Source organism: Sus scrofa, chromosome 8, assembly GCF_054392235.1.
Source record: "Sus scrofa isolate SSC_HxYL_T2T_F1_AM1 chromosome 8, Sscrofa_HxYL_maternal_Yorkshire_Landrace_v2.0, whole genome shotgun sequence".
In the NCBI taxonomy this organism is placed as follows: domain Eukaryota; kingdom Metazoa; phylum Chordata; class Mammalia; order Artiodactyla; family Suidae; genus Sus; species Sus scrofa.
Window position 1 is genome coordinate 38161119 of NC_139390.1, and position 112106 is coordinate 38273224.

Sequence of the window (112106 nt, forward strand, 5' to 3'; positions counted from 1 at the left end):
GAAGAAAGTATAATTAAGAAAATTAGCCATTCAACAGTGTTAGGAATCTCCACTGTAATGATTTAAGACATAACAAAGACGTTTATCTGAAATTCATCTGACCTAAATCTGTCCATTCATCCCACATTTCTCAAACACCTACCATATAATAGGTACTGTTCTAGGTACCAGGGATATATCAGTGAAACCTGTTTTCACATAATTCACATTTTACTGGGGAGAGATAGGCAGTAAACAAAGGAAGAAATAGACGATGTGACCGAAATGAAAATGCAGCAGGCTGAGAAGATGGGGAATGATAGGATGCTATCTTACGAGGGTCATAATAATGAGGATAATAAACGTAGGTGGCGATATTTGAACTGAGACCTGAACAAATGGAGTTAGTAATATGACAGTGTGAAAGAAGAAGCGATCCTAGATAGAGGGAATAGCAAGTGCAAAGTTCCTAAGGTAAAAGCATGATTGGCAGGTTTGAAGAACATCAAAAGGGTCAGTGTGGCTGGAGTAGAGTCATGGAGAGGAAGAATAGGGTAGTTAACGAGAAACCCCCAGAACTTGCCAAGTATTTCGTCTTGTTTTCCCCCGCTGCCTTGTATTTTTAGGGTCGTATCCACGCTGCCTTGTATTTTTAGGGTCGTATCCACGGCATATGGAGATTCCCAGGCTAGGGGTCAAATCGGAGCCGTAGCTGCCAGCCAACACCACAGCCACAGCGAAGCAGGATCCGAGCTGTGCCTGCAATCTACACCATAGCTCACAGCAAGGCTGGATCCTTAACCCACCGAGTGAGGCCAGGGATCGAACCTTCATCCTCATGAATACTATCAGATTTGTTTCCGTTGAGCCATGATGGGAATGCCCAAATCTTATAGGTCAAGGAAAGGACTTGGAATTTTAAGTTTGTTGGGATCAAGTGAAGGATCCCCAGCAAAGGAGGGACCTGACCTGACTTACACAAAGGCTCATCTGGTTGCTGTGTGCCATCACAAAGTGAACAGCCCATTAAGAGAGTATAACAGCAAGCTAGACAAGAAAAGATGGCAACTTGAACTAGAGTTGTACTAGTGGAGGTGCTAGGAAGTAGTCAGACTTTTTTTTTTTTTTTTTTGGCCAGCATTTGGAAATTTCTTGGCCCAGGGATCGAACCTGTGCCACAGCATTGACCCCAACTGCTGCAGTAACAAGGCCAGATCCTTAACCTGCTGCACCACATGGGAACACCCAGACGTCTTTTGAAAATAGAGCCCTTGTGGACTGCGTGAGGATCAGAGATTGAGGTCAAGTACCACATTTGTGGTATAGCTGGAATCTGCCACCGGTCCTTCTGATGCTTCACTCATTTCTCCACATTACAGCAACCTCTCCTTCCTCCATGAATGTCATACGTTATACGAGCTATTCTTTTCAAGGAATATATTTGGAATATTCTTGTTCCAGAAGCGGGCTAGCTGGGGTCTATTTCACAAACTATTGAATCCAAGTGAAAAATGCCATGTGAAGCAGCTGTGTTGCTGAACTCTCTGGTGACCAGTTCAAATGTGTCAGAGACAGCAGTGATACTTAGATGTGCATTGTATAGATGATACATACTGCTTAACAATTATTGTGAAGCAAAGACATCCTTTGATGAGGTGTGAATAACTAGGAAAATATTTACAGTCAGCAAACATTGAAAACAGTATTTTTTTTTTTTGCTATGAATAAATATCTGGTCCTTGACCTGTCAGAATTTACATTCTTTTTTTATTCTTTTTTATTTTTTGCTTTTTAGTGCCACACCTGTGGCATATGGAAGTTCCCAGGCTAGGGGTTGAATTGGAGCTGCAGCTGCTGGCCTACGCCACAGCCACTGCAATTCGGGATCTGAGCCATGTTTTCAACCTACACCACAGCTCACAGCAAAGCCGGATCCCTGACCCGTTGAGCAAGGCCAGGGATCAAACTGAGTCCTTATGGATCCTAGTTAGATGCGTTTCCACTGCACTACAACAGGAACTCCCAGAGCTTACATTCTTCATAACTTTCAACAGAGCAGATTTTGAATGTCCACTGTGTCAGACACTCTACTAGACATGGAAAACAAAAATGAATGGTCTCTTTTCATCAGGTGTATAGACAAAAACAACTGAAAGCAACTGAGAAAAAAAGCAAATTTTTAAAAAGTGCAAACACCTGTTGAAAACTATTGCTCAGGTAACGTTAAACAGAACAACTAGATCTTTGTGGAATTGTGGGGAAAAGTTTTCCTAGATGGATGAGCACGCGTTTTCAAAAACAGAATCAGATTTGGTAGGTAAAATATTCTAAGTAAGGAAAACACATCACAGGAAGTTTAAAAGGTACAAGCAAGTAGGACTTGGCATATGAGTCCACACCCAAGTGTAATAGCACTGGATCATTATTAGCAAAGGGTGGAGGAGGCAATTAGAGGAAAGCTGCAAACACAAACCAGTCGTTCACAATTTGCTCTCTGAAGAGCGGTGAATGTGATCAAAACAAAGAATTTAGTATTTTTGTTTTCTTTTTGCAGCAAGAGTACGAATTATACAGGGGTGCCATTGAATACACATTTTTACATCTCTCAGCATTCATCAGTTTTTTTTGTCAAAATGTTTAAGTGCTTTCAATACACAACTTTTTAAAAAGATACACTATGAAAAAGTTTTTCAGAAGAAAACGATCTGAAGAACAAATTATGCCTCAATTAACATACAAAGTTTAGGCGAGAGAAGCGTTTTTCTATTCCCTGCTTCCATACAAGTGTGCAGTAAGCTGCAGTAAAGTCGAGAAAACTGATCTAATCAACGAGATAATCCCTGTAAAATGCAGTGTTTGGCCCGTAGTAAGCAAGCACTCAACAATTTACGGTTATTATTTTGACCTTAGACCTCTCTTAACAATTTGGGATTCTGTTTTCTCATTTTCAGAGAAAAACGCGTCACAGATGGTCTGAGGCTCCTGCCAGCCCGGACAATCTACTATTTTCAAGGAGGCATCTAATAAATATTTGCTGAACAAACAGATGAAATTAATTGTCTCTCCAAGGGGCCCAGCTGAGCGCCCACCCGAGAACCAGCAGAGAAGGAGGATTGGACCGGGCGCCGGTCCCACCAGCCGGTACACATCCACTGCCAATAGTCGGTGCTAAGGGAGCGCCTCCGAGAGCAACCTTAGCCCCACCCACCGCCAAGTCCACACTCCCCTCCGCTCTGCCTGAGACCGGAATCGCTCTGCCCAGCCTGAGGGGCAGCCGCCCACCTCCGCTGACGCATAGGCACCGCCCCTTCCGGTGTAAGGCCCGCCCCACTCGGGCCCTCCCCACCGGCCTCGCCCATGGCCCCGCCCCTCCACGAGATCTGCGCCAGGTCCTCTCAGCGTCCGCCCGCTGCCTGTCCACCCTCGACGCTCTGAGGTCACCGACGGGGCCGGGCTGAGGGGGGCGGAGGGACGGAGGGAAGATGGCGGCTGAGGCCGGATATTGGCGCCGCCTCCCCCAATCCTGGAGCCGGCGCAGATGAGGCGGCACGGCTGGGGCCAGCGGCGCTTCGGAACCGAAGCAGAGGGGACCCTGGCGGTGGGGCCTGGCCCTGCTATATGCCGGCGCGTCGGCTAGAGTGAGCGGCGGCGGCACCTTTTTCCTCCGGCTTTTTCCCTGTCGCTGTGAGTCCAAGCGGGTGGCGGGCGACAGAGGCGGCGGAGCCGGGATGGAGGACGTTAACTCCAACGTGAACGCGGACCAGGAGGTGCGGAAGCTGCAGGAGCTGGTGAAGAAGCTGGAGAAGCAGAATGAGCAGCTGAGGAGCCGCTCCGGGGCCGTGCAGGGCGCCGGCTCCCTCGGGCCTGGCAGCCCGGTTCGGACCGGTGGGTCCACTCCCTCCTCCGGTACGGCCTCCCCTCGGGGCTTCCCCTTGGGCCTCAGCGCCAAGTCGGGCAGCGGGGCCGGGACGGGCCCGAGGCGGACGAGTAGCGAGGAGCTGCGGGACGCCACCTCCTTGCTGGCGGCAGGCGAGGGTGGCTTGCTGGACGAGGTGGAGCCGCTGCGGCCCGAGGAGCTGGAGCGCCTGTCAGGCTGGGAGGAGGAGGAGGAGAGCTGGTGAGCGCGGGGCTCCGGGCCGGGCCGGGGCTGGGCGGGGATGGGCCTGGGGGCGGAGAGCGTCTTCCGAGGGTCCTCTGGTTAAGACACCTCGCTTTTGTGTGGCGGGATCCGCTCTCTGACGGGGGACTCGTGGTTTTGATTGGGTTGCAGAAAGGTCGGTGAGAGTTGAGGGTTCGAGGCTTGCAAAGGGAGCAGGGTTTGTAGCTAGTTCTCTTCTGGGTTGAGGACCCTCTGGGCTTTGGACCCCGTTGGGGTCTAGAGGCTGGCACAGCATAGGAAGGGCTGTTTGCTGTGGGAGGAGTCGGAGATGGGAAACCGCTTTGAAGAAAGAGCTCCTGCTTTGTGTGACATACTGGCTTTGGGATGGTGGTCTGGGCGTTTTGGATGTTGGGGAGGGGTCAGCCGATGTAGTATAACCCAGTGCGGGAAGCAGACCAGAGTGGCCCAAGTCCGTGCAGTGGTCAGTGTTTTGGATCAGTGGGAGATGGGTACCTTTCTGGCGGCGATGGGGAGATCTTATGAATCAGCACTCCCGGTTGGGTAGTGGGGTAAAGCTTGCTTTGTGTGAAGAGGGCAGGGGATGGTGCTGCTTTGTGTGAAGAGTCACGGGTGGAAACAAGAGCCCTGGCTCTCATTTTTAAAAACAAGAGTTGGGTCTGGCATTTTTTCGGAGCTGTGAAGTGACAGTTAATCCACCTTTCATTTCCATGTCATCCTAGAGGCAGAGAAAAAGAGCCCTCTTTAAAAATCTGAACCGAACTGTATTGTCAAAAGACACTTCTTTGTAAAATTGTGACCCACACTCTGATATCACTTCCATATATATGAAGGACGGGGGAGGCAGTTTCCCCCGAGTTTTATTGCAACCGCACGAAGATGTCAGTGGGAAATTCTTAATTTGTCTTCATTTATCCTGTTTTGAAATTTTAATTTTTAGCTGAAATAACTCTGCTCTTTGTTGAAACTTCTGGCTTGGTGCAGTTGAAATCATGGACGCTGGTATTGCAGGGCTGTAACTTTACAGAACTTAACTGAGGTAATTAGGTAGGAGCTTTGCTTGGATTCAAGCCCTGGCTCAGATACTTTGTAGCTGTTAAGACCTTGGGCAAGTTACTCTGAGCCTCACTTTCTTGCTCTGTTTGATGGAGAAAATAATAGTTCTTATATAGAGTTACAAAGATTATGAGATAATCCATGTATGCTTTTAGCATGAGCCTGGCGTATGAACTCTCCAAGACTAGCTGCTATAACTCTTAAGCCTTATTGTTTAAATCAAGAGATATTTAGTGAATGCTTTCAGGATCTTGAGATTCATAAATGTTGATCCCTGTTCATTAAGGCAGTTACAGTCTTACTGGGAGCCAAGTTTTATGCAGGAGTAAAATAAGCTAGGAAATACACCTTGAGTTGCTTAAAAAAAAAAAAAGAGTAATAGGGACAAAAAGTACTGAGAGTGCCCAGAAATTGGGAAGAAAATAATAGTCTAAAGTAGTTGGGGAGTTTCTGTTGTGGCTTAGTGGGTTATGAACCCGACTAGTACTCATGAGGATGCGGGTTTGATCCCTGGCCTCACTCAGTGGGTTAAGGATCCTGTGTTTCTGTGAGCTGTGGCGTAGGTTGCAGACTCGGCTTGGATCTGACGTTGCTGTGGCTGTGCTGTAGGCCAGCAAGCTACAGCTCTGATTTGACCCCTAGCCTGGTAACTTCCATATGCCACAGGTGCAGCCCTAAAAAAACAATAAATAAATTAATGAATAAATAAATAAAGTAGTTGGGGTAAACTTTGAGGAGAGGTGACTTTGGAGTCTGAGGGTGGGTAAGAAGTGGGAAGGGCATTTTATGCCTGACTACTGCTGGAGCAGAGTCAGGTATTTGTAAGTCCCAATTAGAAAGGTTTGAATTACAGCAATACTCTTGGTTGTATGATGTCAAGACTTTATTTTATTGCCAAGTGACACCAAATATTATTAGAACTGACTGTGGTAGTGACAGTTTTTCATATTACTGTGAAATCACGTCCTTGCAAAGGAATCCTAGGCATCTATACACTTTAAAAGAAACCAGAATCATCTAAATATCATCACATGCCTCTTCCAAGTGATGATGATAATGATTCTCTTAATAATAATGAGGATTAGCTGCACTCATCAGCCCATTTTAGATTATGTATTCTTAGAACACATTGACTCCACTTGGAGAAGCCGATTAAGTCTTTCGCTGCTTTAGTTTCTGAGCAGAGGGTTTATTTGTTCAGGTAGAGCACGTTTTAAATACTATGGCAGAAGTTTCTTTTGACTAGATGGTACCTGCTTATCACTACTCTGATCCTGATTACATATCAATATTATAGATGTCCTACACTTTTTCTGAAAAGATTTATGTGAATTAAAAGTTTGAAAATCATATTTAAAGTGCTTTGGAATATGTGTTTGGAGTATGTTAGGAGGGGTGGTGAGTTTTAGTGGAAGTTAGAGCAGGATTCACAGTCAGGAGTTTTTTCTTTGCAAGCAAGAAATCTACTTTATGTAACTTATACCCATTTCTTTCTCTTTCATCTAGAGAAATGTTTTTCCCCAAATGTATACCATGAAATGCTAGTACTGAAGGTGTTAATAGATATTATGTGAAAAAATAATTATGGGTCTGAGATCAAATATGGGAAAAACAAGGTTCAGCAACAACAGAAAAAACAGGTTTCTTTAATGCTGGACTTTTCGATGCCAATATGTTTTGAATATAATCTCTAATACTGTATGGTTTGGTTCCTAAATTTATTATATTGTGCTCCCAAGGAACTAAGATATGTAGAACACATTTAGAAAGTAGGGTTGTTCTTTGAGTAGTGGCTTTCACAGCTTTTTTTTTTTTTTTTCCGGACCCCGCTTCATGATAATTACATTTTATGCTATAGCGTAGTGCACAGGTATATGAATAATTGAAACAAAAGTTTCACAAAACTCTACTTAGTACCTGTGGTAAGCACTAATATTTTCTGTTCTGTTCTGTTTCTTTAGAAAAAAATGCTAGTTACAAACCACTGCTGAGCTGATATGCTAATCCATTAATGGGTGGTTCTCAGTTTGAAAAACACCCTTATAGAACAACTTGGAAAAGTCTAGAGAAGAGAACTAACATTTTGCATCACAGTGTGACAGGCTATGCCAGGCAGCTTATAAACATTTTTAACTTAATTGTGTTTAATTTTTTATTCATTTATGAGTTAGGTATCATTTTCCAGGTAAGGAAATTTAATCTCTTTCTAAGCATCAAATAATATATGGTAAATAATAGAGCCAGTATTTGAATCCAGGTCTTTATGACATCATAGCTTATGCTGTTCCCACTATATTTTGCTTTCTCCAAGTATAATTCCTTTTCCACATAAATGGCCCCTTATACTACTTGAATACTACTGTCATGACCCTGCTAACTTTTTTCCCACCACACACTCTGAGCATTCTCATCTCTTCTTCAGAGTAAAACAATCCCCATTTATTTAATCATTCCTTAGATAATGGTAATTCTCTGATCTTTCAGCCGTGGTCATTTTTCTCTTAATGAATTCTAGTTGTTTCTTGTCATTAAACATTGTACTCAGAACTGTACTCAGCATTTTAGATGATATTTGAGCAGACAGTGTGTGGTAGATATGTCTTGCTTGAGCTAAATGCTGTTATTTTGAAACCAAATATTTCATCAACAGTTTTAACTTTTGTTACTTATGCTTAATATGAGCCGTGTCAGTTACACTCCGTATCTTTTATACATAGGTTGTTAAACCAAGTCTCCCTAACCCTAATTTTCTGTAATGAATTTTTTGAGCTTAAATATTTTACGCTTTTACATTTCATTTTGTTAGTGATGGTTAAGGCATTTAATACTATCTACTTCCAGTTTTTTTGGTCGTTTTTATATTTGGTAGGCATACCTACTGGTTCTTCATTTAGGTTGTTGGTAAAAATATTAAAATGACAGAGTAGATGGCTCTGAATTGTGTAGCTCAACTAGATTCCCTACAGATTATCATTAGTCACCATACATTGTGGTTGTTGAGTAACTATTAGTTCTACTTATTATTATCAAGTCCATGTGCCATTTTGCCTGTATGGACATCATGGTAGATTTTGCCAAATGGCTTGCTATAATTAAGCTATATGGTGCTTAAAGAGCGCTTACCTGCAGTGAAGTAAATGTATCAAAATAGAAATTGCAGTAATTTGGTTTGGCTTGTTCATGGTGAATCCTCTGGCTTTTTCCTTTTCTAACTTTACAAACATTTTATTTTAGCTAGTTTTGAATTTTGCAAGGAATCCATCCGGTCTGAAATTTCTAGAAAGGCTTTTGACTCTGCCATAATATTTTGGATTGACAGCTTTTGGGTCAACAATAATTTGGTGATAAAATTTGTTATTTTCATTGTTTGGAAGGGTAGACCTAAGCCTGTTTCAAGCTACCTTTTGGTTTACTGTCTATCACCTTGCCTCGTCTGAACTTCAGTTTCCTCAATTTAGCCTCCCAACAATTCCAGATTTATAGTGCAGTAGTGTCAACTACTTTCACATTGTTGTACAGCAAATCCCCAGAACCCTCCCATCCTGCATGACTGAAGCTCTCCCCCCACAGAATAGCAGCTCTTTACCTCTCCTTCCTCCAGTTCCTGGCAACTGAGTCTATGAGTTTGACTACTTTAGATACCTGTAAGTAGAATAATGTTGACTTTGTCTTTTTGTGACCAGTTTTTTTTTTTTTTTTTTTTTTTTTTAATGGCCACACGGGCAGCTTATGGAAGTTCCTTGGCGAGGGATTGACAAGGCTGCTGCTTCAGTCTCTGCCACAGCTGTGGTAATGCTGGATCTGTAACCCACTGCGCCTAGCCGGGGATCAAACTTACACCTTCACAGTGATCCAAGCCACTGCAGTGAGATTCTTAACCCACTGCTCCACAGCAGGAATTCCTTGTGCCCAGCTTATTTCACTTAGCATAATGTCCTTAAGGTTCATCCGTGTTGTAGCATATGATATAGTTCCCTTCTTTTCTAAGACTGGATAATATTCTATTTATTGTATGTATATGACACATTTTCTTTATCCATTCATCTCTTAGTGGACACTTGGATTGCTTCCATTTCTTAGCTGTTGTAAATAATGCTGCTATGAATGTGGGCTTATAAATATCTGCTCAAGGCCTTGCTTTCACTTCTTGTGGATATATACCCAGAAGTAGAATTGCTTGTTCAAATGGTAATTCTGATTTAATTTCTTGAGGAGCCACCTTATTGTTTTATACAGCAGCTGCACCATTTTTCATTCCAGCCTGGCATTATACAAGGGTTCCAGTTTTTCTCCATCCTTGGCAAAACACTTCTTTGATTCACTCTGAGTTTTAATGTGGTGTGAGTTAGGGGGCCAAATTCATTCTTTTTGCATATGGATATCTAGTTGTTCCCATACAATTTGTTGAGAAGACTTTTCTCTTCCCATTAAATTGTCTTGACAGCTTTGTCAAAAATCAGTTGCCCTTTAGAGTTCCTGTTGTGGCTCAGAGGTAACCAACCCAACTAGTACCCTAGAGGGCATAGGTTCAATTCCAGGCCTCACTCAGCAGGTTAGGTGTCCCGCATTGCCATGAGCTGTGGTGTGGGTCACAGATGCAGCTCAGATCCTGTGTTGCTGTGACTGTTGTATAGGCTGGCAGCTCCTGCTCTGATTCAACCCCTAGCCTGGGAACATCCGTATGTAGCATATGTGGCCCTAAAAAGCAAAAAAAAAAAAAAAAAAATCAGTTGCCCATAAAATATGGGTTTATTATTTTTGAACTCTCAATTCTGTTCCACTGATCTTTGATTGTCCTTAGGCCAGTACTACACATTCATGATTACTGTAGCTTTTTAGTAAGTTTTGAAATTAGAAAGTGTGAATCCTCCAGTTTTATTTTTTTTCAAAGTTGTTTTAGCCATTCGGAGACCCTTGTATTTCCATATGAATTTTGAGATCAGCTTGTAAATTTCACCAAAAAAAAAAAAAAAAGGCATTGTATTGAAAGGGGAAAGGGATTATATTGAATCTGTAGATCAATTAGGGATCTTAACAATACTGATTCTTTTTTCAGTCCATAGCCATTAGATGTCTCTCCATTCACTTAAGTCTTCTTTAATTTCTTTGACTGTGTTTTATAGTTTTCAGTGTATACGTCTTACATTTCTTTTGTTCATTTTATTTTTAGTCATTTTGTTCTTTTTTGATGCCACTGCAAATGGAATTATTTTTCTTTCATTTTTGGATTGTTCACTGCTAGTGTGTAGAAATACAGTTGACCTTTGTATGTTGATGTCATTGTCTCCTGCAATCTTGCCAAAGTAATTTATCAGCTGTAATTTTTTTTTTTTTGATGTGGATTTCTTTATGTATAAGATCATGTCATCTGCTGGTAGAGGTCATTTTATTGCTTTTCCAATCTGGATAACTTTTATTTCATCTTCTTGCCTAATTGCTCTGGCTGGAACATCAAGTGTGGTGTTGGGTAAAAGTGGACATCTTTCAATGTGACTTTTATTGTTTTTTATTTTTAATAATCACTAACAATTATTTGTTGCATTAACACGGGGCGTAATCTGTTAAGTACTTTATGATATACAGTATTTCATCTTAATAACCCAGTATGGTTAAACTATTATTAAACCCCATTTTAAAGATGAGGAAAATAAAGCTTAGGTTAAATAATTTGCTTCTAGTCACTCAACTTTGTGGCCAAGCTAAGGTTGGAACCTAGTTAGTCTATCAAATTGTCTGTATTTTTTATGTTATTCTTCATAAATTTATACTGTTATTCACATTTGGCTATTATATGTCCCCCAAATTCTGTGTTTTGATCATTTGTCTTTAACAACCTGGGTCCCGTGTACATTTCAATTAATTTCTTTATCTGAGGACCTCTTTTTGTGCTCATTATTCTTGTGTGGAAGGCCTTTGGAGCCCCTGGGAGTCAGATGCTAAGAGTCATGACTCTGGAACTGGATAGCCTGAGTTCAAATCCCTGCTCCCACCTTTGTCAACTCTGTGACCTTGTCAACCACCTTCTCTCTGTGCTTGAGATTCATAATTATCTTTAAAATGGTTAGTTCTTGTACCAACCATATAGTTTAAATATAATATATGTAAAGTGTTTAAACAGTTCTTGGCACAAGTTAAATATATGTTAGCTTTCATCATTGTCGTCATCATCACTATCTTATTTTAGTTCTAGACTGGCCTATCTTTGCAGTGAACTTTAAAAAGAAAAACTATGAAAAATTTCAAACATGTATAAAAGTATAGTGAACAGCAAAATGCACCTCCACTTAATTCATCACCCAGCTTTAACACTTAGCAACTAATGCCATTCTTATTTCATTTATATCACTGTATCATTAAAACCTCAAACTCTCTGGACTAATTTGAAGCAAATTCCATCTCAAACATTATACCTTTTAATTATTAGATATAGTAGTAGAAGAGGAGGACTCTTTTTAAACATAACTACAGTACCAGTTTACCCCCCCCCACCCCAAATAAAAATAATTCTTTTGCATTTACAGCAACATGGATGGACCTAGAAATTATCGTACTAAGTGAAGTTAGTCTATACGGTGAAAGACAAACATTCTGCGATATCACTTAAATGTGGAATCTGAAAAAAAAAAGATATAAATGAACTTCATTGAAGAACAGAAAGAGACTCACAGACTTTGAAAAACTTATGGTTACCAAAGGGAACAGGTTGGGGGGTGGGAGAGATGGACTAGGGATTTGGGATTGGCATATGCACACTCAGGTATATATGGAATGATTGGCCAACAGGGACATGTTGTATATAGCACAGAGAACTCTATGCAGTATTCTGCGAGAATCTATGTGGGAAAAGAAGCTGAAAGAGAATGGATGTGTGTACATGTATAGCTGAATCACTTTGTTGTTCAGTAGAAGTTACCACAACCTTGTATATGAACTGTACTTCAATAAAATTTAAAAGAACTAAAAAAAACTTCTTTATATCATCAAATGTGCTCTGAATGTTTTTAGATCAAATTTTCTGAAAATTAGTTTGCATATTAATGTTTTGAATTTTTTTTATATTTTATTATAAACTGCAAAGTGAAACAACCTCTTCCAGTATTTTGATCATTTTGGTATCCCCAGTTTATTTGTTGATCATGAAACAGGTCCAGTTCTTTTCATTCCTTCTCCAGCCTTGTGAGAAATTAATTGTTGAGGCAAATCAAGAATTTCTTAGGTGATCTGTGTACAAGATAAGGTTTTCAGAAGATGTCTAAATATTTTAAGTGGTCTCACCACTATTACATCTTTTCTTTTATTAGAATTGAAATTTGTTTTAGATAAGTAACATCATTCTTATCTTCCTTTGACCTGCAGGCCTGCAGTAACTCCTGTAATACCATCCTTATTTATAGTTACCTAACATTTTTAGTTAAATTTAATTTTAGCATTGTTGTACCTTAATTTTAGTGTTGCTGTACATTTCTTCCATGTACTTGTACTTTTAGGCTCCCATGTTTTTGTAAAACAGAATACTCTAATTTTCCATAAATCTGCATTTTCTACATTAAATTTACCTAAAACATGTATACTTTTTACTGATGAAAGAAAGAGTCTTGATTTTCAAAGAAGGGACGCTTTTATTTTATTTCATTTTTGGTTGTGCCCTGTGGCATGCAGAAGTTCCCGTGCCACAGCAGTGACCCGAGCCAGAGCAGTGACAACTCGGGATGCCACCAGAGACCTTCCAAAAGAACCCTTTTATTTATTTATTTATTTATATTCTTTTTAGGGCCGCACCTGAGGCACATGGAAGTTTCCAGGCTAGGGGTCTAATCGGAGTTAGAGCTGCCAGCCTACGCCTCGGTAGTGCAGGCCAAGCCACATCTGTGACCTACACCACAGCTCACGGCAACACCAGATCCTTAACCCACTGAGCAAGGCCAGGGGTCGAAGCCGTGTCCTCATGGATACTAGTCGTATTAATTTCCACTGTGCCACAATGGGAACTCCCAAAAGGACCCTTTTAAAATGGTCTTTATGAAAATTTATTAAGGGCCTCATGTAAAAGAATGAAAAAGTGTATATAATTCATAAAAATCTTTATGTTACTATTTAAAATATTCATTATTGAGAGGGAGGCCTAGGAACTGATTCCTCCATCTTCTCTTCAAGTCCCCATATTGTTTTCTCCATTCCTACTGTGACTTGTGCTGATTGAAAAGGAATTTACGTGTGGGCAAAAGACAGACGTATGTGTAAAATACTTTCTAAATGAGTTTTAGATTGTTTATTTATCTACTCTGCTGCACCGTTGTAGACGAGAGTTTAGTATTGCATGTATATGCGTAAAGACTATATTATCTAATCAGTACTTGTTAAAATTATTTGTCAGTATCCAGAAATTTGTTGCTTTATTATTTTTGTTCCTTTTTCTTTGAGAGATTCACTATTGCTGACAAAACCTCCGTATATCTGTAGAGGAGACAACAGATTGAGAATAAAGATGTTAGAGAAAATTGAAATGAGTTGTCAGGCTCTTCGTGAGGCCCTTAGGAACTTTTGCAGACCATGAAATCATAAAAATATGGTAATGATTTCTCTTTTTCTTAAAAATTTTTGGGATTTGGGAGTTCCCGTTGTGGCTCAGTGGTAGTATTCATGAGGATTCAGGTTTGATCCCTGGCCTGCCTCAGTAGGTGAAAGATCCGGTGTTGCCATGAGCTGTGGTGTAGGTCCCAGATACAACTCAGATCTGGCATTGCTGTGGCTGTGGTGTAGGCTGGTAGCTGTAGCTCCGATTCTGCCCTTAGCCTGGCAACTTCGTATGCCATAGGTGCAACCCTAAAAAGACACACACACACACACAATGGGGGGTATTTGAAATCTGTTAAGTTCCTCAGATATCTTGTTAAATCCATTTACTGTAAATCAATTTTCTTTTATGTTTATGAAGACACTTTAAACTCAGATTGACTTCTTATCAGTAAATGTTATTGGTGTCTGCCCTAACTCAGAGATAGATAGGTATGTGGTTTTTTACTTACCATGTTTTTCACTCGTAACCCTTTTTTTTTTTTTTTTTTTTGTAATCAGCTCCTGTAATATCATCCTTATTTTTACATTTACAGCGACTTAATATTTTTAGTTAAATTTTTTTTTTTATGCATGTACCGGTACTTTTAGGCTCCCATGTTTTTGTAAAACAGAATACTTTTAACCTAGTTTTCTGTAAATCTTCATTTTCTTTGTTAAATTCACCTAAAACAACTATACTTTTTACCGAAGGAAGGAACTGTCTTTATTTTTGGCTGTGCCTGTGGCACGCAGAAATTCCAGGGCCAGGGATCAATCCACAGCTTCAACCCAAGCAGTACCAGTGATGGCGTGGGTCCTTAACCTGCTACACTACCAGAGAACTCATAGCCTTTCACTTCTGAAAATGGACTTTATTACCTGACCTCTTTGTTTTGTGTATGCTTTTTGTAGGGGGCCATTGGTAGAATTTGCCAATATGGTAAGGTTAATAAAGCATTCAGTTTGTGTAATCACCAATATTTATCTTATAATTTGGCAATCATTCACTGATTAACACTTTGGAGTTTTGTTTTCTAGACTCTTCTGTACCAAGGAGATGGTACTTTAAAGTAATATGGTTCGGGCGTGTTTTTAAATGAATCAGAAGTTATACATCTTAGATGAGCATTCCTTTTTAGCAGTGGTTTTCCCAGTGATTCTCACATGGCTTTACACTTTTTTTCTTTAGTGGAACAAATATTTAGAGCCCCTGTGTGTGAGCAGTGCAATGTCAGGAATACTGAGAGAAATGATAATACATTTTCTTGCCTTCTTAAAAAATGGAATTTGGCTAAGAAGGACCACATGATTGATAAAATATATTACAATCATTATTGTTTGAGAATGTTCTATATGCCAAGTATCGTATAAGGCATTTTGTGCATGTTAAATCATTTAATTGCTCAATTTTGAATTATAGTTAGTGTTATCCCTATCTTTAAAAATGGGGATAAAATATACAAAACAAAAAATAAGCATTTTAACCATTTTTAAGTGTACTGTTCAATGGCATATTAGATGCATTTACATTGTCCTGCAGTCATCACCATCCATTAGCAGAACTTTTTTGTCTTTATAAACTGAAACTCTGGATAAATAGTAACTCTTCATTCCCCTGTTCTTCCTGCCCCAGTCCCTGGCAACTTTTGTGTATATGAATTTGACTACACTAGGTACCTCATATAAATAGAATCATATAGTATTTGTCCTTTAGTGTCTGGCTTATTTATTTATTGTTGTCTTCAGAATTCATCTTTGTTCTAGCAGGTGTCATGTAATCCCCATTTTACAGGTAAGGAAACTAAACTCAGAGTCACCTAGCTAATATAGTGCTTTGAAATTCATACCAAGACTGAATGGTTGCCTGATAAAAAAAATATATGATCTTGATTTATTTAACCTGTAGATAGATTGATTGTTTAGACTTACTCTGTATAACTCTGGAGATCACTGCTAGGACAATAGGTATACATTAGAGGTAGGCAAATATTTATTTACTATAAGGAAGAGTTTTCTAATACAATTGTTCCTAGAAGAAATGGACTGCCTTGACAAGGTGTTGTGAATAACCTTCAGCAGTAAAGACTGCTTAATGGTCTTATAGCAAGGGATGTTGCAAAGAAGGAAAAAGTTGAATTAGGTCACTTCTACGAGTTCTTCTAAACTCTGTTCTGTGATTAAAATGTTGTAGTCTACTTGGGAGCATAAGATACCTTCAAGACAAAGGGCTAAGTAGGTATATGTAGCTAAGATCTTTAGCAATGTTAAAAACATTGTGGGAGTTACCATCGTGGCTCAGTGGTTAATGAACCCAACTAGCATCCATTAGAACATGGGTTCAATCCCTGGCCTTGCTTAGTGGGTTAAGGATCCGGCGTTGCCCTGAGCTGTGGGCTGTGCGGTAGGTCACAGACACAGCTGGATCCTGTGTTGCTGTGGCTGTGGTATAGGCTGGCAGCTGTAGCTCCGTTCGACTCCTAGCCTGGGAACTTCCATATGCTGCAGGTGCAGCCCTAAAAAGAGAAAAGACCAAAAAAAAAAAAAAAAAAAAAAAAGCATTGTGGGTTTTTTTTTCCCCCTAACTCTATGACACATTTCTCTGAATGTCCTCAGTATTGGCTGATTCTTTCCTTTTTGAGGAGAGGTTTGAGTTTTGAAAACTGTTAGGTCGTTATTATGCCTAGTGAATAAAAATGAGTGAGATATTTGAAGTTCTCAGCAGTCCAACTCCACCTCACCTTTTCCCTAGATTTACTTGCTGTTGTCAGAAAACGTCATGAATATTCATGCTTATTACCTTTTAATGTTTGTTCCGCATGGAGTACCTTTTTTCTCTCCTTTGTGAAATTCTAAATTTCCCATTTGGTTTACTTCCTCTTCAACATTACCTGTCAATGTTTATATATGTTTTTAGAGTATGTGTAACACCGAAACCTTGTACTTTGGTTTATATAGTCCAGATGGTGAGCGTTTTTTTTTTGTTTTTTTTTTTTGCTATTTCTTTGGGCCGCTCCCACAGCATATGGAGGTTCCCAGGCTAGGGGTCGAATCGGAGCTGCAGCCGCCGGCCTACGCCAGAGCCACAGCAACGCAGGATCCGAGCCGTGTCTGCAACCTACACCACAGCTCACGGCAACGCCGGATCGTTAACCCACTGAGCAAGGGCAGGGACCGAACCCGCAACGCATGGTTCCTAGTCGGGTTCGTTAACCACTGCGCCACGACGGGAACTCCGGTGAGCGTTTTTAAGAAGAGGGGACAGTTGTGTCCATCTTTTTGTGTCTGAACAGACTTTCAGTATCTTGTGTGTAGTAAGAGTTCAATTATATTAAATTAAATTGAATCAGTCCAATTGTCAGTGATGTTAAGTTGAAATGAGGTGAAGCTGTAAAATAATGAGACCAAATTTCTTGCATGACTTGTATGACCCCTATGCCAGTTACAAAGGAGGAATTTCACACGTGCTTTGCCTAATGGCAGTATTGAAACTGTACTTTTCCGTGAATGAATTAATGAAAATACTGTCTATATATAGTGTCTGATGTTAAAAATCATTTTTTGTGGGTGGTTTTTGTTTTTGTATTTTGTTTTATCTTTTTTGGCTGTCCTGTGGCATATGGAGTTCCAGGCCAAGGATCAGATCTGAGCTGCAATTATGACTTATACTGCAGCTGCGGCCACCCTGGATCCTTAACCCATTGTGCCAGACTGGGGATGGAACCGCTGTCCCAGCATTCCAGACACAGTGCCGATCCTTATGTGCCATGGTGGGAACTCCAAAAACCAGTTTTAAAATTCCCTTTGGGGAGCTCCCATTGTGGTCAGTGGTTAACGAACCTGACTAGCATCCATGAGGACACGGGCTCAATCCCTGGCCTCACTCAGTGGGTTAAGGATCTGGTGTTGCCATCAGCTGTGGTGTAGGTCACAGGCGTGGCTCAGATCTGGCATTGCTGTGGCTGTGGTGTAGGCCGGCAGCTGCAGCTCCAGTTCGATCCCTAGGCTGGGAAACTTCGATATGCCACAGTGTGGCCCTGGAAAGAGAAAAGACAAAAAAATAAATTAATTAAAACAATAAAATTCCCTTTGGTAGGATAACAGTTACACTTTGTTTTAAACTTCTTTGTACTTTCTATCCTAAATTTTCTGTTGTGAACATAAATTGATTTTATCGTTTTAAAAAAAAAATCCTGCTGATTTAAGTCACTTTCGTTACTCTGTGGTCGCATGGGGTGGGGATCATAATACAACATATACATTAAAAAGCCATTGATGTTATTATGTATTACAGATGAAAATTTTGGTTCCAGTAAGTTTATTTTTAAATTTTTCTTATTTTTTCTTTTTATGGCCACACCTGTGGCATATGGAAGTTCCTGAGCCAAGGTTTGAGTCAGAGCTGCAGCTGTGGTCTATACCACAGCCACAGCAATGTGGGTTACAAGCCAGGTTTGCAACCTACACCGCAGCTCACTCAACGCTGGGTCCTTAATCCACTGAGCGAGGCCAGGGATCGAACCCACACCTTCATGGATCCTAGTCGGGTTCTTACCACTGAGCCATGACAGAGAACTCCTTAATTTAGTGTTTTAAAAATGAAATTCCAAAAAAAAAATAAATAAAAATGGAATTCTACAAGTCTGAACAAGTTTATCAGATATTACCTGAAGTATGTAGTCCGTTTTTGTAGAGGAGAAAAAAAAAAAAAATCAGACTTCTGGAGTTCCTGCTGTAGCATTGTGGGTTAAGGATCTGACATTGCTGCAGCTGTGGTGTAGTTCGCAGCTGCGGCTCAGATTTGATCCCTGGCCCAGAAACTTCCGTATGCTGCATGTGTGCCCCCCACCCCCAAATCAAACTTCTTAATCTTCCAGGAATGTCAGATGAGAACTTCCACAGTCTGTATGTAGCTCATATTCTGTGAGCCCTGTGTGTCACTGATGTTACTGGTCTCCTCAGACATGTTTTGGGAACTACTCTGCATGCAGATCTTTATGTTACACTTTACAGGGTAACTGGTGGTGCTGATGCCCTGGTAGCCCAGAAGGGCTCCTTCTCTTCTTCACTTACCCAGATGTCTGCCTTCTTGCCCTCCTGCTAGGAACATTATCTATAACTATATCTGTAAATTAGTTTAATTTTGACATGGTTTTAAAAGTAGACAATTTGGAGTACCCTTGTGGCTCAGGGTTAAGGATCTGGTATTGTCACTGCTGAGGCTCTGGTTACAACTGGGGCATAAATTCAATCCCTGACCTGGGAATTTTCATATGCTATGGCAAAAAAAAAAAAGGAGTTTGGCATTAAGTAGTGTCATAATGTAAATGGATTGAATTATAATAATGTACTGTTCCTTAGAGTAATAACTTGAACTAATGAAAGCATACTACATGTTGTCATAGTTCAGTAACAAAAATGAACTTGTGAAAGCGTTTAGGTTTTAAGGCTTTCAGTAATACATGTTCTTTTTTCTTTCTTTCTTTTTTTGACTGTACCTGGGGCATGTGGAAGTTCCTGGGCCAGGGATTGAACCTACGCCACTGCACTGACAATGCTGGATCTTTTACCTGCGGTGTCATCAGGGAATTCCTATATGTTCTTATTTCGCTTGAGCTATTTACTCAAAATCATATCTGCTGGGATCTTTGATTTAGGAATCTAAGTTATGGAGGAAATGGACCCCTTTGAGAACAAACTAGCTTGTTTAAGATGAAGGTTCAAAAAATATAAAATGTACAGGCTGCTTTGATCTTGGAAAAGGCTCACTCTAGAATAAATTTGAAATTTCTTGAGGATGTTAAAGGATTATAGAGAGGAAAAAAAGGTGATTGTATCTCCTTGAAATGTGAAATAGTAGAAGCAAGCTAATATAGTACTATAATATCTGATAAGAAATTTATGAAAATGTTTGGAAAGACAAGGGAGTTCCCGTCGTGGCTCAGTGGTTAACAAACCCCACTAGCTTTCATGAGGACCTGGGTTTGATCCCTGACCTTGTTCAGTGGGTTAAGGATCCTGCATTGCTGTGTCTGTGGTGTAGGCCAGCAGCTACAGATCCAATTGGACCCCTAGCCTGGGGACCTCCCCATATACCATGGGCGGAGCCCTAAAAAGACCAAAAAAAAAAAAAAAAAAAAAAAAAGACAACATTTGGAAAGATGAAGAGAGGAGAGAGTGTTTATTTAAAAATAGAGGTTTAGATTTCATGAGGATGAATCAAACTATCTCCCACTTCTACAGTTTACTAGAAGGAAATCCCTCCCACACACAGCCCTCCCACTGCTCCATTTTAGAGCTTCTGCTCATCTGCCTGTGAGAGAATCAAAAACATAGCACCATGTGTAGCTGCTAAAGGTGTTTGGTTGAAAAGTGTGAATAAGAAGCAGGGGTGGGCCAGACTAAGTTTGCAAATGACCTGTGAGTCTGATAAGTTTGAGGAATGGAATTTAATAGATGCTATCAAGTTAGGAGGTTTTTAAATATATGCATTTAATGCCTTATTAGTACTGTATTTTGTAATTATAGAGATTATGTCTTTATTAATAACTAGTAGATATAGAAAGAGTACTTTAATTTGGTAATTTTATTTTATTTTATTTTTTGTCTTTTTGCTATTTCTTGGGCCGCTCCCACAGCATATGGAGGTTCCCAGGCTAGGGGTCGAGTTGGAGCTGTAGCTGCCAGCCTATGCCAGAGCCACAGCAACGCGGGATCCGAGCTGAGTCTGCGACTTACACCACAGCTCACGGCAATGCCGGATCGTTAACCCGCTGAGCAAGACCAGGGATCGAACCTGTAACCTCACAATTCCTAGTCAGATTCAGTAATCACTGAGCCACGACAGGAACTCCTAATTTGGTAATTTTAGAATGTGGATATCTTTTGTGTAAGCCTGCTAATTTCCCCTCTAAGAGGGAGATAATGGGTCTTGTGTTGACTTATTGTAGTGAAACTTGTGTTTGCCATTGGTAGTTTTTAGCTAGAGCTGATCTGGAGAGGATTAAAAAATGAAAAAAAACTGATGGGGGAGGGAATTCCTGCTGTGGTACAGTGGGTTAATGATCTGGCTTGTCTCAGCGGTCTGGCTTGTCTCTGTAGTGTTACTGGTTCGATCCCTGGCCTGGTGCAATAGGTTAGGGATCCAGTGTTGCCACTGCAGCCAAAAAAAGGAAAAAAAAATAAAGTAAAAAATAAGGTTATAAAAAAACCCCCAAAACTGATGGGGAGTTCCTGTTGTGGCTTAGCAGTAATGAACCCAGCTAGTATCCATAAGGATGCGGGTTCAATCCCTGACCTTGCTCATTGGGTTAAGAATCTGGCATTGCCGTGACTGTGGCTTAGGTCAGCAGCTGCAGCTCCCATTGGACCCCTAGCCTGGGAATTTCCATATGCCAGGGGTGCAGCCCTAAAAAGACCAAAAAAAAAAACAAAAAAAAACAAAAAACCCAAAACAAAACTGATGAATTCTAGAAACCTGAATCTGCAGGTTGGCAACTGGATGAGCAGGCACTGTAGGGTTCAGTGGTAGTACAGCCTGTGACTGAGAGCTAACAACCATCACTATATGAGGTATAATCATTTAGTTTTGTCTTAACTCCTCTTTGAATTTCTGTCTAGCACTGTGTTTGGCCACTGGTAGCTGCTACACAATCATTTGTAATCATAATCATAAGTATAATAATCTGTGGCTTGATACTAAACCTTCAAGGTGGTTAAAGTTTAGCTTGGAGACAGAATAAACACAGAATTCCATTCTCTCTGAAATCAACAATAAGAGTTCATAGAAAAAAAGTTTATTTAGACTTGAATGTGAGAGTCAGGACTTAGAATTTAGGTACAGATGGAAAGGTATTTCTTGCTGTTTTGTCAGAATCAAAAAGTACAGGGAAAAGAATGAATCCTTCATTTGAGTAGGGTAAAGAGAAGCCTGTGAAAATAGTGGTTTGTTACAGAACGAGTGAGAAAGTTGAATCATTGGGTCAGAGACCATGCTGTGGATGGCTTATGAAATCTAGGAGGATATTTTTTAGTGTTAACAAAATGGTGGGGGGTGTTTTTGTTTTGTTATTTTTTTGTTTTGTCTCTTTGCCTTTTCTAGGGCCACTCCCATGGTATATGGAGGTTCCCAGGCTAGGGGTCGAATCGGAGCTGTAGCCACCTGCCTAACCAGAGCCACAGCAACGCGGAATCCGAGCCGCATCTGCAACCTACACCACAGCTCATGGCAACACCAGATCCTTAACCCACTGAGCAAGGCCAGGGATCGAACCCGCAACCTCATGGTTCCTAGTCAGATTCATTAACCACTGAGCCACAACGAGAACTCCAACAAAATGGTGTTTTGGGAAGATTAGTGTGGGGGTAGTGCATAGGTGGGAAAGAAAGTGTAGCTACTTTTGTGGGCTAGAAAGCTGAGCCTCTGGGATTTACCAGCATTTTATGCCCAGATGCACATAGCAAAACTGTAATTCAAACCAAAGCATTAAATCCATAGTTATAGTCTTTCCATTTCATCTTAACCACTTACAAGTGATTGCATAAAAACAATCATATGAAGCTAAATGATTAAAGATCAGATTTGTTTAGTTCCTCTTATAAAACATCTACATTATTTAAAAATATCATTTTGACCTTAGTAACTGTTATGTGAAAGTATTGACATTTTGTGTCAGATAATTATTTGTTGTGGAGGCTGTCCTGTGTATTGTAGAATGTTTAGCAACATCCCTGACCAAACAAAAATGTCACACATCGCCGGATGTTCCCTGGAGAGACAAAATCACCCCAAGTATTGTCTTAAGGTATACTTACGGTATGGTGTCTACTTAACCAGAAATATTTAGTGCTGTATTGCAGGAATAAGTGTCTTATGCCAGTAACTTTGCTCCATTTATGTTTCTAAGTCATAAATAATAATGTTCTGAAAATTAGGAAAAACTAAAGTGTGTGATCTTTTGTACAAACCCAGATGTTATTTGAGAGTCAAGGAAGTGCTGAGATGCTGAAACAGCAGGTTTAAATAAGGACCCGGGCAAACTGGGTTGAAGGATCACCCCAGGAATAATCAGACATTATTGAGTACCTGCTGTGAATAGAGCACTATGTTAAGATGATAAAGAGTAGTCAAAGAACTGTGGCAGTTGGAAAACCTCATGAAAAAGGAAGTCTTGAATTGGTCTTGAAGTAAGGCTTAGATTAGGAAAATGGAAAAGAAGTTATCCCCCCCCCCAATACTAAAAAGAGCTATAAACAAAAACATCTGTGGTTTAACTATCTATGGTGCATGAAGTGAATATTTATTTGGCCAGTTTGGCTGGACAAGAGGGTTTTTTACTGGAGTACTTGGAAGAGAAGATCAAGATCAAAGAATCTACATTGGATTGAATAACATAGGATCTTGAAAAATTAAGCTAGGGACTGTATCCAGTGGGAATGTTATTGAGCTGTGAAACAGTGTTTATTCTGACTTGTGTTTTAGAGAGCTAAGTGATATAGGATAGATTGGAGGGTTGAAAGTCTGGTAGGTGTGGGAAACCAGTTTAGTGAATTGATAGGATGTGTTGATTGAATATATGAAGAGAGAAAACAGTTGAGATTAGTATAAAAATTTTTCATTTCTGGATTGGAAAAAATAATGGTGCCATTTTAAGTTTTATTTGGGGATGTTTGATTTTGAGAGTATGTCTATAGTTAGCACTTATGGCTCTGACTGACACCTAGGAGAAAGATTAGGACTAAAACTATTAGGAAATTCATATGTCCAAAAAATGATGATTGGTTATGATAATCAAACAAAAGCCTTCTTCAAATTAAAATAAGTTTCTGAGAAGTTCCTGTTATGGTTCAGGAGATTAAGAACCCTACATAGGGAGTTCCCGTCGTGGCACAGTGGTTAACGAATCTGACTAGGAACCATGAGGTTGCAGGTTCGATCCCTGCCTTTGCTCAGTGGGTTAACGATCCGGCGTTGCCATGAACTGTGGTGTAGGTTGCAGATGCGGCTCGGATTCCGCATTGCTGTGGCTCTGGCGTAGGCCGGTGGCTACAGCTCCGATTCAACCCCTAGCCTGGGAACCTCCATATGCCATGGGAGCGGCCCAAGAAATAGCAAAAAGACAAAAAAACAAAAAAAAAAAAAACCCTACATAGTGTCCATGAGGATGCAGGTTCAATCCCTGACTTCGCTCAGTGGGTTAAGGATCCGTCATTGGCACTAGCTGCGGTGTAGTCACAGATGAAGCTTGGAAGTGGTGGTGCTATGGCTGTGATGTAGGCCTTGGCTGCAGCTCTGATTTGACCCCTAGCCCAGGAACTTCCATATGCCACAGGTGTGGCCATAATCATTTTTTAAAAATAAAAAAATTCTGATAAATATGGAATAAAATAGTAGGAAGCAACACTGTTTTATCCTGTGAGGCAGCAGTTGATAAAATAATAAAAATCATGTGATATAGGAAGTGTATGAAGAGCTCAGTTTTTATATTTACAATGTGTGTATTCAGATCCTCCCATCATCATTTCTAGCTTTGGTAATTAAACTTTAATAAGTGATAAGAAAAAAAGCTAATAGGAAAGGGAAGAAAGTTAGACTGAAAGAGAGTGGGTTAAATTTAACTTCTTAAAGACGCCAGGATAATTTATAATTACTGTCATTTGGGAGAGATGCTGGTTAGTTACAGGTATTTTGAAAGGAACAAATAGGGTAGAAATGGATATGAATTAAGTAGGAAAAGTTTAGTTCTGCTATTACAAGTGGAATAACCAGATGATACAGTTAAGAATACCTAAGAATTTCCATGATAGTAATTTTTCAAGAAAAAAATACAGTACTCTATTATGAATTCTTTATAGTTGTTTCCTTCATTCACTCTGTTTGTTTTCTGCTACGTGCCAGGCAGCTTTCTTTATGGGTGAGGGTGGGGCATAAGAGATAACGTGAAATATTCTTATTCCTGCCCCAAGGTGGAGTTCCATATGAGAGCTAAATAATTATATATAAATTATATATACATACAACTACAGACTTGAACAGTGGAGGACTAGATTGAGTTTTCTCTCCATAACAGTGCTAGTTCTCTAAATACTTTTCTTCATCCCTCCCAAATGTACTTTACACATTCTAACCATCTCAATATATAATATACTTTAATAATAAGGAATCCTGACATACTCACTCTTAGCTTTCTGTGTAACTCAAAAGAAAAAGAGAAGAGAAGATTTGGGCTGGTGTTAATAATAACCTTAATTCTAAAAGCAGAGTATAGTGTATTCCTGGCTCTTTCTACTCCAGCTTGTAACATAGAGATAATTGCCGGATTTTCTTTAGCACTTCAGTTACCTGAAATTTTAGGCTAACCTAGTTTTGAGGGTATATAATATATTTGAATAATGTATATTTAAATACATGTGTTTAGGTTTCTTCTGTTTTTATTTGGTTCATATTTTCACAAAGTAGACAAAATAATTTTATAATAATTCAAGAAACTAATTTCAGAACCTGTAGGAATATTGCAAATAGAAGTTTTTTGAGAGGACAGTTATTTAGTCTTTATTGTGTTGCTAAATTCTGTTTCCAGTGTTTAGTGAATTCTATCTTATGCTTTCACATCTTTTCTCAGATATTTTTGCAGAAACCTTCTCAACACTAAGAAAAATAAAAATTTTAAAAACCTTAGTTGACAGACCATTAAAAGTCAATATGCATTATTATTATTTGTGCTTTGAAGGTCATATTTATCATTTGCTACAAGTTATGACTTTTTAGGCCTAAGAATGGTTTCTACAGCCAAGTTCCTGTTTAAGGCATTTCAAAGATATAGTTTGCTGTTAACAAGCAAGATACTCTAAGAGAATCAATATGGATCATACACACATTACATATAATATGTGTAATACATCTATATGTATGTATCTGTATATGTGTTTGTATTTCACACAGACACACACATCCATGTATTCTGTGGACTAAAAATTCTATTAGTATTAATTGCTATCTATATATGCGATTGTGGCTGAGCAGATATGTTTTAATCGATATACATTGACCATCTCTTGCTTTGTAACAGTTGCTACAATTTGCAGAGTATGGTATAGTTTGAGACTTCCAGTCTTCCCAAAGCCCTTGCTCAAAAAGAAACAACTCGTTTTTTCATTGCTACACTCCTAGTTGGTCTCACTGTGACTATTGTTTCCTAGCAGTTCATGATTATGCGTCAGCACTAGATGTTTGTCTTTTTAAAGAAGGACTTTCCAACCTCCGTTTTGTGGCATCCCAAGGAATATCAGAATTGTTTTGATTTTCCTAAAATTAAAAAACCCGTGCTATTCCAGAACGATAATCAGTAGAGTCATAAACTGAAAATCAAAGCATAGGGTATTACTGTCTAAAGTTTACTGCTTTTTTTTTGGTCTTTTCTACGGTCACTCCCGCAGCATATGGAGGTTCCCAGGCTAGGGGTTGAATTGGAGCTATAGCCACCAGCCTACGCCAGAGCCACAGCAACACCACAGCTCACGCCAGATCCTTAACCCACTGAGCAAGGCCAGGGATCGAACCTGCAACCTTATGGTTCCTAGTCAGATTCGTTACCCACTGAGCCACGACGGGAACTCCAATTCAAGGTATTTTCTAATTTCCCTTGTGATGTATTCTTTGACCTGTGGTTATTTATAAGTATGTTATTTAATTTCCAAATAATTGGGATTTACGAAATTTCTTTCTATTGTGGTTTTTTGTTGTTTTTGTTTTTTTGTTTTTTTTTGTTTTTTTTTTTTTTGCTTTTTAGGGCTGCACCCATGGCATATGGAGGTTCCCAGGCTAGAGGTGTAATCAGAGCTACAGCTGCCAGCCTATAGCACAGCCACGGCAACACCAGATCTGAGCCGTGTCTGCGACCTACGCCACAGCTCACGGCAAGGCCAGGGATCAAACCCACATCCTCATGGGTACTGGTCAGATTCATTACCGTTGAGCTACAGTGAAACTCCAAAGATACTTTTATTAATGAAAGTTTAAAAACACATAAAATATAAATATAGAAACAAAATTACAATCTCAGAACCACTTTGATCTTAACTTTATAATATTTCTTTTTATCTTTTTTCATATACATTTTAAAAACTTTGTAATCATGGTTGTTTTGCTCAGTGTTCATTCAGATGCAAATACTTAATAACCTGTAACAGTCACTTACTATTGAAGGGAATATATATTGAGCTTTGTGAAGACAGAGGCACTCTTTTGCCTTGAATATGCTTTACTCAGTAAATAGAGAAGGATGGTTTTGAGGTATTAAGATTTCATGAATTTCCTCGGCCTGTAAAAGGTTTCCACACCAATCTAAAGCAGTTTATTTCATCAAATACTCTGTGCATTTGAGATTCCCTGAGAGTACACAGTGATACAAAGAGTGTAAGCTCATCTCATTTACATATTTCTAGCTAGAAGGCTTTACCAGTATTCCAAATAGTATAGTAATTTCAATGTAGTTTACATCATCCTTGGATAGAAAAAATAAAGCAATGATTGAGACATGCTTTAAAAAAAGCAATTTACTATAAATACAATTTATTTTTTAAAATATTTTTGGCTGCAGCATTCAGCATTTCTCAGACCAGGGGTTGAAACTGGCCACAGTGCTGAAAGCATTGGATCCTAACGACTAGGCCACCAGGGAACTCCCAAGAATAATTTTAATATTTTTATCTTTATTTTTAAATAAAATTAAATCCTTATTATTCTTAGCTTCATTGGCCTACTTTCAGTTCACTATGCCATGTGTAGTGATTACTGTGGTTACCATATATTCAGTCTCCCGTGCTATCTCCATCTTTTAATTATATGTCTGCTATGTATATACAGAAGTCAAGAGAGACGTAATTGGTAGGGGAGGGAGGTTGTTATCACTCTTTACCTTTATACATTTCTGTGTTACTAAAGTCGTTACTTTTGTTTTTTTAATTCAATGAATTTTGTCATATTTATAGTCATACAACCATCGTCTCAACCTAATTTTAGAACATTTTCATCCCAAACCCCCAGTCCCTCCCTCCGCCCCACCAACCTGTTTCTTTTGGTAACCATAAGTTTTTCAAAGTCTGTGAGTCTGTTTCTGTTCTGCAAATAAGTTCATTGTATCCTTTTTTTTTTTAGATTCCATATATAAGTGATACCATATAATGTCTGCCTCTTACTGTCTGACTTCACTTAGCATGATAATTTCTAGGTCCACCCATGTTGCTGAAAATGCCATTATTTAATTCCTTTTTATGGGTAAGTAATATTCCATTGTGTATATGTATCATATATCTTTATCCACTCCTCTGTTGAATGACATTTAGGCCGCTTCCATGTCTTAGCTATTGTATATAGTGCTGCACTTTGGGGCGCATGTACCTTTTCAAATTATGGTTTTCTCTGAATATATGCCCAGGAGTGGGATTACTTCTTATGGTAATTCTATTTTTAGTTTTTTGAGGACTCTCCATACTGTTTTCCATAGTGGTTTAAATTTACTTTCCCACCTTTCCTCCATACCCTCTCCAACATTTATTGTTGGTAGACTTCTTGATGATGCCCATTCTAGCTGGTTAAAGTTGTTACTTTTAAAGACTAGTTATATTCATGGTTTTTTTTTTTTAATCACCAGACATATTATATAGATATGTGTGATATATAGGACAAAATATGATTTGTAATGATCATTTCACAATATTGATATTCTTTTGGGGGGGGTCTTTTTTTGTCTTTTTAGGGCCACATTCGAGGCATATGGGGGTTCCCAGGCTAGGGGTCCAGTCGGAGCTGTAGCCACTGGCCTATCCCAGAACCACAGCAGCTCAGAATCCGAGCCACATCTGTGACCTGCACCACAGCTCACAGCAGTTCCTGATCCTTAACCCACTGAGTGAGGCCAGGGATTGAACCCAAGTCTTCCTGGATGCTCATCAGGTTCAATAACTGCTGAGCCATGATGGGAATTCCAATATTGATATTCTTGATTACATCCTTACTAGTACTTAGCAATATACATCATTTTTATTTTTTATTTTTATGTTTTTGGCCACCCCACAGCATATGGAGTTCCCCATCCAAGATGCAGTTGTGACTTATGATGCACCTGTGGCAACATTGGATCCTTAACTCATTGCGTCAGGGATCAACCATACATCCCAGCACTCCAGAGATGGCCCCGATCCCTTTTTGCCACAATGGGAACTCCTACATAAATCATATTTATTGTTGTTTAATTCCTTTGTAATTTTTTTCTAAGGGAAAAAGCAATATCTTGAAAGGCTAATTATGTCCAACAAATTTTTAACAGTTTTATTGAGATAGAATTTATTTATGTAAAATAAAATTCACCTGTTTTAAGTATGAGTGATTTCTAGTATATTTTATAGAACAGTACATCCATGACCATAATCTTTTTTTTCTCTCTCCTTTTTTCAGGCCATACCTGCAACATATGGGAAGTTCCCAGGCTAGGGGTCGAATCAAAGCTACAGTTGCTGGCCTGTACCACAGCTACAGCAATGAGGGATCCGAGCTGCAGCTTGCAGCAGTGCTGGACCCCTAACCCACTGAGTGAGGTTGGGGATGAAACCTGCATCCTCATGGATACTAGTTGGATTCATTTCCACTGTACCACAACGGGAACTCCACCTCATGGATACTATCGGGTTCAAAATCCCCTGAGCCACAGCAGTAATGCCCCATGACCACAGTCTTGATTTAGAATATTTTCAGTATCCCTAAAAGAAACCTTATACCCACTAGTGGTTACTTCTCATTTCTCTCTCCCCATCCCCTCTCCATTCCTAGGCAACCACTAATCTACTGTCTGTCTCATATATTTGCCTCTTCTAGACATTCCATATGAATGGTATCATCTAGTATGTGGTCTTTTGTGGCTGACCTCTTTTACTTAGCTTAATAGTTGTTTTTTGTTTTTTGTGGTTTTTTTTTTTTTTTTTTTGCGTTTTTTTAGGGCCACACTTGTGGCATATGAAAGTTCCCAGGCTAGGGGTTGAATCAGAGCTGCAGCTGCCGGCCAACGCCATAGCCGTAGCAACGCAAGATCTGAGCCGAGTTTATGACCTACACCACAGCTCATGGCAACACTGGGTCCTTAACCCACTGAGCTGAGTGAGGTCAGGGATTGAACCAGCATCCTCATGGATCCTACCCGTGTTTGTTACTGCCGAGCCACGACAGGAACTCCTAGCTTAATGTTTTTGAAGTTCATCCATATTGTAACATTTTTATTGCCCCAACACATTTTTTTAATGTCTCTTTTCAACGTAGAAATACCAATTTTAAAACTTCAAACAGGACAAAAATGAATAAAGTTTCTTATAATTAGAAGAGGGTTAGAGGTGGAATTTCTTTTTTGATGGGGCATATTTAAGTGGCTGCTAAGAAGCTTTGTTAAAACATCTTGCTTTACTATGTAGTACACAGTGGGGGCACCTAATACAGTCTTATGATAGGCACTTAAGGAAAGTTTCCCTGAAGAAGTGACATTTAAGCTGCGACTTGGTAGATAGTAGGAATGGGCTGGCTGAAGTTGGACAGGGGAGGGTGAGGTAAGCAAGAAGTAGAATTGAGCTTGTTTAAGGCAAGGAGAACAGCGTGCACAAATGACCTAGAAGCAAAAGTGTTTGGCTTTCCATGAATAGAAATTAGTACCATATGGCTGTGATTTAGATTTGAGTGGTGAAGGAGGGTGAGAAATGTAACTTAAAAAAAGAAGCTCTGCAACAGTTAGATCATTGCTGTGTCTCAGGGGCCATGGGGTCTGGACTTTGGAATAGACCATCCTAAGGGAAAAGGTAACTGGCATAGAATCTTTAGCAGAGGAATATTTGTTTTTTTAGGTTTCATTTGTTTGTTTGTTTGGGACACATGTATGACAAGTTCCCAGGCCAGGGATTGAACCTGTGCTACAGTAGCAACCCAAGCTGCTATAGTGATGACGCTGGATCCTTAACCCACTGCGCCACCATGAAACTCCTGGCAGAGGAATGTTAATGGTCAGATTCATATTTTAGAAAACAATTTGGCTGCATTATATAGAATGATTGGAAGGCAGCAAGATCAGAGATTCTGAAATTTAAAAAAAAAAAAAAGACTTTTCTTCTTCCAAGTTGTTTTGGGCATTCTTTGTCTTTACATTTTCATTTATCTTTTAGAATCAGGTCCTCAGTTTCTGTAGAAATGCATGCTGAGATTTTTTTTTCAGGACTATATAATGTTGATCAATTTGGAAGAATTGACATCTTGACAATATTGAGTCTTCAGAACTGTGAACATGGTACATTTACTTAAGTCTTTTTAAATTTCTCTCAGCAATATTTTGTTTTCAGTGTATAGCTCTTAGATTTCATTTGTTAAATTTATTCGTAAGTATTTTTGATGCTGTTGTTAATGGAATTGTTATATTTATTTCATATTTGAATTGATGATATATGGAAATAAAATTGATCTTTTTTTTTTTTTTTTTTTTTTTGCCTGTTCTTATATCCCATGACCTTGCTAAACATAATAATTAAGTCTAGTTGATTTTGTTAGTTTACTTTTGGTAGATTCCTACAAAGGATTTTCTGTATGTAGGATCATATTATCTGTGAATAAAGACAGTTTTACCTCTTTCTTTCCAACATGGATGCATTTAGTTTCTTTTTCTTGCCTTACTGCATTGGCTAGACACTCCAGTACCACACTGAATAGAAATAATGAAGTATACATGCTTAACTTTACTTCCAGTCTTAGAAGCATTCAGCCTTTCACCATTAGCTCTGTTTTTTCTGAAAGAGTCTGTATAGTATTGGCATTATTTTCCTTAGTATTGATAAAATTAATAAGTAAAGGCTTTTGGGCATGGGCTTTTTCTTTGTTGGAAGATTTCTCATTACTAGTTCAATTCCTTTTTTTATCTCTTCAAAGTCTGTATTTCTTCTTGAGTCCCATTTGATAACTTGAGTCTTTTTAGGAAGTTGTCTGTTCTGTCGTCATAAAACTGTTCATAGTATTTCTTACAATTCTTTTAGTATTGGTAGTGTTTGTAGCAATGCTCACTTTTTCTTGGCATTTTCTCTCCTTTTTGTCTGGGTATATCTGACTAAAGTGTTTTTTTGTTTTGTTTTGTTTTAAGTATTTTCAGGAGTTCCCATTGTGACTTACCAGTAACGAACCTGACTAGCATCCATGAGGATGCAGGTTTGGATCCCTGGCCCTGCTCAGTGGTTAAGATCCAGTGTGAGCTGTGGAGTAGGTCGCAGACAGGGCTCAAATCTGGTGTCGCTGTGGATATGGCTGGCCCCAGTTCGACCCCTAGCCTGAGAACTTCCACATGCCACGGGTACAGCCCTAAAAAGACAAAAAATAAATAAAATAAAATTCAAAGAACCAACTTCTTTTAAACCTTTTTTTCATTGAGTTCTACTAGTATTTATCATTTCCTTTCTTCTGACTGCCTTGATTTTAATTTCCTCTTTTTTTTTTAATGCTTAGATTGTTGATTTGAAGCTTCTTTTCTTTATTAATGTGGGTTGAAAATGATAAATTTTCCTCTAAGTACTTAATTAGCTTCATTACATAGTTATTGGTACTGTGTTATATTTTTGTTTTTATCCAATTCAAGGTATTTTCTTTTTTCTTTCTTTTTTTTGGTCTTTTTGCCATTTCTTGGGCCACTTCCTCGGCATATGGGGTTCCCAGGCTAGGGGTCCAACCAGAGCTGTACTTGCTGGCCTACTCCAAATCCACAGCAACGTGGGATCCGAGCCGTGTCTGCGACCTACACCACAGCTCATGGCAATGCCAGATCCTTAACCCACTGAGCAAGGCCAGGGATCGAACCCGCAACTTCATGGTTCCTAGTCAGATTCGTTAACCACTGAGCCACGATGGGAACTCCAATTCAAGGTATTTTCTAATTTCCCTTGTGATGTATTCTTTGACCTGTGGTTATTTATAAGTATGTTATTTAATTTCCAAATAATTGGGATTTACGAAATTTCTTTCTATTGTGGTTTTTTGTTGTTTTTGTTTTTTTGTTTTTTTTTGTTTTTTTTTTTTTTGCTTTTTAGGGCTGCACCCATGGCATATGGAGGTTCCCAGGCTAGAGGTGTAATCAGAGCTACAGCTGCCAGCCTATAGCACAGCCACGGCAACACCAGATCTGAGCCGTGTCTGCGACCTACGCCACAGCTCACGGCAAGGCCAGGGATCAAACCCACATCCTCATGGGTACTGGTCAGATTCATTACCGTTGAGCTACAGTGAAACTCCAAAGATACTTTTATTAATGAAAGTTTAAAAACACATAAAATATAAATATAGAAACAAAATTACAATCTCAGAACCACTTTGATCTTAACTTTATAATATTTCTTTTTATCTTTTTTCATATACATTTTAAAAACTTTGTAATCATGGTTGTTTTGCTCAGTGTTCATTCAGATGCAAATACTTAATAACCTGTAACAGTCACTTACTATTGAAGGGAATATATATTGAGCTTTGTGAAGACAGAGGCACTCTTTTGCCTTGAATATGCTTTACTCAGTAAATAGAGAAGGATGGTTTTGAGGTATTAAGATTTCATGAATTTCCTCGGCCTGTAAAAGGTTTCCACACCAATCTAAAGCAGTTTATTTCATCAAATACTCTGTGCATTTGAGATTCCCTGAGAGTACACAGTGATACAAAGAGTGTAAGCTCATCTCATTTACATATTTCTAGCTAGAAGGCTTTACCAGTATTCCAAATAGTATAGTAATTTCAATGTAGTTTACATCATCCTTGGATAGAAAAAATAAAGCAATGATTGAGACATGCTTTAAAAAAAGCAATTTACTATAAATACAATTTATTTTTTAAAATATTTTTGGCTGCAGCATTCAGCATTTCTCAGACCAGGGGTTGAAACTGGCCACAGTGCTGAAAGCATTGGATCCTAACGACTAGGCCACCAGGGAACTCCCAAGAATAATTTTAATATTTTTATCTTTATTTTTAAATAAAATTAAATCCTTATTATTCTTAGCTTCATTGGCCTACTTTCAGTTCACTATGCCATGTGTAGTGATTACTGTGGTTACCATATATTCAGTCTCCCGTGCTATCTCCATCTTTTAATTATATGTCTGCTATGTATATACAGAAGTCAAGAGAGACGTAATTGGTAGGGGAGGGAGGTTGTTATCACTCTTTACCTTTATACATTTCTGTGTTACTAAAGTCGTTACTTTTGTTTTTTTAATTCAATGAATTTTGTCATATTTATAGTCATACAACCATCGTCTCAACCTAATTTTAGAACATTTTCATCCCAAACCCCCAGTCCCTCCCTCCGCCCCACCAACCTGTTTCTTTTGGTAACCATAAGTTTTTCAAAGTCTGTGAGTCTGTTTCTGTTCTGCAAATAAGTTCATTGTATCCTTTTTTTTTTTAGATTCCATATATAAGTGATACCATATAATGTCTGCCTCTTACTGTCTGACTTCACTTAGCATGATAATTTCTAGGTCCACCCATGTTGCTGAAAATGCCATTATTTAATTCCTTTTTATGGGTAAGTAATATTCCATTGTGTATATGTATCATATATCTTTATCCACTCCTCTGTTGAATGACATTTAGGCCGCTTCCATGTCTTAGCTATTGTATATAGTGCTGCACTTTGGGGCGCATGTACCTTTTCAAATTATGGTTTTCTCTGAATATATGCCCAGGAGTGGGATTACTTCTTATGGTAATTCTATTTTTAGTTTTTTGAGGACTCTCCATACTGTTTTCCATAGTGGTTTAAATTTACTTTCCCACCTTTCCTCCATACCCTCTCCAACATTTATTGTTGGTAGACTTCTTGATGATGCCCATTCTAGCTGGTTAAAGTTGTTACTTTTAAAGACTAGTTATATTCATGGTTTTTTTTTTTTAATCACCAGACATATTATATAGATATGTGTGATATATAGGACAAAATATGATTTGTAATGATCATTTCACAATATTGATATTCTTTTGGGGGGGGTCTTTTTTTGTCTTTTTAGGGCCACATTCGAGGCATATGGGGGTTCCCAGGCTAGGGGTCCAGTCGGAGCTGTAGCCACTGGCCTATCCCAGAACCACAGCAGCTCAGAATCCGAGCCACATCTGTGACCTGCACCACAGCTCACAGCAGTTCCTGATCCTTAACCCACTGAGTGAGGCCAGGGATTGAACCCAAGTCTTCCTGGATGCTCATCAGGTTCAATAACTGCTGAGCCATGATGGGAATTCCAATATTGATATTCTTGATTACATCCTTACTAGTACTTAGCAATATACATCATTTTTATTTTTTATTTTTATGTTTTTGGCCACCCCACAGCATATGGAGTTCCCCATCCAAGATGCAGTTGTGACTTATGATGCACCTGTGGCAACATTGGATCCTTAACTCATTGCGTCAGGGATCAACCATACATCCCAGCACTCCAGAGATGGCCCCGATCCCTTTTTGCCACAATGGGAACTCCTACATAAATCATATTTATTGTTGTTTAATTCCTTTGTAATTTTTTTCTAAGGGAAAAAGCAATATCTTGAAAGGCTAATTATGTCCAACAAATTTTTAACAGTTTTATTGAGATAGAATTTATTTATGTAAAATAAAATTCACCTGTTTTAAGTATGAGTGATTTCTAGTATATTTTATAGAACAGTACATCCATGACCATAATCTTTTTTTTCTCTCTCCTTTTTTCAGGCCATACCTGCAACATATGGGAAGTTCCCAGGCTAGGGGTCGAATCAAAGCTACAGTTGCTGGCCTGTACCACAGCTACAGCAATGAGGGATCCGAGCTGCAGCTTGCAGCAGTGCTGGACCCCTAACCCACTGAGTGAGGTTGGGGATGAAACCTGCATCCTCATGGATACTAGTTGGATTCATTTCCACTGTACCACAACGGGAACTCCACCTCATGGATACTATCGGGTTCAAAATCCCCTGAGCCACAGCAGTAATGCCCCATGACCACAGTCTTGATTTAGAATATTTTCAGTATCCCTAAAAGAAACCTTATACCCACTAGTGGTTACTTCTCATTTCTCTCTCCCCATCCCCTCTCCATTCCTAGGCAACCACTAATCTACTGTCTGTCTCATATATTTGCCTCTTCTAGACATTCCATATGAATGGTATCATCTAGTATGTGGTCTTTTGTGGCTGACCTCTTTTACTTAGCTTAATAGTTGTTTTTTGTTTTTTGTGGTTTTTTTTTTTTTTTTTTTGCGTTTTTTTAGGGCCACACTTGTGGCATATGAAAGTTCCCAGGCTAGGGGTTGAATCAGAGCTGCAGCTGCCGGCCAACGCCATAGCCGTAGCAACGCAAGATCTGAGCCGAGTTTATGACCTACACCACAGCTCATGGCAACACTGGGTCCTTAACCCACTGAGCTGAGTGAGGTCAGGGATTGAACCAGCATCCTCATGGATCCTACCCGTGTTTGTTACTGCCGAGCCACGACAGGAACTCCTAGCTTAATGTTTTTGAAGTTCATCCATATTGTAACATTTTTATTGCCCCAACACATTTTTTTAATGTCTCTTTTCAACGTAGAAATACCAATTTTAAAACTTCAAACAGGACAAAAATGAATAAAGTTTCTTATAATTAGAAGAGGGTTAGAGGTGGAATTTCTTTTTTGATGGGGCATATTTAAGTGGCTGCTAAGAAGCTTTGTTAAAACATCTTGCTTTACTATGTAGTACACAGTGGGGGCACCTAATACAGTCTTATGATAGGCACTTAAGGAAAGTTTCCCTGAAGAAGTGACATTTAAGCTGCGACTTGGTAGATAGTAGGAATGGGCTGGCTGAAGTTGGACAGGGGAGGGTGAGGTAAGCAAGAAGTAGAATTGAGCTTGTTTAAGGCAAGGAGAACAGCGTGCACAAATGACCTAGAAGCAAAAGTGTTTGGCTTTCCATGAATAGAAATTAGTACCATATGGCTGTGATTTAGATTTGAGTGGTGAAGGAGGGTGAGAAATGTAACTTAAAAAAAGAAGCTCTGCAACAGTTAGATCATTGCTGTGTCTCAGGGGCCATGGGGTCTGGACTTTGGAATAGACCATCCTAAGGGAAAAGGTAACTGGCATAGAATCTTTAGCAGAGGAATATTTGTTTTTTTAGGTTTCATTTGTTTGTTTGTTTGGGACACATGTATGACAAGTTCCCAGGCCAGGGATTGAACCTGTGCTACAGTAGCAACCCAAGCTGCTATAGTGATGACGCTGGATCCTTAACCCACTGCGCCACCATGAAACTCCTGGCAGAGGAATGTTAATGGTCAGATTCATATTTTAGAAAACAATTTGGCTGCATTATATAGAATGATTGGAAGGCAGCAAGATCAGAGATTCTGAAATTTAAAAAAAAAAAAAAGACTTTTCTTCTTCCAAGTTGTTTTGGGCATTCTTTGTCTTTACATTTTCATTTATCTTTTAGAATCAGGTCCTCAGTTTCTGTAGAAATGCATGCTGAGATTTTTTTTTCAGGACTATATAATGTTGATCAATTTGGAAGAATTGACATCTTGACAATATTGAGTCTTCAGAACTGTGAACATGGTACATTTACTTAAGTCTTTTTAAATTTCTCTCAGCAATATTTTGTTTTCAGTGTATAGCTCTTAGATTTCATTTGTTAAATTTATTCGTAAGTATTTTTGATGCTGTTGTTAATGGAATTGTTATATTTATTTCATATTTGAATTGATGATATATGGAAATAAAATTGATCTTTTTTTTTTTTTTTTTTTTTTGCCTGTTCTTATATCCCATGACCTTGCTAAACATAATAATTAAGTCTAGTTGATTTTGTTAGTTTACTTTTGGTAGATTCCTACAAAGGATTTTCTGTATGTAGGATCATATTATCTGTGAATAAAGACAGTTTTACCTCTTTCTTTCCAACATGGATGCATTTAGTTTCTTTTTCTTGCCTTACTGCATTGGCTAGACACTCCAGTACCACACTGAATAGAAATAATGAAGTATACATGCTTAACTTTACTTCCAGTCTTAGAAGCATTCAGCCTTTCACCATTAGCTCTGTTTTTTCTGAAAGAGTCTGTATAGTATTGGCATTATTTTCCTTAGTATTGATAAAATTAATAAGTAAAGGCTTTTGGGCATGGGCTTTTTCTTTGTTGGAAGATTTCTCATTACTAGTTCAATTCCTTTTTTTATCTCTTCAAAGTCTGTATTTCTTCTTGAGTCCCATTTGATAACTTGAGTCTTTTTAGGAAGTTGTCTGTTCTGTCGTCATAAAACTGTTCATAGTATTTCTTACAATTCTTTTAGTATTGGTAGTGTTTGTAGCAATGCTCACTTTTTCTTGGCATTTTCTCTCCTTTTTGTCTGGGTATATCTGACTAAAGTGTTTTTTTGTTTTGTTTTGTTTTAAGTATTTTCAGGAGTTCCCATTGTGACTTACCAGTAACGAACCTGACTAGCATCCATGAGGATGCAGGTTTGGATCCCTGGCCCTGCTCAGTGGTTAAGATCCAGTGTGAGCTGTGGAGTAGGTCGCAGACAGGGCTCAAATCTGGTGTCGCTGTGGATATGGCTGGCCCCAGTTCGACCCCTAGCCTGAGAACTTCCACATGCCACGGGTACAGCCCTAAAAAGACAAAAAATAAATAAAATAAAATTCAAAGAACCAACTTCTTTTAAACCTTTTTTTCATTGAGTTCTACTAGTATTTATCATTTCCTTTCTTCTGACTGCCTTGATTTTAATTTCCTCTTTTTTTTTTAATGCTTAGATTGTTGATTTGAAGCTTCTTTTCTTTATTAATGTGGGTTGAAAATGATAAATTTTCCTCTAAGTACTTAATTAGCTTCATTACATAGTTATTGGTACTGTGTTATATTTTTGTTTTTATCCAATTCAAGGTATTTTCTTTTTTCTTTCTTTTTTTTGGTCTTTTTGCCATTTCTTGGGCCACTTCCTCGGCATATGGGGTTCCCAGGCTAGGGGTCCAACCAGAGCTGTACTTGCTGGCCTACTCCAAATCCACAGCAACGTGGGATCCGAGCCGTGTCTGCGACCTACACCACAGCTCATGGCAATGCCAGATCCTTAACCCACTGAGCAAGGCCAGGGATCGAACCCGCAACTTCATGGTTCCTAGTCAGATTCGTTAACCACTGAGCCACGATGGGAACTCCAATTCAAGGTATTTTCTAATTTCCCTTGTGATGTATTCTTTGACCTGTGGTTATTTATAAGTATGTTATTTTTTTTTTTTTTTTTTAGGGCTGCACCCATGGCACATGGAGTTTCCCAGGCTAGAGGTCTAATCAGAGCTACAGCTGCCAGCCTATACTACAGCCACGGCAACACCAGATCTGAGCCGTGTCTGTGACCTACGCCATAGCTCACGGCAACGCCAGATCCTTAACCCACTGAGTGAGGCCAGGGATCAAGCCCACAACCTCATGGTTCCTAGTCGGATTTGTTTCCACTACACCACAATCGGAACTCCTGTTGTTGATTTCTAATTTAATTCCACTGTGGTCAGAGGAGACTTTGAAGAATTTCAATTCTTTTAAATTCAGAAAGACTTTTTAATGGCCTAGATGATGACCTGTCCTAGAGAATGTTCTGTGTGCACTTAAGAAGAATGTATATTCTTTTTTTTTTTTTTCTTTTTAGTGCTGCATCTGCGGCATGTAGCAGTTCCCGGGCTAGGGGCCGAATTGGAGCCGTAGCTGCTGGCCTGCAGCCACAGCATCACAGAATCTGAGCTGCATCTGCGACCTATGCCACACCTCATGGCAATGCCAGATCCTTAAGCTACTGAGTGAGGCCAAGGATCGAACCCACATCTTCAATATGTCAGGTTCTTAACCCAGTGAGCCACAACGAGAACTCCTATTATTTTTGAGTGGAATGTCCCTTAAATGTCAGTTAATTAAAGTTAATTGATAGTGTTGTTCGTCTTCTGTGTCCTTATTGATTTTTCCCTGTCTTTTTTTTTTTTTTCTTTCAGTTACTCAGAAGGGGCTATTGAAAACTCCAAAAAAATTTCTGAATTGTCTTTTTTTTTTTAATTCTATTATTGTTATTAGGTGATACCTTCCTGATGATATGCTATATCCCTCTTTGTCTCTAGTAGTATAAACTCTAGCTCTCTTATAGTTATTGTTTTCATATCCTTTTACTTTCAGCCTATTTGTGACTTTGAGTCTAAGGTGCTTTCTTTTGTAGACAATATATAGTTGAGTCTTTTTTTAAATTTCAGTCTGACTTTTGAGTTAGGGTACTCAGTCCATTCACATTTAAAGTAATGATTTGTATGACTGGTTTTATGTCTGCCATTTTGCTGTTTGCAGTTTGACTCAATTGTTTCTGGTTTTTTTCCCCCTTCTTTAAAGTATGTTCTTGGAGTGATGAGTGATTTCCATTCATATCCTGGACGTTATGGGTGTTATGTCATGAGACTCATAATCTCTATCGTGATCAGAGCTAAGTAATTGGTATGAGTGACCAACCTAAGTCATGAATAGGGGAGATGAGAAAAGGGATGGAAAATGTACATATTGCCACTAGAAAGCAGCTTATCAGTTCCAGTACAGATGAGATATATTTAAATATTTATACCAGAACATACTTCATTTTACTTCTCTAACTCGATTAATGTGAAGTATGAAATTATTAACTCCTTGCCTTATTGAGACATTTAACTATGTAGATATATCAAAGCATAATTGTCATAATTTGGAAACTACTCTGGTTAGAATTCAAGAGACATAACATTTTTCATATAGAGTCACATTTGAAATAAATTAATACAGTTGATATCTGAGGAAAAACAAATGAAGTAGGAAATTTAAGTACACCCCTCTCCTATCTTCTCACCTTCTTGTTTTTATATGTGTTCCCCAGGAACTTATAAAATACTTTCTTCTTTACTGAGAGTAAAGTAATTTCATAAATTGATTCATATTGTTATTAAGGATTTTTTAAAATATTGCTTTTCTCTGATGTACCATTGTTTGAAAATAGGGCTACAGAGTGGGTACAGCTTAGCTAAAAGGAATGAATTACTAATGGTAGATTTTTGTGTGGTTTGTGGTGGGAAGGGAATTAAGAGTTGGAAAGCAAACTATTTATCTGCCTTCTATACAATACTTAAATGATAGGAGTTCACATTGTGGCACAGCAGAAACAAGTTTGACTAGAACCATGAGGTAGCGGGTTCAATCCCTGGCCTTACTCATTGGGTTAAGGATCCGGCATTGCCGTGAGCTGTGGTGTAGGTCGCAGAGGTGGCTTGGATCCTGTATTGCTATGGCTGTGGCGTAGGCTGGCAGCTGTAGCTCCGATTGGACCCCTAGCCTGGGAACCTCCATATGCTTCGGGTGTGGCCCCTAAAAAGACAAAAAGACAAAACAAACAAAACAAAAACAAAAAACAATGCTTAATGATATATTAGAGAGTTAATCAAGAACTGTCATAGAGACATGTTTCCTCATAGTTTTTGGAATGAAAGTAAAAGAGAAAAGGAGTTCCCATGGTGGCTCAGCAGGTTAAGAACCCGACTACTATCCACTTGAGAATGCAGGTTCAATTCCTGGCCTTGCTTAGTGGGTTAAAGATTCTGCGTTGCCGTGAACTGTCGTGTAGGCCAGCAGCTGCAGCTCCAATTCAACCCGTAGCCTGGAAACTTCCATGTGCTGTGGGTTTAGTCCTAAAAAGAAAAAAAAAAGAAAGAGAGGGACGACATCTTTTAGGACTGACATTTGGCCTTATTTGGGTTCATTTAATAATTGAGATTTGGGTTTGTATTGATGGTTATAGTATCATTTTCTTTTTGTGCAAAAAGTAAATGTGGATGATTTTAAACCTACTCCCATCATTTTTAGTCCCCATCTCTCAATTTACACCTGTTCAAAAGAATCTTTCTTATAACCTTGTGCTTAATAATTCATGCTACCCTTTTGTTTTTGTTTTTTTGTTTGTTTGTTTTCTTCTAGGCTGTATTCATCACCAAAGAAAAAACTTACACCAATGCAGAAATCGGTTAGTCCATTAGTTTGGTGCAGGCAAGTTTTGGATTACCCAAGTCCTGATGTTGAATGTGCTAAAAAGTCTCTTATCCACAAACTTGATCAAACTATGTCAGGTATGTCTGTAATTTTTCTTGTAAATTCACCTTTGTTTGCTTTAATCAAAAAACATAAATGTTGAGTGGTATTTTTTAGGAAGGCAGTTCTTTGCTTGCAGTGTTTTTCAAATCACATTGTGCGTGGTGTTGTGAGTTTTTTCCATATGCACCTAGCCCTGTTCTGTTATTTACTTAATAGATTTTCCCCCAATCTCTTTATTTTTATTTAACTTTGTCCTAAAAAATAATATCCATGAAATAATGGCTTTTGTGTGGGACTATTTCTTTTAATGCAAGCTGAAACAGATAATTACCAAAAAAATATTTTGTCTGATATCATCAGAAATCATCTCACCAGCCTCAGGGAAATTCTGATGTGGTAGAAGGGTACAGGTGGAGGACCAAATAGACCTCAATCTCAATATGTCACTGCAAATTATTTAATTCTTGTGCGTTCACTTTCCTTGTACGAATTATGAACCCTGTACGATTATTTAAGGAATACATGATAATGTTTGTGAAAGAGCCCAGTGTGTTTTTCTGGCTTATTGTGGTGTTTGATAAATGTATTCCTTGTCCTTTTTGTTTTTTAACTTGATGCTTTAAGCTTAAATTGCTTTTATGCTCTTTTATTTAATAGCATTAACAAAACTGACAAAATGTATGTGTCACTATTTATAATGTTCAGTGCAGCATGCTGTAGTCTTAGAAATGTAGGGAAAATATTATTGACTCTTTTTTGGAATTACTCTCAATCTTTTAAGAGTATCAATTTCCTGAAATATTCATGTAGTAAAAGATTAATGCATGATTAGTAATCGTAAATAGGTTTTTGTTTTTTGCTTTGTGTTTATTAACAGCTTTGTCCTTAAAATTGCTTATTTTGGCTTTGATCTTAAAATATGTACTCAACTTGTTAGAGTGTAAGCTACAGATGGTCAGAGGCGAGAGGGGGGCCTACGTAGTTAATATGGATAGTAAAGTGTAGTTTGACCGTAAAGAGAAATGGTTAGTATTTTTTTTAAATGTGCAGAATGGGCATGGGGAAGAAAATCAAAGCTGTTGCACTTCAAAAATAGCAATTGGAGTGAGCAGCTTTTTGCTTTATTATAGCAAAGATATTACAAATAGGGGAGCATTTATAGGAAGCGGTTACTATTGAACCAAAACTAGGCATAATCAAGTACTGGATCTGCTTAACAATGTTTAGATTTCATAGCTATGTGCATGGAATAACAGCTCTAGCTACAAATATATATATATATATATATATTTTTTTTTTAAAGAAAGAAAATTTGGCTATTGTAAGTTTGAACCTTGTAGTCCTAAACCCTTCTTTTCCCAATTTGGAGGGGAGTGACGGTTTTTTTAAATGTATTTTTTGATAAGGCAAAGCTTTCTAGCTTCTGTATTCTAGCAGGACTGTTTCTGCTCCATCACACCTAGCTGCTCTGCAGTGTACTACCACATGTTCCTAAGATGTTCTTCTCTTGTGTTTTATGATAGTGCATTATTTTTTTTACCCTGTCTTTCTCTCCCTGCATTCTTCTTTAAAGGTTCTCCCTTCTCTGACCATCTTTTTTGGGTGTGGGTGTGGGGGTGGGGGTGTGTAAAGATTGGTATAAAATTTACCACTCTATTTTACAATACATAGGTTTTTTTTTTAAAAAAAAAAAAAAAGGAGTTTCCGTCATGGCTTAGTGGTTAACGAACCCGACTAGTATCTGTGAGGACACAGGTTCAATCCCTGGCCTTACTTAGTGGGTTAAAGGATCTGGCATTGCCATGAGTTGTGGTGTAGGTTGCAGACATGGCTTGGATCCCATGTTGCTGTGGTTGTGGCACAGGCTGGCAACTACAGCTTCAATTCTACCCCTAACCTGGGAACCTCCGTATGCCATAGGTATGGCTCTCAAAAGACAAAAGTATATAGTTCAGTGACATTAAGTACATTCACATTGCCATCATCACTGTCTATCTCCAGAACTTTTTTGTCATCCCATAGTAAGATTATGTATTCATTAAACTTCTCATTCCTCCTGCCCTCCGTCTGCCTAGGCCTCCCTTTGCCCCATTTCTCTGTTTTGATGATTTCCTCCAGCCATGTGATGTCCAGTATCATCTCTATTCCTTATTCATGCATATATTCCTTTACTATTTATTTATTTATTTTCCTTTTTAAGGCTGCTCCCATGTATATGGAGGTTCCCGGGCTAGGGGTTGAATCAGAGCCACTGCTGCCGGCCTATGCCACAGCAACATGAGATCCACGCTGTGTTTGTGACCTACACCACAGCTCAGGGCAACATCAGATTCCTGGAAGCCAGGGATTGAACCCACATCCTCAGGGATATTAGTTGGATTCTTTTCTGCTGTGTCACAATGGGAACTCCCCATAATATTTATTGAGAGCTTGTTATGTATCAGGGGTTGGGGAAAGGGTAGAGGATACATGATGAATAAAGACTAACACTGTACCTGCACTCCTGGAGTTTTATCATCTAGTGGAGGAAATATATCAATATAAATAATTCTTATAACTGGTGACAAGTAATAAAAGAATGATCTTTGAGCTTGGAGAAATTAGAATTTTACTTTAAAGTGTTGTTTGGCCTAAGTCTTAAAGATTCAGGAAAATTTAAGTGGGCTAAAGGGGGAGGCGAGAAAGGGAGTACAATGTTCCGGAGGAGAGAACAGCATGTACAAAGACTCTGTGAGAGGCCCGTGGGAGCGAGTTTGGCATATGTAAGGAACTGGAACAAGATGGATTGGAGGAGAGTAAGGAAGGAAAAATCTGAGATAAGGCCAGAAAGATATATAGGAGCCAGACTCTGTGGGGCCTTAGAGACAATTGTAAAGGTTTGGGACTTTATTTTTTTAAAAAATATATGGGCAGAGGACCAGATGGCCAGCAGGCACATGAAAAAGTGTTCAACATCACTAATTATTAGAAAAATGCAAATCAAAATTGTAGTGAGGTATCACCACACACCAGTCAGAATGGCAGTCGTCAAAAAGTCTACAAATAATAAACACTGGAGAGGGTGTGGAGAACAGAAAACGCTTATACAGTGTTGGTGGGAATGTAAATTGGTGCAATCACTGTGGAGAACAGTATGAGGTTCCTTAAAAGACTAAATATAGAGTTACCATGTGATCCAACAAGTCCACTCCTGGGTATATATCCAGAGAAAAACATAGTTTGAAAAGATACCTGCACCCCAGTGTTCACTGCAGCACTATTTGCAATAACCAAAACATGGAAACAACCTAAAGCAGATGTGGTACATACATACAGTGGAATATTACTCAGCCATAAAAAAAGAATGAAATAATGCCATTTACAGCAACATGGATGGACCTAGAGATTATCACGCTAAGTGAAGTAAGACAGATAAGTACAAATCTCATATATCACTTATATGTGGAATCTAAAAAAAAGATACAAATGAACTTATTTATAGAAGAGAAATAGACCCACAGACTATTTATTTATGGTTATCAAAGGGGGAGGAGGGCTGAATTAGGAGCTGGGATCAGCATATACCCACTACTGTATATATAAAGTAGATAACCAACAAGGACCTACTGTACAGCACAGGGAACTATATTTAATATTTTGTAATAACCTGTAAAGTAAGGAAATCTAAAAAGTATACACACACACACGCATATCCCACTACCTCAAACTAACATGAAATTGTAAGTCAGCTATATTTCCAAAAAACAAAGAAAAGAAAAAGAACCTGTATCACCTGAGCTACCAAAAAAATAAATAAAAACAATGGGAAGATATTGAAGGGTTTTATTCAAGGGTGTAGTGTGTGTGGGCAGGAAGAAATGAATGGATTTGCACTTTGATAAGGTCATGCTTAGCTGTAGTATGGAGAGGAGGTTGGAGAGAGCTAAATATGGGATGCTTTTGAGGAGGGTTGATAGCTGAGGTGTGTGTCTTGAGAGGAAAGGGTCACAGTAGAGATGAAAATGTGTGGAAGGAAAAAGGAATGAACCAGATATGAAGGAATGAGGGAGAAGAAAGTATCAAGAGTGATTTCTAGATTTACAGCTTTTGTGATAGGATGAAAGTTATTCTGAAATAGAGACCCCAGGAAGAGAATTTGTTTCAGGACAAAAATTACAAATTTGGATATGGACATGTTGGCTCTGGAATGTGTTTGCCATATCCTCAGGGGATACATTAAATGGACAGCCTATATGGGATAGACTAAAGCTCAGGAAAACTTAGGCCTAGAAATATAAATATGAGGATTTGGGGGAATATAGACAGTAACCAGTGTTGTGGGTATGAAAAAGGTTTCTTAGGAAAAAGAATATGGTTTGAAGTGAGAAGATAAAGAGTTGAGGACTTGAAATGCTACTGATTAAATAAATAACCAAATAGAGAATACTCTTCAAAGGAGATCAAATTATAAAGAGATAGGAAGGAATGAACACCCCATTTTTGCTCAGGTTGATATCTCTGAGATCTGCTACATACTAAATATGTTCAAGTGTATCTTGTCTCATGGTGTGAATAAGTATAAAACTATCCTGTCCAACTTACTCTGCACTGGCCAACTAAATAGAAAAACTGAACCGAAAACATGTGTTCCTCTTCCCCAAACCAGTGCTCTGCACTGGTAGGCAAACCAGAAACTTCAGAACCATTTTATTTTATTTTTTCCATTTAGTAATCCCTTCTAGCTTTTAATACTCTTCTCCTTCTTCTACTTCTTTCTTCTTCAGTCACCTTTATTGCCTAGTTCAGTCTAATCTATTTAACATCAGAATTTCCATCAGTTCTTTTTTTTCCCTAAGCTGATTAGAACATATCATTCTTGCTTAGAAGTCCCTGATAGTGTTAGCATTGTTACTGAACAAAATTCAGACTCCTATGCATAGTATTAGGGTTCCAGGCCTCCTGTCACCTGGCCCCAGCTGGTTTTCTTATTTTGTCCCTCATCCTGGCTTTACCTTTCTAGATACTCACTCTCATTCCCTGGACATCCTATGCATTTTCAAGACACTGCTTTTGTTTATGTTATAAACACAGATGAAAACTGTTTCTGGCCTTTTCAGTGGCCTGTCAGATTCTACTCATCCTCACAAGACTGCTCCAGTGCCTCTCCTTCCAAAAAGCCGTACCTAGTTTCTCTCAGTTGTAATGAATCACTCCTTTACATCATTTCCATTAGTCCCTTTGCACCTTTATGATAGTACTCATTTCATTCTGCCTTGAAATCACTGGGTTTTTTTCTGCCTGCACTACTTGGCTATAGGCCTCTTGAGAAACAGTGCCATGTCACATTTATGTATGTATTCTGTATGGTACTTTGCTGATGGTCATAAATATTGAATAAGCTGTGGATTTTAGAATATGGTAGAGGAAAGAAAAATACTTTGTGTTAATTTTTGTATGTAATTGCATGTGATATTTTAGCCTTACTTTTGCACTATTTTTATGATCTTATATGCATAGCGTAAAATTTTTTCCTTCTTTTGACAGTATTCTCCCTGGCCCAGAAAACTAGGAGGAGGTGGAGGGGAGAGAAAGGCTTTTTCTCTTTTTTAAAAAGAGGATTCTTGTATATTTGATCCTAACCTGGCCTAAATAATCAATATTGCTTTATTTTTTTCAAAAATCCAAACTTTGGAGAGGCTATTTTTAAAACTCATTATTTCAGTTTTTTGCTGTTGTTGTTTTAATTAGCAATATGTATTTGTTATAGAAAAATGAGAAAGCACAAATATGCTTTTATATTCATTTTATTTTTATCTGTCTATTTATTTATTTATTTTTGACCATCGTATGCATTGGCTAACTTTAGGATCTCAGTTCCTAGAACAGGGAACTTATTTAGTTTAGTGGCTAATAATTTATTGAGGAGATACTCTTGCTATGATACTGTTACTGTTTGGTTTGGCTACTCTTTTATTTGCATAACAAAACTTAAGAATGGAAATACTTTGTTGGCATTATTAAAGTGATATATTTTCCCCACTACTATAGAAATGTTTCTGTATTTAAATTTAGATAGATTATGACTTAATGGATTTACTAATAGGAAAATTTTTGGAATATTATTAACCTTTTCTTCTATTTGATTTTCCCCTTGTCATTAATGCAGCTCTCAAGAGGCAGAATTTGTACAATAATCCTTTCAACTCCATGAGTTACACAAGTCCTTACAGTCCAAATGCCAGTAGTCCATATAGCAGTGGTTTCAATTCTCCATCCTCAACCCCAGTGAGACCTCCTATAGTCAAACAGCTAATACTTCCTGGAAATTCAGGTAAGGAGAAAATGATACAAAGTAATTAAGAAATAGTTTTTAACTTACTGCTCTGCATCAGAACATAACTTATTCATTCGTAGTTCAAGTTCTTTTATTTATGAAACCTGCAACTGATTAAGAAGATATCATTGAGAAGCTATTTAGTACCAGATAGTACTGTACTAGGCATCAGGGATACAGATAAAGCAGGTTACATCCATAAAGTTTTCTTTGGTGTGTATGTAAAAGTTTTTTAGTCTGGCTTGATTAAATAGGGTCACAAGCTTGATTCTTTTAAGCAAGAGATGCTTATTGAGTATCTTGTTTGGGTTATAAAAGCTACAGAGTTAAAACTGTTTTAGCGGGAATTTTAATAAGCTTTGATATTGTATTTAGTAGTAAAAGATTGTGTATGAATGTACCTAAATGATATGGAAGGAGGGATAGATTGCTATAAATTGAGGGAAGAGTGTTCTACTGTGGTTCTGTAACTGAGACTGTTACTCTGTAGTTTACTGTTCTTTAGAATTCACCCATTCAGTTATTCTTATTCCCACTATAGTTACAATGAATTATTATAACTTACTAAAAAGTTAAAGTATCGGGAGTTCCCGTCATGGCTCAGCGGTTAATGAATCCAACTAGTATCCTTGAGCACACGAGTTCAATCTCTGGCTTCACTCAGTGGGTTAAGGATCTGGTGTTGCTGTGAGCTGTGGTATAGGTCGCAGATGTGGCTCGGATCCAGCGTTGCTGTGGTATAGGCCAGCAGCAACAGCTCTGATTCAACCCCTAGTCTGGGGACCTCCCCGTACCTCAGGTGCGGCCCAAAGTTAAAAGTACTGTTAACTACCTTAAACTTTTGAGGTGCTTACTCCCTAGTCTATTCAGTTTATTGACCTTGATGTTGCTTTGTACATAGGTTGTTACTCTTTTTTTTAAGGATTTTTATTTTTTCTATTATAATTGATTTACAGTGTTCTGTCAATTTTTGCTATACAGCAAAATGGCCCAGTCATTCATATATACATATATATATGTACACACACACACACATTCTTTTTCTCACATTATCCTCCATAGTATTCCATCACAAATGGTTAAATATAGTTTCCTGTGCTATACAGCAGGATCTCATTGCTTATCCACTCCAAATGCAGTAGTTTGCCTGCTTTCTACTTATTTCACCCATGTCTGTCAAACTCAAAAGTTTGATATGCCATATTTGTTTAATATAAAGAATTTTATTCGGGTACTTTTCAAGACTGATCTTATAGTACTTTTCCTATCATGTGTACTATGCTCTTTTTGATAATATTAACTATTTTGTATTCTTCTTGCTCTTCTTACATGCCTTTCATGTTGGAGCTGACTCTTACGGTGGAGAATTCTAGAAAGCAAGATTTCAAATAGATCTGCATTAGAAATATTAGTGACAGTTTTGGATTTTTAAATTTTTTGCTAGAAGTTGATGATCTGATGAAAGCATTTCCTTAGAAGAAAGTTAGACTCTTTTGGATCTGTATTATCCTTTATTCCTCTGACCTGTCTTCTTTCCACTTTTTGGTTTAGAGTTATGAAATGTATTTTGTTTTGTTTTTAAGTCAGTCATTTTCTTCATCCCATCTTTGTGCTTCACCACTAAACTTCAGAGAACTCCTTAGATCCCTATTACTAGTTTAACAAGAGATTTCATAAACATGGTGTAATGTAGGAGAAATGAGCTTAGTGTTCCTTTTTGGTTTCTTCGTAAGTCTCTAAGCAATCTTGGTTTTCCTCAAGTTATGATTTTCTTGTTTAGGAAAAGTAGATGCTTTTATTCAAGGGAAAAGATGATGGTTTTTGCTAATGGTTGAATTGGGGAGGAGGAAACACCACATTATAGAGCAGTTTCATTGGCTACCTTATACAAGTTGAAATCTTCTAGAATGTATTATTATTGAACATTAATTACTTACCAGATACTGTATTGAAAAGTTAATTGTTAATTGTTTCATAGGAATATAGATAAGCTATAGATAGAAAAAAACGTGTTTTGTATTTGTCATTGTATATGACGAAGGAGTTTCTTTAGCTCTCTTTATTCTTAATCAAGTCAAGTTTTAATTTCAATATTTGGGAATTTTATGAACAGAAAAGGCAGAATAACATGAACCAATACTACACTTGATCTTAGCCAAGAGGCTGAGTTATTGCCTTTGGAATGGATAAGCAGTGGGATTTTGCTGTATAGCACTGGGAACTCTAACTAGTCACTTATGATGGAACATGATAATGTGAGAAAAAGAATGTATATATGTATGTGTGACTGGGTCACCTTATTGTACAATAGAAAATTGACAACACTGTAAACCAGCTATGATGGAAAAAAATAAAAGTCATTAAAAAAAAAAACAATGAACTGAATCTAAAGCTGTAATATCAAGTTAATTGCAACAGTGTTTATTCAGTTTTGTTTCACCAAAGTTTGAATTATTTTTTTAAGGTAATTTGAAAAGTTCATCAGACAGAAATCCTCCACTCAGTCCTCAGTCCTCTATAGACAGTGAGTTAAGTGCTTCAGAATTAGATGAAGATTCAATTGGATCCAATTATAAGCTAAATGATGTAACTGATGTGCAGATTCTAGCTCGGATGCAAGAAGAAAGTAAGTATTTAATTGTTAAAGTTCATGTCTTTACTGCATAATTTTGTTGTGGTTATTAAATATGTCTTAAACAGTGTTGTTGAATAGTAATGTAAGAGTAGAAATGTTGAAATTTCAGAGGCTTATTTAACATGTGGACTGGTTTGTGCATTAACTTGTTTTTACGGTCCATTTTATGTAGAGCAGTTTGCTGTGTGAGGAGCAAAGAAAAGCAGGCTATGATGCTATGCTTCCGTGACTGGTGATCATACGCTCCATGTTACTCTGCACCGTAACTCACTACTGTAATCATTACTCTAGTGCTCTCTCTTTCCTGAGTGTAGACCAGGGTTTCTCAATTGTTCCTTCATTATTGCCCTCCTAAGGAGCCTATCTAGACATTTTCTTCCTTTTTACCTACCCCCACTCCCATTAAATTTTAATACCACAGATGATATATGCTCTATATATCTCTTTGTGCACTGTAACAGGCACAAACTATTACAATAGCTAAGATTTTTCACACACCCCCAAAACCACTTTTTTCTCCTTGGGGCGAATATCATCTTTCTTAAAATGTATGGTATAGTCTATATAAAGGACCTTTACGAGAAAATTGAAATTGTGACATAAATAAAGCATGTGGTATGCTTTGCGAAGTGGTCCTTGTAACTTTTTGGGTCACAGATACCTTTGAGAATCTGATAAAAGTGCTGTCCCCTGTCATTCACAAAATACGCATATGCACAAATTTTTTCATGCTATTTCAAGGGCTCATCAGTGCCCTGGCTCTCTTCAGAATGTGAGATAATGGTGATAGTATTATTTTTGCCTGTACATTTTATTGTAAAATGCCATAGGCTTAACGTGAAGGAAGCAGTCTCTCTAAAAATGGGAATTTTTAGGAGTTCCCACTTGGGTGCAGAGGATTACGGATCTGGCATTGTCTCTGTGGTCTGGGCCTGGCACAGTGAGTTAAAGATCTAACGTTGCCACAGATATGCAGTTGGTTGCAGCTGCAGCTCAGATTCGATGCCTGGCCTGGTAACTTCCACATGCTAAGGATGTGGCCAAAAAAAGAAGAAAAAAAAATGATCCCTTTTATCTTTACAATGAAAAGATCCTTAAGCACAGATTTTAGAATTTTGACAGTTGACTGAGGTAATGGAGCAGTGCTATAATTGAGTTGAAAAATTGTCTGTTTAGGCTCTTTTTAAAATTAAATATGTAGTAAGTCTTATCTAACTATAACATTAAGAAGTTACAGAATGTTTCTTACTCTGCTAATTTATTTCCCATTTTCACACAGCTTCCCTTAGAAAGATAGAAGGGCTTGGTGCTTATTTTGTCTTTAGCCCTAAAAACTAACATGTTACCGTTTTCTTCTATAACTTCGTGCAGATAACTCCTCATAGGAAGTACGGCATTGTCAGCTAGTGAGAGGCTAGTTATTGTTATGGATATGAAAAAAGAATAAAGTATGCTGCCTAATTATCACTTTGAGTAAACTCATTCACTTCTTTTAACCCTGACTTTTTAGACTGTGGTATTTTGTTGGAAATTAACTAGCTATGTGCTGTAGTTTTCATATTGTGTGCTGGTAACATAATAGAAATTTTAGCCTTATTTCAGTAATCCTTTTTAAGCCATCCACATACACACATATTTCTTTTCCTGACAAATTAAAAAAAAAAAGATGCTAAAAATGTGATACCTCCTTGAAAACACCAGTTTTTTTTTTTTTAAGAGAATGATTTTCCTTTTTACAATGTTGTTTCTCCAGTTTTTTTGATAGCAAAAATGGAGAGTAACAGATTTGAACTATTGCCTAGTTAAGCCCCCTCAATTTTCTTGGGGGGAGGGGGGCACACCCACAGCATGCGGAAGTTCCCAGGCCAGGGATCAGACACCACAGCAGCAACCTGAGCTGCTGCAGTGACAGCACCGGATCCTTAAACTGCTGCACCACAAGAGAACTCATTTCTTTCCTTCCTTCTTTTTTTTTTTTTTTTCTTTGTAGGGCCACACCTATGGCATATGGAAGTTCCCAGGTTAGGACTACAGCTGCAGGCTTACGCCACAGCAATGACATTGCAGAATCTGAGCTACATCTGTGACCTCTGCTACACCTTGCAGCAACGCTGAATCGTTAACCCACAGAGCATGGCCAGGGATCGAACCCACATCCTCATGGACACTATGTCAGGTTTCTAACCTACTGAGACACAATGAGGACTCCCAAAGAAGTCCTCATTTCTAAGATGTCAAACACAGCCTCATGATAGACGTGACTTCCCTAAGATCCCCTCGTTAGTGGAGAGCCTGCAGCAGGATCCAGATTTTTCTTTTCTAAAACAGTGCTCTTCTCACTGGGTGACTTAGGGCCATGTTTGCTGTATCGCGATACTAAGTAACTTGTCATTTACTACAGTGCTCCCCAAACCTGACTGAAGGGCTAGATGGGCCAAGGAATCTGTAGTTTTACAGATACCGTGGTATGATTCTCATCCACTACTTTGGGAACCTTATACCACTGTCATTAAACTTCCAATAGTTGGCAGGAGTTCCTCAAAATATTATCTATATTCTGTACTTTTTCAGTTGTAATTTTTTTCCTCATTGAATATGTATCAACATTTTTTTTTTTTCCCATTCTGGAAGTTTTTATACTGTTTGAAGGGCTCCTAAGGTTGCTTGGGTGTTTCTGGAGGTATCAAGATAAATAAGGGACGCCTTTGAAAATTCTTACTTGATGGCTTATAATGTAAGCCTTTTTTTTGAAGTCTCTTGGGTTATAAAGCAACTGAAATCATGTTTGTTCCCAAGTATTGAATTCCTGAGTGGAATAGAAGTTTCCTTTATTATCTTCGTAAGATTAATCCAAGGACTTTAGTATTCAAGGAGTTAATTTACTCACTGCTTTATTCTTTTTTTCTCTCATTTTTAAAAGTTTTATTGAAGTATAGTTTATTTACAATGTTGTGAAAATTTCTACTCTACAACAAAGAAATTCACGTCATACATGTGCACACATCCATTCTTTTTCAGATTCTTTTCCCATGTAGATCCTCACTGTTTTAGTCTTTACCCTGTTGGACAGCAGTTGTTTTCCTCCAGTTTACCTTTAATAGTAATCTCAAATTTAGGTTATTGTCTTTTGGAGTGGAAATATTTTTAAACTAATGGTTCTATTTTTAATATAAATTTTGGATTCAAGAAGAAATGTTGAAATTGGGCAGACACGTATGAATTTAATGCAATTTAAAAATAGCCTTTTAGGGAGTTCCCTGGTGGTTCAGCAGAGCAAGTTAAGGATCCAGCGTTGTCACTGCTGTGGCTCAGGTTTGATCCCTGGCCCAGGGACTTCCACATGCTGTTATTTAAGGGACACAACCAAAAAAAAGCCTTTTAGCTGTGATGTATGCATCTTTATCTGTGGGGAGGTCCAAGATAAAGGGGGTTTTCCTTTTACTTTATATCCTATTTGAATTTCTCAGTGATAATCTTTTGCTTTTAAACCTTAAAAATACTTAAATGTTTAAAAATATAACTAAAGAAATAAAATAACACGTTCATTATTATCAGGTCTCCGGCAAGAATATGCAGCCACCACGTCTCGGCGCAGTTCTGGTTCATCTTGCAATTCTACAAGACGGGGTACTTTTAGTGATCAAGAACTTGATGCACAAAGTTTAGATGATGAAGATGACAATATGCATCATGCAGTATACCCTGCTGTTAACAGGTTTTCACCATCACCACGCAATTCACCTCGACCCTCACCTAAGCAGTCACCCCGAAATTCACCTCGTTCTCGATCTCCTGCTCGGGGAATAGAATATAGTCGAGTGTCCCCACAACCTATGATTAGCCGCTTACAGCAACCTCGCCTTTCACTTCAAGGCCACCCCACAGATTTACAGACAACCAATGTTAAAAACGAAGGTAACTCTAATGTCTGGAAGAAAGTTGTTCTTCATATTTCAATATAAAAAAATTTTTTAACCAAGGTTTTGTATTTCAGATATGTAGATCAGGAATTTAGTAATACTGAGTTTTAGTAATACTGAGTCAGTTCAAAAGTAAAGGAGAAAGTAAATTTAATTGTACTCGATTATGTTAGCTTTGCTTTGTTACATTTGTAAAGTGATCTGTGTATAGATTTTGATTTAAATAATTTATGATTCTTTTTTTATTTCTTTTTGTAGGGCCGCACCCACGGCATACAGAAGTTCCCAGGCTAGGGGTCACATCGGAGCTGTAGCTGCCGGCCTGTCCCACAGCCACAGCAACATCAGATCAAAGCTAGACCTATACAGCAACGCCATATCCCTAACCTATGAGGGAGGCCAGGAATTGAACCGGCATCATCATGGACACTAGTTGGGTTCGTAACCTGCTGAGCCACAACAGGAACACCTATGGTTCTTTTTAAAGGTTCTCCTCATTTATAGAATCTGTATTGAGTTGTTTTTTTTTTTAATAAGACATGTACTTCCTGTTAGCTCTTTTAAAATATGCAGAACACTTAGAGAATTTGACTTTTGAATGTTAATATTTTAATTCTTTCTCCATCTGAAAGAATGTTTTGATTTTTTTTTTAATTAAAATTCTGTTGTCATAGAAAAACTAAGACGCAGTCTTCCAAACCTATCCCGGACATCTAATACACAAGTTGACTCAGTGAAAAGCAGCAGAAGTGACTCAAATTTTCAAGTGCCAAATGGAGGAATACCTCGCATGCAACCTCAGGCTTCAGCCAGTAAGTATCTTTCATGTATCAGTTATTTAAAGAAAAATGAAAATTATTTAATTTTGTGTTGAATAGCTATATTAAACTGTAGTAAAATGTTGTGATTATTAGTTAATATAAGATATTCATAGCTATATTAAAATATAAAATTTGTCCTTATAAAATACACAGTTGTTTCACTGCTTTACTTCTGTATGAAACAGTGGTCTCTCTAGAATTTTATTTTTTTATTTTTACTTTTTTTTGCTTTTTAGGGCCGCACATGCAGCATATGCAAGTTCCCAGTCCAGGGGTCGAATCAGAGCTGCGCCTGCCAGCCTATGCCACAGCCATAGCAACACAGGATCCAAGCCACATCTGTGACCTACACCACAGCTCATGTCAATGCTGGATCCTTAACCCACTGAGCGAGGCCAGGGATCAAACTCACATCCTCATATTAGTTGGGTTCATGACTGCTGAGCCACAACAGGAAAGCCTTCTCTAGAATTTTAAAATAAACAAGTTCTAGCTGTCTAATATTTAAATATATATGCCTTAAAAACCTCATAATCTGCAGTACTGCACATTAAAAATGACAGAATTTGGGGGAGAAATAGTCCTGAAACAGACCACTTAAAACCCAAGCAGCATTTTGGGGTTAGCAGATATAAGGTATTATACATAGAGGGGGTAAACAAAAGATTCCTACTGTATAGCACAGAGAACTATATTCAGTGTCCTCTGATAAACCATCATGGAAAGAAATATTTTTTTTAAAAGTGTGTATACATATATATGTATTGTATATCTTATACATTATACATGTATATATGTATAACTGAGTCACTTTGCTGTATAGGAGAAATTAACACAACATCGTAAATCAGCTGTACTTAAATTTAAAAAAAAAAATCAGTAGAATATTAATAAGAAAATAATGATCCTATAAAAAATCCTAGCACATTAAAGGCATTTATTTCATTTCTTAATGAAATAAATACTCCAGCAAATGTAGAATTTTATTTGTTTTTTTTTTAAAGCTGAAGGTAACAGTGGGAAGGAAGGGTTGAGACTATTGAACTAAGGAGATGTATGCAACATAAACAAAGACCAGAGAGAATCATGCAGAAGGAACTTCTAAGACAGAGTGGCCAAACTGAGCCAAGAAGTGATGTGGGAATAGGTAGGCGCTTTGTACTTTACTGTACAAAGTGATTAAAAAGGAATTGAGCACTTCCCCAAAAGTATTGCTTATTATCTAGGATAGATATGAGCATGCAGTCAAACTAATTTTGAACAAGCCATCAGAGTTATTTCTGCCGTCTTAGAAAGGCTTAATATGCGTGCCTTCTGTCGCACAGTTCACATCAGTTTTGTAGTCTGATGCATTCAGTTCCTGTATAGCATATTTACTGTCAGTGGTTAAAATGGTCACAGTGATGTGTTCCTCTGTTTCCTCAAAGCCATGAGGAAGAAGTGATACAAACATGAAGTTATTGACTGTTCATTTATAACTTGTTTATTGAGTAACACAACTTTGAAAAGCATTTCAACACTTTTCAAATTCCCTTATACTCTTCTTTGGCTCCCTTATGTGTAGCTGACTTTGTGTTAAGCTGCTGTTACTCAGTGGCTCAAAAATCTGTAGACCGGGGAGTTCTTGTTATGGTGCAGCAGAAACGAATCCGACTAGTATCCATGAGAATGTGGGTTCAACCCCTGGCCTTGCTTAGTGGGTCGGGGATCGAGCATTGCTATGAGCTGTGGTGTAGGTCGCAGATGCTGCCTGGATTTGGTGTTGCTGTGGCTGTGGTGTAGGCTGGCAGCAGTAGCTGCAATTTGACCCTGAGCCTGGGAACTTGCATATGCTGTGGAAATTGAGGTTTTGAAAGGTTATATAACTTATCAATGATCATACTATATAGCTTGTAAGTAGCAAGTTGGGATTCAAACACACGTTGATCCTGCTTGAAAGCCAAATTCCACTTAGAAAGATTTATCACGTCAGTGGTTTAGTACTAAAATAGAAAAATTATACAGAAATATCATTTGCCTTTTTCTAAGATAAACTCTAAAAATTTAAGGCCCTGGGGAAAATCGTTACCTGGAGATTTCATTTCTTTAGATAGATACATGCAAAAACATGTTTTTGCACCAAATTGAATTTTAAATTTAGTATTCTAGGTCTTGTGAACTGTGTGTTTAAGAGTACCATTATGATACTCATATGAATAGGGATTCACAAAACTTGAATAATGAAAATGAAGATGTAGTTTAAAACTCTTAATTAGCCCTGAAGTAGTGAGCGATAGGTTTTGTACCTTTAAGCCTGCAAATTAAGTTGATTTGATTTAAGACTATGTTGTTTCTAGGGTTTTCTTCCCCCTTGGGAAGAGTAGTCCACAATATTAAATATCATTCTAATACAATAGAAAAGAAAATTTTATGTCACTAAGATTAAATAACAAAACTCATGAATATTATAAGCTACAGTTTTACAGCCTACGCACAGATAATCCAAAACACCATTCATACTTGGCTTTCCAGAGGTGCTTTAATACTTAGTTTGAATTGTTAAATTCTCAAAACTTTACATAATATATCTCCAGACAGCTTCCCAGTACTTGGATGAAACCAGCTATAGCTATATCCTTTTTACCTCATTCCATTTTTCTCAGTACCAACTGTTTACTCAGGGCTGTCCTCTTAGGCCTTTGTACATGCTCTTTATTCATTTAAACTATTCTAAAATCTCAAAGCAGTATGGAAATGAAAAATAATTCTTCACAAAAAAAAGAAAAGAACAGGTTGAAAACCTAGGATAAAAATGTTAGTAATAGGAAAATGTATTGACCGTATCTTAAACTTTATGATAATTACTTGTTTTCTCTAGTACTATAATTACCATTGTATAATCACCTGCTGATTCTCTAGACTTTTTTTCTCCGTAGGTGAATTATTTTTCCTCCCCCAGAAGTTGATAATTTAGGAAAATATATAAAGAAACAATGAGAGTCTAATCACTAATTTACTTTTAAGTGGAAAATATATAGTTTCGTAATGGTTATATTTCAATATTTGTATAATGTATAGACAGGAGAAAAAGTATTGTCTTTTTTAAAAATTGCATTTACTTGTTTATTTTTATATTTGTAGCTCTAGTGAACCTTATTTTTGATGAAAAGGTCACAAATATTTAGTTTAGTGTACATTATTCACAAAAATGTATTTGGAAAGTAGTAAATCCAGAATATTAGGTTTAAAACTTAATAAAGTTTATTTTATAAACATATTTAAACTTTTTGTTTAGAGTTTATATATTATGAAGCAAAATGTTACCTATTTTTCCTAAAATTTTATATTTATCTTTGATACATAATGTACATATACATGTTCTTTTAATTAATGTGCATATAGATATACTGTTTTCATAATTGCCCTTTTATTTTGGTAGATAATTATGTATGGCAAGTTTTATGTTCTGTATGTGAACTAGCATTTTAATATTTTGTATAAACCAGTTTATATATTTGCTGCATTTTGTTTACTTTTAAGTACTTTTTCAGCTCTTAAGTGGTAAAGCTTTGATTCTTACTTGCTGGTTTGCATGAACTTAACTTTGCAAGGTTGCTGTTATTTCCACTTAAGGGGCCACTTCTTTTGCCTTGTCACTATGCCAATTACTATTTTTATATGCTTATTTGCTATGGCTGCATTATTGTGGATGCTGGCATTCAAATATGAACACTATGAGAGTTCTAATATATTCTCATTTTGATAGCTGTTACCAATTTTTCACTTTTATATTTGAAAAAATGTAACTTAAAAAGTTTAAGAAAACCAGAGCAGAAATCATAGATATATGTGATTTTCCCAGTTTCTCCAGTTAAAAAGGAAGGAATGTTTGTCAGGGACAGAGTTTTCAAAAGTCTAGTGCATTGCTTTCTAAGATAACTAAAGCACAGGTTTGGTAGAAAATTCAGTTTCCAGAAAAATAAAGGAATTACTGGTTCAGAAATAAGGAAAAGGAAGGGAGAAAAATTCAAGACAATCTACTGGTTAAATAAAAGTAATAACACTCAAACTTTAGTTAGTTTTTTTTTTTTTTTTTATTTTTTTTTATTTTTAGGTTCTCACACACGGCAAATGGAAGTTCCCAGGCTAGGGGTGGAATTGGAGCTGTAGCTGCTGGCCTACATCACGGCCACAGCAACACCAGATCCAAGCCATATCTGCGACCTACACCACAGCTCACAGCAACACGGGATCCTTAACCCACTGAGCAAGGCCAGGGATTGAGCCAGAGTCCTCATGGCTGCTAGTCAGATTTGTTTCCGCTGAGGCACGATGGGAACTCCAAGTTAGTATTTTTAAATGTTTTCTTTCACATGTATTATCTCATTTGAACCTCACAACACCCTATGTTTAATTTTTATAGAGAGGAGCAGAGATCCACATAACTTATAGGTGCAATGTCCTATAACTAGAAAAGTGCCAAAACTAAGCCAAATTTCTCCTCCCTGAGTCTCCTGATTTCTTCCCAGTAATTGTTTGGATTACATCATGCTGATCTAACTGCAAATGAGTAGGCATCTTGGAAAATATCCTTAGATGATTCTATTGGAACATGACTTGAGAGTAAACTATAAATACTTTGTGAATTACCACGGAAGAGTAAAATAGGTCAGTGTAACATTTATCCATTTGCTTGCATTTAACTAAGTGGAAGAATATTTTCACATAGGATACAGAGTATACTCTCAGAGAAGAGATGTATAGGATTAGTGTTCTACTCTAGGCCTCTCACTGAAGAGGGAGTGTACAAGGCAGTTGTCAGTTTATTTGCAGCCAGACTGCACTTAAGCCCAGGAGGAAGGAATTCTCATCCAGATTTCAGTTGTAACCAAAACACTAAAAGGTCACACTTGAATTTTACATAATCATGAAATGTAAACTGGAATAAATTAAGTTATGATAAATCTCTGTAATGGGCTAATCTAAGAATGAGTGCAATTACTTCAACTTTGGTTTAAGGAGAAGTAATACGATAATGTTGAGTCAGTTATAACAAAGAAATTTTATAAATGTAGTTTTTTCTGGCCTTTGCTTCCGGAAATTTTGATTGAATACATCTGGGATGGGGACCAGGAACTATTTTCTTAGAAATGTATCAGCTAACTCTGGGGCGTATTTAAGTTAGAGAACCACTGAATCAGACCTCAACTGGGGAGGATCTTGAATATTTAAATTTCTGGATTTCATCCGGCAGTCGGTCTCTTATGTGTTTCTTAATTATTTTAACAGGTATTTGATGGGGTTTGTTATATTCTAAGCACTGGGGACATAAATGTGAATGACACAGCTCATGCCCCTCAGTAGCATGATGTGAAAACAGGAGAGTTAATGCTTGGAGTATGAAGAGGTTTTCAAGAAAGGTATATTGAAGGGTATCTCAGCCAGCTCTGGAGGAGTTGTCAGATGAGGAAAGGAAGTATAGTTTTTCCCAACAATGGGATCAGTTACAAAGTCTTAAGAATGGCACCCTAATTATAGTGGTTTTATTTAACTAAAGTATAGGTCACAGGGTAGTTAGGTGGGTGCGGGGACCAAAGATGAGAGAATTAGGTGGGGGGTGGATTATGGGAATTTTTAAATACCATATTAAGGAGTTTGGATTTCATCCCGTAAGCATGGTGAACCATCATAGGCAGGATTACTTCTTAAGAAATTCAGGGAGTTCCCATCGTGGCGCAGTGGTTAATGAATCCGACTAGGAACCATGAGGTTGCGGGTTCGGTCCCTGCCCTGGCCAGTGGGTTAACGATCCAGAGTTGCCGTGAGCTGTGGTGTAGGTTGCAGACGCGGCTCGGATCCCGTGTTGCTGTGGCTCTGGCGTAGGCCGGTGGCTACAGCTCCGATTCGACCACTAGCCTGGGAACCTCCATATGCCGCAGGAGCGGCCCAAAGAAATAGCAAAAAGACAAAATAAATAAATAAATAAAAGATAGTTATTTCTTTAAAAAAAAAAAGAAATTCAGTCTGGTAGCAATGTGGAGAATGGATTAAAGTTCTAGAAGGGTTTGGAGACCTTCAGTTTGACTACTACAGATTTATTATTTAAGAAGTGATTTTGGAGTTCCCGTCATGGCGCAGTGGTTAACGAATCCGACTAGGAACCATGAGGTTGCTGGTTCGGTCCCTGCCCTGGCCAGTGGGTTAACGATCCGGTGTTGCCGTGAGCTGTGGTGTAGGTTGCGGACGCGGCTCGGATCCCGCATTGCTGTGGCTCTGGCGTAGGCCGGTGGCTACAGCTCCAATTCGACCCCTAGCCTGGGAACCTCCATATGCCGCGGGAGCGGCCCAAGAAATAGCAAAAAGACAAAAAAAAAAAAAAAAAAAGAAGTGATTTTGTCATTAGAAAACTGATCAAATTAAGATTGATAATTTATGGGTTAAGGATCTGGTGTTTTCTCTGCAGCAGTTTGGATCACTGCTGAGGTGGGGGTTCGATTTCTGGGCCAGGAACTACTGTATGCTGTGGGTGCAGCCAAAAAGTTTAAAATTTTAAAAAAATTTTTAATTTTAAAAGATTGATAATTCAGATAAAAATTTAGTTTTCTTATTTGGGAAACTCTATATGTTGTATCTTATGAAGATCATTTTGTCTGTATTAGGCAAATTTAGAGTATCTGTCTATCCTATTTGCAGTCTGACTCTTTGATTACTATGTAGTTTTCACTTGTCCACAGATGCTGTTCTTGTAACATCATCATTTATGAAACTTGAGGGATAGATATAAGGTCTATTGGAGTCATTGTAGTGATGAATTTAAATAAGATCGTTCCAGAACAGTTGATTATAGGTGATATTTTATATTAAACTTGTGTTTAAAAAAATTTAATGGTTAATAGATATAGTGGATTGCCAGTGTATATACAGTTAGTTGGTTATTTTGCCTTCATTTACTCCACTCTAATTACAGTGGCCTAATTTCTGTTCTTAAGATATTCTAGGCATACTCCTACCTCACATCCTTATCACTGCTTTTCCTTCTGTCTAGGATGCATTCCCTATTCTACATGGCCCACTGCCTCTCTTCCTTCAGATCTTTGGGCAGATGTCATCTCAGGGAAATATTTCCTGATCACCTTATTTATAATCACAACTTAAATCTCCTACTTCTTGTCCCCCTTTCCTACTTAATTTTCTTCTTAGCAGCTGTTACCATCTGGCAGGCCATGTATTTTACTCATTGTTTATTGTCTGTTTCCCCTTCTGTAGAATCTTAGTTCCATGAAAGTAGGAACTTGGTCTAGCTAGTTGGTTACAGAATCCATTATTCCTGAAACAGTACCTGGAATAAAGTAGATACTACTCAACTTTTGAAAGAATGAAAGAAAGTAGGAATGAATGAGTGAGTGAATGGCCAAAAATATCAATAATAGAAAACATATGTTAATAAATATGCAAATGAAGAATATTCAGTTATATTCTAGCATCCTGTATTTCTGTGAGATAGATATGAGGTAATACATTATAAAATTGGGGGTTTTTTTAGGCTTGGAGAATTTTTGGCTAGTCTGCCTACAATATAGTTAATCTAAATGGGTATATAATATTATTTAGCTGTAGTAATGTGTAGAGTGCTCTAGAATTTGAAATCAAATACATTTGATACTTAAAATGTTTACCATCAGGTAGTCAATCAATAGAGGGAAAGAGAAATTCTCATTAACTCTTTTTGGTGATAAATCAAGTAATTCATTTATCAACCCAATTGTTTTTTAAATTCTGGCTAGATTGATGGTTCTGAGATTTCTTTTTTGGTGGTGGAGGGGGAACATATCCTAGAGGTATATGAAGTCCAACTTTCAAGACAGTAGAATGACATTTTAGAATGACTTAAATAGGTGACTGTACTGGTTGGTGCGGAACTCATCAGTTCATTGGAGCCATAGTGAGCTTTAACTCTGGATGGCTCAGAACTGCTGCTTGCATACCAGTTTTGAGAGTGTCATTGCAGTTAATAGATTAGGAGTTTTGAAGAAAGCTTAGAACTCATTACTGATCATACCCCATATGCATATGTGCACAGCCCAGATGCGCTGCTACTCAAAGTCTAAAGTGCAATTAGTTGCATTCTCTAGCAAGATGATGTTAGACATATTAAAGCCACTAGATTGTGACTTCTTGAGGACCTGCCTGATTCTGAGTTTTCTTCTCCTTTTTGAGTATGGGGACTACTATATCATGTTAGAGCAATTCATCTAACAATAACTGCTTTGCCAAAGTCTGCTTTTTTGCACTGAACAAGTACTACATTTTTTTTTTTCTGTACTGTGTGCTTGTGTTCATCACTTTTACTTATTAGCTTTGTATTCTTTGCATCTTGTAGCATGTTTGCTGGTGGTTTGTTTTCTCTTTGATATTTGATTAGTTTACATACTGTAGCTTTTCTCATCTGTAAGAAATGATTTCTGAAAGTATGCACTTTGCACTGAGTTCCATTCCCTTTCTTTTCCAACTTAATGCACTAAGCATCACTTTAAGATTCCTCTGCTTCTAGGATTCTAATGTATTTTCACCTTATCTGTTCCTTGATAAAGTTTTCATTTGTATTAAAATATTCAAGTTTACGCAAGCTATAGCCTTTATCTTGTCCTTTCAGGCAAATATTACAGTTCCTTATTTTTCAACAGCTTCGCAAAGGCTGAAAAATTTGCCTCGTACTTCCCTCAAAGCCAAACAGTTGCTTCAAACTTCATCTACAAAAAGAGGTAACTACAACCTCTTACTAAGTTTTAAATTTCAGCAAATGCTCAAGTTAGTTATTTAACCTTTTGGCATACTGAGTCAGTGATGTCTTCAGGGAATTTTTTTTTTAATAATAATAAAACAGTGTGGATTCATTTTCCATTACTTGGATAAATCCAGAAGAAACTCATTTTCTACAGAGGTATGTATTGGATTTCAATTCTGAAAGGAATAAATAATATGTGGCATTTAATATTAGAGAATTTATCATTTTTCTTACTAACCTAAAACTGAAAGTTACTGCTTTAACTTGTTAAATAAACTAATAAAAGCTACCAAATGCTAGACATTCTGTATGTAATATTTTTTCTTGAGACTTTGGTTTTTAGCTTTAGTTATCTCTAAGATGAAATAGGAATGTTTTCACTTGAGAAATTGATTGACATTAAATCGGTGTTGCGGTTAATTGATGTTTGGAATATTTATGGAGTAGGGACTTTCATAAGAACTGACAGTTGAAAAAAATATGTAAAGGTTGGACACCAAAGCTGTCATATTGTTTCCAGAGATTGAATATATGGGCAGCCAAAAAGAAGTAGAATTGGGACAAACACTGTGGGATTGGATAGACCAGCAGTAATAAGAATGAATAGGAGTTCCCATTGTGGCTTAGCAGGTTAAGAACCTGACATAGTGTCCTTGAGGATGCAGATTCAATCTCTGGTTCAGTGAGTTAAGAATTTGGTGTTACTGTAGGTTGAGGCATAAGTCACAGATACAGCTTGGATCTGGTGTTCCTGTGGCTGTAGTTGAGGCTGGCAGCTACAGCTCTGATTCAAACCATAGCCTGAGAACTTGCATATGTCACAGGTGCAGCCCTAAAAAAAGAAAAAAGAATAGAAGCCTCAGAGGAAATGGGACAGAATACATACAAATGATAAGGAAAAATATTTCCGCTATCCAGGACTTGTAGATTTCCTGCTAGCTTCCAAACTCAATAAATAACAAAGATATATAAGAAAAAAGCACTAAAGGGCATTATGTGGAAAGAGGCGTTTTGAGATTTTTTTTTTCCCCCGGCTGTACAGCATGGGGACCAAGTTACACTTACATGTATACATTTTTTTTCCACCCTTTGTTCTATTGTGATATAAGTATCTAGACATAGTTCTCAATGCTACTCAGTAGGATCTCATTGTAAATCCATTCCAAGTTGCATCCGATAACCCCAAGCTCCCGATCCCTCCCACTCCCTGCCTCTCCCCCCAGGCAGCCACAAGTCTATCCTCCAATCCATGATTTTCTTTTCTATGGAAATGTTCGTTTGTGCTGTATATTAGACTCCAGTTATAACTGATATCCTTTGTATTTCTGACTTATTTCACTCAGTATGAGAGTCTCTAGTTCCATCCATGTTGCTGTAAATGGCATTATGTCGTTCTTTTTTATGGCTGAGTAGTATTCTGTTGTGTATATATACCACTTCTTCCTAATCCATCATCTGTCGACAAACATTTGGGTTATTTCCATGTCTTGGCTATTAGTGCTGCAGTGAACATGCGAGTGCATGTGTCTTTTTCAAGGAAAGTTTTGTCCAGATATATGCCCAAGAGTGGGATTGCTGGGTCATATGGTAGTTCTGTGTATAGATTTCTAAGGTATCTCCAAACTGTTCTTCATAGTGGCTATACCAGCTTACATTCCCAACCACAGTGCAGGAGGGTTCCCTTTACTCCACAATCCCTCTAGCAGTTGTTATTTGTGGACTTACTAATGATGGCCATTCTGACTGGTGTGAGGTGGTATCTCATGGTAGTTTTGATTTGCATTTCTCTTATAATCAGAGATGTTGAGCATTTTTTCATGTGCTTGTTGGTTATCTGTATATCTTCCTTGGAGAACAGTGAGTTTTGAGATTTGATTATTTGAAGGAAAAAAAAGGGTTTGGTTAATATGGTTTAAAAAAGTACTGAAATAGGGAGTTCCCGTCGTGGCGCAGTGGTTAACGAATCCGACTAGGAACCATGAGGTTGCGGGTTCGGTCCCTGCCCTTGCTCAGTGGGTTAACGATCCGGCGTTGCCGTGAGCTGTGGTGTAGGTTGCAGACGCGGCTCGGAACTTGAGTTGCTGTGGCTCTGGCGTAGGCCGGTGGCTACAGCTCCGATTGGACCTCTAGCCTGGGAACCTCCATATGCCGCAGGAGCGGCCCAAAGAAATAGCAACAACAACAACAACAAAAAAAAAAAAAAAAAAAAAAGTACTGAAATAGATATTTTTATTTATTTATTTTTGTCTTTTGTCTTTTCAGGGCTGCAACTGCGGCATATGGAAGTTCCCAGGCTACAGGTCTAATCGGAGCTGTAGCCACCAGCCTATGCCAGAGCCACAGCAACGCCAGATCTGAGCCGTGTCTTCAACCTACACAGCTCACAGCAACACCGGATCCTTAACCCACTGAGGCCAGGGATCGAACCCGCAACTCCACGGTTTCTAGTCGGATTCGCTTCTGCTGCGCCACGACGGGAACTCCGAAATAGATATTTTAGCAAATGCATTAATGCAGATGTTTTAGCAGTGATTTGGTAGTTTAAGGGAATAGTTTTAGATGACAGAATCCAAAGAAAACGAAACAGTCAAATAGAAAAGTAGAATGTGTGGATTTTTGTGTTTTGGATGTCAGAAGTTGATCATAGGCTTCCAATAGAAATGTCTTGTGGTGCCACAGTGAGAAATAGTAGACTGGATAGATTATGTTCTTCTGAAAAGGAGATGACTTAATAAAAAAGGATCATTATAGAGAGAAAATAATTTAAAGAAATTACTAGAAGGCCTTAGGCTTCCTTTTTGAGGCTTCCAGACATTTCTGAGTATTTCTAGAGGTAGGAGGTGGGTGAAAAAAGATAACCATAAAAGTATTTAGTGTCTATAGCAAGGTAAAGGATAATTTTTAAAAAGAGAATTTTAAATTTATATAAATTTTACTTTTTGTATTCTGTAAGGTGCTTAATAATTTTAGGAGGTGGTTAAGTAGGTTTAAATAATTAAAAATTTCTAATTAAAAGATTTTATGATACTCTTTATTAGATTGAGAAGATCATGCCTTCTGGCTTTCTTTTTTTTTTTTCTTTTTTTTTTTTTTGCCTACATTACATTATTTTTATGGAGGTTACAGGACATTGCTTACATGGAGGTTACATTATTTTTATGACTCTGAGCTACTAAACTGCCTACCCTCCATGATAAGATGATAGGAAAACCCAGAATCATAATTCTTGGTACCTCTATCTGTATAGTTGACATCTTAAAGGGAGAGAAGTTTGTGTCTGTGTGAATTTGGTTTTTTGTCCCATTTTGTTTAATCTCTTAGTTTTCTTAATCTGGACTCCCATATTTTCCAGTTGGTATTATGGCTTAGTAATTATCATTTTACATTACAAGTTCTGAACCAATTGAAAAATGGATAGTATATGATAGGATTAAAATACTAGTTTAATTACTGATAAAGCTGAATTGGAGAGTCCTCTTAGAGCCAAGACCAAAATGGAGGAGTTCCCTGCTGCCCTAGTGGTAAAGAATTTGGTGTTGTCACTGCTGTGGTTCAGGTTACTGCTGTGGCTACGGTTGGATCCCTGGTCCAGGAATTTTCACATGCCAAGGTCATGGCCAAACAAAAAAGACCACAATGGATTTTCTAATTTCCCCTACTATCTAGACTTTGAGAGAAAGAGGTCTGCATTGAACTATGATTCTCTGTCCTTACAGGACATGAAGCAGACAGGATTCAGACACCACATGTTCATGGCTGTCTTTTTATATTAAGCCTGTCCGGTAGAGAAACATGGGCTAGATAGTAGGTTGTCATAATAAATCGCTTGTCCCTCATCCTGGGGATAAGCCCATAACATTTCCTAGAAAGCTTATGTACTTACTTTAAGGGCTTATAGAGGCAAGAGGAAGAAGATGGTTTGACTGTTGAAAAAAATGGTCACTTGGATCCTAACTGGAGTTTGAAGATGAGAAGGAAAGTAAAACTGTTCCCTGACACAAAAAACACACCATAAACATTCCTAAATGAACACAGTAATACGAGTAACTTAAGAAAAGCAGAAGAACACAACCTCTTTGCATTTTCTTCTTGCAAAGTTTTTGTGCTTCTTCAGCCCATTTTTCTCTTTGAGGAAAAGAATTTTATTGTATGTTTTTAAGACTTAATAGAAAATAACTGCTTAAGCTGCTTTGATAAAAGTGTATTTTATTTATTCCCAGTTGTTGGGAACTTGGGGAAGTAGAAATAAACAGGGTAGAGACCTCACCAAGTCAGGGGAAGAAAATGAAGACTTATTAGAAAAGTGAATGCAGGAGTTCCCGTCGTGGTGCAGCGGAAATGAATCTAACTAGGAACCACAAGGTTGTGGGTTCGATCCCTGGCCTTGCTCAGTGGATTAAGGATCCGGCGTTGCCATGAGCTGTAGTATAGGTTGCAGATGAGGCTCGGATCTGGCTTTGCTGTGGCTGTGGTGTAGGCCGGCGGCTACAGCTCCGATTAGACCCCTAACCTGGGAACCTCCATATGCCACAGATACAGCCCTAAAAGAACAAAAGACAAAAAAAAAAAAAAAAGAAAAGAAAAGAAAACTGAATGCAGAGATCAGGAGAAATTTAAATGTAGAAATATATCTCTATTTAGAAGGAAAGAAGCAACTAAGGAGAAGTTGGTGATGTTGGTGGTCTAATATTGCTTTAATTCACTATATGTCAAGGTAAGAGAAGATATTTAAGGTGAGACAAGCAATGTTTATTAGAGGATTTATTAATATGAATTAAATATATAGAGCCCAGGAATTTTGTCATTCCCTTGATCCAGAGTTTAAAATTTCTTTTGTTCCCTTTCTATCAACTAACAAGTATTTGTTGATTATTATAAATGCATTATATATCCTTTCCTCTTTTTTTCCTTTGTTGTAGCTCCTCTACTTTTTCCTCTATTATAGTTGTGATCAAAGCCAGGCTCTGCCATATACAGTTTTTAGATACAACTATGGGGAATTGCTCTCTCTCCTATGACTTTATTATGTGAAATTTGAGAGAATAAGAAAGGAGAAAGCATGCAGGCTGTTCTTGGGACTCCCTCCAAACACATAAATTTCTGTTAGACCATTTCATGCTCTTTTTGGAATGATTAATGAGATAGATTTTATTTAAATTTAGACTTGTTAAGGCTTTTATGATTTTCTAAGATTCTTTTTTCCTCTTTAGTTAAATCATGACTGCATCTGTTTATTTCATTTGCTGAGCAAGTCCTAGATCAAAATTTTCTCTGAAACTTGTGCCTTGATTTTCCTGATTAAATACTGACTACATTTTAGAATGTTAAAGACCTTTAACATTCTGTCCGCTTAGAAGATCACCTGATTCTAGCTGACTTCATATTTTTTTTCCTCCCTAGCCCCTAAATTTATAGATAAGACAAAATGCTGCAATCATTAGAGAAAACTTTTTTTTTTACAGTAATAAAACTATAACTTAGCGCACTTCTTATATCCTTTGCCTCAATTTATATGTTAACCTTGTTAAGGTATTTCCATGTCTTGAGATCATAGGACTTTTTTTTTTGCCACACCCACAGCTTGGGGAAGTTCCTGGGCCAAGGATCGAACCCGTGCCACAGCAGTGACAACACGTGATCTTTTACCCACTGAGCCATCAGGGAACCCTGAGATTATAGAACTTTTTGACTTGTTCTTTTATAAGCTCTAGTGCATTTATCTAAGAAGTTAAGGATTAATAAATTTAAAAGGATTTCTAATTTATAAATCTGTTTTTTTAATCTTTGTTATTTAAAAACACAATACAGGAGTTTTGTTGTGGTTCAGGTAACGAACCCAGCTGGTATCTGTAAGGATGCAGGTTCGATCCCTGGCCTCACTCAGTGGGTTAAAGGATCCAGTGTTGCTGGGAGCTGTATGTAGGTCACAGACATGGCTCAGATCCAGAGTTGCTATGGCTCTTTCATGGGCCAGCAGCTACAGCTCTGATTTGACCCCTGGCCTGGGAACTCCCATATGCTGCAGATGCAGCCCTAAAAAGACCAAAAAAAGTGTGTATGTGTGCATATATATATATACATATATATATACACACACACACACACACACATATATAGGAATGTGTATATACACATTTTATACATATATATGTATAAAATACAAATTACATATCTAAAATACAAATTCAGAAAATGATGTAGTACATAGAAAGCTTAATGAATTCTTATAAGGCAATCGTCTTATAACCACCATTGGTAACTGGAGGTTAGAACTTAACTACCCTAGATGCTCTATACCACCCGCTTCCAAACCCAATTGTGTCTTGACCCCCCTCCCCCAAGAATAGCTGGATCCTTAACCACAGAACTCCCCAGATTTTATAGCAGTCGCTTCCTTCTCTGTATAATATTTTTTCTTCTGAGAAGTGAATGTATAGTTTTGCCTCAATATATGTCTTTTTAAGTTTCTCTTAATTTGTAATTTTCCTCCAACTCTTTTATCCCCTCTCCCCCATTGTTTGTTTGAAGAAACTACTGTATCACTTGTCCTATAGATGTTCTCGCAGACTGGATTTCTCATGGTGTCATTTATCAGGTTCCTCTGTGTTTCCTGTAAATTGGTGGTTGTCTACATGCTTAATTTGATTCCATTTTGTTGTTTTGGCAAGACTACTTCATAGGTGGTGGTACTTTAACCAAAGGTGCATAAAGTTGGGTTGCCTCTTTTATGTGATGTTAGCAGTCATTGGCATGTAATGCCTGTATCTTTATTAGGTACTGCAGAATTAGGTTATTTCAATTCTAACATTCTTTCATTATCAAAAACCTTGTATATAAAAAAATAAATGCTGGAGAGGGTGTGGAGAAAAGGGAACCCTCCCGCACTGTTGGTGGGAATATAAATTGGTGCAACCACTGTGGAGGTTCCTTAAAAAGCTAAATGTAGGAGTTCCTGTAGTGGTGCAACAGGATCATCAGTGTCTCTGGAGCACTGGGACACAGGTTTGATTCCTGGCCCAGCACAATGGGTCAAAGATTCACTGTTGCCAGAGCTGCAGCATAGGTCGCAGCTGTGGCTTGGATCTTATCCCTGGCCTAGGAACTCTAAATGCTGTGGGGGAGGCCAAAAAACAAACACAAAAACCCCTGAATTTGGAACTACCATATGATCCAGCAATCCCACTCCCAGGCATATCCAGAGAAAACCATAATTTGAAAATATAAATGTACCCCAATTTCATTACAGCACTATTTACAATAGCCAAGACATGGAAGCAACCTAAGTGTCCATTGACAGAGAATGGATTAAGATGTGGTACATACATACAATGGAATATTACTTGGCCTTAAAAAAGAACAACATAATGCCATTTGCAGCAGCATGGGTGCAACTAGAGATTCTCGTACTAAGTGAAGTAAGTCAGAAAAAGAAAGACAAATACCACATGATATCACTTATATGTGGAAGTTAAAATGTGGCACAGATGAACCTATTTATAGAACAGAAACAAACTCACAGACATAAAGAACAGACTTTTGGTAGCTGAGGGGGAAGAAGTGGGATGTACTGGGAGTTTGGGGTTAGTAGATGCAAACCATTACATTTAGAAAGGATTAGCAAAGAGGTCCTGCTGTATAGCCTGGAAATTATATCCAGTCTCTTGTGATAGAACATGATGGAAGATAACATGAGAATGTGTGTGTGTGACTGGTTCACTTTGCTGTGCAGCAGAAATTGACACAATGTTGTAAATCAGCTATGCTTTAATAAAAAATAATTTTTAAAATAATAAATAATGCCATTTGCAGCAGCATGGATGGACCTAGAGATTATACTAAGTGAAGTCAGATAGAGAAAGACAAATATATGGTAACACTTACATGTGGAATCTGATTTTTAAAATGATACAAAAGAACTTTTATAAAACAAACTTATTTTCAAAATCAAATTTAGGCTTATCATAGAGGAAACCATGGACAGGAGGGATAAATTGGGAAGATGGAAGTAACATATACACACTATTGTATATAAAATAGATAATTAATAAGGACCTACCATATAGCACAAGAAGGTCTATTCAATGTTCTGTAATAACCTATATGGGAAAAAATAATGGATATATGTGTAACTGATTCACTGTGCTGTACATCTGAAACTAACGCTGTAAATCAACTAAACACCAATAAAATTTTTCAGTACCACGCTCTAACCAACTGAGCTAACTAGCCAGCTGACTACTCTAAAAAAATGGGGGTGGGGGGAGCTTGTATAAAGAGAAATTTTTCCTTATTCTTTGGTTACCCAGCAGTGAAATTTTATTTCAGTGCTTGTTTTTTCCCTTTATTTACCAGTATATAAAATAAGAAACTGGTGATCTAGTATCCTTCAAAAGTGACCAATGTTTTTCTTAAATATGTGTGTGTTTATTATATATTGTTATATATATCATATATAATTATAAATTTAGAGATTTAAACATACTTTTACGTGTTTTGATCTAGTCTGGGCATTTTCTCAACTTTAGTAGAAGCTTCTTCAAATTGACTTTCAAGTCTTTTTGACACAACCCTAGTAGTCTTTGATAATGCACTAATAATAAGTGATAGATTGGCTTATCTTACGCATTTTTTTGTCACAGACCCAGGTTTAGTCATTTCTCCAAAAGGTCATGGTTTATTTTGGTAGTAAATGGAATTTCAGAACCAAAGTCTGAGTTTTCAGTTATGCTCTTCGGTCATTGTTTCTAGGTCTTTTCAGTTACTAGAACTTTGTATGTGTAGACTTGTATATGTGTATTTTTTTAAGATTGAATGCCTTAATGGGTTCATGCTGATACTTCCTATTCAAATTCAGGGCTTGAGGGTAATTATTTAACTTCTAACTTAAATCTGTCTTAATCCTATCATCAACGCATAGAATTAGACTATCATTTAATAATTTGTTTTTTGTTTTTTAGGGCCGCACCTGCAGCGTATGTTAGTTCCTAGGCTAGGGGTTGAGTCAGAGCTACAGCTGCCAGCCACAGCCGCGCCAGATCCGAGTCATGTCTGCAACCTACACCACAGCTTACGGCAATGCTGGATCCTTAACCCACTGAGCAAGGCCCAGGATCAATCCTGCGTCCTCATGTATAATAGTCATCCTCATGGATGATAGATTCCTTTCCACTGCACCACAACAGGAACTCGTAATAATTTGTTTTATCCCGTGTTATACACAGAGTCTTTTGGGAATAACATTAGCATAATACTATAAAATATGGTTACTTAAAATCAGTTTATGAAACTTTTTCCATAAATAACTATTACATGCTGTCCTTTATGCCTCATTTAATCTTAATTCTGCATTTAAATAGTTTTTGATGCTTATCACCAGTCTGTTATTGTATCACCAGTTATTTTCTTGGTCGAATCTTATTCTGTAGTAAATTCCTTAAGGAGGAGTTAGGGGAACAATATCCCTTCCCTCAATTTTTACATATTGATGACAGTTTGTCTGCTGGGTTTTTGGGTTTTGTTGTTGCTGTTGTTGTTGTTGTTTGATTTTTAGGGTGACACGTGCAGCATGTGGAAGTTTCCAGGCTAGAGGTCAATTTGGAGCTGCAGCTGCTGGCCTAAGCCACAGCCAAAGCAACACTGGATCCAAGCCACGTCTGCAACCTACACCACAGCTTATGGCAACACCAGATCTTTAAGCCACTGAGCGAGGCCAGGGATTGAACCCACATCCTCAGGGATACTAATTGGGTTCTTTACCACTGAGCCACAATGGGAACTCCCCTGTCTGCTGTTTTTATGTTTGAAAGTCATTAGCTAGATATGAAATGTTTGGCTCACATTTTTTTCCTTGAGTATCTTAAACATATTATTCCCTTTTTTTGGGGGGGGGGGCTGCCCCACAGCATATGGAGTTCCTGGGCCAGGGATCATATGCAAGCCACAGTTGTGACCCGTGCCACAGCTTGGCAGCACTGGATGCCTAAACCACTGTGCCAGGCCAGGGATCAAACTTGCATCCCAGTGCCCCAGAGACACTGCTGAACCTGCTGTGCCACAGCAGGGACTCCCATTACTCTGTTTTTGTCAACAATAAAGAGTCGTTCTTGTTACAGTCACTTGGTCTTTTTGTCTGGATGTCCAAAGGAGGTTTTCTTCTTTCAAGTAGTCGTTATGAGTTGATTGCCCCCAGATTGTGGCATGTTCAGTTTGAAGCTGCAAAGTTTCAAAAATTTTAGACAAGTTCTTTTGAATTACAGTTTTTAGTATTGTGTTCTTTTGCTTTGGTTTTCTTTTTTTGTGGGGTCTCTTATACACATGTTGATGTTCTTTGCCTTTCTTCTATATTTGTTGCCTTCACTTGAATCCTCTTCATCTTTCTTAATTTCTTCTTGTTCTATAAAAGTTTCTTTTCATTGTTTTCTTAAAACAATGTTTATTGTGTATGGTAACTCTGTATTAGACTTCATTTTGAAGTGACTTTATGTCTGATTCTTTTCTCTGTTCCTTTACCTCACTTTTGAGTGTTTTTCATTCTGGTTATGTTCTTATAATTTTCATCTTTTTGTGTGTGTGCATGCTAGACAGTTTTTAGCAAATTTTCGCCATTAGTAGAAATATTATTCCATTTCTTACTCCTCTTTTCTTACAGCTGTGTGGGATTTGTTCTCTTTTTTGCTCATTTTTCTGTGAAATTGGTTTTTTTTAAACATTTAGAAATGGAGTTCTGGGAGTTCCCATTGTGGCACAGTGGGTTAAGAACCTGATTGGTATCCATGAGGATGTGGTTTGCTCCCTGACCTCTATCAATGGGTTAAAGATCCGGCATTGCTGCAAGTTGCAGTTTAGGTTTCAGATGCAGCTTGAATCTGGTGTTGCCATAGCTGTGGCAAAGGCTGGCAGATGCAGCTCTGATTCGACCCCTAGCCCGGAAACTTCCATATGCCACAGGTGCAGCCCTAAAAAGCAATAAAAAAAAAAAAAATAAAGCAAAGAAAAAGAAAGGGAGTTTTAAGATTTTCTAATTTATGGCTCTAGTGCTCCCTCTTCCTGTTGTTTTAGGGAACTATTCAGAAATATGGTAACTTTCTGAATTCTTGCTTTTATTCCCCTGTCCTGTTTTAAAATCCATCCTTTTAAAGTGTACAAATTAGTGTACATTTTAATTTATACACTCTCAGAGGTGTTTTTCTTTAGGTTCTCAGTAAATTGAGACACTTGGATTCAAGTCCTGACTTTCCCGTTCATTTGCTCAATTGATCCTTGTGGTTGTGGAAATTTTCCTTCTCCGAGTCCCTGTTGTGGCACAGCGGAAACAAATCCGACTAGTAACCATGAGGCTGTGGGTTCGATCCTTGGCCTCGCTCAGTTGGTTAAAGATCCGGTGTTGCTGTGAGCTGTGATGTAGGTCAAAGATGCGACTTGGATCCTGCATTGCTGTGGCTATGATGTCGGGTCGGCAGCTGTAGCTCTGATTTGACCCCTAGCCTGGGAACTTCTATGTGCCGTGGGTTCGGCGCTAAAAAGCAAAAAAAAAAAAAAAGGAAGGAAGGAAAGAAATGTTCCTTTTCTGTAAAATGGAAGGGTTCAAGTAGATATTTTTGATATTCCAGGGTCCCATCTTTTTATCATTTTCTTTCTGTTTACAGAAGTTGTTTAGCTGTTTTGGGGGTAGGGTAGGTCTGCTGGCCACAAATTGTCTTAGTTCTGTCAGAAATGTCTTGCTTTTCCCTTAATTCTTGCAAGATATTTTCCCTGGATATAGAGAGTCTAAAGTGACATTTCTTTTTCCTTCAACTCTTGAAAAATATTGTGCTACTTTTCAGCCTCTATGGGCAACGATGAGAAATCCATTGTTAGAATTCATTTTCCTCTATAGCTTAGGTGTTATTTCTTAATCTCATTTCAAGGTTTTTCCTTGTGTTTAGTTTTCAGAAGTTTGACTGTGATGTGTCTTGCCTTGAATTGCTTTGGGTTTTTCTAGTTTGGTGTTCTCTTGGTTTTTCGAATCTGTAGGTTTTATGTCCTTTGCCAAACATGGGAAGTTTTCCCCCAAAGAGAGGACAAAATGTTTGTCTAACTTTTTGTTAAGGACAAGAATTTTGTCTTCTCTTCGTCCTTTCCTCTCAGTACTCCAGTGACATGCAAATGTTAGATCTTTTCTTGTAGTTCCACAGGTCTCTGAAAGCTCTCTTTCTTTTTTCTTTTTTTTCCCCCAGTCTTTCTCTGTGCTGTTTAGATTGGGTGATTTTTTTTGTTGTTGTTCTATCTTGTAGTTCACCAATTTTGTTTTTCCCTCTCTTTCCTCTCCATTCTGCTGTTGAGCTCATCCACCAAGTTTTTTATTTTGGTTAATGCATTTTTTCAGTTTTAAAATGTATATTTGATTCTCATTTCTTTTATGACTTCTATTTATTTGCCAAGAGTTTCTATTTTTGCATATTTTAAGTGTGCAAAATTACTCCAAGCAATTTTATGATACCTGCTTTAAAATCTTTGTCAGGTAATTCTAACATCTCTGTCATCTTGTTGTTGATATCTCTTGATTATCTTTTTTAGTCAGCTTAAGATCTTCCTGGTTCTTGTCATGATGAATTGGGATTTTTTTTTATTGAAATCTGGACACTTTAGGGTTATGAGAGGCTAGGTTTTATTTAAGTCTACCTTTTATATCCTTTTATATGTCTCTCTCTGACAGCACTCAGGAATTCGGGGCAGGGGCATTTCATTACTACTAGGTGGGAATAGAAGCCAGTCCCTGTTGACACCCAAGGGGGAAGAACCATCTGGGTAGAGGTAGGAATTCTGGCCCCCAAAACATCTCCACTCCAAGGATGATGGGGGTACTCTTGTTACCAGTAGGCAACATGAAAGTCCTAACTCTCCATTAGGGCTCCTCTGACACCAACTCAAGAGGAGGGAAAAGAGCACCTTTTTACTGCCCTTTCTCTCACCTCCCTGGAGAAGGTGTTTGTGGGCCTTGTTATAAGCCTCCAAAGGTCCAGGCTCTACACTGGCCTTTGCTAGCCTGGGCGAGAGGAGTGCCACACATTTTTCTGTGATGTTTGGCTAGAGCAGGGTAGTTATAATGCAAAAGTTTTCTCTCCTAGTCCTTTGGCTAGAAAGAGAGCAGACTGTTTTTTGGTCTCTCATACCCAAAGGCCATTCTAGGTCGCTAGCTTCTTCGGCTTTAATCTGAGATATGTGATGCCATATAAAATCCTGGGAATTCATTGCCATATCATCCTTCAGGTGTCAGAGTTCCTTGACTGTCAGTCTTCTTCTCTCCATGTTTCAGAGTTTTCTTTCTTCTTTTTTAATTTTTTTAATATTTTTATTTTTTCTATTATAGTTGTTTTACAACAGAGTCTTCTTATGTCCTGTTATACATAGGGTTTTAAATTATACCTAGTGGGAGAAGTGGGGGAAAATTCATCTATTCCCTTTTCCCAGTGGAAGTCTGAGATTCACATCAAAAAATTTTTTTTGCAGTGTACAACCATTTCACTGTCCTAACAATTAATAGTTAATGGTTATGGGTGTTCCCTGGTAGTCTAGTGGTTAGGACTTGGTGCTTTCACCACTGCGGCCCAAATTCAGTCCCTGGTTTGGGAACTGAGATCCCACATCAAGCAGCCGCGTGCTGTGTCCTCCTCCACCCCCCAACAAAAAAAGTTTAAAAGGTGGCGAGAAGTTTTTCCCACATGAGCTCTTCAGAAAGCCTATTTTCAAGATAAAATTGGAGAAGACATTCAAAATGTTATAGATATATTCTAGTATTTATAAGGCTAGGCTGTAGAAATGAAACACTCCCAGCCTTATCAATGTATTCTGCCAAATTTCACCATACTCTCTACATCAGTCACCATAAGAAATAAGCTTAGGACTCCTTGGTCATCGCTCATCTACCCGATTGTCATTCATAATGTCTTAGTGAATCTCTCTCTCTCTCTCTATCTTTTCTTTTTCTTTTTTTTTTGTCCTTTTTTGTCTTTTTAGGACCACACATGGAGATTCCCAGGCTAGGAGTCAAATCAGAGCTGTAACTGCTGTCCTACTCCACAGCCACAGCAACATGGGATCCAAGCGGCGTCTGTGACCTACATCACAGCTCATGGCAACACCGGGTCCTTAACCCACTGAGTGAGGCCAGGAATCGAACCTGCATCCTCATAGACGCTGGTTACATTCATTTCTGCTGACATGACAGGAACTCCCATCTTAGTGAATCTCTTAATCTGACCTCCCTTCCATCTATCTACAGCTCTCCAGACTTTTCCAGTGCTCTTCAGAACTCAGTGATCTTCCTCTGGACTTAATTATTCTTGCTCCTATCTGAAACCTGCATCCTCACCAAAACAAAACCCTGGTCCAAAAGCTCCCTAGGATGCGTAGGCCTGAAGATGGCTTTACTGAAAGAAGCAGGTCCAGGCCCCACCTTTATGTAGTGGTTAGAAAAATTAGAGACGTGGAGCCTCAGTTATCCAACGAGCTTCTAGAATGACAGTGAAATAAATTGGGAGAGACTGGTCCAGCAAGGGAGACAAAGGTGGGACTGCACAGAGTGAAAGTGAGAAAACATTTTTATAGTCACCTATAGAAAGGGGCAGCTGGATTATGTAAAATAAAAAAAAATCTGTAAGATCATGGAATTTGCAATTCAGGGGCACTTGGGCCTTGTGGACCCTTTTTTTATTTTTTTGGAATTTTCTATTGGAAGAGACTCTGTAACTATTTGTTGGATTCGAGAACCATTATTCTTAATTATGGCTCTACTTTAGAGTCCCTTGTGGAGGTTTTTTCCTTTTCTTTTTTGGACGCCCCGCAGCATATGGAATTCCAGGGTGGCTTCGGCAACACCGGGGATCAAGCCTGCCTCCCGTCACTGTAGAGATGCCACTGATCCCATTGCACCACAGTGGGGACTCCATGGAGTTTCTTTTTTTTTTTAAACAGCTTTATTCAGGTGGAATTTTAAATGCACAGTTTTAATTACAGCAAGAATATACATTCATGCAGCCTCTAGCACAATATAATCAGAATATTTATATCATCCCCCAGAGTTTCTTGTATTTCCTCTCAGTCACTTCTCCTAACCTCAAGCAAATATCTGATTTGCTTTTAGTTACCATAAGTTAGATTTACCTGACTTTTGAGAATCATTCTTGCTGTATCAGCAGTTTTCTCCTCTTTATTGCTGAGTGGTATTCTTTTGTAAGGATATACCATAATTTGTTTACCCATTCACCACTGATGGACATTTGAGCTATGTCCAGTTGAATGGAGTGATTTTTTTTTTTTTTTTTTTGCTTTTTAGGACCTCACTCACGGCATATGGAGGTTCCCAGGCTAGGGGTCGAATCATAGCTACAGCTTCTGGCCACAGCAATGGCAGATCCTAGCTTTGTCTGTGACCTACACCACAGCTCATGTTAACTCTGGATCCTTAACCCACTGAGTGAGGCCAGGGATCGAACCTGCAACCTCATGGTACCTAGTAGGATTTGTTTCTGCTGCGCCACAATGGGAACTCTGAGTGGAGTGTTCTTTAAACATCAGGCCAACTTAATTAATGGTGTTCATGTCTTCCATGTCCTTTCTGATTTCTTACCTATTTGTTTCATCTATTACTGAGAAAGGGGTGTTGAAACATCTAATTAATTCAGAACTTTTTCTGTTCCCACCTTTCAGTTACATCAGTTTGTTTCATGTGTTTTGTGTATCTGTTTTGGGGGTATCCATAGTTAGGATTCTTATGTCCTCTTGGTGAATTGACTCCTTTAACATTGTGAACTGTATTCTGATGGTAATTTTTCTTTTCATGTTATTACAAACACTCCAACTTTTTCATGATCAGTTTTGTATGGAGTATTTTTTTTATCTTTTTACTTCTAACCTTTGTCTTTATATGTAAAGTGTGTTTCTTTTAGAAAGCATATTGTTGTTGCTTTTTTGTCCATACTGGCAATATTAACCTTTCAGTTGGAGTGATTACTATTCCCCTTTAATGCAGTTATTAATATAGTTGGCCTAAAATTTATCTCACAATTTATTTTCTCTTCATATTTTTTTTGCTTTCATTCTTCTGTAATATGGAAATATGGATTAGTTGGATTCTTTGTAAGAGGGATCAACTAATATTTTCTTAAAGGATTGGATGGTAAATATTTTAGGATTGTAGGTGATATTGATCTCAGTTGTAACTACAACTACTCCTGTAGCCGGAAAGCAGCCATAGACAATATATAAACACATAAGGATTGTCATATTCTAATAAAACTTTATTTACAAAAATTTTGATCTTCCCATGGGTGGTAGATTGCTGACCCCTGATTTAGTGGTTTGTTTTTAAGTTTTATTAGAGTAGATTTAGAATAGCTTTATTCTAGGAGCAGTTTATTCCTTTTGGGGTGTCTTCTGATTGCCCTGGATGTTTGACAAAGATTCTCTGCTCTAACTGGTTGGAACTCAGATGTTTCCTAGTCCTTTATGAGCTTTGGAAACTGTTCAGTTTCTAGTGTTCCAGTCCTCCTTTGCCCAGTCTCATGGAGCTTGGTGCACACACAGCTTAATATTCAAGCAAAGAGTCAAGTTGACCCCCAAGCTGAGTTACAGAGGTTTTCTGGAACACCTCCCTCCTTTTAAGGTACTTTGCCCCTCAGTTTCCAGTTTTTGTCTTCTCAACTCAGCAAGATAACTGAACTGCTCTGGATCTCCTCCTTGCTCTATAGTCCAAAAAAAAAAAAAAGTCTCCCTTCTCATCCTCACACCCCCCAAAAGCTAGGATGCCAGTAGAAGTCACCACATTTATTTTCCTTCTCTCAGGAATTGCAGTCCTGTCCTGCCTGTTGCCCAATATTTGAAAACTATTATGTGTATTTTATCTGGTTTTATAGTTGTTTAACATGGAGGAGGTTAACATGGTTGGCAGCTTCTATGGTGGCTTTAAAATAAATATTTTGAGTCCCATTCCAGACTGGATTCTCTGGGGGGGTTATGCCTGGGCTTCCTTTGTTTGTTTTTAAGTTCCTTGGGCCTCTGATACAAAGTCAAGTTTGAGAATCATGGCATTGGGGTTTTGGAGCCAAGAAGAAATAATTTGAACACATCAAGCACTGGGCCTAGTATATCTTATGTATGGGGGTGCTGACATTTGAGACTTTGATCAGACAAAAGGCAAGGAAGATCAACTGGGAAGGAAAAAGGCTATGTACAAAAATGTTACTTAAAGAAAGGTAGGAGATGAATTTTCCCTCTTTGGGAGTTTTGAAGCTAAGGCTTATTCTCTCTTCTTTCTCCTAATCACCAGATAAAAATAGTTGCCAGAGTCATCCATTCTTTCCTCTCCCATCCAGTACCTTGGTATACCCTACTGTTACTTATATTCTTAGACAGATTAGTAGCAGTGAGGAGAATGAAGTTGTGTGTATCAATCCATTTCTGTGGTCTTAGGACCAAGTCCCTGGCCCAAGATTTCCCCCTCTTCCTGTCCTTGACAAACGAATGGAGGTTGAGAGAATAGGGTGAGTGAGATCCCTTTTTCCCCTTCCCTGCCCCTTTCTTGCCTTCCTCTTTCCCCTCATGCACTCTGAACTCCACCCCAGCATTCCCTGATAGGTAAAGCACATTAAGGTAATATTTTTTATTTACATTGTTATGTAGCCATCCATGGGCATTTGAAGAAGCTAAAATTGATGCCCTTTCAGAGGTGATTTATCTACATAGAATACTAACAGGGGGAGTTCCCGTCGTGGCGCAGTGGTTAACGAATCTGACTAGGAACCATGAGGTTGCGGGTTCGGTCCCTGCCCTTGCTCAGTGGGTTAACAATCCGGCGTTGCCGTGAGCTGTGGTGTATGTTGCAGACGCGGCTCGGATCCCGCGTTGCTGTGGCTCTGGCGTAGGCCGGTGGCTACAGCTCCGATTCGACCCCTAGCCTGGGAACCTCCATATGCCGCGGGAGCGGCCCAAGAAATAGCAACAACAACAACAAAAAGACAAAAAGACAAAAAAAAAAAAAAAAAAAAATACTACTAACAGGAAAGGATGAATGTATCCCCCAGGAGATCTGAACTTTTAATGACTAGGGACCACTGCAATGATAAAAATTTATTTGGAGGGAGTTCCCATTGTGGCACAATGGTTAACGAATCCGACTAGGAACCATGAGGCTGTGGGTTCGGTCCCTGGCCTTGCTCAGTGGGTTGAGGATCCAGCATTACCGTGAGCTGTGGTGTAGGTTGCAGACTCAGCTTGGATCTCGTGTTGCTGTGGCTCTGGCGTAGGCCACCAACTACAGTTCCGATTCAACCCCTAGCCTGGGAACCTCCATATGCCATGGGTGCAGCCTTAGAAAAGCCAACACACACACACACACAATTATTTGGAGTCTTATTTTGGCTTAAAATATGCAAATTGTACTTTTAATTCTTTATGTATCATTTGTTTTAATATAAGTGTCTTAACTAACCCCTTAATATAATTGACATTTCAGGAGTTCCCGTCGTGGCGCAGTGGTTAACGAATCTGACTAGGAACCATGAGGCTTCAGGTTCAATCCCTGGCCTTGATCAGTGGGATAAGGATCCGGCGTTGCCGTGAGCTGTGGTGTAGTTCGCAGACGCGACTCGGATCCCGAGTTATTCTGGCTACATCTCCAATTAGACCCCTAGCCTGGGAACCTCCGTATGCCGCGGGAGCAGCCCTAGAAATGGCAAAAAGACAACAACAACAAAAAAGAATTGACGTTTCAGCAAAATGTCTTTTTTTTTTTTTTTTTTTTTTTTTGCTTTTGCTTTTTAGGGCCTCACCTATGGCATATGGAAGTTTCCAGGCTAGGATTCCAATCAGAGCTGCACCTGCTGGCCTACACCACAGCCGCGGCAACGTGAGATCCAAGCCACACCTGTGACCAACACCACAGCTCACAGCATCACCAGATCCTTAACCCACTGAGTGAGGCCAGGGATCAAACCCATGTCCTCATGGATACTAGTCAGGTTTGTTATCACTGAGCCACTACGGGAAGTCCAGAATGTACCATCTTTATCCTGTGACTTCTTATATCTCTTGATATGCCCCCTAGGTTTATAACTTTCCTACTTGGTAAAGCAAAACAGTAGAAGCAGGTTTAGTTTCTGAATTTTAAGTTACACTGTGGATGATACAGTACTTGGAAGTATACCCACCAGGGACTTGATACATGTTTACATGAATGTTTCTTTGAGGGGAAAGTGTGTTTCAAATTCTAGACAACTATCTAGTAGTTAGCTTTTTTTTTTTCACCTCTAGAATATGGCTTAGGTTGGTTGCCACAATAAAACAGGATGCTACAGTGCCTTTTCTGGTATTGTGGATTCCTAGCTGACATAATGTTTTAACACTGTTGTTAAGGAACGTTGCAATCCTCTGAGTAAGTACTTGGTTATTTAAGACCTATTAGTGATCTTTTTTAAATATGTATATTCCCAGAAATATTCTTTATTTTTTGCATTTCTGTAGATGAATTTTCATGAATACAGACCAGTCATCAAGTGTAATATAAAGCAGTGGTTTTACTTACACTTGATTTTCTCTGCCATCCTACAGTACCTTCTCCAGGCAAATTCCGCTCCCCTGCAGCACCATCTCCTTTGGCTCTCCGACAGCCAGTAAAGGCATTTAGCAACCATGGCTCTGGTTCTCCTAGTAGCCAAGAAACAGTACAACTCATGCAAACCACCTCCTCCCCTGGGCCTCCCATGGTTCAGAACACAGTCCCAGCAAATCCTTCTAGCAATATCAACAGCACTACCCTAACCAGACCTGCAGGGACAACCATGATGAGAAGTGGCTTGCCCAGACCCAGTGCCCCTTCTGCTGGGGGTATACCAGTGCCTCGCAGCAAACTTGCACAGCCTGTTCGAAGGTAAGTGGCAAATGTTCTGTTTCAACATTCTTGAGCATAGGGAAGTGGTAGACTGCAATGACCTGCATGTCTGCATATGACAGTGAAGATCAAGGGTTCTGGTGGGCTCCCACTAGAATCTTAGTACAATTTTTTTTCTTTATCTTTTTGCCTTTTCTAGGGCCACCTCCTCGGCATATGGAGGTTCCCAGGCTAGGGGTCTAATTGCAGCTGTATTGGGTGGCCTACATCAGAGCCACAGCAACACAGGATCCAAGCCACGTCTGTGACCTATACCACAGCTCACAGCAATGCTGGATCCTTAACCCACTGAGCAAGACCAGGGATCGAACCCGAAACCTCATCGTTCCTAGTCGGATTCGTTAACCACTGAGCCACGACGGGAACTCCTCTTAATACAATTTGAATAAAACTTTACTGTCTTCAGAAATTCTCACTTGAGACATTAGGGTATCATATTGCTTTGGTTCAGATTAAATTTGCCCAGCTACCTAACATGATTAAGCTCCTAGAAAAAAATTGTTAGAACCACTCCATTTGGTTGTGATATTTGTTTATTTTGAATATAATGTTATTCATTGAAGATAGTAAAAGCATATTAGAACCTAGAGGGAGATTTAAGATAAAGCTTCTAGCTAACAAGTCTGAATATATAATCTAGGAAGATGGTTTTTTGAACCTTGCCACAATTCAGACTCTTCTGTGGAATTTATCTAAATATACAGACCTAAGTTTTACCCACAGAGAGTAGATCTGGTATGAAGCCCCAAATCTGTGGGTATTTTTTTTTTTATTTGTTTGTTAAATCTTCAGGTGATTGTGAGCTTAGGCTGGGAACCATGTGTCTGTAATTTTCATCTACCCTTCAGGAATGTGATTACCATCATCAGTTAACTTAGGTGTCAAATATAATTAAACTTGAAATACTGATTTGTATGGAAAAAAATGCTTTTGTGCTGTAAGGGTTGACACCTAATTACTCTTATTTTTTTATTCTAAGATAAACACATTACATTTCTGAATCCAATAGTAGAGTACAACAGCTTTTGCTGCGTGCTGTGATAACATATATGCTCTTTATTTAATTTTTACAATAGCATTAAATGTGGAGGTACTCTTATACCTTTTTTTCACAGAAGATTAAACTTTAATGAGGTTAGGTAATTGTCTAAGACTTCAACTAGTAAGACCTTGTGTTCCAAGTGTGTCTGACTTCAGAGTCCTAAAAGCATTCTTCCATTATGCCTCTCTAGTGATGGTGACAGCACACCTCTAATATCACATCTATTTGCCACGCAAGTAAACAAAGTAAATAATAATTTTGGTGATCCATTCAGTTGGAAAAGATGAGACAGTCTTTTCTCTTACGCTAGTAGCTGTGTGTTAACAAAAAGAGGTTAGTGAAGTCACCTAATACTCAGTAAAACTTGAAAGTTGTGAGCATGCTGAGCATGGGATAATTTTATTAAGAGTTTTGATCTTAGTAGTCTCCTAGAACATTGGATCATGGTGCCACCTGCAAAGTGATCAGTATATGGAAGATAACATGGTAATGTTCCATAAAACCTTGCAAATCACTTTATAAAATTGCTTTATTTCAGATCCTTGCCAGCTCCTAAAACCTATGGTAGCATGAAAGATGACAGTTGGAAAGATGGCTGTTATTGACCAGCGGAAACAAGAATGCAGAGGTCCACAGCTTCATGGATACCCCTTCACCAGGCTAAAAGACAACTTTTATATGCAGACTGTTCAGATAAGACTCGGGATTTATAAAATCCCAACCCTCTCTGTCTTAATTAGCACAAACTGACAGAGATGATCAAGCAGCACTTTAATGACATTTAACATCAGACGTGTTTGGTAATCATACAATCACTCTCCATGAAATCACTTTTAGTTTTGTTTAATAGAAACTAGGTTGATTTTTAATAGTTGACAGAGGCCAATATCTGGGCAAAAAACTAATGGATGCCAAAGAGAAACGCCCATTTGTAAATGAGAGAATACCTTTGTGCACAAGAAAATGGTGAATTCAAGCTCTCCAAAACTTCACGTTCAACCTAATTTACTGTATAAATAGTATCAATAAATATTTGTGTTAATGACAACTAATATTCTGACTAATGATCTAAAATATTTCACTAGTGTTTCTCTAGTACTCCAAGAACTTAGACTGAGATGGAAGGGAGCAGGGTGGGAAGAAATCTGGGCTAGAGATTTAAAACACAATAGCTAAATTTAGGAGAATTCTATACTTTTTTTTAGATTCATTAGAGAAATTGTCATTTCATTTAATCTTAAGTTTTGGTTGTAGCTCACATATCACCACCACCAGACAGTGTCACAGAGTGCATCCATCATGTTGCATTGACACATCGAACTTCTGTGTGTTTGTTTTGATTGCCAAAAGGGCTCAATATCAGTTGTACAATCTTTCTAAACTTTATAGCTCTTGGCTCAGGAAAGATAGCCTTTGCTATTGAAGCCAACTTCTTCACGTGTTACAGAACTAAGAAATCTTGCTTTTATTAGCAGATTTCCATGATGGGAAAGAGCGAGTAGTATGTGTCTTTATTCTTGATATAAATAACACCACCGCAGTGCTTACAACCTGGAACAAAACCATACAAATAAGAAAGAGGGGGGAAAAGAAATCTATGCACTTCACTTACAAAATCTCTGGTAATGACAGTTACATTGTTGCTATTAATTGACCCAATGGTCTATTATGTGGTGGGAAATTACAGTCTGCTGAATTCTACTTCATTTGATCCACTTTCAGCTGAGTAACTGTATGAAACATCCTTTGAAAAAAAACTGTCCCTTTTGATTTAGATTCTGCCTGACATCAGTTTTTGCATTTTTGGTAACAAATGAAACCTACTACATATGACTCTAACCTGTTAAATACTTGCTCTGCCATGGCCCTTATGTGTATCCTGGAAATCACTTATTTTGATTTTATTCAACTATTATGCAGATTAAAACTTTCTGCAGCAGGCTTCTCTTTTTTTCCTGGGAGGTCTGTTTTTGAACAGCTCTAAAATATTGGTAGCCAGGTCACTAAAGGATTTTAGATATTTGAAGTTCATTTCCTGTTAGTCAAAGACATTCTGTAAGTTGGCAAAAGAAATTGAGAGGGAAATGGGAAGCTTAATGTTCAGGATAGCATTGAGGTTGATAGCTTGAAAGAATGATAAAACTTTTAAAACCAAGACCTCCGTTATGCCATGACTGACAGCATGGTAGCTTAGTCAGTAGGGAGTCATTCACTTAGCACAGGCAGCCAGAGATTGAAACTGCCAGTGCAAATGTATTTTGGTGTATGATGCAAGGAAGAAATTTTATCCTTGAATTTGAGGGTGATGGGGATAGGTCAGGAAAGGATGGCGCCAGAATTCCACATGATGATGAGCTGAAAAACTGTTGCTTTTCAGAGGAAGATAAAGCAGCTATTTTGGGTAGGGGGGTATCTCGTGTAAAAATCTAAGTAAGTAAAAGAAAGAACTAGCCACTGTCTCTTCTTTAAACCACACATACAAAAGAAAATAAGTCTCAGTTTTCAGTGCAACATTGCAAAAAAATATGCTGCAATCTAATAATTAAAAGGAATTTAACTCTATTATGAAACACCCATTACATTTTTAACTTAGATTATCAGTTGCAAAAGGAATATTCAGGTTATTTAACTTTGTTTTTAAATGGCTGCATCAGAAAAAAATGTCTATTTTTTTTTATTAAAATATTTCATCACTTGTTAAAAATGTATTTGGATCTGAGTTGGGTAAAGTGTTATTTTACCTGCTGTTGCACTACCACAGACTATTGGCTTTTAGTTTCTTAAAGAGAAAAATTGCCTTTTTACTAGAAAGCCTTTGTGTATTGCCAATTTTTCTCTTTGGGAAAATCTAAAGATTCACTGTGGTTAGTCTTACAGATGAAATGTGGATTTGATAAACTAGTGCCTATGATTTTAACTTATGTTTGATATATAGTAGTAAGGGTTTTATGAATGTTGATTATTTTTTTGTGCCAACAGCCCAGAATTGTCACTTATATGTAAGCAGAAAGCTATGAGCTCTGCTTCCAAAGTTATTTAATTTTCTCAGTGTTTGAATGTTATTTTTTTCTAAGTGTGTTAATAAAAGTGTAAAGAATTGGAAAAATATAAATATTCTTAACTCAAGCATTTGCTGGATCATTTTTCTACAAAACTTGTTTGTATAATATATAGCACTCTGAAGGGTTGACTTTTTTTGGTTTTCATACCCTGGAAATCACATTTTGTAATAGTGGGGACCATTCATAATTGTCAGGTACTTTTTAAAATTATTATCTCAGTACATCATTTTTATTAAAAAAAAGTTTTCTGAAAGGAAATTAGACACGTGTCCCCAGATGTTTGTATAACTCTAGAATGACCTAGGCTATGTATACTTTTTACTGAATGTACAGGTGTCCATTTTTGACATTACGCATGGTCCTTTTAGATCACATGAAGTTTGATTTGCAAACATTTCTATAGCCAAACTTGTATATGTGGTTGCCTCCTTAATAAACAACCTGACCATAATGTTTATTATTAAATTTATATTTGGTTTTTCAAGTGTTTTATTAATTTCTGGATATGGTAAGGTCGGCCCCCCTCCCCGCAAGTTGCCTACAGTTGTTTATGATAAGTTTCTCAGTTGACTTTTTTTAAAACATAAACCCAAATCATATTCTCCTTTCAGACTTGATCTCCATGAGGTTTGAATATATCATGTTATTTCATATGTGGATTACTTGGTGTAAATTTATAGTTTACTCAAAATTGATACGTTCTTGGAACTTTTTAACCAGCTGTGAATTGACACCTTGTTAGAAAAAGCTAGCATATATAAAACAAGCAGAAAACCATTATATAAGAATATCCAGGAGGGAAAATTAATATATTTTCAAACCAAATATGAATATGTTTTGTTGACCATGTGCATCTTTCCTTTATAGATGCATAGAAAAAAAATGAATTGTACAACGTTGTCTGTATCCCTTTAAAAAATTTTTGCTGTCCTCCATGTTACAGTTAGCCTCTCTGAATCCTAGGGAAATGACACCTTCATGCTTGAATTTTCTTTTCCTTTTTTTTTTTTTTTTTTTTTTTTTTTTGTCTTTTTGCCTTTTCTACGGCTGCTCCCGAGGCATATGGAGGTTCCCAGGCTAGGGGTCTAATCAGAGCTGTAGCAGCTGGCCTATGCCAGAGCCACAGCAATGTGGGATCCGAGCCGCGTCTGAAACCTACACCACAGCTCACAGCAATGCCAGATCTTTAACCCACTGAGCAAGGGCAGGGATCGAACCTGCAACCTCATGGTTCTTGGTCGTTTTCGTTAACCACTGAGCCACGACGGGAACTCCCATGCTTGAATTTTCTTAAAAAGCAACTTGAGAAACGTTTAAGAACCATGTAAAATTAATTGTTATTATACTTGTAAATTAATGAAAAGTTTACATAAACTTGTTACATAACCCAGTGCAACAGTAAAACCTCTATTGTGGTTCTTGTGAATTATTACTATATCAAAGTTTAGCTTTGAGTACAAAAGCAGAATAAATGATAGCGAAAACGAACTTGGAAATAGTGAGCAGTGTGGTCACATCAGCTTGAAGCCAAAGTTATCAACCACTAACATATTTTGAATGATCCCAAGTATAAGTCTGAGTAGATCGAATGTCCCTCTGGTTACTAGTATGAAAATGGAGTAGATTTTACTTATGGACTTTATGTAATACAACTCTGTTAAAACTGTTCACTGCATAGCACTTTCAAACCAGTTCTTTGGGTAACTTTAATGTTTTTAGGGGGAAAAATGGAGTTCCCTGGCGGGTCAGTGGGTTAAGGCTCTAGTATTGACACTGCTGTGGTTCAGGTCACTAGTATGGCGTAGGTTCAATCCCTGGCCCAGAAACTTCCATATGCCACAGGCACAACCAAAATAAATAAAAAGAAGGAAAAAAAAGTTTCATTTCTTCTGATTTTGAAAATAATAGATTCATTACTTTTTTAAAAACCAAAAAGATTGAGAAATATAAAAGGGGAAATGATCCCATACTTCACCTTTGGATCCTGCAATCCCACCATCCAGAAATAATTTTTTTTCTTTTTATGGCCACACCTGCGGCATATGGAAATTTCCGGCCTAGGGAGCAATTCAGAGCTACAGCTGAGGCCTACACGACAGCCATGACAACACCAGATCCCATCCACATCTGCAGCCTATGCCCAGCTTGCGGCAATGCCAGATCCTTAACCCACTGAGCAAGGCCAGGGATTGAACCTGCATCCTTACTGTCACTATGTCAGGTTCTTAACCTGCTGAGCCACAACAGGAACTCTCAGAAATAAATATTTAAGTACTGATCTTACATGGTTATAAAGTACAAGTGTCTCCTGCATTTTGAAGTTTCACTGTATGCCACTTTGCTTTTATCTTTATTTTTACTATTTTTTTTTCCTGGCTACTTAGGGCCACACCTGTGGCATATGGAAGTTCTTAGGCTAGGGATCGAATCGGAGCTACAGCTGCCAGCCTACACCACAGCCACAGCAACAAAGGATCCAAGCCACTTCTTCGACCTACACCACAGCTCATCGCAGTGCCGTATCCTTAACGCACTAAGCAAGAACATGGATCGAACACGCGTCCTCGTAGATACTAGTCAAATTTGTTTCTGCTGTGCCACAACGGGAACTCCTACTTGGCTTTTATGGAAGACTTATTAGTACCTGTTTTTCTAACCAAAAGAAATCCAAAGAGGATTTTTGCTTTTACCAAAAAAGGCGAAAGCAGAAATTGCATTCAGCGTTTGTTTTGCAGGGAACTGTTAAAGAGGCACTGTGCTCCATACCACCAAGCTCTTTCACCAGGAACTACTCAGCATCAAGCCACTGTAGCCGTGTCTGTGAGCGTCTGTGCTTTACCTGGATTTGTTCTGTGCGTCTGTTAGCAAGACGAGTCCGCAGATCATTGCTTCTTCACTTTATACCATTTCAGCTTAGGAAAGTTTTCATGGGAATATGCCTACATGCAGTAGCAGGTGGAAACCTGTATTAAGTGGAAGGGTAAAAAGTCTTCTGTTTAAGATGAGAACATACTTTTCACTTAAAATGCTAATGTGAGTTGCTTTTGAACAGAGGTGTGCATTAACTGCTTATTGAAAGCTTGACACATTTTCTCAATTCCTGATTGCAGATATTCCTTGATTAAAAATATATATTCTTTGTATCTTCATAACATCAGTTTTTATTATGAAAAAATTTATTGTAGAAAACTAGAGAAATAGAGTAAGTTATAAAGAAGAAAAAGCTTGATTCCATAGGTAATTGATCCCTTAAATTTGAGGATATTGTCTTTTTTCTTCCCTAATGAAATTGGGATCGTATTTATGACTTATAGTGTAACATTTTCTTAACTCTGAGATCACTGAGGACTGCCATCATTTTGATCGATTCTGTTACGGGGGGCCTATAAAGAGCAAACAAATATCCCCAAAGTTTACCAAACCTATATTTTCATAGTCCTTTATAGAACATCTTAATTATAGACACTTGAAAGCCATGCCCCCTGCCAGCCACAGTCTCCCAAGCCATGAGTTGACAGTATTGGTTGAAAACAATTCCTGTTTTAAAACAAAATACCTTTGAAGAAACAGGTACAACTCCCAATAAAGAATCAAGATAGCCTAGATTAGAGTTCTTAAACTTTGGAATCTCTTGACAGGCTGCTAAAATGCAGGTTTCTAAATAGGCACACTACCCCAGGCAGAAATAGAATTCTGGTCTCAATAACAAAAACTCTAGGAATAGGATTCCCCAGCCCAGCTCAGGTGCCTGTTACTGGGCTCATTGACTGTGGCAGGTGTTTGGGGTAAAGTAAAAACCATGTCGCTGCTGTAAAAACCACATGGATGGCATGAGGGAAGACCATTTTCTCTGAAAGTGGTACTCTCCCCAGTAAGTGGACCTAGTCTTGGGCAAACAGAACAATAGGTACACACCTCAAATGTCTTGGTGCATATCATGTAAAATCGTGGTTTCCTGTCAATGGCCATGTTTTCCCGGAGGAAACATTTTGTGTTGAGCGGGGAGGTTCTGATAATGTTTGAGCCCTTGACTCAAATTGTTCATGCAGTCCAGTATCACTTGTGTCCTTGAATTCCATGAAACACCTCAGTGTCCTTTTTATAAATTCCCCTTAGTACACAGGATGATTTAAGCTAAAATTCTGCCATTTGCCACCAGAAGGAAGAGTTAATTTTCAAGTGTTTTTAAAATTGGTACATAAAATATATGTAGAAAAGTATACAAACGTTCAGTTGAATGAATTACTATGACTACATGTGCAAGCACCATGTAGGCAAGAATTATACTGTTCAGAGTACCTCCAAAGCTCGACTAATGCCACCTGCCAATCACTACTTCCTTCTCTGCAAAAATATCTTGACATCTATCTTGACTTCCAACATTATAGTTTTGCCGATTTTTTGTACTTTATCTAAATGGAACCAGACACTTTGTAATTTTTTTTTCCCATCTCATTTTGATTAAAGGCTAAAATAGGGTTTCTCAGACTCAGGCGCTAAACAACAAAGACAATATGAGATTCATCCATGTTGCTGATGTCAGTATAGTCTGTTCATTTTCATTGCCGTATTTTATGCCATTGTGTAAATATATTATAATTTGTCCATTCTAATGCTGAAGGACAGGTTGTTCCAGTTTAGGTCTCTTAAAAATAATGCAGATTTGGATATCAGGGATAATCAAGAAGGAGTAAGCCCTCAAAAGCCTTTCTCTTTCACCTACAACTAAAAATCTTGGGACAAATGCAAAAGGCACCTACCTGAGGACACAGAAAAATAAACAAAAGCAAGTAGGTTGGGAGGAGAGTCAAACCTGGAAAAAAGACCTGTACAGGGATGAGTTTTCCATTTTTCTCCTCTATTATCTCTTGGCCCTGAATTTGGAGAGGGCACTCAACAGAGCTGCCATAATGGCTCCTCTGATAGGTTAAACCAGAGGAAACTCTGAGGGAAAAACCTATGAAAGGAAAACTCCCCCCAAATGAGGGGGCAGGGGGACCTTTTGGAAGCTGGAGCATGGGGGCTTTTATTTTTACTTTTCTTTTATCATGTGTCACTGTTAAGTGCTCCAGCTAAGCCCTGGTGGCAAGCAGTGCCAACAGTTAAAATTGATGGAAAACTCTTTCTTACAGAGGAAATGGGAAAAGAGCCCTTGCAGTCTGGAGAGTGTGAAGATAATACCCATTTTTCTTCTATTTTTCTTACTCTCTTTGTTCTGAAGGTGAGTTGCATTGTGGCAACTGCACAGTAATGGCAATGGAGCTAAAATTCTGAGAGAAATTCCACATATCTGGTCAGAGCACAGAGCAAAGGTACCTTTGGGGGGACAGGGGGAACTAAGAAGAGAGCTGGAGTAGGGAGTCCTTTATTGTATTCTGAGTAGGACAAGCCCCAAGCTTACCCCTGAACTACACATACTCAAACCCAAAGCAGCACAGCAAGGCCTTTTTGAGAACTGAACTAAGTTAAAACACTGAACATGACACAGCCTAACTACTGAGCAGTGCATGTGTGAGATACAGACAACATAGCATAAAGCCTTTGTAAAGTAAACTGACACTGGAACCTCAGCCCACAGAAGGTGGAACAGGGCTTGCATTCTGCATTATATGGGTTGACTGTTTAAACAAAAACCAGCATTGTCCAGAACGTTTTAATGGGATCTAGAATCTAAAGTGTAATATTCAAGGAGTTCCCGTCGTGGCTCAGTGGTGAACGAATCTGACTAGGAACCATGAGGTTGCGGGTTCAATCCGTGGCCTTGCTCAGTGGGTTAAGGATCTGGCGTTGCCAGACATGGCTCGGATCCCGCGTTGCTGTGGCTCTGGCGTAGGCCAGTGGCTACAGCTCCAATTCGACCCCTAGCCTGGGAACCTCCATGTGCCGTGGGAGCAGCCCAAGCAATGCAAAATAATAATAATAAAATAAAGTGTAATATTCAAAATGTCCAGCATATAATCTAAAATTACTCAACATGCAAAGAACCAGGTAAAAGAGATTCTCAAGAAGAAAGACAAGACCAAGATGGTCCAGGTGTTAAAATTATCAGACTTTAAGGTAGCTGTTGTAAGTATAACATGAGATAAAGAAAAACACTCCTGAGATGAATGGAAATATAGATGTCCTCAAGAGAAAGAACCTTTTTTTCCAAAAAAAAATTGGAAGTTTTAAAACTGAAAAGATACATGAAATTTTAAAAACTCACTAGATGGGAGTTCCCGTCGTGGCGCAGTGGTTAACGAATCCGACTAGGAACCATGAGGTTGCGGGTTCGGTCCCTGCCCTTGCTCAGTGGGTTAACGATCCGGTGTTGCCGTGAGCTGTGGTGTAGGTTGCAGAGGCGGCTTGGATCCTGCATTGCTGTGGCTCTGGCGTAGGCTGGTGGCTACAGCTCCGATTCGACCCCTAGCCTGGGAACCTCCATATGCCGAGGGAGCGGCCCAAGAAATAGCAAAAAACAAAAAACAAAAAAAAAACAAACTCATTAGATGGATCCAGTAGCTAACTGAAGAGGATAAAAGAGTTGGTGATGTTGAAGAGAGATCAATAGAATTTATTAAATTGGGAGAACAGAGGAACAATAGATTGAGAAAATGAGCAGAGCATCAGGAACCAGAAGCCCAGTATCAAAAGGTCTAACATTTGTTTCATTGAAGTCTAGCGGTAAACTAGCTCTCAAGCCTTTATGTGTAGTGTTTTCCAATGTCCAGAAGTAAATATCCATACCATGGCCATTTTCTAGCTATCAGCATGATGTCACAGAACATATTGTTGGGAAGAGATGTACAAAATCAACTTGTGAGCTGGTACAGGGTTGCTCCAGCATGTTAATGTTGGGAATCCCAGAAAAAGGAGAAAAATAGGTACAGAACAATTATTTGGAGATGTAATGTATAAAACGTCCCAAATTTGATGAAAGACATAAATTTACATGTTCAAGAATTTCAATGAACTGAACCTATCTGGCTTGTAGTAGGATAAATTCAAAGAAACCCACACTAAGACACATCATAAGGAAACTAATTAAACCACCTAACTCAAAGAAAACAGGAAAAACCCAATACAAAGCTACATCATTGTTGAAGTGCTGACAACTAAAGAAAGAATATTCAAAGCAGCTAGATTAAAACATTGTATGTAGTGGAACAACATTTCAAATGATCTCATCGGAAATCTTAGAGGCCAGAAAATAGTGAATAAAGTCTTTAAAGTGATGAAAAAAAAGAAGAATCAACTCAATTTTCTATCCAGTGAAAATTTCTTCAGTAATCAAGGTAAAATAAAGACATTTTCAGGTGAGGGAAAACTATAAATTTGTTGTCTGTAGACTTAAATGTAATGATGCCAGAGGCAAACGTAGAACTGCGAGAATGAAGGAAAAGCAAGATAAATACATAGGTAAACACATTTTTCTAAGTTCTTTTGTATGATGTTTGAAAGCAAAGACTATTAACATTGTCAGAAGTTTTCAGTGCATTTAGCAACAATACATATAAGAAGAGTGAAGAGACCTATATTGTTGTAAGTCTTCTCTATTAAAGCGGCAAATATTGAACTCTAAATACTGTGAAAGCTATGTATATTGTGATCCTTAGTGTGTGTATAGTGCAGTTGCAATTAAGAGAGAGAGAAAAATGGGTAAATTATAATTTAAGTTCAAATTATCCAAAAGAAAAAAGGTGGAACAGAAGAACAAAAATGGAAGACCAGCAGAAAACAAATGTTAAAATGATAGATCTAAATCCAACTATACCAATAATCACAATGACTGTAAACAGTTTAAACACACTAAAGTAAAAGAAATTGTCAGATTGCTTTAAAAAAGCAAGACTCGGGAGTTCCCGTCGTGGCGCAGTGGTTAACGAATCCGACTAGGAACCATGAGGTTTCGGGTTTGGTCCCTGCCCTTGCTCAGTGGGTGGTGTGGCTTGCAGACGCGGCTCGGATCCCGCGTTGCTGTGGCTCTGGCGTAGGCCGGTGGCTACGGCTCCGATTAGACCCCTAGCCTGGGAACCTCCATGTGCCGCGGGAGCGGCCCAAGAAATAGCAAAAAAAGACAAAAAAAAACAAAACAAAACTCAACTATATGCTGTTTACAACTATATGCTTTATATAAATATGAAGGTGTAGCTTAATAGTGCAAAGATGAAAAAGATATACAATACACATCAATCAAAAGAAAGCTAGAGTGACTATACTATCAAAATAGACTTCTGAACAAAGATTAACCAGGAATAAATAGGCAAATTACATTATGATAAAAGGTCAGCTCACCAAGAATAGTCGTAAAAATATATGTGGCTAATAAGAGATCTTCAGGAGTTCCTGTCGTGGCTCAGTAGTTGACAAATCCAACTAGGAACCATGAGGTTGCAGGTTCGATCCCTGACCTTGCTCAGTGGGTTAAGGATCTGGCATTGCCGTGAGCTATGGTGTAGGCAAGCGGCTACATCTCCAATTAGACCCCTAGCCTGGGAACCTCCATATGCTGTGGGAGCGGCCCTAGAAAAGGCAAAAAGACCAAAAACAAAAACAAAAAGATCTTCAAATTCACAAGGCAAAAACTGATGGAGCTGAAAGGGGAAACAGACAAATTCACAATTATAATTGATAGAATAAGTAGACAATATTAAGATACAGAGGACTTGAACAATGCTATCAACCAAATTGATTGAATTGACTTTTAAGGAATACTCAATCCAATAACAGCATAATGCATATTATCTTTAAGAACAAATAGAATAGTCACCAAAGTATATATGCTGAATCATAAAACGAAAAGAATAATTTTGACACATTATTCTCTGAATTAAAGTTAAAGCAGAAATCAATTACAGCAAGACAGCTATCTGGAAAATACAACTATCTGGGCATTTTAAAACATGCTTTTAGGAGTTCCCAGCGTGGCGCAGTGGTTAACGAATCCAACTAGGAAAAATGAGGTTGCGGGTTCGATCCCTGCCCTTGCTCAGTGGGTTCAGGATCCGGCGTTGCCATGAGCTGTGATGTAAGTTGCAGACGTGGCTTGGATCCTGCGTTGCTGTGGCTGTGGTGTAGGCTGGTGGCTACAGCTCCGATTCGACCCCTAGCCTGGGAACCTCCATATGCCACGGGAAGCAGCCCTAAAAAAGGTAAAGACAAAAAAATAAAATAAAACATGCTTTTATATAACCCATGCATCAAAGACAAAGTTACCCAAGAAAAAGAAGGAAATATTTTGAGTTAAATGAAAGGGAAGGTATGAAACATTAATATTTGGGGAAAATAGCTGAAGTAACTTGAAGGAAATTTATAGTATTAAATGCATATATTAGGAAAAAATGTGGTTGGCAGAATACTAGCTCTCCCCAAGAAGGCCACATCCTAATCCCAGGAACCTGTGGCTATGTTACTTTACATGGCAAAGGAGCATTAAATTGCAGGTGGAATTCAGATTGTTAATGAGCTGGATTTGAGGTGGGCAATTACCCAGTGGTGTCTCCTGCAAACACAAGGGTCCTTACCTTCAGAGGAAGGAGACAAAAGAGGGAGAAGCAGAGGCACAGCCCTGTGATGAGGACCTAGCTCAACACTGCTGGAGGAATGGAGCCATGACCCACAGAACGCAGGCCATCTCCAGAAGCTGGGAAAGCAAGGTAACAGATTCTCCCTAGAGCCTCCAGAAAGGAGCCAAGCGCTGCCGAGGCCATGCTGTTAGCCCAGTGAGAGTTCTGGCCTCCACAACTGTGTTGTTTTAAGCCACTAAGTTTGTGGTAATTTGTTACAGCAGCAACAGGAAACCAATAAAAAGTCTCAAATCAGTGATCTAAGCTTTTGCCTTAAGAAACTAGGGGGAAAAAAAAAAAAAAAAGCCAAAGGATAGAAATAACAAAGAGCAGAAATCAGTGAAACTGAAAATTGAGGCAATCAATGAAGTCCAAGTACTGCTGCTATGAACTCCTTGTACCTGTGCTCCTCGCCCTTCTGTTGAGTGTATATGAAAGTGGAATTGCTGGCTCAGTGCTGTGCGTATGTTCAGCATCACAGACGTTTTCCAAGCTGTTTTCAAAAGTGTACCCAGTTCCCCTTGTGGCTCATTGGTAACAATCTGACTAGTATCCATGAGGTTGCAGGTTCGATCCCTGGCCTTGCTCAGTGGGTTAAGGATCCGGCATTGCCATGAGCGGTGGTGTAGGTCGCAGAGGTGGCTTGGATCCTGCGTTGCACTGACTGTGGTGTGGGCAGGCAGCTGCAGCTCCCATTCACCTCCTAGCCTGGGAGTTTCCACATGACTCGGGTGTGCCTCTTAAAAGCAAAAAAAAAACAAAAAACAAAAAGTGATGTCCCAGGTCCCACTCCTACCTACAGTGAACCAATATTCCCATTGCTCCACCTCCCTGCCAGTGTTTGCCATTGATGGGTCCTTTGTACTTCAGTCATTCTAAGTATGTTGTGATATCTTTGTGAATTTAATTTTCATTTGTAATCATTTATGATGGTTGAGTATTTTTCATATGCTTATTGGCTGTTTAAGCATCTTCTTGTGGTGTCTGCATAGCTTGCCTGGTTTTCTACTGAGCTGTCTCTTTGCTTACTGATTGGTAGTTCTATATGTATCCTGGATAAATAAATAGATATAGTTGTAGTAACATTTTCCGTAATTCTTTTTAATGAATGCATAACCTGAAGTGATGTCCCTTTCATTTCCATGTGAGAATATTTGATATTTGAGGATTGACGCATTCCCCACCCCACCCCCCGCCTTATCAGTTTCACCAAGAGTTGCTCAATTTTATAATTGCAGCTATGAATTTTATGTGTTCCTTGGTCCACTTCTCTGTCATACTCACTCAGTGGTTCATGGCTTAGAAATCATGACTTGAGTTCCCACTTGGCTCAGCGGTTAACGAATCCGACTAGGAACCATGAGGTTACAGGTTCGATCCCTGGCCTCACTCAGTGGGTTAAGGATCTGGCATTGCTGTGAGCTGTGGTGTAGGTTGCAGATATGGCTCGGACCCTGCGTTGCTGTGGCTGTGGTATAGGTCGGCAGATTTAGCTCTGATTCAACCCCTAGCCTGGGAACCTCCATCTGCTACAAGTGTGGCCCTAAAAAAAAGAAAGAAGGAAGGAAGGAAGGAAGGAGGAAGGAAGGAGGGAGGGAGGGAAGGAAGGAAGGAAGAAAAGGAAAGAAAGAAGGAAATCATTACTTAGAAATCCCATCTATGGCTGGGATTCCGACTCATCTCCTGAATTCCAGATTTATACACCTTCTGCTGATTTCAGTATCTTCTTGGATATCCAATAGAAACCTCAGGGCACGCCTGTGCAAAAACAAACTTCTGATCTTGCCAACCTGCTTCATCCATCTTGGCTAATGGCAACAAGCTGAAAACTTTGGAGTCATTCTTTTTTTTTTTTTTTTTTTTTTCTCATTTTAGGGCTGCACTTGCAGCATATTGAAGTTCCCAGGCTAGGGGTCAAATCGGAGCTACAGCTGTCGCCTACGCCACAGCCACAACGATGATGGATGCAAGCCATGCCTGCGACCTACACCACAGCTCATGTCAATGCCGGATCCTTAACCCACTGAGCGAGGCCAGGAATTGACCCCAACACCTCATGGGTCCTAGTCGGGTTCATTAACCACTGAGCCATGAAGAGAACTCCCTGGAGTCATTCTTGATAACTCTGTCTCTGTCTGTCTGTCTCTCTGTCTGTCTCTCTCTCTCATACACACACACACACACACAGAGACATACACAGACACACACGCGAGATATAAGCTTCACAGGAGCAGAGATCTTTCTTTTGCTTATCATTGTACCTCAAGTGCCTGGCACACTGCAGACACTCAAATACTGAATGAAAGCATTGCTGGTGGGAATCTCTTGAGAGAGCAATTTGTTAACACTTAACAACATGTATAATGTAGATTAAAATGTAGATCCAGTGATTTCCCAGATTTTGTCTTACAGATACACCTGCACGTGTGCTTGTGGACCTGTGAATGATGTGAGCACAGGACAATCTATTATAGAGTTATTTGTGACAAAGGCTGAACTTAAATGACAACCAATAGAACCCTGGTTAAATTATGATTCACTGAAATATCATGCAGCCATAAGGAAGACCAAGATACAATAGCTCTATGTAATGATGTGGAATGACACCCAAGATACCTTGTTAAAAGTGCAAACAAAATGCCAAACAATGCCATTCGTGGAATAAAAAGGCTTGTGTGTGGTATTTGCTTGATAAGCCATGACTGTCTCTGGAGGAAAACAAAAGAAACTGGTGACTCGACACTAGGTTGACAGTAGCGGATTATTTTACCAGAATCTTTTTTGTACTGTTTGAATCCTTTACCATGTGCATAGGCACAGCCACTCGTTTTTTTAAAAAAGTAGAAGAGAAATGTGATCCCTCCTAATTTTCCTACCCCCACACCAAACCTCTCTGACTTAGTTAAACGAGTAGAATCTGGCCTGTGGCACTTGCTCTTCTTTGTTTTGGCCTCACTTATGTCGTCTTAAGTTTATACATTTGGGCCACAAAAGGCATTTCCATAAATTTGACTTTCACATTATGCTTTGGGCTTTTTCAAGAGTTTTATGAAGAACAACCACAAAAGCGCCTTCTCTCTGGCGCAAAATTATCCAAAGCATCGCCCATTATGTTGCTCAGCATCCCCCATATAAGGGCCCACGTGAGAAGTCTATTCTTTAGACCAGGGCCCCTCGTGATTGCAAGACCTTTGTGCTTTGTTCTGTTTCCATTCGTCTCCCTGATGCCAGAAAGTGTGGATCTATATGTGATGCTTAATTGTAGTAACTGAATTTACTTTTTTTTTTTCCTTTTTACCACATCACTTGCCGCATATGGGAGTTCCCAGACTAGGAGTCAATTCAGAGCTGCAGCTGCCAGCCTGGGCCTCAGCCACCACAACACTAGATTCATACTCCAGTTTGTGGCAATGCAGGATCCACTGACCAAGGCTGGGGAGGGAACCTTCATCCTCACAGAGAGTATGTTGAGCTCTTAACCTGCTAAGCTACAGGGGAACTCCTCTGAATTTACTTTTTTTTATAGCCTGCTTTGGTCCAGAAAAGTTTGAGGTGGTTTACATAAATACAAGTAGTTTCCTTAGATGGAACATATCAGGAAGCTAAAGAAAATAAGAGAAATCTCATGTGGCCTATTTGCTTCCTCTTCCTTTTCAGAGTACTGATTGAGGTTTATTTTATAATATAACTATTCTCTTAGAGGTAAATGTAAGGGAATAATCCACATTCATATTTTTAACCTACATATTAAATGTTTCCACTTATTTTCATTCTTCAGGGAGCCAGAAAGTCTTCTGTGGGTTTAATTTTTTCCTACACAGCCCTAAGCTGTGAACTGAGAAAAAAGTATATTACCTGTTATGATAATAAAATTTATAATTAAGTAAATTATTTTGGTTTATAGTAAATAAAGGAGACTGATAATTAAATAAATGTAAGCAAAATCTGTTCAAGTCCCTTCCAAAAAGTTTTGCCGGAAGAATTTTTTGTCTTGATTCATTATAAATAACAAGGAAAAGTTTTAATTAGAAAACCTGATTTTCTATGGAAGACATCTTTCTTCTTCTTCTTTTTTTTTTTTTTTTTTAGCTGCACCCATGACATATGGAAGTTCCAAGGCCAGGGATCAAACCTGTGCCACAACAGCTACTGCAGTGATGTGGGATCCTTAGCCCACTGTGCCACAAGGGAACCCCTAGACATCCTTCTTTATTTAATACACACTTTTACAAAGCTGGGGAGAGGGGCGAAGATATGTTTGAGAATTAATAACTTGGCCAGCAGCTACTTAGAGTGGTTACACTTCAAACATCTTTTAGGAGTTCCCATCCTGGCACAGCGGAAATGAAACTGACTAGGAACTATGAGGTTTCGGGTTTGATCCCTGGCCTCTCTCAGTGGGTTAAGGATCTGGCATTGCTGTGAGGTGTGGTGTAGGTCAGAGATGCAGCTTAGATCCTACGTTGCTGTGGCTGTGACAAAGCCTGGCAAATGTGGCTCCAATTTGACTCCTAGCCTGGGAACCTCCATATGCCGTAGGTAAGGCCCTAAAAAGCAAACAAACATCTTTTAGATAAAAGGAAGCACCTATAGGTTATCCTTTTAGAGATGCCACCAAACCAGACAGACTTAGAATTAACTAGAAAGAGTTCTTAGCACTTTCTCTTTTATTTACCTATTTTTAAGTAATTAATTTTTTTTTTTTTTTTTTTTTTTTTTTTGCTTTTTAGGTTGGAACCCGTGGCATATGGAGGTTCCCAGGCTAGTTCTCTAATCAGAGCTACAGCTGCCGGCCTATGCCACAGCCACAGCAATGCAGGATCCAAGCCAAATCTGCGAGCTACACCACAGTTCAGGGCAACGCCGGATCCCTTACCCACTGAGCAATGCCAGGGATCAAACCCACAACCTCATGGTTCCTAATCGGATTCGTTTCTGCTGCGCCATGACAGGAACTCCTATTTATCTATTTTTATTTAGAAGTAATTGACATATAGCATTCAGGTGTACAACAAACAATTTGATATTTGCATATATTGCAAAGTGATCACAATTAGTCTCGTTAACATCCATCACTATGCATGGTTACAAAAATAGTTTTCTTATGAAGAAAAGAAAAATCTACTCTCTAAACAACTTTTGAATATACCATACAGCATTATTAACTATTGTCCTCATGTTGTACGTAATATCCTTGTGACATTTCTTTTTTGTGTGTGTGTGACATTTATTTTATAGCTGGGAGTTTGCACTTTTTAACCCTTTCACCCATTTCACTCACCTCCTGCACCCCTTCCCACACCCCCTCCCCATCTCTGGTAACCAGCAATCTGTTCTCTGTGTCCATGAGCTTGGTTTGTTTGTTTTTATTTTGGGTGTGCTTTGTTTTGTATTAGATTCCACATATAAGTGAGATCATATAATGTTTGTCTTTCTTTGATGGACATTTCACTCAGCAAAATGCCCTTGAGGTCCATTTGTACTATTGCAAATGGCAAGATTTCCTTACTTTTTATGGCTTTTAATATGTATACCACATTCTCTTTATCCATTTATCCATTGATGGACACTTAGGTAGCTTCCATAGCCTGGCTATTGTAAATAATGCTGCAAATGGGGGTTCAGGCAGTTCCCATTGTGGCTCAGGGGTAGCGAACCTGACTGGTGTCCATGAGGACACGTGTTCAATCCCTGGCCTTGCTCAGCGCATTGAGGGATCTGGCGTTGCCAATTAGAAAACCTGATTTTCTGCAGTAGACCTCCTCTTTTTCTGAGCTGTGATGTGGATTGCAGATGCGGCTCTGATCCGGCGTTGCCGTGGCTGTGGTGTAGGCCAGCAGCTGTAGCTCCGATTCAACCCCTAGCCTGGGAATTTCCATGTTGCAGTGTGACCCTAAAAAGACAAAAAAAAAAAAAAAAAAAGAAAGAAAGAAAATGGGGGTTCATATATCTTTTCAAATTAGTGTTTGTGTTTCCTTCAGATAAATACCTAGAAGCAGAATTTGTAGATCATATCGTAGTTCTATTTTTAATTTTTTGAGGAATAGCCGTACTGTTTTCCACAGTGGCTGTAACATTCTTTTTTTTTTTTTTTTTTTTTTTTTTTTTTTTGTCTTTTGCCTTTTCTAGGGCTGCTCCTGCGACATACGGAGGTTCCCAGGCTAGGGGTCCAAAAGGAGCTGCAGCCACTGGCCCATGCCAGAGCCACATGCAGCAACGCGGGATCCGAGCCGAGTGTGTGACCTACACCACAGCTCACGGCAACGCCAGATCCTTAATCCACTGAACAAGGCCAGGGATCAAACCCGAAACCTCATGGTTCCTAGTCGGATTCATTAACCACTGAGCCACAACCGGAACTCCCCGATTAACATTCTCATCAACAGTGCACAAGGGTTCCCTCCAAATCCTCGCCAACACTTAATATTTCTCATCGTTTTTGATGACTGTCATTCTAACAGGAGGGGTGGGGGTAATATCTCATTGTGGTTTTGATTTGCATTTCTCTGTTGATTGATTAGTGATTCTGAACCTTTTTATGGGCCTGTTGGAAAAATGTCTCTTCAGATCCTCTGTCCACTTTTTAATAGAATTACTTGGTGTTTGGTATTGAGTCATATGAGTCCTTTACATGTTTTGGCTATTAACCCCTTATCAGATACATGATTTGAAAATAATTTCTCCCATTTTGTAGATTGCCTTTTCATTTTGTTGATTGTTTCCTTTGCTGTGCAGAAGATTTTCAGCTTGATGTGGTCTCACTTGTTTATTTTTGCTTTTGTTGCCTTTGCTTTTGGTGTCAAATCTAAAAAAAAATCATCACCGGAGTTCCCATTGTGACACAGCAGAAATGAACCTGACTAGTGGCTATGAAGTTGTGGGTTTGATCCCTGGCCTCGCTCAGTGGGTTAAGGATCCGGTGTTGCTATGAGCTCTGATGTAGGTAGTAGATGTGGCTCGGATCTGGCATGACTGTGGCTGTGGCGTAGGTCAGCAGCTGCAGCTCAGATTCAGTTCCTAGCCTGAGAACTTCCATATGCCATGGGTACAGCCCTAAAAAGCAAAAAAAAAAAAAAAAAAAAAAAAAAAAAAAAAAAAAAAATCATCACTAAGGCTTATGTCAAGGAGTCTGTGACCTATGTTTTCTTATTATAGGGGTGTTATGATTTCAGGTCATGTTCAAATCTTTGATACATTTTGAGTTAATTTTAATGTATGGTGTAAGTTTGTGATTCAGTTTCATTCTCTTTTTTTTTTTGTTTTGTTTTCTTCCTTTTTTTTGTAATACCCATGGCATGCAGAAGTTTCTGGGCCAGGGATCAAACAATGCCGCAGCAGTGACCTGAGCCACATCAGTGGCGCCAGATCCTTAACCTGCTGCACTACCAGGGAACTCCCAGTTTCATTCTTTTGCATGTGACTGTCCAATTTTCCCAAAACCATTTATTGAAGAGACTGCCTTTCCCCATTGTATATTTTTGGATCTGTTGTTGTAAATTAATTGACCATATATGTGTGGATTTTTTTTCATGGCTTTTTATTTTGTTCCATTGATCTATATGCCTGTTTTAATGTCAATTGTATCCTGTTTTGATTAATATAGTTTTGTTATCGTTCGAAACCATGGAGTATAAATGCCTCCAGCTTTGTTCTTTCTCAACATTGCTGTGGCTATTCAGGGTCTTTTATGGGTGCATACAAATTTTAGGATTGTTTTGGGATTGTTCTATTTCTGTGGAAAATGCCATTGGAATTTCATTGCATCTGCATTGACTGCTTTTGGTATATGGACATTTTAACAATATTAATTATTTCACTTCATGAGCATGAAATAGCCTTCCATTTATTTGCCTTCTTCAACTCCCTTCATCAATGTCTTATAGTGTTCAGTGTATAAGTCTTTACCTCCTTGGTTAAATTTATTCCTATGTATGTTAGTCTTTTGATACAATTATAAGTGGAGTTATTTTTTTTAATTTCTCTTTCTGCTAGTTTGTTATTAGTGTATAGAAGTGCAAGAGATTTCTTGTGTTGATTTTATATACTGCAATATTACTTAATTTATTAGTTCTAATAGTTTTTTTACAGTTGGTAGGGTTTTCTCTATACAATATCATGTCATCAGCAAATAGTGAGCTTGATTTCTTCCTTTCTAATTGAATGGCTTTTGTTTCTTGTCTTACCTATGGCTCTGACCAAGACTTTCAATACTATGTCAGATACAAATGGCAGGAGTGGGCATCCGTATTTTTTCCTGAGCTTAGAAGGAAAACTTTCAATTTTCCAATGTTGAGTATGACATTAGCTGTGGGCTTGTCATATGTGGCCCTTACTGTGTTAAGTTACATACTTCTATACCCACTTTGTTGAAGGTGTTTTTATTTTTTTTAAATCATAAATGGGTATTCATACTTTGACTTTTAAGTCTAAGATGTTTCCATGATAATCTGATACTCAGCAACTAATTTTTACTGAGTAATAGGTTTCTTTCTCATGAAACCTCAAAAGGAAATCTGTGAGTTTCCATGAAAAGACAAAAGTTGCTACCATTTGGAGTTCCCTGGTGGTTCAGTGAGTTAAGGATCTGGCGTTATCACTGCTATGGCATGGGTTAGATCCTTGGCCCAGTAATTTCTGCATGCTGCAGCAGCAACCAAAAAAAAAAGTTGCAAGAGAGAGAAAGAGAACATGATTTTTAAATTTCTAAACTGCAGAGTCAGGAGAGAATTATTAAAACACTCATTCATTCAACAAATTACTATTCAGCACCTTCTATGTGCCAGGATCTGTGCTATGTGCAATTTTCATAGAATAAGAACCTCTTACATTATTACATATTAAGTTCACGTCCTAAGTTATTTCGGTTTTTTTTCCCTAATCACAGTCAAATGCTACAATCTCACTAAGGAATTGATTGTAATTAAATCTACCACATTATTTAGCAGCAAATACCACCCACAGTCTCCCTAACCTGAGAGAAGCAAGCCAGTTTTCAGTTATGTTTTATATAAAGGATCATACAATAATGACACTAAAACTCGAATCATATCCTCAAGCCTTGACAATACAGCTTCTCTGAAAACTGACTGGGAGGGTAGCCTTCTTCATAGAAATGTTAAATATCCCTTGACTGATTCATCCTATTGTCAATTTGATAGACATTCTAATTAAACATTGGAGTACATAGATTAATTGGTGATCAACAAAATGAATGGAAAAATCTCAAAGTTAATAATATATCACTTTCCCAAATTTATTTCACATGTTGAGAACATTCTAAGTGTTCTCAGTATAGTCATACAAACAGATTTTCAAATCCATTATAAAGGAGTAATTGTTCTTATATTACAGGACTAAAAGCCACCTGATAATAGAGTAGACATGAGTAAATCATCAGAACTGGTAGGGATAGATAGAATACCTGGATCTTAATAATTTTTTTTTTTCTGTCTTTTTAGGGCCTTACTGGCGGCATATGGAGGTTCCCAGGTAGGGGTCTAATCAGAGCTGTAGCCGCCGGCCTACACCACAGCCACAGCAACGAGGAATCCAAGCTGTGTCTGCGACATACACCACAGGTCACGGCAATGCGGGATCCTTGATCTGCTGAGCAAGGCCAGGGATTGAACCTGCAACTTCATGGTTCCTAGTCAGATTTGTTTCCATTGGCCACAATGGGAACTCCTGGATCTCAATAATTCGTTTCTTTTGTTGAAGCATTTGCTCTTGCAGAATTTAGCTACTTAGTAAGGTATGGGGCATGGAAGGGCCCCATGTGTTAGGTGGTGACTAAGTGTGTTCTGGGCATGAACATGCATCATCATCTAATGTAATCTCTCTCTCTCTCTCTCTTTTTTAGGGCCACACCTGTGGCATATGGAAATTCCCAGGCTAGGGGTTGAATCAGAGCTGCAGCTGCTGGCCTGCACCATAGCCACAGCAATGCCAGATCCAAGCTGTGTCTTCGACCTAGACACGATCCCAGGTCACGGCAACACCGGATCCTTAACCCACTGAGTGAGGCCAGGGATCCAACCTGTATCCTCATGGATACTAGTCAGATTCATTTCCACTGATCCATGACAGGACCTCCTCGCGTAATCTCAAAACCCTATGAGGGAGTTCCCGTCATGGCTCAGTGGTTAACGAATCTGACTAGGAATCATAAATTGCGGGTTCCACCCCTGGCCTCACTCAGTGGCTTAATGATCCGGCGTTGCCGTGAGCTGTGGTGTAGGTCACAGACGCAGCTTGGATCCTGTGTTGTTGGGCTGTGGTGTAGGCTGGCGGCTACAGCTCCGATTAGACTCCTAGCCTGGGAACCTCCATATGCCGCAGGTGCGGCCCTAGAAAAGGCAAAAAGACCAAAAAAAAAAAAAAAAAAAAAGAACCCTCTGAGGTAGATCCTATTATATTTCCCTGCTTTTACTGCCCCCCAAAATGTGGCTTTCTTAGATCAAGGTTCTTGTCCCTCATAGTTGGAAGTTCCAAGCAGAGAATTGATGAAATAAAATGATGGCTAAAATGATGGCAGTTGGCTTGCGGAGGGGGCAGGATGCTAAGACAGAATTTTTTTAATTTTTAATATTTCCTTGCTTTTCGTAGATATTCCAGCAGAGACTTAAGCAGTGATCACCTAGAGTTTCATGTTTAAAAACATGGTTATGATTTTGTAACATCTTATAGTGGTAATTTCAAGTCTACCATCCTTGAGCTATCAATTGCTGATATACAAGGTCATTAACTATAAAAGTTGTACAGCACTAAGATCCTCAGAGTGAAAAATAATGAGCTGGAGTTTCTGTCGTGGTGCAGTGGAAACAAATCTGACGAGGAGCCATGAGGTTGGGGGTTCAATTCCTGACCTCGCTCAGTGAGTTAAGGATCCAGCATTGCCATGAGCTGTGGTGTAGGTGAAGAGCAAAAAAAAAAAAAAAAAAAGAGAGAAAAAAAAAGAAAAGAAAAAGAATGAGCTGAGCCTGGGGATATGGTAAATGGAGTGATGAAAAAAAAATTTTTTTCGCCCTAGGAAATCACTGGAAAATAGAAAAACTGGCAGACCAGCCTGTTCAATAAAAATCTAACATTGTAATTCTCATTTTTAAGGGAAGGTTTGGGAAGCTATGAGATGAAAGACATAGAAAACTAGATGATGAAGATAAATGTATGTCCAAAATTATCAATAGTGATCTCCAGCACTGCTGTGGAAATAATACTGAGTGTATGGTGAGTGGATAAAAGCCTCCAGGGTCAGGCCTGTGTTCAATTCTTGCTCTACCACTTAGCCTCTGTGTGACCCCTGGCAGGTCACTCAACTTCATTAAGGCTCAGATCTTACAATCTCTCTCATAAATTCCATGTGCTGAGTGAAAAAGCTGAGGCATATAAAGACACATAGTGCTCGGGCCTCAGTAAACATTAATTACTGTAATTATTAATCCTAAAAATAATATTTCGGAGTAATATTAATTGATCAGTATATATTTGGCTTCCAGTAACAGAAAATTCTATTTTCAGAAGCATATAAAAGTATGCAAGAAGTCCAAATTAGGTTATTACAGATAGCAGTGTTGGTTCAGTATTCACCAACAATTTCAGAGATGCAAGCTCTTTCTAACTTTTTGATCCACAACCTTGGAGTTGAATTGGTCTTCATTCTTGTTGCCTTGTGGTCCTACATGACTTCTGCAGATCCAGCCATAGCATCTTTTTTATTTTATTTTTATTTTTTAATTTTTATTTTATTTTTTGTCTTTCTGTCTTTTTAGGGCTGCACCAGTGGCATGTGGAGGTTCCCAGGCTAGGGGTCCAATCAGAGCCGTGGCTGCTGGCCTACGCCACAGCCACAGCAACGCCGGATCCCTAACCCACTGAGCGAGGCCAGGGATCAAACCTGCAACCTCATGGTTCCTAGTCAGATTCGTTTCTGCTGTGCCATGATGGGAACTCCAGCCATCACATCTTTACTCAAGGCAGGAATATGGAGAAAAGAGGCAGTGCCAGGGATATCTATTCCTTTCATCAGAACAAAACCAAAGCTTTGCAGAAGGCCCCACAGATTTCTGCTTGTATCTCATTGGCCAAAAACTGTGTCAAAGCAACTCCTAGCGAAAGGAAGCTGGAAAAGTGAGTATTTAGCTGAGTAGGTTGCCTTCCCAAATAAGTGAATTCTGTTAGTGGAAGAAGAGGGGCAATGGATGTTGGATTAGTAACTAACAAAGTCTGTCACAAACAGATGGATTTTCTAAATAACAGAAACTTAGCTAAGTTCCCAAACCCTTTTTAAATTTTAGTCATTTTTATGTATTTTTCTTTCTTTCTTTCTTTCTTTTTTGTCTTTTCGTCTTTTTAGGGCTGCACCCACCACATATGGAGGTTCCCAGGCTAGGGGTAGAATTGGAGCTGTAGCTGCCGGCCTACACCACAGCCACAGCAACGCCGGATCTGAGCTGCATCTATGATCTACACCACAGCTCATGGCAACACCAGATCCTTAACCCAGTGAGCAAGGCCAGGGATTGAACCTGTGTCCTCATGACCGCTGAGCCACAACGGGAAGTCCAAATTTTAGTCCTTTTTAATGAAAATCTTTTTCTGATGCTTTCATAAACAGAAGATGCTGATTATGATGTGAACATTGCTTAATGCCTTAAGCTCATCTGTAAAATCAATGACTAATCTGTGTTTGTTAGATTTGTTTCTTCTTTGGCTGCCAACTGTCAGTCCTACTGCCAAAAAGCCAGCACGGAAGCCATCCTTACAAAGGTGCTGTCTTTTTTACTGTGGACCCAAATCAAAGTGTCCAAATTATTAGAATTATATATAAGAATGACCAGGACATTCTGAGTTCTTAACTGTAGCTATTTCTACATGGATGCCAAGTTTCTGTTTATCTGTCTCTGAGACAATTATTTCACAGCCTCCTCTGTCTTGTTTCAATTGCTTTCACTATGTTCAAATGTCCAGTAGCCACACATCTGATACCCAATGATTGGGAATGAAGGAAGAGGGAAGGGGGAAAGTGCTGCTCACTCCCGTGTTCATCAAGACTAGTGAGGTAGAGGAGTTCCCCTTGTGGCTCAGTGGTAACAAACCCAACTAGTATCCATGAGGACACAAGTTGGATCCCTGGCCTTCCTCAGTGGGTTAAGGATCCGATGTTGCCGTGAGCTGTGGTGCAGGTTGCAGACGTGGCTCGGATCCTGCGTTGCGGTGGCTGCAGTGTAGGCTGACAGCTCCAGCTCTGATTTGACCCCCTAGCCTAGGAACTTCCATATGCTGCAGGTGCAGCCCTTTAAAAAAAAAAAAAAAAAGACTAATGAAGTAGACAGACAGCAGAGGAATTGAACACCTTACCTCTTATATTCTTTAATCCTTGTTAATGAATATAAAGGATATAAACCCACAAAAAACTTCTCCCTCAGTCCTCCATCGCCAACTCTGCAGGCTCTTCTTCTTTTTTTTTTTTTTTTTTTTCCTTTCACAAGAGTTATTTTTATATCTTAAAGACAATGAAAATTTGAGAAGAATGGTTGTTGCGGTTAAAGTGTGTCCTCAGGATTATAAATTACATTATGCAGTCATGAACTTCTGTATTAATGCCGTTTAACCTTTGGCAATGTTAGTCTAGAGAAGATCTTATGAAGGATGGTACATTAACTTTTAGAAGCGAGAGGCTGTGCTATTCCTGCTGTGATGGTGAATGGCATAGGCTGAGCTTCAGCATGGCCTTCTAAAGGCATAAAATTGTAAATCAGCTATACTTTAATAAAATTACTGTTTTAAAAAAGGCATAAGAGGAGTTCCCGATGTGGCTCAACTGTAATGAACCTGACTAGTATCCATGAGGACGCAGGTTTGATCCCTGACCCAGCTTGTTAGGTTAAGGATCTGGCATTACCGTGAGCTATGGTGTGGGTCGCAGACAGGGCTTGGATCCCACATTGCTGTGGCTGTGGCGTAGGCCAGCAGTTGCAGCCTCTGAGTTGACTCCAAGCCACAGATGTAGCCCTAAAAAAAATACAAAAAAAAAAAAAATAGGAGTTCGCATCGTGGCGCAGTGATTAATGAATCCGACTAGGAACCATGAGGTTGTGGGTTCGATCCCTGGCCTTGCTCAGTGGGTTAATGATCTGGCGTTGCCGTGAGCTGTGGTGTAGGTTGCAGACGCGGCTTGGATCCTGCGTTGCTGTGGCTCTGGCATAGGCCGGCAGCTCCAGCT

At 38.6% G+C, this 112106-nt stretch overlaps 1 protein-coding gene across 4 annotated transcripts; it reads left to right on the plus strand.

Annotated features, from left to right (window-relative positions):
* The first annotated feature begins 3435 nt into the window (after positions 1–3435).
* SLAIN2 (SLAIN motif family member 2) lies at positions 3436–88809 on the plus strand. 4 transcript variants are annotated; one of them, XM_005666635.4, is made up of 9 exons: positions 3436–4096; positions 41746–41894; positions 48005–48169; positions 50637–50798; positions 54363–54722; positions 55402–55539; positions 64212–64289; positions 83897–84215; positions 85817–88809. In XM_005666635.4, exons 1-9 carry the CDS (start codon positions 3708–3710, stop codon positions 85881–85883), a joined length of 1827 nt encoding a protein of 608 aa, XP_005666692.1. In that variant the 5' UTR covers positions 3436–3707; the 3' UTR covers positions 85884–88809. The 4 variants fall into 4 exon arrangements, 2 of the variants coding, with proteins under 2 accessions (XP_005666692.1, XP_003356965.2); XM_003356917.6 differs by lacking the exon at positions 64212–64289; XR_014812423.1 differs by lacking the exons at positions 64212–64289; positions 83897–84215; positions 85817–88809 and adding an exon at positions 57274–58313 and having other exon boundaries at positions 55402–55889.
* Positions 88810–112106: the final 23297 nt, after the last annotated feature.

What these genes read in the sequence shown, in the direction of transcription:
- SLAIN2 (XM_005666635.4), top strand. Translation starts at nt 3,708, where the DNA reads ATGGAGGACGTTAACTCCAACGTGAACGCGGACCAGGAGGTGCGGAAG. An exon ending in ACTTGATCAAACTATGTCAG is followed by an intron (nt 41,895 to 48,004) that starts GTATGTCTGTAA and finishes TCATTAATGCAG; the next exon opens with CTCTCAAGAGGCAGAATTTG. An exon ending in AACCAATGTTAAAAACGAAG is followed by an intron (nt 54,723 to 55,401) that starts GTAACTCTAATG and finishes CTGTTGTCATAG; the next exon opens with AAAAACTAAGACGCAGTCTT.